The 144,179-nt window shown below is 41.4% G+C and overlaps 3 protein-coding genes, 2 non-coding genes and 1 pseudogene across 14 annotated transcripts; 2 read left to right on the forward strand and 4 right to left on the reverse strand.

Moving 5' to 3' along the window:
- The first annotated feature begins 20,095 nt into the window (after positions 1 to 20,095).
- On the forward strand, positions 20,096 to 73,181 carry CMKLR2 (chemerin chemokine-like receptor 2). Of its 9 annotated transcripts, XM_026002483.2 has the most exons (6): positions 20,124 to 20,420; positions 25,376 to 25,509; positions 47,794 to 47,870; positions 58,393 to 58,562; positions 61,622 to 61,694; positions 70,918 to 73,181. In XM_026002483.2, exon 6 carries the CDS (start codon positions 70,946 to 70,948, stop codon positions 72,011 to 72,013), a length of 1,068 nt encoding a protein of 355 aa, XP_025858268.1. In that variant the 5' UTR covers positions 20,124 to 20,420; positions 25,376 to 25,509; positions 47,794 to 47,870; positions 58,393 to 58,562; positions 61,622 to 61,694; positions 70,918 to 70,945; the 3' UTR covers positions 72,014 to 73,181. The 9 variants fall into 9 exon arrangements, with proteins under 9 accessions (XP_025858266.1, XP_025858269.1, XP_025858268.1 ...); XM_026002480.2 differs by lacking the exon at positions 58,393 to 58,562 and having other exon boundaries at positions 20,135 to 20,420; XM_072742129.1 differs by lacking the exon at positions 25,376 to 25,509 and having other exon boundaries at positions 20,144 to 20,420.
- Positions 31,204 to 31,571, reverse strand: LOC112922839 (large ribosomal subunit protein eL42-like; annotated as a pseudogene).
- Positions 73,182 to 81,943: 8,762 nt separating the features above from the next.
- Positions 81,944 to 84,786, reverse strand: EEF1B2 (eukaryotic translation elongation factor 1 beta 2). The gene is made up of 6 exons (XM_026002489.2): positions 84,652 to 84,786; positions 84,128 to 84,250; positions 83,366 to 83,492; positions 83,028 to 83,094; positions 82,254 to 82,379; positions 81,944 to 82,144 (listed from the first exon to the last, which is right to left on the reverse strand). Exons 1-6 carry the CDS (start codon positions 84,729 to 84,731, stop codon positions 81,990 to 81,992), a joined length of 678 nt encoding a protein of 225 aa, XP_025858274.1. The 5' UTR covers positions 84,732 to 84,786; the 3' UTR covers positions 81,944 to 81,989.
- Positions 82,749 to 82,881, reverse strand: LOC112922959 (small nucleolar RNA SNORA41). Its single transcript, XR_003235568.1, has one exon. It is a non-coding gene; the product is annotated as a small nucleolar RNA SNORA41 (small nucleolar RNA).
- On the reverse strand, positions 83,172 to 83,249 carry LOC112922958 (small nucleolar RNA SNORD51). The gene has a single exon (XR_003235567.1). It is a non-coding gene; the product is annotated as a small nucleolar RNA SNORD51 (small nucleolar RNA).
- A 177-nt stretch (positions 84,787 to 84,963) lies between the features above and the next one.
- On the forward strand, positions 84,964 to 117,486 carry NDUFS1 (NADH:ubiquinone oxidoreductase core subunit S1). 2 transcript variants are annotated; one of them, XM_026002487.2, is made up of 19 exons: positions 84,964 to 85,388; positions 88,288 to 88,352; positions 89,046 to 89,137; positions 91,370 to 91,477; positions 92,307 to 92,383; positions 92,972 to 93,053; positions 93,144 to 93,274; positions 93,724 to 93,909; positions 96,214 to 96,348; positions 96,969 to 97,083; positions 98,034 to 98,179; positions 99,236 to 99,364; positions 100,632 to 100,761; positions 103,570 to 103,730; positions 110,015 to 110,169; positions 112,688 to 112,863; positions 113,621 to 113,755; positions 113,849 to 113,921; positions 115,692 to 117,486. In XM_026002487.2, exons 2-19 carry the CDS (start codon positions 88,292 to 88,294, stop codon positions 115,781 to 115,783), a joined length of 2,184 nt encoding a protein of 727 aa, XP_025858272.1. In that variant the 5' UTR covers positions 84,964 to 85,388; positions 88,288 to 88,291; the 3' UTR covers positions 115,784 to 117,486. The 2 variants fall into 2 exon arrangements, with proteins under 2 accessions (XP_025858272.1, XP_072598234.1); XM_072742133.1 differs by lacking the exon at positions 84,964 to 85,388 and adding an exon at positions 85,417 to 85,549.
- Positions 117,487 to 144,179: the final 26,693 nt, after the last annotated feature.

Here is a 144,179-nt window from a genome sequence, read left to right on the forward strand (position 1 = left end):
ATTTTTTATATATGAAAAAGTGTCCTGTGGGATACCTGGCTGGCTCAATCCATGCAGCATGCAACGCTTGATCTCAAGGTCATGAGTTCGAATCCCACCTTGGAGACATAGAATTTACTTTAAAAAAGTGTATTCCTAAGTCAGATGGGCTGAGTTCTGCTACAACAACAAATAACCCCAAAATGTCAGTGGCTTGAAACAGGAAAGGTTCAGGGGTACCTGGGTGGGTCAGTGTTTGAGTGTCTGCCTTCTGCTCAGGTTGTGATCCCAGGGTCCTGGGAGCGAGTCCCACATTGGGCTCCCTGCAGGGAGCCTGCTGCTCCCTCTGCCTGTGTCTCTGCCTCTCTCTGTGTGTGTCTCTCATGAATAAATAAATAAATAAAAATTTTAAATGAATAAATAAATAATCATTAAAAAAAGAAAGATTCAGGGGCGCCTGGGTAGCTCAGTCAGCCCCGCCCCCCAATCTGCCGTTGACTCAAGTCATGATTTCCAGGGTCCTGGGATCCAATCCCACACCCACCTTGGGCTCCCCTGCTCAGTGAGGAGCCTGCTTCTCTTTTTCCTTCTGCCCCTTCCCCTCTCATTCATGTGCATGTGCGTGCATGTTTGTGTGTGTGTGTGTGTGTGTGTGCATGTCTCCTCTCTTTCTCTCTCTCTTTCTCAAATAAATTCTTTTTAAAAAAGAGTAAAGGTTCATTCCTCTCTCTCACTACATGTCCACCCTACCTTGGCTGGAAGCTGTGCTCCAAGTTTACTTCCTCTGGGACCCAGGGGGCAAGAGCACACACCTTTCTGATTATTACCTGTTTCTGGAAGAAGAAAAGAGAGAGCATGGTATTGTGGACCGAATTATGAAAGAAAGAAATAAAAGAGAGATCCTCTGTTCCTGCTTTTTTTTTTAAGATTTATTTATGATAGACATAGAGAGAGAGAGGCAGAGACACAGGAGGGAGAAGCAGGCTCCATGCAGGGAGCCCAACATCAGACTCGATCCCAGGACTCCAGGATCACGCCCTGGGCCAAAGACAGGCGCCAAACTGCTGAGCCACACAGGGATCCCCTCCTCTGCCCCTTCTTATAGCACTGCTTTAAATAAAAAAAAAAAAAGGCAGAAAAAAAAGGCCGCAAACCAATCTTTCTGAAACCCCACTAGTTACTATTACTCTTACAACCACTATTATCATTTCTATCAGCATCTTTCTAGCTCTTAAAAATAAATCTCACTGTCTCAGCTTTCAAAGCCCTGCCTCATTAATTAAATCCCAAATTATCTGGTCTGGATCTTCTTCTTTTTTTTTCTTTTAAAGATTTTATTTATTCATGAGAGACACAGAGAGAGAGAGAGAGAGGCAGAGACACAGGCAGAGGGAAAAGCAGGCTCCATGCAGGGAACCCAATGCAGGACTGGATCCCAGGACCCCAGGATCACACCCTGGGCCAAAGGTAGGCACTAAACCGCTGACCCACCCAGGGATCCCCTGGTCTGGATCTTCTTAAGGTTGCCAATGACTTCCTTGTTGCTTAAACCAAAGAACACTTTTCCTATTGTGCCCTACTAGCCACCTCTGAGGCATTCTGCTTGACCTCCCCACTCCTCTTTAAATCTCTTAGTTTAGCATTGGGATGCTGAAGTCTTTTAAATACTCAGGTATCATGAGATTGAAACTGTAAGGACTTCACCATGCACCGAAAACTAGCATAACAATATTTTTCTATTATTGTCCTTTTACTCACTACTAACCTGACGTATTTGATATAACCACCTTCGATGGGAACCCTGGGTGGCACAGCGGTTTAGCGCCTGCCTTTGGTCCAGGGCCTGATCCTGGGGACCCGGGATCAAATCCCACGTCGGGCTCCTGGTGCATGGAGCCTGCTTCTCCCTCTGCCTATGTCTCTGCCTCTCTCTCTCTCTGTGTGTGACTATCATAAATAAATAAAAAAATTAAAATAAAATACTGTCATTGAATTTTTTTTGTCATTGAATTTCTATTTAAAAAAAAACCACCTTTGATATAATCACCTTTGTCATACCTGATAAAATCAATAAGGATTCATTTTACTTATCTAATATCCAGGGCATATTAAAATGTATCTGATTGTCAAAAAAGCAGTCAGGATTCAAATAAGGTCCACACATTTTTTGAGGTTATGATGTCCCTTAAATCTCTTTTGTTTTGTAATAGCCTTCCTTACGCCTTTCTTTCTCACACTTACAGATTTGTTGGCAGATCATTTATCCTTTAGAATGTTCCACACTTTGAACGTGGCTGATTGCTCTCTCATAATATCATTTAAATTTTTCTCCATCCCCTGCATTTCCTGGAAAGTGCTGGTTAGACCTAGAGGTCTATATCTTAGACAAGATTATTCCATAGGTGATGCTGGGCCAACATCTCTACTAACTAACTCTAGACTGCAGCTTTTTTTTTTTTTAAGATTTATTTATTTATTCATGAGAGACATAGAGAGAGACACACACACAGGCAGAGGGAGAAGCAGGCTCCATGCAGGGAGCCCAATGCGGGACTCAATCCCGGGTCTCCAGGATCATGCCCTGAGCTGAAGGCAGACACTCAACCACCGAGCCACACAGGGGTCCCTCTAGACTGCAATTTAAAGCTTCCTGTAGTTCTTAAATTATATTCCATAAAGATGTGCAGGCAAAATACTGTATTTTAAAGTCTCTTAAAGTACTGTACCTTTTTTCTCTGTCTGGCTGTGCTACCAATTTGGGTTTTTTTTCTTTTTTTCTTTTTTTTAAGATTTTTATTTATTTATTTATTTATTCATTTGAGACACAGAGAGGGAGAGAGAGAGGCAGAGACACAGACAGAGGGAGAAGCAGTCTCCATGCAGGAGCCCAACGTGGGACTTGATCCTGGGTCTCCAGGATCAGGCCCCGGGCTGAAGGCAGAGCTAAACCGCTGGGCTGCCCTGTGCTACCAATTTGATATATAGTTAGGTTCATTAGTTTTAATTTGCTTTCAATTTTTTTTAGTCAACTCTATGCCCAATGTGAACTCACCACCCCAAGATCAAGAGTCGCATGCCCTGTCAACTAAGTCAGCCAGGCACCCCAATTTGTTTTAAATTTTTAAGGATTGTCCTTAAAGGAAACCAGAATATGTCACCCCAATATATGCCATGTGGACATATTGAGTAATTTGGATTAAAGGCATTTAAGAGGGGCAGCCTGGGTGGCTCAGCGGTTTAGCACTCCCTTCATCCCATGGCCTGATCCTGGAGACCTGGGGCCGAGTCCCGTGTTGGGCTTTCTGCATGGAGCCTGCTTCTCCCTCTGCCTGTGTCTCTGCCTCTCTCTGTGTGTCTCTCATGAATAAATAAATAAAATCTTAAAAAAAAAAAAAGGCATTTAAGAAAGAGCCCGTACAAGAAAACATTCTGACCCTCCTAATGTTCTCCTGAAAGCAGGAGATCTATCTCTCATGTGAAAGATGCCCTTCCTGTGCCAGGAGAAGGGAACACATTCTATTTTTTTCTTTTTTTTTATTTTAAGATTTTATTTATGTATTCATGAGAGACATAGAGAGAGGCAGAGACACAGGCAGAAAAAAAAAAAAGAGAGAGAGAGAGAGAGAGAGAGACAGGCAGAGGGAGAAATAGGCTCCATGCAGGGAGCCGGATGTGGGGCTTGATCCCAGGTCTCCAGGATCATGCCCTGGGCTGAAGGCGGCGCTAAACCGCAGAGCCACCCAGGCTGCCCAAGGGAAGACATTCTTACCAAAAACAGGGAATTTGGGGCCAAGTGATCTGTACAAATAAATCTTGTTAAACTAACTCTTATCTTCCTTGTTTATTCTTCCCCATTTCCCACCCTTAGCCCAAACCCTTTGTCTTGCCAGTTTTTCACAAACGTCTACTCTTGTGGTCTAAAAGGTATAAAAATCTCTTGCTCTGGCCACATCCAGTCTTCATTCCCTTGCGAAGGCTTCCGTGTAAGTGTAAAAACTTATTAAATTTTATACTTTTGTCTTGCTAATCTTTCAGGATTATGTCAGTTTAATTCTTGGACCCAGCTAGAGAGCCAAAGAGGATAGAGAATTTTTCCTCCTTTAATATTCTTTTCATTTGATTCAATTCCATTCATTATCAAAAACAAATATAGTCATTAACAGAGATTCTTTGCTCAAACTTTAGTCAAACTCCAAAACTTCTCTAGGCCCATCTGTGTGCTTCCTTATAAAATCTGGTATTAGCAAGAACCCTGCTAAGTCAGCCTAGTGAGAGTCCCTCATTCTTCATGGGAAGGATCCAAACCACTATTTGTCTAATATATCCCATAATTTACCCTTTCGATGGTGAGTCAGGCTGGGTAGACCATATTAAGGAATTGAGAGGTAGACTTAGGAATGACCAAGCAGCCATCTTGGTGTTTCCAAAGTTCATCTAAGTGAATTAAACATCGACTTTTTCCTATCCAATTTCTTTTTCTTTCTTTCTTTCTTTCTTTCTTTCTTTCTTTCTTTCTTTCTTTCTTTCTTTCTTTCTTCTTTCTTTCTTTCTTTCTTTCTTCTTTCTTTCTTTCCTTTTTTTAAGATTTTGTTTTTTGGGGGGATACCTGGGTGGCTCAGCAGTTGAGTGTCTGCCTTCAACTCAGGGTGTGATCCTGGAGTACTGGGATCAAGTCCTGCATCTGACTACCTGCATGGATCCTGCTTCTCCCTCTGCCCGTGTCTCTGCCTCTCTCTCTCTCTGTGTTTCTCATGAATAAATATTTTATTTTATTTATTTTATTTTATATTTTAATTTTTTAAATTTAATTTTATTTTATTTATTCATGAGAGACACAGAGAGAGAGAGGCAGAGACACGGGCAGAGGGAGAAGCAGGCTCCAAGCGGGGAGCCTGATGTGGGACTTGATCTCAGGACCCCAAGATCACAACCTAAGCCGAAGGCAGATGTTCAACCGCTGAGCCACCCAGGTGCCTTATCGAATTCTTTCTGAGACTAAAGTTGTTCTTTGGGCCTTGCAAATCTCTTTTATAACTTCCCTAGGAGTCATCCCAAAGAAGTTCTCTCCTTTAAGGAGGGTGAATAATCCCAGCAAGGGTCTAGAGCCTTGAAATGGGACCTAGGGCCATAGTCTCAAGGCTTGGAAACTGCACGGGTTTCTCAAATGGTTGGAGAAGAGTTGGTTAGTTTCACATATATATTAGCTATTTATCATGGTGGAGAATTCTCCTAAGTTGCCTGACCAGGATTCTTGCTAAAACTGGCTTCTACAAAGAAGAATTCTTATTGAGGAGAAGGTTCAGGGAAGCCTGAGTAAAGTTTGGTCAAGCATAGAACCTTTGTCAATATACACACATATACATACTTACACACATACCCTGTCTTACTCAAAAGATAACACACCCTGATGCATTTCTGGGCCCATTTTTTTAAGATTTTATTTATTTATTCATGAAAGATACACAGAGAGAGGCAGAGATAATCAGAGGGAGAATCACGCTCTCTCTGGGGAGAAGCCTGATGCAGGATTTGAACCCAGGACCCCGGGATCATGCCCTGAGCCAAAGGCAGATGCTCAAGCACGGAGCCACCCAGGCATCCCTGGACCCATCTTTTTGTAGTCGAATCTATCTTGCTGAACACTCTCTGTCAGTAAATAGAAATACCCTTTTCACCTGCAGAAGACTCCATTGTGCAGAAGTAGCATCATCTCTTTGCTTTAGGTGTGTCCCTTTATTTAGATATACCTATATGCATAGCATTGAGTTAGCTTCTAAAATGTCACCAAATGATTTATAGTTTTAGAATGTGGTTACCAATTCTACGCTATGTATGTGTGACCTTTCTATGAATGACTGCCATAGAAAATGTTTCCTTCCACTTCAATTAGGTCATAGTTTGGATAAGCAAGGCAGAGTGCTGGGAAAGCAGTCATCTTATCCTCTATGTGTTTTGCACATCATCTTGGACACTGTGGCTGCGCAATAAGATGCCTTAGGACCCTGCCAAGAATTTTCGGAGCAACCTCTCTCCAAAGTCCAGCAAGACTAAACTTAAGATGAGATAAATATACATTGTCTGGGAGTTGTCTCTGACGTTTTATTGCTCTTTGACAGCTTAACTAAAAACAAGTTAATGCTAAAATAGCTTGGGCCAATACAAAAATGCTCCCCAGCATATGAATTATGAGCTCACTCAGAGCTCTTGGAAGTGATACCCACCTGAAGGCCTCAAAGTCACCCATTTAGCCACATTGACTGCCACAGGTTCAGGTGTAGGTCCCTGTGTGTGTTTCCACCACTCAAAACTCCACATAGAGCTGCTGAGTTCATTCCGATTCTGTGTTGTGTATTATAGTTGTAAAACCAGCAAATAGGAGTAGAGAATCAGGAAATGATGAGCTGAGCCATCAAGACTGGGCACAGCTGCACTCTTCCAAATATACATCCTACCTGACATAATCAGTTTAGAACTTAGAGATAGGGTATAATTATATGATTTCCCTCATATCCCACAAGAAAACATGAGATTACGAGTTTTTGCCTGGCCCTCTCCATAAATAGAGATTATTTCTTTTGTGCTTCCAGTCTTATGAGGAAAATCCACTGACTGTCCTTAAAGTCTTGCCTTCTCAATCACTTTTGAGCTGAGATCCTCCTGAATAATGAATTCATCAATGAGTTTAGGAAAATAATAATAATATAGAATGTCAACTGATGAGCTATAAAATTGATCATCCTTGGTTTCTATTCCAAGGACAAAGCACGATTTTTGTCTAGTTTTCTTTCATGATAGCCCTGTAGTGTCAGCTCCTATAAGCCAAATAATCACTACATGCCAGGGACTATATTAGATTAAGTCAGTTTATGTGCTTTTTTAGAACAACACCGTGAGGTAAAATCTCAGTGAGTTAGGTTTTTTGTTTGTTTCACAAACAAACTTACCCCGGTTACCTTATTTAATGAGACTTTGTTATAATTACCTTGAATGACGAAGGTGTCATCATTTTTCAAGGAGTCTAATACAGTGTGGTATATGTGAGTCACAATTTGGTTTCATAACATATAACAACAAACTCAAAGTAATAATGGCCTAAAATTCATTAAAGGCTTAGATCTCTTGAGAAACAGTGAGTTTGGAGGTAGAATGTTTTCGGCTTCACTTTAGCACCTCAAGAATTTCAAGGCTGAGATCTCCAGGATTTTAGAGTTTTTCTAGCTTCTCCCCTGTACTTCTCATTCCTTTATAGTTCCAAAAAGCTGCAGAAGCTTCAGTCATCTTGTTGACCTTCCAAGGCATACCTCCAAAGCAGAGCCAGCTTTCCTTGAAACCCCAGCCAACGTTTTTCCACATAAATCGTAGTGGCCATTCTCAGTTTCAGTGGAAGCTGTGAAACGTAGTGTTTTATCTGGATACGTTGCTGTCCTAAATAAAATTGTGGTTCTGATGATGAGAAAAAAGGAAGGAATGGATTTTGAGGAGGCAGTCATGGTCACTGCTCCAAAGAGAATAGGTGGTAATAGCACCTCATCAACAGATAATAGAACTGGAAAGTACCTTGAGCAATTCAGGACAAGTAATACTGACACAAAGATTTATGGAGACCTCACTCTTTTTTTTTTTTTTTTTTGAGACCTCACTCTTTATGTGCTTTACATTTACTGTCTTATGGAAACCTCACAACAACACTATGATGTAGGTAATGCCATTATCATTCTCCAGATAAGAAAACCAGGACTTGGAGAATTTCAGAAACTTGCTTAAAGCCAATCAGCCAGTCAGTGGGAAAGCAGCCAGAGCTAGAATCCAGGTTCCCCTAAAGCCCAGCTACTACAGTCAGTATGTGGTGGTTTCCCCTCTTGACCTGAACCAAGTGACTAATCACAAAATCGAGAATCTCTCTTCTAGGAGCAGAGACCACTCCCAGAAAACATGTGGCCAACACCCCTCTCAGGACACTTTATCTCAAAGTGCAACGTTACTTAACCAATCTGACCCTACTCTTACTGCCAGCGAATTATTTCGCCAACCCTGCTTCCCTATCGTTTGGCCCATAGGTGCCCTGCTCTTTGCATTCATCACCCTTATGTGTATTGGTACCATAATGACTTGGGGAAGTTTTCCAGGTAAGTTTCCAAGTGTGACATTTACTGCAACACTTTGATAACTGAAATGACAGGAAAGAAAATAAAATATTAACTATGCTCTTTAAAATGCCATAAATTTGTATTCATTGGCGAGTGTTCCTGGACTCTAACTGAAGCTATAAACTTGCAACTCTGTTGCTAACTGACTCTGGAGGATGCAGGAGAAGCTTTCATTTTTCCACCTAATATGCTTATAATTCAACAAAATTTCTTCTCACTTTGCTTCCTGGACCTCATAAAATTTAAATGGAAATATTAAATGGTTTAATAACTGGGCAACACCAAATAGCATGCTTGGCGTGACTTAGCATTTTTAAAATACGGAGTCTCATTATATTAAATGTGTCTCATTATTGTAATTATGCTGCTACAAATGTAGTGGATAACACATCACATCATTATTTAATTTTATGGAAAAGCTTTCTAAGTTATTTGTTGACTGAAAAAAGTACCAGATTCTGTTTCTATTTGTTTAAATTGCAGCCTGTGTTAGGGTTTTTTTTTCCCCCTGTGCTAGGATTTTATATTTCACTTCAGTATTTCATAAAATGTGCTTATCTTTGGGATCCAGACTGATGGTGCTTTGAGGGAATTGCTTTGAAGACAGCATCACAACTCTTGTGTCCTAGGATGGCAATAAAATTGTCACTTTTAAAATGCTTTAAAGAACATCTGTGATATTATGCAGTCATTAAAAATATGTTCTGGGGGGCCCATGGGTGGCTCAGTGCATTAAGCACTGACTCTTGATCTCAGCTCAGGTCTTGGTCTCAGGGTGTTGAGTTCAAGCCCTGTATTGAGGGTAGGGATCACTTACAAGAATTAATTAATTAAGGGATCTCTGGGTGGCACAGCGGTTTGGCGCCTGCCTTTGGCCCAGGGCGTGATCCTGGAGACCCGGGATCGAATCCCACATCGGGCTCCCGGTGCATGGAGCTTGCTTCTCCCTCTGCCTGTGTCTCTGCCTCTCTCTCTCTCTCTCTCTCATAAATAAATAAAAATTTTTTTAAAGAATTAATTAATTAATTAAAGTATAGAAATATGCTAAAATATCATGAATTTGGTTCTCTAAATGGTGGCTATGGAGATGATTTTAATTATCATTTTGTGCTCTGTTCTATTTTCTGAAAATTCTATGATAAGCATGTTACTGTTTAAAAAGATTTATTTATTTATTTGGGAGAGAGAAAGCATGCACACAGGGAGGGGGGTTGGGGGAAGGCAGAAGGAGAAGGAAAGAGAAAAGGAAAGAAGCAGACTCCTGGCTGAGCACAGAGCCTGCCAGCCACCAGCTGTGGGGATCCAATTCATGACCCTGAGATCATGACCAAAGCCAAAATCTAGAGTCAGACACTCAATCGACTGAGCCACCCAGGCTCCCCAGCATTCTACTTTTTTAATTTAAAAAAGTTAATTAGTTTGGTAGTTACTTTGAATGGGCAGGTGGAAGATGATTTAGGAGTGACATTGACTACAGAGCAATAAAGCCTAAAAAAAGCAGTTGATACCTCATTTCATAGACAGTTTCAGTCCAAGGATACCAAGCATCCTCAAAGACTGTGGTAAAAATAATGGTCTGGACCCCTTTCTGGCCTCTCTAGGAATTCCACCTGGACCTCCACCTCTCCCAGCAAATCAGGTTGTCCCTGGCAGGACCTGCTCACATTGTTCTTTCTATGCACATTATTGCTGACTCCCCTGCTCCTCACACTGCCTTTCTTCATGCTGGTGACTTAGCCTGAGGTTCCTTCTCTGCCTAATCTGTCCATTGAAATGCTTTTTCGAAAAAATCTTTTTATTTTTTTTATTTATTTTTTTTTTTGAAAAAATCTTTTTAAAGTAATTTCTACACCCTATGTAGGGTTTGAAATCATGACCCCAAGGTCAAGAGTTGTATGCTCTACTGACTGAGCCAGCCAGGCACCTCTTTTTGAAATGTCTTTTAAAAATTCAGTATGATGGGATGCCTGGGTGGCTCAGCAGTTAAGCATCTGCCTTTGGCTCAGTGTGTGATCCTGTAGTCCTGGGATCGAGTCCCACATCGGGCTCCCTGCATGGAGCCTGTTTCTCCTTCTGCCTGTGTCTCTGCCTCTCTCCCTGTGCCTCTCATGAATAGATAAATAAAATCTTTAAAATAAATAAATAAAATCTTATAAAACAATAAAAATAAAAATTCAGTATGAAACCAGGAGTTCTTCTCTAATGGGTATAGAGTTGCACATTTGGAAGATTTAAAAGTTATTTTCCACCACTGGATATTTAACCAAAGAAAATGAAAACACAAATTTGGAAAGATACACCCACCCCTTTGCTTATTGCTGCATTACTTATAATAGCCAAGATATGGGAGCAACCCAAGTGTCCATTGATAAGGAAGATGTGGTACATATATACAATGGAAAATTACTCAGCCATAAAAATGAATGGATGTGATCTTCATCATTTGTAACTACATGGATGGACCTGAGGTTATTATGCTCAGTGAAATAACTCAGACAAAGACAAATTCCATCTGATCTCACTTACATGTGGAATCTAAAAAACAAAACAAATGAACAAACAAAAGCAGAAACAGACCCACAAATATGGGGAGACCTGATGGTTTCCAGAGGGGAGGGAGTTGAGAAGATGGTCAGGAAGGGATGAAGGGGAGTGGGAGGTAGATTCCAGTTATGGAATGAGTGAGTCACGGGGATGAAAGGCACAGCATAGGGAATATAGTCAATGGGACTGTCATAGTGTTGCATAGTGACAGTTGGGAGCTACACTGGAGCTGAGCAGAGCATATGCAGACTTGTTGAATCACTATAGAATAACCCCAGCGATTCTGAACACATCTTGCTGAGTCTGTGAGGTTATTGAAATTTATGCCACCCCCAAATATGCCACTTTGGCCTATGGATTATTTTGGCCTAAAGGCAATTAAGAAACAGCAGATCCAGAAAAAATCCTCTTCTGCCTCAAAGCAGGGCCCAAATTCCCTTTGTAAAGGTCGCCAACTTCTCATTTATAAAGGTTATCTCCCCGTCGTGGAGCAGGAGGAGGAGAATGCCTCTTATCACTAGTGATGGTACTGACTTGAGTGTGTCTCAGTCCCTTCAGGCTGCTGTAAGAAAATATCACAGCCTGCACAGTGTACAAACAATGGAAATTTATTGCTCACAGCTCTGGGGGCTGGGATGTCCAAGGTAGGTGCTGACATGGTTGTGTTCTGGTGAGTGCCCTCTTCCTGGCTCGCAGCTGGCACTTTCCCCCTGTGTCCTCATACAGTGGAAGGGGCAAGGGGGCTCTCTGGAGCTCTCTTATAAGACCACTAATCCCATTCATGAGGGCCCCACCTCATAACCCAAAAACCTCTCAAAGGCCCCCCTCTGCTAATACTAATGCTTTGGGGGGTGAGGACTTAACAGGTGAGTCTTGGCAGGGACATAAACATCCAGACCCCAGCACTTACTGAACGCCCTATCTACCATATATTTCCCAGTCGGCTGCCCCCAATTTATCACCCCTAGAAGTCCACCTCCACCTCTTCTTTTGTCCATCACTTCTCAACAATGTAACACCCTTTGTTAAAGATTTTATTTATTTATTTATTTATTTATTTATTTATTTATTTATGAGAGAGCAGCAGAGCGAGCAAGCATGAGCAGGAGGGAGGGGCAAAGGGAAGGGGAGAAGCAGACTACCTGCCGAGCAGGGAGCCCAAAGTAGGACTTGATTCCAAGACTCTGGGGTCATGACCTGAGCCAAAGGCAGATGCTTAACTGACTGAGTCACCCAGGCACCCGTAACACCCTTTGTTAAAATGGTATAGAAGTTCCCAGGCCTGATTACTTTTTCTTTTTTTAAAGATTTTCTTTTTCTTTTTCTTTTTTTTTAAGATTTTATTTATTTATTTGAGAGAGAGAGTGAGCGAGAGCAAGACAGCACAAGCAGGGAGGGGGGAGGGCAGAGGGAGAGGAAGAAGCAGACTCTTCGCTGAGTGGGGAGCCTGATGCTGAACTTGATCTCAGGACTCTAGCTAGGATTGTGACCTGAGCTGAAGGCAGACACCCAAATGACTGAGCCACCCAGGTGTTCCTAAGATTTTCTTTCTTTATTTTAGAGAGAGATAGAGAGAGTGCACAGAGGGAGAAGGAGAGAGAGAAACCCAAGCAGACTCTGAGCCAAGTGCAGAACCCAACACAGGGCTTAATCCCAGGACCCTGAGATCATGACTTGAGCCGAAATCAAGAGTTGGCTGCTTAACCAACAGAGCCATGGGGGTGCCCCTGCTTCTTTCTATAACTAACTAACAGTTTGACTCTACACCCTTGGTTGCAGTCTGGTATAATAATATTTTATGCAAATAATTGTCCAATAACAAGGCTCAGGATGTGCTACCCCTAAATACGGCACCTAGACATATTGAATATTTTAATCATAAAGAGATTTCAGAAAGAGCATGTGCAGGAAGAAGCTTCTGACCTTCTCCTGAAGCTGTCCCAAACCCCTCATGTGAGAGATGCCCTCCCTACTACACCTGAGGAAAGGAGCATCCTTATGTCCATGAGGAATTTGAACAAACAGGCCTGGCTGTTCCCCCAGTTTTATACACTTAGCTCATACCTTTCTTTGCCCTATACATTTTTTCACAAATTTTCATTCTTCACCAAACCTGGCATAAAACACTCTTCAGGGACACCTGCGTGGCTCAGCGGTTGAGCGTCTGCCTTCAGCGTAGGGCGAGATCCTGGAGTCTTGGGATTGAGTCCGGCATCAGGCTCCCTGCATGGGGCCTGCTTCTCCCTCTGCCTGTGTCTCTGTCTCTGTCTCTCTCTCTCTCTCTCTGTGTCTCTCATGAATAAATAAATAAAATCTTTAAAAACAAAACAAAAAACACCTCAGGTCTTTGTTTCCTTATGAAAGCTTCCATGTCATATAAAACTTATATTAAATAAATCTGTATGTTTTTCTCTTGTTAATCTGTCTTTTCTTACAAGGGCTCCACCTAAAGGGATAGGAGAAAAAGATACTTTTCCTCTTCTACGGCAGCAATTAATAATTGAATTTTATTTATTTATTTTTAAAGATTTTATTTATTTATTCATGGGAGAGACACAGAGAAAGGCAGAGACACAGGCAGAGGGAGAAGCAGGCTCCATGCAGGGAGCCTGATGTGGGACTCGATCCCAGGACTCTGGGATCACACCCCCAGCCAAAGGCAGATGCTCAAACATGGAGCCACCTGGGCGTCCCAATAATTGAATTTTAATGAAACTAATCTGTCTACAGAAGGTACAATTAAATCACATCATTACTGTAATGCTTTTTACTTCTTTAATCGGTCTTTTAAAATTTGTTTTAAAACGATGTTTCTAATGTTTTATTTATTTTTAAGGTTTTATTTTTAAGCAATCTCTCTGCCCAATGTGGGGCTCAAACTTGCAACTCTAACATCAAGAGTCACATGCTCTGGGCAGCCTGGTGGCTCAGCGGTATAGCTCCGCCTTCAGCCCACCCAGGGCGTGATCCTGGAGTCCCAGGATGGAGTCTCGTGTCAGGCTCCCTGCGTGGAACCTGCTTCTCCCTCTGCCTGTGTCTCTGCCTCTCTCCGTCTCTCATGAATTAATAAATAAAATCTTAAAAAAAAAAAAAAAAGGGTCACATGCTCCAGGGACTGAGCCAGCCAGATGCCCCTTAAAACAATTTTTAAAAATGATTTTCAAGGGGTGCCTAGGTGGCTCAATTGGTTAAAAAAGAAAAATGATCTTTTTTTAAGATTATATTTATTTATTTGAAAGAGTGAATGAGAGAGAGAGAGAGCATGAGGGGCAGGGAGGGAGAGAGAGAAGCAGACTCCCCCACATGAGGCTCATCCCAGGATCCTGGGATCATGACCTGAACCCAAAAGCAGATGCTTAACTGAGTCACCCAAGCACCCCTAAAAAAAAGATTTTCAGTTTTATAAATATTACCCAAATTCAGTAAAAAAAAAAAGTTTGTGAACTAAAATTTACATTTGCCAAATAAAATACAGCTCACCTTGCAGCTCTCTTTTTGTCTTAGTGTTTCACATTTTAAATATAGTGAAAAACTCCAAGTCGTACCATGGAATGAAGAAATTGAAATGATTTAAGTTCCATTTCTACATTTTTCCCTTGTACTTTTGCTGCATTTCAAATCTATAGTTTAAATATAAGCATTTGTAGTATCACAGTGGGGAAATACGAACTACCAATGATTTGGAACCATTACCAACTTAATCTCAAAAGAAAGCAGAACCGAGTGCACACATGGCACTGGGGTGTCTCTCTAATAAGGAGTTTTTTCAATTAACTTCCATGTAAACGACATTGTCTATTAAAAAATAAGTAACAAAAATTAATTTCATGTTTCATGTAAAACACCTTGTAAAGTAGTATGTATGTGTATATACTTATAATCATATAATATTTTATATATATATGTATATATATAAAATTAAAACTCATAGTTTTCAAAGCTACTGTTTAGACCTTAAGCCAACAAAAGACTTTTTGAGGGGAGGAGTATTTCATCACTGACCTTGTTTAGAATTGCTGGCACATGGTGATCGCACAGAAAAGCAGAAGGGCTTTAATTGGTTTTATTATTGTTTTTAAATTCCCTACAGACAGTGCACTCCTTTATTGCCTGCACCTGGGCAGATGGCGCCCCAATGCACCTCCTTTGGCATACCGCTGTTCCATAGTTAAGCTGGTTAAAGTTGGTTTTGTTAATTTAATCATATGTTGATAATGCATTCAGGTTTTACCAGGGAAATGCAGAGGATTCATTTTTTATTAAAAAAAAGAACAACCCCAAATTTCTCATGTAATAAAAATGACTGCCCAATGACTACTCTTTGTGTACTCAGTGTTCCTAAATTGAAGAAATTCAACAGGAAAAGAATTAGAAAGAAGCACCAGGGTTGAAAGGGCAAATTCCTGGAAGGTCAGACGGACTATTGTCCCTGAGTCAGGAGGGCAGAGGAGAAGGGGATGGACCTGGAAGCAATGCCCTGCCAAAAGTGAGCTGACGGTCCTGGGAGCAGCCACTACTCAACTGTATCCTTTTGGGACCCAGGCCCTATTGTTACCCAGATCTGTCCATTTTTTTTCATGAGGAGATGATAATAAGGATGGCTATGTAAGATCTCCTGATTTTTAAATGATGGAAATTAATTCAAACTCTAGAAAACACTGTGCAGCGCAAACAAAACACGTCTCCAGCTGCAGTACGCCCCTAGGCTACCAATTTCCTAATGAAAAATGCAAATAGTGATTGAACCAGTTACAGAAGTCGAGAAAATAGGCTTTATTCTCTGATCCTTCTCCTTTCCCAAAATGTGACATTTTCGAAAAATACAGATGTACTTACATCATACCCATAATCAGCAGTTTAACGAGAAAAGTAGCATAATTAGAGTAGATAGTTGGGAGTGGCCTGAATTCCCAGAGCAGTCCTTTCTCTTGAATGAGGACCAACGATGGTGTCACCCAGATGCCTGTTGACTAAGTGATATACAGCAGATTTATTTAACCACTGGCAAACCACATTTCTTTTTCCAGGGCAATAAGCTAAAAGGTTATTTACTTCCCTTGGTTACAGAAAGAGGAAATACTTCTTCCAAGAATAGGGTGGCTGCGACCAGTTCAGCCAGAGAAATTATTAACCATGAAGATGACAGAGAGCACAGAGCCCCTGAGCAGGGAGGGGGGGGGGGGGCGCCTGGCCTCCCAGCAGCTGAGGGCACAGGTACCTTTGGGGAGGTGTTGGCTCTGCCCTCCAAAAGCTCTCCAGGCCCCCCCAAACATCTGAGATTTGTACTTAAGAAAACCAGTCTAAATCCGTCTATGGAGATCTCATTTGATGTGGCATTTGCCATATTAAAGGGGAAGGTTTATTCAAATTAGAGATAACAATAGAAGCCCTTCGCCACATTTCCACGGGTAATTAGAGCTTTGTGTATTTTAATTAAAAAGATGTATAGCTAAATCCTCTAACAGACTTCCTGAGCATCATCAAGGCTCTGTTCCGGCAGGGGCCATACAGAATTAAAAGCAAGAATTTGGAGAAGGGCTTTGTCCTCAATGGCCTTTCACAATTGTCTGCTTCAAGTGGCCTGCAAGCTGCCCTGTCCGGCCAGGTTAGCCCAGCTCCTCCGTGTGACCTCCCAGGGCCGCGGACTGCGCCTGTGCCTCCGTTTCAGTGTCTAGGAAAAGCTTTGCATGGTTCCGGCCTCACTGTTCAACCCAATAAAGGCCCCAGAGTTTAATCTCTTCCACTGAAGAGACAGGCCTCAGAAGGGCACTTACACAAAGAGTCGTCTCCCTGTATGACAAGAGGGGAAAAAAAGAAAAGAAAAGAAGTGAAGTTCTCCCATTGTTCACAAATCAGCTTCTTTTTTTTTTTTTTTAATTTTTTTTTTTAAACAGCTTCTTTAATAAGAAAATGTCTGCTTGTTTATTACCTCTTTCCCAGGGTTCTAGCTGAATTCTTCCTTTCCTTTCTTTTCTTTTAAATAAAAAAGATTCGAGATGGTCATTAACGAAAAAAATCAATGTGACCTGGCTGTATTTTCCCAATAAACTATTTCTGAAAGTTCTATCATCAGAGAATCTGGGTGTTTGGGGCAAGTAAGCTATTTTAACAAGAAACAAGAAAGGAAAAGAATAATGATCTTGATCATATCAACAGACAGGAGGCCAAGCTGCTGACCCCAATTTTTTTTCTGGTGGGGTTGTTGGGGGAAGAGGTGATGACCATCCTAAAATTGCCCAATCCATTCTGTTAGAGCTTCACTAGATTAATGCAAAGGTTTTCTTTTAAAATGCCATGTCTTCCAAAGAATGATTCTCTGAGAATGCAAATGGTGAAATTGCAACCATTAGTGAAGAAAAGCTACTCTTGGAAAGAAACATGCCAGTTACCCAAAACAATATGATAGAAGCACTGTACAGGGTAGCCCGGGGGAGGGGGGGGGCGGGTGTGTGTATGTGCTCAGTGGTTTAGCAACATCTTCAGCCCAGGGCCTGATCCTGGAGACCCGGGATCGAGTCCCATGTCAGGCTCCCTGCATGGAGCCTGCTTCTCCCTCTGCCCGTTTCTCTCTCTGCCCGTGTCTCTGCCTCTCTCTCAGGAATAAATAAAAATAAAATCTTTAAAAAGAAAAAAAAGAAGAAGCACTGTACATCTCCTCCCCCAGGTCCAGTTGGCCCTATAGGCCTGCTTAGGCACACATGCCTCTCCCAAGGGAACCCTTGAAGTCCTAGCCCCAAAAGACCTCAGAGAATTTGCAATGATTTAGAACGTGATGGAACTGGGATGCCTAGTGGCTCATTGGTTGAGCATCTGCTTTCGGCTCAGGGCATGATCCTTGAGTCTGGGGATCAAGTCCCAAGTCCCACATCAGGCTTGCTGCAGGGATCTTGTTCTCCCTCTGCCTGTGTCTCTGCCTCTCTCTCTCTGTCTCTCATGAATAAATAAATAAAATCTTTAAAAATAAATAAATAGAAATAAAATCTTAGAAAAAAAAAAGAAGAAAGTGGTGGAACTATCCTAAAATCCTCTTATCTGGCAGATAGGAGGATTTTATCTGCCTTTTCCTCCCATTCACTCAATTCTGGAAACTTCTCATAGAGAGACAGATAGTCTAATGGTTAAGTCTTTCTCTCTCTCTCTTTTTAAAGATTTATTTATTTATTCATGAGAGACACAGACTGAGAGAGAAAGAGGCAGAGACACAGGCAGAGGGAAAAGCAGGCTCCATGCAGGGAGCCCGACGTGGGACTCGATCCTGAGTCTTCAGGATCACACCCCGGCTGAAGGCGGCGCTAAACCACTGAGCCACCCGGGCTGCCCAAACTACTCTTGCTTAGTACCTAGTAAATGCTTGCTATCATTTCTCCCTTCTTCTTTCCCTCTGCTTTGCTACTCAGTGCTTCCTGCTCAACTGCCAAAAAATAAAGTCAAAACTATATGGAGCAACCAGAACTTTCCGAAAATTCGCCCAAAAAATGTCTTTTGTGGATGAAATTGTGCTTTGGTGTGATTATAGGAGGTTACAGATGACTGTGAGCAAATATTAATATTGCTGATACAAAGGAGTGGGAACTGGTGCCTAGATACGAGTCTCCAGTAGAGAGCTCGGGCCACGACCTCCTCCTCTGACCATATATGCTCAGATCATACTGAAAAGAAATATGCGAAGATTATTAATTGTGGTTATTTTCTGTGGAATCCAGGGATGGGGGCAAGTGTGAGAGAGTGTATGTCCTTATGGGGCTGAGGGATATTTGTGTTTTTGTTTAGGTTTTTATTTATTTATTCATGAGAGAACAGAGAGAGGCAGAGACACAGGCAGAGGGAGAAGCAGGTTCCCCATGGGGAGCCCAATGCAGGACTTGATCCTGGGACCTCGGAGTCACAACCTGAGCCAAAGGCAGATGCTCAACCACTCAGCCACCCAGGCCCTCGGGATATTTGTATTTTGGAAAGACTTGGGCACACGACCCCCCGGCCCCCAGGGTTAATGTGATATGCTCCTACCCCACCTCACCCCCCACACGAGAATTATTACTACTTTAGATTTTCTAGACTTGGTCTTGTAGGGGAGGAAAAATAATTTTCCCTCTGCCTTTCACTGTTCTTGGCTAGGATCTCCTCGTGCTAAAAAGCAACAACAACAAAAGATTAGCAGGAGGAGAAAAAAAAAAACCCCTATTTTAGTTATGTACAGACAGGAGCCCCACTTGAGTATGAGACTCAAAAAACCCCAGAAGATTGAGGATTACATACCATCCAGGGCTAAGGAAAGGGATGGGGTCTGGGACCCAAAGCAGGGGAAGGCCATTCACCGGAAGGCAATTCACAGGAAGGTGAGAAGAGGAAATGTTTGGTAAACAAAGGTTGCCTTGCCCAGCAGATAAATCTCTCAGGTGAAAAGTCATCTCTGGCAGTAGCTCTTCCTGCTACAGGCCGCCTTTCTAATGTAAATTTATTTCATAAATATAGATTTCCCTTACAAAAGGGTAACCTGTATTCTGTTTTCAGAGCTTCTTCAGTGTCTGCAGTGTCTTAAAAATAATCAGCTCAAAATAATCTTTATACCAAAGAGGCGTATTTTGGGGTGGCGTTTTCTGCTACTTCAGTCAAATAGAAAAATCGGGGCAGCCCCGGTGGCTCAGCGGTTTAGCGCCACCTTCAGCCCAGGCCCTGATCCTGGAGATCCAGGATCAAGTCCCACGTCAGGCTCCTTCTCTCTCTCTGTGTCTCTCATTAATAAATTAATAAAATCTTAAAAAAAAAAAAGAAAGAAAAGTCGTGTGCCTCTCTAGGAGTTCACCTAACAATTGTCAATTAGCTGGCCTAACGATGTTTTATGACTTAATAATGTTCAATGTCCAATATCACATGATAGAGCTGATGTTTAGAGCTTACAAAAAAAAAAAAAAAAAAAAGCAAGTGAGCTCTGCAGGGGAAGCTAACCACGTCCAGGCTTGCCTACCTTCAGCCTCTCATGCTCTGAATTTCTGAATTCTGAGCCCTGCCTCAGAGAACACAGATGTGCTCACATCTGCCGAGACCACAGACGGAGAGGAGGGATAAAGAGAATGAAATAAAAAGCAACCCCTTAAGTTCCCCAGATCCTAAAGAGTTCTCTCGCAACCTACCTAGGCAAAGAAATAAAAACTCAGACACCTAATTAACGTGTGATCGCAATTCTTCACCCTCAGAAGCACACGGAAACCCATTAAGTAAAATCCCTCTCTCCTAACGAGCCCTACAGAGTTGGCCGTGCAACTGAAGAGCTCTCCTTTGACATTCCAAGGTTCTTTTCATTCCCTCGTTGGAAAGAAATTTAACTTGACTTTTCATAAGCAAAAGCCCCCCAAACAAAGGAAGGATTGGTGCCTCCCTCATCACTTTTCAGCCTGCGGCACTGCAGCCAATAGCAGGGATCCCCCATTCAAGCAACAAACCTCAGTTACCCACACATGCACGCCGAGCAAAAAGAATTAATTTGGGCAGTATGTTCACTGCTTCCTTTTCTCCTGGAATACGTGATGAATTTTTATGGAGGGTGGTGGAGGAAGGGAAGGACCACATTCAAATGAAACCCAACATCCCTCTCCTACAGTGTCATTTCGAAGGCCAGATAAAAGCCAAATGAGGAGGCTGGGAACGAGTGCACGACGTAGCAGTTCTGCAAACCACCCTCTGTTCCCTTCTGGAGCCGGGAGGTCACACCCAGGCATCAGAATAGCTTCTCTCCTCAAAGTAAATTAACTGGTAAGTGCCTTCTTGTTTCTTTTCCTCCGACTGACACATTCGCAGCTGACCTGATGAGGATTTTCTGCAGATGATTTATTTACAAAACAGTATTTTGACTAACCACCAGCTGGCAAACAAGAAAAAGGACTCCTGATCGCTTAGGAAAAGCCCTACAAGCCGATTCCTGTTTCTGTTCCCTGGCCCAGGGCTTCGGGAAGGTCCTAACCCGGTTTGCTCGGCTGCCGATGAAAACACAGAAAGAGGGGACCAGGAGGAGGTTGCTGAGCTAAGGGGGTGGGGGGAGGGCCCAAACAACTTTCAGTAATTCCCTCTGCTTTTACCTAGGAAATTACAGCTCATAAATGCGGATTTTAAGTAGTTGTGACTCAGAAATAATCAAACATCATTTGTGGAAAGGCCACTTAGGGAAAACTAGTAGGAGGAAATGGTGCTCTCAGATGAAAATTGATTTTGCCCTCCTTAGATGACAAGGTAGGGAAAAAGTTCTAAATGGAGCTGTAATGTGGTTTGGTTGGGTTTTTTTTTTTTTCCCTCTCTTTTAAAGATGAATAGCTCGTGGTTTGTCAAAGCAAACATTTCTTTGTTGTTGCTGCATTTTTGAAATCTCATAATCAATTGCCTGTGAGAATAATTGGTACCTAGGCTCTCCTAATGAAGGACAAATGGCTAAATGCGGGGAAATCGCTGGCAGAAAAGGTTCAGCGAACTTGATTGTTCTTGGGGGAGGCAGAGAGCTGTGAGCCCCAATGGCTTTCTGTCTAATAGCTGATCCTTCCCTCTAAGTGAAAGCTAATGAAAACCAAATGAAAAGTTGATAACTTTCATCAGCAATTATTCTTTCAAATTGGCCGTTTTCACTTAAAACCAACTCATTCGTCCAAGCAAACTTGTTGCTTAATGGATCCGCCGCTATTTTTTGGTTTGTTTTTGAGGGGTTGTGGGGGAGGGAGGGGGAGAAAAAAAGGGCCAAGGGGCCTTCCTCTGGGTCTCCAATTCTAGTTCAGGTCATTCCTCTGACTGAATGAATGCTCATCACGTTTGCACATCTTCCAGACACTAAATGCTAAATGCTTTGTCAGTTTTTTTCACTGCCTTTTTTATGGTTTCACCTGAGACCTCAGACATTTAATTTATAACAGAAAGTCACATATTTTCTGTGTGACTTTACCACTAATTGTCATCTGTCTGAGACAGATATTTAAGCCACATTCCCTTTGTGAAGGCCACAGCAGTCAGAGATGCCCCCATGGAAGTAATTTTAAAAGGAGAAAAGCTTTATGCTCAATTTTTTCCCCAAATTATTTATAATTTTTTAAAAATCAGAAGCAATCAAATATCCAATGGTAGGAGGCTAGTGAAGGAACTTCTTATGTAGCATCTCAATGAAATATTTTGCAGTCATTGGAATATCATATTTTGGAGGATTATGTAACATCACGGATGAGTGCTTATAATATTAACAATGATTATAATTAGCAAAAAAAAGTAAATGCAGTTGAGAAAACTGAAGAAAATACAAAAAACTGAAATAGTTGTGTTAAGCCAAAAGTGAGTTTATGATGTGCTGATGGTGAGCTGATGGTATGTTAGGGAAAGAAAAACTTCCCTCTATCCTCTTAGGTTCAGTTCTGAAGGTCTGCAAATTAAATTGACTAGAGACAGATTAGTAAGCAAAAACATCAAATTTAGTCACATATTTTTATGAACCTTTATAGGGAGTTCAGAGAAAACTGTGACTCAAAGAGATGGTTAGAATTTGAGGTTTATATATCATCTTCATAAAAGAAGGGGAAAAGAAGAAAGGACATTTATGGGAAAACAAATGACTTTTTTTTTTTAAGATTTTATTTATTTGTTCATGAGAGACACACAGAGAGAGGCAGAGACACAGGCAGAGGGAGAAGCAGGCTCCCCACAGGAAACCCATTACAGGCTTCTATCTAAGACCCCGGGATCAACTACCAGAGCCAAAGGTAGATGCTCAACCACGGAGTCACCCAGGTGCCCTGAAAACAAATGACTTTTTGAGAAGATAAATGGGCTCTTAAAAGAATAGATGTGACTGTGTCTGTTCGGTGTGGTGTGAAGACTTCTCATTTCTGGTGAAGAGTCAGTCTTCCCTGATTGCTCTCCAGGAGGGGCTTTATGACAATTGCATTATTTGGGGGCCTCAAATGCCTTCTGCTCAAAATAATTTTTATGCCACACTGGTGTATGCTAGACCTTTTATGTGATATATCTTCTTTTTACCCTAAACTTTCTCTAATAATCTATTACTTTCATCATTTAAAACTTTATCATATTGAAAATTCCTATTTTTTTTCTTCAGTCTTCAATTTTCACAAAAACCACAAAATTTAAATCCTTTCATTTCATGGGGGCTCTTTAGGTCTAATTCACCTGGTTTCTTTGGTGACATTAACTTTGGTAAAGGTTTCTGCCTCATAAAACTTCTAATGAAAGTAGTGAAAGCCAAGAGTACAATAAAAACGGATAGCATAAAACTTGATAGAAAAAAACATAACTCGGGATCCCTGGGTGGCACAGTGGTTCGGCATCTGCCTTTGGCCCAGGGCGCAATCCTGGAGACCCGGGATCGAATCCCACGTCGGGCTCCCGGTGCATGGAGCCTGCTTCTCCCTCTGCCTCTCTCTCTCTCTCTCTCTGTGACTCTCATAAATAAATTAAAAAAAAAAAAGAAAAAAACATAACTCGTTAAACGAAGATTGCTAACAGCATTCTCTTAAATCAGACAATGTCCAAATACGCTTCAAATCTATTATTGTAGGGATCCCTGGGTGGCGCAGCGGTTTGGCGCCTGCCTTTGACCCAGGGCGCGATCCTGGAGATCCGGGATCGAATCCCACGTCGGGCTCCTGGTGCATGGAGCCTGCTTCTCCCTCTGCCTGTGTCTCTGCCTCTCTCTCTCTCTCTCTCTCACTGTGTGCCTATCATAAAATAAATAAATTAAAAAAAAAAAAAAAGTTAAAAAAAAAAAAAACAAATCTATTATTGCACTAGGTCTTCACACTTGATATTTTGATTTTTCAAATTTCATTTAAATTCAATTAATTAGCATATAATGTATTATTGGCTTCAGAGGTAGAGGTCTGTGATTCATCAGTCTTATATAATACTCAGTGCTCGTTACATCATGTGCTCTCTTTATTTTTTTTTTTAAGACTCTATTTACTTATTCATAGAGGCATAGAGAGAGAGAGAGGCAGAGACACAGGCTGAGGGAGAAGCAGGCTCCCGAAGTGGGACTCGATCCCAGGTCTCCAGGATCACGACCCGGGCTGCAGGCGCTAAACCACTGCGCCACTGGGGCTGCTCCATGTGCTCTCTTTCATGTTCATCACCCACTTAACACCGTCCCCCTACTCCCTTGCCCTCTAGGGAATATTTTGATTTTGCTGTCACTCCAGAGCTCCAATACCAACTCTCCTTTTAGCTTGTTTCATTGCTTGAGGCAAAATAAACTCTCTGGACCTCAGTTTCCTTTTCTTCAAAACAAACCGGATAGGCTAGGTTTTCTTCCAATACTACAATCCACCTCCCTCCCCCCACTTTTTTTTTTAGAGTAAGCTCTGCACCCCACATGGAGCTTGAACTCACAACTGTGAGATCAAGACCTGAGCTGAGATCAAGAGTCAGATACTTAACTGGCTGAGCCACCCAAACACCCTGTCTTCCTCCCTTCTTAAACCTCTGGTTAAGGCATTGCTCAATGTGACATATTTACTGGAAACCTAGCACATATGGTAGGTAGCTAATAAATACTAGTTGATGGGATGTCTGGGTGGCTCAGCGGTTAAGCATCTGTCTTTTTGGCTCAGGGCATGATTCTGAGGTCCTGGGATCGAGTCCCACATCAGGCTCCCTGCATGGTGCCTGCTTCTCCCTCTCTCTGCCCTCTCTCTCTCTTATGAATAAATAAATAAAATTTAAAAAAATTACTAGTTGAGACAACTCTTTCATTCAGACTATTTTTTCATATTCTTCAATTATTATAGTATGTTTTCATTATTCCATTGATACTCCAATAAGATGAAAAATGTTCTTCGTTGTTAAAGACAACAGTGTTGGTTGGAACAAAGTATGCATGACTCAGGCACAAACATTTTGTTAGAAATCATGCAGTTGTCCTTTCATCCAAAGTAATATATTGGTCAGATGATTAATTAGAAGGTGGAGGCCAGATGTTAAATAGGGCCTGACTTTGCCTGTAGAAGAGTTTCTTTCAATGAAGGGAACTAACCAAGGGGAGCACCAACTATCTGATCTTGGCCTCATTGGCCCTTGCTCATTGTTAAAACAATCATCAACTAGCCCGTGGGAACTTGAGTATATGAAATACTGCATAGGGCAGCTCTCTGCAGGATGTGTGCAAGTAAAGACTTGGTTTGTGATAAAATAATTCACCAAATCAAATAAATAAGGTGTGTTATGACTTTTTGAATGGTTTAAATATTATTTTGCTGTTTCTTCCTCTCAGTTTCACCTTCGTGGGGAAGATGGAAGTTGGGGGGACACCTCTCTGGCTCAGCTTGTAGAGCATGAAACTCTTTGTTTTTTTTAATTTTTAAAAAGATTGTATTTGTTTATTTATTTGTTTGTTTGTTTGTTTATTTGTTTATTTATTTATTTAAGAGAGAGACAGCGCATGCACAAGAGTTGGGAGGGGAAGGACAGAGGGAGATGGGGGGGGGGCGGCATGCAGACTCAACGCTGAACATGTTGCCAAGATCTTGATTTCAAGGTTGTAAGTTTGAGCTCCACATTGGTTATAGAGATTACTTTAAAGAAATAAAAATCTTAAGAAAAAAAGATGAGGTTTGGAAATTTTGTTTATTTATTTGGAAGTCTATTATTTTTCATTTTGTTGGGGGGAAAGGAGTTATTTTTTTAATCATTCACTAAGAGAAGCTGCCTGTACATGTCCTATTCAGTCAAGCAGATACCAACAGGACCCTCGGCTCCCGTGGTAGAAGAGGACACAAGAATTTTAAAGGAAGATTCCTCCCCTCTGAAAGCTTAAAGATGTGCTGCCTTGGGGACAGAATGAAATTATTAAACTAAAAAGGTTTGTTTGTTATGTTTTTAGTAATCTGTATGTTCAATGGGGCTTGAACTCACAACCCTGAGATCAAGAGGCACACGCTCTGCTGACTGAGTCAGCCAGGTGCACTAAACTAAAAAGGTTTAGAAGTTTGGAGTGCCTACAGAGGTGGGGCTTACGAAAGGGAAGGGAGGATGTGAACAGGAGTATGCAAGTTAACACTCATGGAGGAAGTGAGACAGTGGGAGAGGTGGGTACCCGTGTACCATCATGAGCCAAAGTGAGATGACAAGATTTGGACCTGACTAACTGATGGGTTGACCCACCAGAAGTCCTCCTCAGCCTGAGGAGTTTGTAGAATAACTTGCTGGGAGGGAGGAGCACAGACCTTGGACCCCCAAGAGGAGAAAGGGCATGGAGCTGCATGCAAGTTTTTCTTGCATGCAAGAAAAACAAAGAGCTATTTTGGGATTTCCTCTACCAAAAAAAATATACACGAAAGAGAATTCTCCATTCCACTTCATCCTGAACCTCTACCCAGCCTTGACTGGGCAAGCAGCCTGGTGTCCTGGCAGCGCATGATGGAGTCATGATGCCCAGGGGTCCAAACTTGTACACAAACACATATAATTCACCTCCTGGAGGCCCCGGAAATACTTTTTGGTGAACCCTTCTCAAGTGTGATGTACTTATTGGACAAACACAGTACATGTTACATCTGCCAATGGAGACACCCCAATGAACCCTGAATTAAAACTAAATACTACCCCATTTGCGCCCACTGTCAACTGGGGAAATTTTCAGGTTACCATAGATATATATTTATATAATACTCAATGTTTTTCAGTGCTCTTTTCAGCAGTACTGCTGACTACTATCCTTAGGAATCCACATCTAACTCAATTCTGCATTGAAGGTGTTCTCACTTAAGTCCTGAAAACCTGTATTACCAGTGTGGCTGAGCTGTATGAAGTATTTCAGAGTTTAACCATTCCAGTAATACAGACGGTCTCAAAGTCAGACTAACCCAACTAGGACCAGGAAATTCCCAAGCAGACTTTGTTTGGTGTGTACTTTTTATTTTTTTAATAAAAAAATATTTTATTTATTTCTTTTTTTAAAAGAAAGATTTTATTTATTTATTCATGAGAGACAGAGAGAGAGAGAGAGAGAGAGAGGGAGGCAGAGACACAGGCAGAGGGAGAAGCAGGCTCCAAGCAGGGAGCCCGATGTGGGACTCGATCCCGGGTCTCCAGGATCACACCCTGGGCTGAAGGCAGCACTAAACCGCTGGGCCACCCAGGCTGCCCCTTATTTATTTCTTTATTTGAGAGAGAGAGAGAGAGAGAGCACTAGAGGGAGGGGAAGAAGCAGACTCCCTGCTCAGTGGGGAGCCCAACATAGGGCTCGATCCTGGGTTTCTGGGCTCATGACCTGAGCCAAAGGCAGATGCTTAACTGACTGTGCCACCCCGGGACCTCTATACTTTTATTTTTAATTTATTTAAGATTTTATTTTTTAAGTCTTCCCTACACCCAATATGGGGCTTGGACTCACAGCGCCTGAGATCAAGAGTCACACACTCTGCTGACTGGGGCACCCAGGTGCTCCTGGAGCATACTTTTTACTTTTTCTTTGAAGATTTTTATTTATTTATTCATGAGAGACACAGAGAGAGAGGTGGAGAAGCAGGCTCCATGCAGGGAACCCAATGCAGGACTTGATCCTGCGACTCCAGGGTCACGCCCTGAGCCAAAGGCAGGCTCTCAACCGCTAAACCACCCAGGCATCCCTGGAGCGTACTTTTTAAACTGAAGTTGGAAGTAGAGTAGGAAATGGATTCAGGCCCATCAGTGGGTTAGGCAGACATTTTAGAACATGAAAAACAGGAGGCCCTGTGAGTATTACTGTCAAAAAGGCAATCTCATGATTAGAAATTTCCGAGTAAGGTGAAGCCAAGAAAGTAACTCATTTCATAAAGTTTAACACACAAAGAATTCAATGAGGAGAGGTCAGAGCATTCCCTCAGGCGTCAGGCAAACAGATTTTACTCATGCTTAAAATGGCTTTCAGGGTTACTCTCTGAAGCTCTCATTTCTTTTTATGCCCCCCCCCAAAAAAGAGTTATTAAAGAACTGTCTATGGTCAACCAGTCATCTAGTATAATAACTGAATCAGTTGAGTTTAATTTTCCCGTTTCAAATGTTTTGCATAACTCCGTGTGACAGACCTCGTTATTCAACAAGAAGGGATTGTCACAAACACATGTGATGTAATCATTGCAAAAGTGTTTGAGGAACACTTGGGGTGTGTCAGGGCTTGGGATAAAGGCAGAGTTGCTATTTAAAAGGGAGGACTTCATGGAAAGCCAAGTGTAATAAATGTTTGGGGTTGAATTTTCACTAAGTCTGCACTGTCCCTAATGGCATGAAAAGTGATTTGGAGATAGAGTTGGATCCCTGGAGCTAGAACAAAGTGCTCATAGATATGACATTCTTTTTTTTTTAATTTTTTTTTTTTTATTTATGATAGTCACAGAGAGAGAGAGAGGCAGACACAGGCAGAGGGAGAAGCAGGCTCCATGCACCGGGAGCCCGATGTGGGATTCGATCCCAGGTCTCCAGGATCGCGCCCTGGGCCAAAGGCAGGCGCCAAACCGCTGTGCCACCTAGGGATCCCCAGATATGACATTCTTAATCTTTCATAAAACCTTCTCTATGACGGTTTAGAATGATAAACTTCGTTTGAGTAGAAAAAACATGTGGTAACGGAGTATCCTGCTTAATTTTATAGTTAAGGGTTGACATCGATTTTTTAAAAATTAGGTTATACCCTATTAAAAGCGCTGTTATTTGACTTGATCATTTTTGACCTAACAAAATGGAAGTTTCCTATGCTTTAAGAAAAAATATGGATTACTAATTTAATAAAAAAACAGTAAGATATTTATATATAAGTACTTGTTTTATTATATAAATATTTGTGTGTTTTACTTCTATATGATACAGTTTATTATATTTAACATTAAAACCATAGTAAACATACTATAGTTTTGATGACTAAGAAAGAATTTTCTCCTTCATTCACTAAACTTTTATTGAGCACCTATTATATATTTTCTGCCCTCTGCTCTGTACTTGAGACATAGAATGAGTAAAGCATAATCCTTGCCCTTGAGGCCCTCACACTCTAGTAACGGAGGTAAACACATCCATGGATAATTACTAAAGAAAGGTGTGTACAACGGTTAAGAAAGAAATCTCTGAAGCCAGACAGACCCAGAAGTGGTCTGTTTTTGACTCTTTAAGATTTTTTTTATTTGGGATGCTGGGTGGCTCAGTGGTTGGGTAGCTGCCTTCGGCTCAGATCATGATCCCAGAATCCCGGGATCCGGTTCCGCATCAGGATCCTCAGCATCCTCACAGGAACCTGCTTCTCCCTCTGTCGTGTGTGTGTGTGTGTGTGTGTGTGTGTGTGTGTGTGTGTGTGTATGTGTGTGTGTGTCTCATGAATAAGTAAATAAATCTTTAAAAAAATTGTATTTATTTATTCATGATAGACACACAGAGAGAGGCAGAGACATAGGCAGAGGGAGAAGCAGGCTCCCCCAGAATTCGATCCCAGGACCCCAGGATCATGACGTGAGCCAAAGAAGACAGACGCTCAACCGCTGAGCCACCCAGGTGCCCCAGACCCAGAAGTCTTGTTTGAGTTTCAGCACGATTGCTAAATACCCAACCTTTCTTTGCCTCCTGGAAATAATAATAGTACCTCGCAGGGTCGTTGTGAGAATTAAATGTGAAAATGTACGTAAAATTCCTTAGTATTGTGTTGTACTTAACAAGGATGTGGGAAATGTTAGGTATTGCCGTAATGTGTTAAATGCTGTTATATAATTAGGCGTGCCTGGGATTTCTTCCTTTTGCATGTGGTTAAGTGAACTGGTTTTAATTATGAGTAATACATGATTAGACAACCATGATGGTTAAGAGTGAACCAGTTTGCTCTTGGTAAGATTTTAGAGGAAAATTTCATCACCTTTTCCTGGAAGTAAGACCCATTGTCAACCAAAAGTCCTGTCTAATTAAGTGGCTGAATAGAGTTAACACATCCCTCAGGAGTGAGGCTAGCTTTCCTAAGTACTTGACATTCTTTTAACACCTATAACAAAAAAAGAGGAACTGAACACAGGAACTAATGAATTTGATGATAATCAAGAACTTAAATTCTTGCCTCAAACTCACCTTTCCTTTCTCAGATAAAAATTATTGTTAGTTTTTGTTGAGATGCCGCGGGCATAAATACCTTCTATCAAAAACCACTAAGTTGGGTAGCGGGTGGGTCAGCAGTTTAGGGCTGCCTTCAGCCCAGGGTGTGATCCTGAGACCCGGGATCAAATCCCGCATTGGGCTCCCTCCATGGAGCCTGCTTCTCCCTCTGCCTCTCTCTTTCTCTCTGTGTCTCTCATGAGTAAATAAGTAAAATCTTAAAAAAAAAAAAAAAAAACACTGTTGTCTTTCTGCCAGTTAGTAAATATTATCGAGCTCCCCTACTTGCCAGGCACTGTGCTAGGCTCTGAGGATATAAAGGCAAGCAAAAATACAGCCTGCTCAAGGAGAGACATTTATCAAGTAAGTATTCAAATATATAACTAAAAATTATAAGTAAAGCATAGAGAGCGATGACCCTGATTGAGACTGGGGAACAGGCTGGTGGTGGTCAGAGAAGAGCTTATTTAGGAGAGTAACATCAGGGGAGCCTGCTTCTCCCTCTGCCTGTGTCTCTGCCTCTCTCTGTGTGTCTCTCATGAATAAATAAATAAAATCTTTAAATAAATAAATAAATAAAAATTTTAAAAGAATATTCACATTCATTTATTTCAGCCTCAAATAAACAAAAGCCTGATTTTTAAAAACTAGATCTATTTTTTGCCATATTCAATGGAGTCGCTCACATCCCTGGGTGTTCTTTAGTAATTTCTTAAAGAAAGACCATTTCTTCCATTTTATATTTTCCTCAAGTAATCAGTAAATGACTTATTCATCAAACTTGAGAGAATGCCCCAAAAGAATTCTTTGGAAAAGCTGGTTTTCTTCTTGCTGAGCCAGACAATTACTGTGTTTTCTAGCCAGTTGGATTATAGCAAGTCAGTGAGATCACAGCAAGAAGCCCAGCTATGTTGTACCCGTCTTCATCACAAGAAATGAACTCATCTACACGAATCATTTGGTGCAAAATAAATAAATTCCTTTAGTAGAACATTATCACAGGATCAGAATGTCCTACTTTGGAAAAGAAGGAATGAGCACAATGTAGCTTTACAGTTAACAGCAGGAAACCATTATTTTGTTGCTCACAGTGGTATGTTTCAGCCCATGTTTTCTTAGAATGAAACATAAATCCAAAATGTTAGCTAAACTAATCGTGAATAGTATCAAGTGAGCTCTGATTATAGCCAGTGATCATTACATTAGCTGGAAACCCAGGAATTTGCTACCTTTCAACAAAGTCATGTTAGTAATGCGAATTATTTCATAATACACCCTAATAAAAAGATTAAAGTAAGATGGTAATAATAATATCTCACAATTCTTGAGCTCTTTCCCTAAGCCAGGCACTGTGAGAGACACATATATATGTTGGACAATTTTTTTTTTAAGTGAACATAACTTCAAGATTATATTGTCTTCATAATAAAACAAAATAGGACATGTAGAACTAGATCACTTGGCCCCTTCTCTTCTTTTCAAAATGCTTGCTTCTTTTAATAGCCAGTATTCTCTTAAATCCGTAGTTGGGATCAACACCTTCAAGCCTCAGCACAATCTTCTTTGTAGTTTTAGCTTTTTCCCGGAAAATCGGTCCACCTCCCATAGCCACTCTACTTCCTGTCATAATGCTGCTTTCCCTGAGCATGCAGAGAATCCTTGCCCTTCTTGTCATGTGTCACTTTGTGGGGTTGGTGCTTGCCACATTTCTTTCAGGAAATCTGGTGGGTTTTAGGAATGGTCACCATGTTTGTGAGAGCTCTGAGTGGAAAATATCTTCTTAAAACAACCCAGTAGATGGTTTATTGATGGGCTTTCTCCCCAGATGGCAGATGAAGAAACTGAAGTTGACTATAATAAAAAAAGTGATGTGATACATATGACCACTGTCTTTGATCTGCCTTTATAGGGGAAGAAAAAAAGTATATTTTCCTTTTCCTCTTCTCTGAGCTGAGGCCTCTGTAACAAAAGACAGATTAGGGATCCCTGGGTGGTGCAGCGGTTTGGCGCCTGCCTTTGGCCTGGGGCGTGATCCTGGAGACCCGGGATCGAATCCCACGTCGGGCTCCCTGCATGGAGCCTGCTTCTCCCTCTGCCTGTCCCTGCCTCTCTGTCTCTCTCTGTGTGACTATCATGAATAAAAAAAAACAAAACAAAAGACAGATTATTAAGGGAAAAGCATACAGATTTTTTAAATGGAAGTTTCACATGACATGGAGACTTCATAAGGAAATGACCCGAGGAAACAGTTACACCTGAGTGTTTTTATACTTTGGCCAAAAATAGAGCCTCGTGGAAAATGTGCTGGGACAAAGGTTTATGAGCTGAGAGTAGTACCGTGGGGGAAACATAGCAAGGCTTGTTTGTTCAGATTCTTCTGAGTCCCTCCTTCCTCAGAGGTAAAGATGCCCTTCCCTCAGGGTATGTGGAAGGCATGCACGTCTCACGTGATTCTCACAGGACCTGCTTCCAGGAGACGTTCCTGAACCCTGGAAACACACTCCTTCAGCATCAACTATTCAATATACCCAGGTGCCCTATTTTGGGGTAGCATGTCCTGCACTTCAATCCACCATACATACAGCCACAGTCCCAGCTTCGGACCACAGTAGGAGCAACAGCTGCCTTCTTGGACGCCTTTCAGAAAGTGGCTGACATGGTGACCAACACAGGTGGGGGCGTCTGGGTGGCTCAGTGGTTGAACGTCTGTCTTTGGCTCAGGTCATGATCCTGGGTCCTGGGATCAAGTCCCATATCGGGCTCCTGACAGGGAGCCTGCTTCTTCCTTTGCCTCTGTCTATGCCTCTCTCTGTGTGTCTCTCATGAATAAATAAATAAAATCTTTTAAAAAAATCAGTATCTATGGCAGATTGAGAAAAAATGTGAAATAGTACATACAAATAAGGCAATGGGAAGAGGGATCTGGAGGCAGGAAAGAAAATGGTAATAGTAGCAGATGACTGTATCAGACACGGAACTTCTCTTGACCACCTCATTTCATGCCCACAGTGACCTGGTCAAGTAGGTACTCTTCTTATCCCTCTTTTACAGATGGAGAAATTGAGGCTTAGAGCCTTTGACTAACCTCGGCAAGGCCTCACAGGGAGGTAGTAAGTGGAACTGTGATTCCAAACCAGGGTCTGCTTGACCCCAGGGGCCTTGCTCATCACTACCATAAAACACAGCCCTGGGACACCTGTGTGGCTCAGTGGCTGAGCGTCTGCCTTCAGCCCAGGGCCTGATCCTGGGGTCCTGGGAACTAGTCCCACGTCGGGCTCCCTGCATGGGGCCTGCTTCTCCGTCTGCCTGTGTCTCTCTGCCTCTCTCTCTGTGTGTCTCTCATGAATAAATAAATAAAATCTTAAAAAAAAAAAAAAAACCCACAGCCCAGGACTGCTTGTGGTTGCTGGTGGATTTCGTGGAAGCACCTGATGAAGACAGGCTGGCGGCAGAGAGGGCAGTTTAAGAACAGAAGAGACAGGGTGACAGAGAGAGAAGACAGACATGGAAGACTGGAAAGGGGACGTAGAACTACAACTACGTAAGCACCTGGACGTATTTAGGCCTCCCAAGGAGAGTGGGCAGCAGGGCAGAGACAGAGACCAAGCTGGAGCGTCGCTGGGCCCGGGGCCTTCTCTCCACCCGGGTGACCCGACATGTGTTCTTGGCCGAGGAGGGGGTTCTGGGTCCTGGAACTGCAGCACTGATGAGGCAAGAGGGCCCAGCACACCAGTTACCTGGAGCGGAGGGGCTGGAGCTCAGGCTTGGCTCCCCTCCTCGGCTGGAGCAGCTGCAGCAGTGCTGAAAGTGGCCTGGGTCTGACTGCAAAAAGAAAAAAAGGAAAACCAGAGGGAGAGGAGAGGAGAGCTGCACATCTCTGAGTACCGTATCTGTTCCTCTTGCTTATTGGTCTCCCGATTCCAACAGTCCTATTAGGGATCCCACTGCTAACACATAGTCTTCAAGAGGACAGGTGGGGGTGCAGGGAAGAGAGTCTGGAAACCCTAAAGATAGAATTTGCCTCCACCATGCCAAACTTTGGGTGCTATCAGAATTCTCTCCCCTGAAGCCCTTCCCTACTGGTCTGGAATTCCACTTAGCTCTCCTTCCCTCTGAGGGAGTGCTTCTCCAACTTGATGTTCAGTTTCATCATGATCCTAGGAGTGGTTGGTAAATTTAGGTTTGGAAATTGAATGGACCAGAAAGAAACTTAATATACATCTTTTTTTTTTTTTTTTTTTAAAGATTCTACTTATTTCTTCATGAGTGACACACACACAGAGAGGTAGAGACACAGACAGAGGGAGAAGCAGGCTCCATGCAGGGAGCCCGATGTGGGACTTGATCCTGGGACCCCAGGATCACGACCTGAGCCTAAGGCAGATGCTCAACCACCAAGCCACCCAGGCGTCCCACTTCATACACATTTTTTAAAAATCTTACCTCACTCCCATCCTCCTGTCCCTCTTCATTATCCTCCCACAGTCAGATCAACACTCTTGGATTTAAGATCTATTAAAGATCATTTTTTAAAAAAGATTTTATTTATTTATTTGAGAGAGAGAGTGGAAGACCGAGCACAAGTGATGAGGAGGGGCAGAGGGAGAGGGGGAAGCAGACTCCTTGCTGAGCGGGGAGCCCCACATGGGTCTTGTAAAGTTGCTCCCGCCCACGGTGGTAAGAGAGAGAGTGAGCCGTGGAGGTCGCGCTGGGAGGGACTTGGCAGGGTCCTTCTATGGGGTTGAGGCAGGACATAGGCTTGTGTCCATATTAGGTAAGGTATGGAGGTCAGGGGGTGGGAGAAGCCCCCGATAGACAGTTCCCAATTGGGAAGTTCCTCGGTGGAAAACTTCAGTTTCTTGGTGGTGACCTGGAGGCCGCAGTGAAGCTGGCGGGGAGGTCCGCCATCTTGGAGAGGGTTGGCGGGGAGTCCGCCATCTTGGAGCCCCCGTTTCCCCGCGGCCCGTCATTCCGACCTCTTTATATTTATATTGGTGTCAGGGGGCGTCGACTCTATTCTGGCAGTGGGACGTCGTAGAGGCCATCGGATGTGGGCAGGCGGGAATAGGGCTGTAGGAGGAGCTGGTTGCCTGATACCCTGGTTATTTCTTGCAGGCGCTCCTGTGAGCAACGTGTAAGGCAGGGAGCGATTGAGATTAACAGGAGGAGTATACAGAGGGGCCCTGCGAGGGGGAGGAGCCAAGGGACCCAGGCTTGGGGACTTAAGCCCCAAATGGAGTCATCTTGGTGTCTGGCTCGGATCCGGTCTTTGAGTTCTTTGACCTTAGAGGTGACCATGCCGACTGGTTGACGAAGTAGCCGCACTCTTCGTTTAAGTAAAGGCATGTTCCCCCTTCTTCGGGGTGGGGAGATCTAGGGCGCGGCGGTTTTGTAGGGTGACGGCGGCTAAGCTGGTGGTCTGAGTCTGTAAGGCGGTGAGTGAGTCTGCTGTTCCTTCCATGTCCTCACTGAGTGCCTGGGAAAGCTTATAATAGAAGTTAATGGAGGCTCCCAGGCCTGCCGCCCCAGTTGCCACACCGATAGTTAGTCCTGCCCCTATTAAGAAGGGAAGGCAGCGAGAGGTAGGGGACAGTTGAGATAAGAGTTGTTCAGATGAGTAGATGCTGGTGGTGGGAGACAGAAGGATGAGAGTACAATCCAAGGAATCACTGGCGGTTAGGCAGCAATAGATCCCTTTTGGGCAGGAGAGGAAGATTCCTGAGGGGGAGCAGTAAGGGAGAGTGGAGGGGTCTTTCCCTGATAGCAGGACCTGTGCATAGAGGTATAGGCCGAGAAATAGCGTGAGGGAGCTGAGCCTCTCACGCAGTCACATGACTCCGCCTAGATCTGGGGACTCAGGAGGAGTAGGAGAAGGAGCCCTCACCGAGCAGAGTTTGGTGGGGCCCACCATCTGGGAGGCTCACTTACTGTCACAGGGGGCCCGTTTAAGGTTGTTGATGTGCACCCACGGCTGGTGGCCCAGTAGCTTTGCCGCAGTTGGGGTGGTGAGGATGACAGTATGGGGCCCAGTCTACTACGTCTGTAAGGGACCGGGTCTGTAAGGGACCGGGGTTGCGACTCCTTAGGAGAACCTGACCCCCCCCCCCCCCCCCGCCCCGCCCCCCCAGCAGTTTCTGGGAAGGAGTCTCATCATCTTTAGGGTTGTGCGGGGCTGGGGTGACTGAGTCAGCATGAGCTCTCAGGAGAGCCCGGAGCAGAGTGAGGTAAGGCAGATAGGAGAGAAGGGGTGGAGGAACAGCAGGGAGATTGTGATCTATGAGGAAGGGAGGACCATAGAGGAGTTCAAACGGGCTTAGTCCCGAGGGTCCCTGGGGGGGCCGCCCTCAGCCTAGTGAGGGCAAGAGGTAAGAGGGTAGGCCAAGAAAGACGGGTTTCCAAGGTAAGTTTGGTGAGTTGGGCTTTAAGTAGGCCTTTGGCCTTTTCTACTTTACCCGAGGACTGAGGATGGTAAGGAATGTGCAATCTCCAGGAGATGTTGAGACTTTTAGCCACTTGCTGGGTTATGCTGGATATGAAGGCAGGTCCGTTGTCTGAGTTGAGGGTTCAGGGCAGTCTGAAACGGGGAATGACGTGTTCAATAAGGATTGCAGCCACGACGTCTGCCATATCGCGGGCCGTGGGATAGGCTTCTATCCAACCTGTGAACGTGTCAACCAGGGTTAGTAGGTAGCGGAGGTTTTTATGACGGGGCATGTTGGTGAAGTCCAGCTGCCAGTCTTCTCCCAGCTGGTGGCCTCACAATTGGTGGTTAGGTCCTGGCCTGTGGATCCCACCTTGTGCATTGACAGCCGAACAGATAGTGCATGCCCTGTGAATGGTTTCAATGACTTTGGACAGAGAAGGGTGGTAGAAGAGAGGTTGTAAGAATTGAAACAACACCTGGGGGCCGATATGGAGCGACTGGTGAATTTCTGTGACCAGGGTGTGCGCCAGGTTTTCAGGTATGGCAGTGAGGTTCTGCATGTGGATCCACCCTTTGTTCCCTAGTTTGCCCCCCAACTTTTGGAGTGCTAGTGTCTCTTCCTCGGTGTAACAAGGTTGATGTGCAGTGTTGAGGAAGAGTACAGGGGCAGGAGTGGTGCTAAGGGCTGTCTGCCTGGCCACCGTATCAGCTTTATTGTTGCCTAGGGAGACCGAGTCAGGGGTAGTTTGGTGTCCCCGGCAGTGGACGATGGCGACCTCGGTGAGTCGAGAAGCCTGACAATGAGTGGCCCATTTACTATAGGGGTACCTTTGGTAGTCAGGAATCCCCTTTCTTGCCATATAATCAAATGAGTGTGGGATATGAGGTAAGCATATTCGGAGTCAGTGTAAATGGTGACTCATTGTCCCTTGGACAGGTGGAGCACCCGGGTTAGGGCTATCAGCTCTGCCTTCTGGGAAGTAGTCCCAAGAGGAAGGGGGGCTGCTTCAACAACCGCCTCAGAGGTAACTACGGCATAGGCGGCGTGGCATAGGCCATCTGAGGTCAGAAGGGAGCTGCCTTCCACAAACAGGATGTGATCAGGGTTAGTCAGAGGTTGATCAGAGAGTCCAGGGTAAGGGCAAGAGTGAGAAGGGTCAGGGGTAGGCGAGGGTGCAGGCAATAAAGTCGCAGGGTTTAAGTGGGGGGAGACAGAGATATCTGAGGGTTTTCGACGAATAACAAATGGAATAACTGCACCCGGGAGGGAGTCAGCTGGGCCAGAGACTGATGGCCAAGGGGGCCCCTGAGTCAGTGGGGGGAGTAGACTGTAAGAGGCTGTCCTAAGGTCAGTTTTAGGGCCTCCTTAGTGAGGGAGGCCGCAGCAGCCAGCGCCCTGAGACAGGGTTGCCAACCCCGGGTGGTGGGGTCTAACTGTTTGGATAGGTAGGCTACTGCCCTATATGTAGGCCCGGTAGGCTGGGCTAGAAGGCCGGTGGCTGACCCAGATCGTTCATCTGTGAAGAGATGGAACGGTTTAGTATGGTCCGGGAGGGCCAGAACTGGTTCCATAATGAGGCAGTCTCAGAGCCTCAAAAATCCATGCTGGATTGAGACAGGATCAGTTAAGGGACCCTGGGAGTTTCCTTGGCTGCTTGATATAAAGGCCGGGCCAGGATAGAGAAGTTTGGAATCCAGTGTCTAAAAAACCCCACCAGTCTTAGGAAGGAGAGTATCCCATCTGCACTCTGAGGGGATTGCAGTTCTTGGAGGAGGTGAATACGGTTCCCAGTAAGGATTTAGAGGTAGGGGTCAGAGTGATCCCTAGATATGTGACCGATGGGGTACATAGCTGGGCCTTAGACGGGTTGACTCTATACCCTCTAGCTCCCAGGAAGTTTAGTAGGGTAGAGGTATCTTCCTGGGAGGTGAGGAGGGAAGGGCTACAGAGAAGCAGGTCATCTACATACTGTAGCAGGGTACTGGCCTCCAGGAGACATTCCTGGAGGTCAGCTGCCAGGGCCTGGCCAAAAATGTGGGGACTGTCACAAAACCCTTGCGGTAGTACTGTCCAGGTAAGTTGTCCAGAAACATGGGTGTCTGGGTCTTCCCAGGTAAAAGCAAACAGGAAATAGGAGTCAGGATGCAGGGGAATAGTAAAGAATGCATCCTTTAGGTCGAGAACCGTGAGGTGTCTGGAGGGATGTGAGACAGTAGGGTATAGGGGTTGGGGACGATGGGGTGGAGTGGGACAACAGTTTCATTAATGAGCCGTAGGTCCTGTACCAGCCGATAAACCCCTGATGGCTTTCGTACAGGCAGGATTGGGGTATTGCAGGGGGAGTTGATAGGAATGAGAAGGCCCCGCTGCTTTAGGTGGTCTATTATAAGTTTGAGACCCCTACGATGGGTAAGGGAGATGGGGAACTGAGCCCTAGAAGTGTATGTGGAGTTATTCTTTAACCGGATATGAACAGGACTGTGGTGGGAGGCGACGGTGGGTTTGGATGTATCCCAAACTTGGGGATTAACGGTGGGCAGATTTGTAGGGATGAGAGTTGGAGGAGAGGGGAGGAGTGGCAGTAGACGACACTTCGAGGCTGAAGCAGGAGAGAGATGGAGGGTGGCCCGCAGTTTTTGGAGGATGTCCCTTCCCAAGAGAGGCACTGGGCAGGTGGGGATGATGAGGAATGAATGAGAGAAAGGGAAACCATCCAGGTGCAAGTAAGAGGTCAGGTTATTCTAGGGGAAGAGGAGGTACCCTCGATCCCCATCACCGCGACCGGTGAGGCCTATGTGGGTCCCGAGTAGGATGGCAGGACTGAGTAGGTAGCCCCATGTCCAGCAGAAAGGAGATGGACTTACCGGCTACCTGGAGCGTTACCCTGGGCTCGGCTTGGGGGAGGGGGTGTCCGAGTCCTGCTCGTCAGTCGTCCTCCGCCCGAGTAGCTGAAGAACAGGACTTGCCGGTCCAGGGGTCCCCCGCGTAGAGGCGTCGAGGATCCCCCGAGGCTAGGACAGTCCGACTTCCAGTGTCCCATCAGGTGACACTGAGGGCACGGCCCTGTGGGTGCCTTCGGGTTAGGACACTGCCGGGCCCTTACAGCCTGCCCCCGGGCACGTCCGGTTGCCCGTCGTCGCCGTCGCCCGCAGGGCCCCCGCCAGGGCCTGGGTTTGTGGTTGGGCCTTCTGCTGGGGCCTGGCTTGCCGTTTGAGGTCAGCTGCCTCCTCTGGGGAGTTGAACACCTTCAAGGCCATTTTCGCCAGGTCAGAGATGGGCGTCTGAGGGCCCTCCTCTGCCGTTTTTAGTTTCTTTCTGCTGTCCGGCGCCGATTGGGAAGTGAAGTGGGTCGCCAGGTCCGTGGCCCGCGCCAGGAGGCCGGGTCTAATCTATGCTGTGCTAGAGCCTCGGTCAGCCGGTTTAGGAACAGGGCAGGGTTTTCGCCGGGGGCCTGGATAACCTCCCTGATCTCATCGTAGTTAGCCGCCTCATTGGAAGCTGCCGTCAGGCGGGCGGTGAGGCCGCGAACCCTGCGGTCTCGCCGGCGGCGGCCATCTTGGCCATTGATAGCCCCTCCCGGGCTCTGCGCGGGACCGCCTGAGCGCCGCCGGCTTGGGGGCGTCGGTGAGATGGACTTGGCCGGCGTGTTCTCGGGCGGCGGCCTGGATGCGTTCCCTCTCCTCGGTGGTGAGGGTAGTGGTCTGAACCACGTGCAAGTCATGCCAGGTAAGATCATGGGCTTGGGCCAGGTATTGGAACTCTTTTATGAAATTGCCTGGGTTGGCCGAGAAGGAACCCAGGCGTGTCTCAATTTGGGAGAGGTCCTGCAGGGAGAAGGGCGCGTGCACTCCAACGACCCCTTCGGCTCCAGCCACCTCCCTTAAGGGCAGACTAAGCTGGACACAGGGTTTTGGGAGCGCGTCCGGCCGAAATGGGAGGGGAAGACGGGAAGTCCGACAGGGACTCGGCCCGCGTCGGGGTGGAGGCTCGACCCCGGAAAGGGCTCTTGGGGCCTGCAGGGGTGCCGGGGTCGCCGATTCCCCGGAGGGCTCAGGGGGCGCCGGGGGTCGAGGAGGGAGCTGATAAGAGGAGGGTGTAAGGCGGGAGCTCGAGAAGGGGGTACAGAAAGGTTTTCGGCGGTTCAGAAAGAGAGGCCTGAAGAGGAGAGTGTGGTTCCGCAGGTGCGGTAGGGGAAGAGCGCCGAGTGGGGCAGGGGCGCGAGCAAGGAGGACCTGAGAGTTGAACACTGGGAGCACGAGGACGGTCGAGACCATAGGGTCCAGAAAGCTTGGACATAGGGAATTTCGGACCACTTGCCCTGACGCCTGCACAAACTGCCGACATCTGTGAGCCCCTGATAGTCAAATGTGCCCTCGGGAGGCCATTGCGATTGGTTGTCTAATTTGTATTGAGGCCGAGCAACCGTACAGTTATGTATGAGGCGTCGCCTACGTCCGTCCTGGTCCAATTGTACGGATGTTGGCCAGAAGGCAGCCCAGGGCGTTTCGGAGTCGAATTTGGACTGGGAGGCTCCCGTGGTCCCCTTCACTGACCGACTCAGATTACGGAGGAGAGCGAGCGTTCTCTCGTCCGTGCACTGAGTCACCGGAGGGACAGTAGTTCCCGTGGAATGAGGACGTCTCCCGATTCCGTGGGGCTGACGGGGCCGCCAGGTGGCCGGGGGCTAGCCCAGGCGCGGCCGCGGCTAGGACCGGGCAACCCGGAAGTGGGTCAGGGGCCAGGGAGCACTGGCCACACGCGGTGGTGAAGGAAGCCTTCCCGGGGTGGCGGCGGAGGCTGCGTCCCCGGTGAGGAGGAGGGAGCCTCTGTGCCTGGCAAGGGCCGACCTGCCTCGCGGGTTTCGGCACCAAATGTAAAGTTGCTCGCGCCGACGGTGGTAAGAAGAGAGGCTACGAGGCAAGTGGATCCGATAAACTTTATTGCAAGCACCATCGGGCGAGGTTCCACGACTGGTGGGGGCGGGGGGGGGGGGGAGAGTGAGCTGTGGAGGTCGCGCTGGGAGGGACTTGGCAGGGTCCTTCCATGGGGTTGAGGTAGGACATAGGCTTGTGTCCGTATTAGGTAAGGTATGGAGGTCAGGGGGTGGGAGAAGCCCCCGATGGACAGTTCCCAATTGGGAAGTTCCTGGGTGGAAGACTTCAGTCTCCTGGTGCTGACCTGGAGGCCGCAGTGAAGCTGGCGGGGAGGTCCGCCATCTTGGAGCCCCCGTTACCCAGCCAGCCTGTCAGGTCTCAATGCCAGGACCCTGAAATCATAACCTGAGCAGAAGTCACATGCTTAAACAACTGAGCCACCCAGGTGCCCCAAGATAATTTTTTAAACAAACGAATCGTGACTCATGGATGAATATAAAATTAACATGTCTCAAAGGTTTTATTTAACTCATTAGTGAATGATAGAATCAGTAAGCTGTTACCACTGGTTAAAAGGAGAATTCAAGGGGTGCCAGGTGGCTCTAGTTGAGTGTCTGCCTTTGGCTCAGGTGGTGATCCCGGGGTCCCAGGGTCAAGTCCCACATCAGGCTCCCCAAAGGGAGCCTGCTTCTCCCTCTGCCTGTGTCTCTGCCTCTCTCTCTCTCCCTCTCACTGTCTCCCATGAATAAATAAATAAAATATTTTTTAAAAGAGAGAATTAAAAATCATACATATAGGGGATCCCTGGGTGGCTCGGTGGTTTAGTGCCTGCCATTGGCTCAGGGCCTGATCCTGGAGTCCCGGGATCAAGTCCCACATCGGGCTCCCTGCATGGAGCCTGCTTCTCCCTCTGCCTCTCTCTCTCTCTCTCTCTCATGAATAAATAAATAAAATCTTTAAAAAAAAAAATCATACACATATAGGCCATCAGGAATGTTGAAATGAGTTTATAAACAGTTGCAAAATTGGCAAAACTGGTTAGTACTTCACAGGCAATAATCTATTGCATTCCACTAGACACAGTTCATATTACTATGGACAAAGATCATTTGTGTTAGTATAAGTTGTCAACAATGTGTGCAACTGTAAATATTCATGCAGTAACAGAGAACCTGAAAAGACACACCAGGATACTCAGAATCTGTCTTCCCATTTCAGTATCCTTCACAATTTTTCCTGACAGGCCCTAAATACTGAAAAAATTATGATCTCCTTTATCATACATAATTCAACATAAAAATGTATGTATATATACTAAACCAAACTCATAAATTAATGAAAGTAAAATAGGTTCCCCCCCCCCCCCCCCCAGAATTTTCTTATTGCAAAATTATACACTAATCCATGGAAGTTAAACCTTTTAATGTTTTACTGCCTTTACTTTGCTGGCATACTAATTTAGTCTGCTTTTGGCCACACTGGTGATATCTTTAGTCAAGTTCTTTTATAGGCCAATAGGCTGAGTATTTTCTAATGAAATAGATCAAAGAAAAAAGAAAAGAAGAAATATTATGTAGTACTGTCACTGTAAATGGGTAAAATATCTGAAATAAAACCCAACCATAGGGGAGCTTGGCTGGCTGAGTCAGAAGAATAGGTGACTCTTGATCTTGGGGTTGTGAGTTCAAGCCCCATGCTGGGGGTAGCAAAGACTTAAAAATTTTTCAAAAATCTTAAAAGAACCACAACAACCCTAAGTAATATTTTTCAGGACACCTACATATCACAAATCCTATCTTACACTATACTTCTGTATTAAGACTACTGTAGTGATTTTAATTCTCATGTTCCACTTAAGTGTGTCAAGAGGTTGAGGGGTATGTGTGTGTATTTTTTTGAGCAGTATGATAGGATGTCACCTTGAAAACACTTGAGATATTTGCTGCGTCCGTTAGTTAAAAGAATCATTTTTTTATTATTATTCAAGGTAAAAAACTAATTACAAATTTAAACAAACTGTTTTAAATACTATTTGCCTAGGGAGCAAGCAGCTTTTCCAGATTTGAAAATGAGAAGGTGGGGATTGGATAGGGGGATAAAGATGAAAAATTGGAGGCTCGTGGTTATACTTTGCTCCATTTGCTCTAACCCTGAGCTGGGAGTAGAAATAGTAAGGACAGTATAGTCCAGTAGACTATGAAGGGTGCCCAGAGACAACAGCAGCCGTGCGTCCCTGGATGACACTTGCCAGCTGGGACTGTTAGCCACTAGCACCATCAGCAAGCCCCAGTGGTTTGCCAGGAGGACTTGAGCATGGGAAGGCTGTTGTTTTGTGGTTAACACTTCCACCCAGCTCCATGTGGCAAACATCCAAATTAGACAAAACTAATGGCCAGGCTACTGCTATTCCACATCTGTTTGGGTTCCTCTTGATTCTCGCTCCAAGCCATGATTTCTACATTCTGACTCCTGGCTGATCCGGTTCCTGCAGCTTTATTTGTTTTTGGTCTTACTGAGTGAGTGTCGGTGCTTGGCCAATAAATAAGCTATAGTCCCTGACGCCTGGCTTCCTATCGCTGGCTGGCTTCATTCCTCTGCATGTGGTAGGACAGCGGTTCTCCTGGAGTCAAGTCTGCTCTACCCTGTGCGGTGAGTCCTCCCTTCCAAGGTCCCCAGCAGCAGCAGCAGCAGCAGCAGCAGCAGCAGCAGCAGCAGCAGTAGCAGCGGCTACACGTCCTTCAAGGTCACTCTCTACTTTGTGCCTTGACAGGCTTGCTTTCTCAAGGCTCTGCTGCTCCCTCCAGGAGCCCAGCAGCACTACCTCAAAGTATTGCTTGACTCAGGTTTATCTAGATAAACTATTTGGTTGCTGAAGTAATTCCAGAATTCTGATGCTCCCAACGTGCAATAAGAAAGAAAGCAAAAAAGAGTAAAGCCAAATTTCATTTTTGACCATAATGACAGGAGTTGATGTTTAGTAGGTAAAATTATTGGCGTATAGCAATGTCTATATTTATTGAAGATCTTCCTCACTTGTTCTTTCAACAGGTGTTTCTTGGGCATATGCAATGTTCTGGGAATTGTTCTAGCAACTAAGGATATAGCAGAGAATTTTAAAAAGACAAAGTTTTCGTACTCAGCTTACATCTAATGGAGTTTCTTAGAGAGAGGAGGTAAATAATTAATGATTTAAAGAGTTCTGCTTTAGAGAGCAGAGAACTTTCAGGGTCTAATTGGTATGCTAATAATACGTGTTCTCTCACTTAATCGCAGATAAAGTACCCATTTAATTTGTGGCCCCTACCTGAAATCAGGGCACAGTGCTCCAAAAGATAAAGTCCCGCAAGCCTTGAAGAGTTGAGATATAGAAAATACCCTGACTTGTATTTTTTTCAACTTTTTATTTTTATTTTTTAAAGATTTTATTTATTTATTCATGATAGAGAGAGAGAGGCAGAGACACAGGCAGAGGGAGAAGCAGGCTCCATGCAGGGAGCCCGACGTGGGACCCGATCCCGGGGCCCCAGGATCAGGCCCTGGGCCAGAGACAGGCGCTAAACTGCTGAGCCACCCAGAGATCCCCTTTTTCAACTTTTTATTATGAAGAATTTCAAACATTCAGAAAAATTGAAAGAATATTGCAGAGAATAATTACATACTTATAATCTAGATTGATTATTAACATTTTGCCATATCTGGTTGACCTGTAATTATTTATATATTTTCAACTTATTATTTGAAGATGATATCATTGCAAAAGAGTTACAAGAAAAATTCAAAGAATCCTCTCAATCACTTTTACCTCTATTCACCAACTGTTAAAATTTTGTTCCATTTGCATTTATATTCTGTCTCGGTATGTGTGTATGTAGTTTTTCTGAATCATTTGAGAGGAAGTTACATACCTCATGCTCCCTTGTCCTTGTATATTTTAGTGTCTATTTCCTAAGAGCAAGGACATACTTCTGCATAATTGCTGCATACTTAATAATCTAAGAAAATTTTAAGTCGATGCAATACTTTTAGCCAATCTCTAATCCACATTCCAGTTCTGTCAATTGATTCAGTAATGTTCTTTTTGGCCTTTTATTTTTCTCTAGTATAGGATGCAGCCCAACATCATATATTACATTTAGTTGTCATGTGTCTTTAGTCTGTTTTAATCTGGAACATTCCTGTGGCCTTTCTTTGTCTTTGATGACATTGGCAGTTTTAAAGAAAACAAAACTTAAAGAAAAGTTCCTCATTTAGAGGTTATCTGATACCCATCTCATGTCACAGGTTGAGTTCTTCTAGAAGAAAACTCAGTTTATTTATTAAATATTTTATTTATTCATGAAAGACACAGAAAGAGAGGGGCAGAGACACAATCAGAGGGAGAAGCAGGTTCCCTGTGGGGAGCCCCAGGCAGGAGTCCATCCCAGACCCCCGGGATCATACCCTGAGCCAAAGGCAGGTGCTCAACCGCTAAGCCACCCAGGCATCCCTAAAAAAACAAAAACAAAAACAAAAACAAAAACAAACAAACAAAAAAACTTAAAAAGATAAATGCAAAAAAAACCCAACATTAATTAATCGTCACAGATTACATTTTTTTGGCCTTTTTAATTTTTATTTTTTAAGAAAGCTCTAGGGGCACCTGGGTGGTTCAGTCTGTTAAGCATTTGCCTTCCCCTCAGGTCATGACCTCAGGGTCCTGGGATCGAGCCCTGAGTCAGGCTTCTTGCTCAGTGGGGAGACTGCTTCTCCATCTCTCTCTCTGCTCCTCCCCTCTACTCCTGTTCTTGCTTGTGCTCTCTCTCTCCCAAATAAATAGATAAAATCTTTAAAAAAAGAAAAAAAAGAAAAGAAAGCTCTACACATAATGTGGGTCTTGAACTCATGACCCCAGATCAAGGGTTGTATGTTCTACCCACAGCCAGTCAGGTGTCCCTCTTCTCTCTTTTAATCTGGAACTACCCTTTTTAAAAAAAAAAAAAATTATTTAAAAAAAAGATTTTTATTTATTCATTCTTGAGAGACACACAGAGAGAGGCAGAGACATAGACGGAGAAGCAGGCTCCCTGTGGAGAGGCTGATGCCCGACTCAATCCCAGGACCCTGAGATCACAACCTAAGCCAAAGACAGATGTTCAACCCCTGAGCCACCCAGGTGCCCTTGGAACGACCCTTCTATGCGTTTTTCCTTGACAAAGACTAAACAGAACAGGTCTGATGTTGTGAAGAACCTTCCTATTTTTCAGTGTTTTTCAAATTTGAGTCTTGTGACTTTGATATCACAAGAACTGAAGAAAATATGATTTGCTTTTAATTCGATGATTTTAAGTATTAATATAGATAAAACAATTTTCAAAGATGTGGTCTATCTTTGCTAGAATAGTCATTGAAGGCCTGCTTTTATATTCATTATTAATAAAGGAGAGTCATAGAAAAGTAAAGAGATAAAATGGTTTTTGACACCAAATTTATTACACATTTATAAAATCAAGTCAACTCAGTATTTGTGCATGTGTGAGTGTATATACATAGCCAGATAATACTTAACCTTCATATTTTCTTCCCTAGCAAAGAATGAAACAAAAAGGTGCTTTGTGGTTTGTTTGTTTGTTTTTTTCTGTAATTTGCTAGTGAAAACAGGAAATGAAAGAATCATATTATCTTGTCCCATCATATTATGTTGTACCCTAATCATATTATATGATATTGTTACTAAAGCTTCTTTAGTCCTTTAAATGTAGCACTCATTATAAGCAGCTCTAATCCTCTTAAAATATTATGACTCATTCATTATAACAAATTAAGGAAGACATGAGACACAAAGATCTTTTCAGATTATTTCCAGACAAGCTTCTTTAACTAATGTCCTTCAATTGAGCTAGTTATAAATTTTCTGATGGAAAATAATTATTTCTGCTATATATTAGTCAAATACTTTCAAAATTTGTCAGTGGCCACTGCTTTGACAAGGGACAAGAGTACCTTCTTCTTTCTCCTTCTTTTCCCCATCCCTCCTCTATCCTTTTTTCCTTTCCTTTATTGAAAGAATTTACTGCTAAAACTATTTTATAGTATGCATTTTCCACCCAAACCAAGATATGGCCTGTAAACATTAAAGGAAGTGGGAAAATCAGGACGCTTGGGTGGCTCAGAGGTTGAGCATCCACCTTGGGCTCAGGGTGTAATCCCCGAGTTCCAGGATTGAGTCCCACGCCGGGCTCCCTATGTGGCCTGCTTTTCCATCTGCCTGTGTCTCTCTCAATAAAACTTTAAAAAAAAAAAAAAAAGGAAGGAAAATTGTTAACATAAAAGTTACAATTTTATTTTTTTTTAAAGATTTTATTTATTCATGAGAGACACAGAAAGAGAGGTAGAGACAGAGGCAGAGGGAGAAGCAGGCTCCATGCAGGGAGCCCGACATGGGACTTGATCCCAGAACTCCAGGATTATGACCTGAGCTGAAGGCAGATGCTTAACTGTTGAGCCACCCAGGCATCCCAAAGTTACAAATTTATGTGAGATAAATATTACGCTAAAGATTTAGTCTTATGTGGAGGATAAAATACAGTAGAGAATTGGTCAGTTTTGCCTATTCGAAGCCAATATGCTTTTTGATTCAGCCCCATTCCCTGGATATTTATTGTGTTCAATCCCTGTACTGGATCCTTGAATCACAAATTTGATTGATTGATTCATTGATTGATTGATCGGTTCACTCACTTATTGATTCATTCACTTTTATAGTCTCTACAACTAAAGCAAGTTTATGAAGGAGAAGAAGGCGGTGGAAAGAATATACATGTTTCCATAGCTTTTAACTGGTAAGTGGGCTATATTAGTATACTTAAACTTAATAAGCCTAATTTTTAACCTTTTTTTAAGATTTATTTATTTATTTTAGAGAGAGAGAGTACAAGCAGGAGAGGTAGAGGAAGATACGGAATCTCAAGCAGATTCTGAGCTGAGCACAGAGCCCGATTCAGGGTTTGATCTCATGGCCATGAGATCATGACATGAGCTGAAACCAAGAGTCGATCCTTAACCTAGGCCCCTTTAAGCCTAAGTTTTTAAAGAACACCATGCTATTTGGCAACACTATGTGGTTGCCAAATGCACAAAATATGCCTATTCAAACTCCCCATCAAAGTGACATGAGCAAAACTAACAGAGTAGGGACCTCAGAAAACTCTGTCCTCCACAAAGCAACAAGAAACTGGCAAAATGGTCTGAGTCAACTTTTTCAGAACTCTGATATTTATCCAAAGGCTTGCAACAATCTGGGAGTGTTCATTAAAAACAAACAAAAATGGCTCAACTCAGGGGCGCCTGAGTGGCTCAGTCAATTAAGCATCTGCTTTTGACTCAGGTCATGGTCTCAGGGTCCTGGGATTGAGCCCCAAGTCAGGTTCCCTGCTCAGTCTGCTTCCCCCTCTCCTCCTCCCCTTTGTTCCCCACCCCCACGCTAGTTCTCTCTCTCTCAAAATAAATAAATCTTTTTTAAAAAAGGCTCAATCTCAGTAAAAGAAATGAGCTGTGTGGCATCTGTAACTTAACCCTGTCTTATCCTGCTTTGCAGTATTCTTGAAAACTAACAACCCGCATTCTCAGTGAAGACCAGCAGCCTGGTAGCAACTGACAGGAACAGAAAGTAGTTGTGGGACTCCTTAAAAGCTTCCTTCCCAGAGAATTATGTGACCTGTCTGGTGGCTCCCTGGAAAGCCTCACTTGGAAGACTATCTATAGTTGACCTAAGTCAGCTCACCTACAGTGAAAAGCTTTTTCCCCATAGCATTTGTCAAAAATAATAACAGGCAGTTACTTAGCTTTGCAGCTGCCTGAGGAGATGGATTCCAGTTGAGAGAAAGCATTAGACTAACTAAAAGCTTTATTTTTTTTAAAAAAGATTTATTTATTCATTTATTTAAGAGAGCAAGAGAGGGCGTAAAGGGAGAGGTGAAGGGGGAGGGAGATGGAGAAAGCAGACTCCCCGCTGAGCAGAGAGCCTGACATGGGGCTCAATCCCAGGACCCTGACACCATGACCTGAGCCAAAACCAAGAGTCAGACTCTTGGCCAAACGAACCACCCAGGCGCCTGTAACCAAAAGCTTTAAAAGAAAGACTGAGGAAGGACACACATAGAGAGGCTTTGAAAAGCTCTGACTTCTACCTGACAATCAAGAAGATGACATTTAAGTCTAGAGCTGTGCTCATGCCCAGGGTCCTGGGCATTGCCAGGAAAGCCATGCAAAGGCCCTAAGCTTTCCCTTTGGATGACCTTGAGGGTTCTGCAAGCAGAAAATGAAGGCTAAGGCAGAGTTGAAAATGTGCCCCCAACGTGCATATAGTGCCCCTCATCGAAAACAAGGAGATTTATTGGTTCTAGGCATTTAAGGAAATTTCCAGATCTTACATTATACCTTCAGAGCTTTGCATGATGGGAACAACAAAGGAAAGGTTGCATGAGCCATGACACAGCCTACAGCTTTGATGTTTCTCTGCATTCCTGATCCCTCCATTTCAGTGCAGGCCACCAAGAATTTTCCTTACTTTCCTTCCAGCTCAGCCATACATTTAAGAAGATGATTTTTTATGTTTAGTCCAGTGTTTTTAGAGGTTTTGTAGTGAAAAGTGTTTCAAGAATACGTAGAGTACCATATTGCCAGAAACATAACTCCACTCCACTTTTGAGCTCTCAGGGAGGATCTACATACACTGTCATTTCACATTTGAATATGTATCCTAAGTCGCAGGGAGTCCTATAGACTGTGTTGGTGGAGAATCCCACTTGTCTTTTTCTGCTACTCTGCCTCAGAGCCAGGCTGGAAGCAGCTTCTGTTTTCTTTCCTACATGAGGGGCTCCAGGAACTCAGACACCTCTCTTTCCCTCAGGAGCTGACTCTGCCCGCTTCTCTTGTTGTTCATCTCTCCAACTGCCATATTCTTTACTCCACAAACATTTATTTTTACCTTTTACCTTTTTACCTAAGTCTCTTACTGTTAGTCACTAGAGGAGTGTAGTAAGATAACAGCAACGTGATCAGTATGAAAAATTTCATAGTTTTACAAAAGGTCTTAGAATCATGGTCCTGGTTTCCTTCTAGAGTGAGTTTTTGGCTTCCAATTTTATCCTCTTAAAGAGTTGTTCCATATTTGGGGAAGACCAAAGGGATCCTGTTTCCAAACATGACCCTTCTTCCTAGATTGAAGACAGAGGGGCCTGTGAATGCTATCAGGGCAAAACAATAGGTGTCCCTGTCTTCTCAGGAAGACATTGGGTACCTCTGAGAATCGCCAGATTGAATGGTCCTCAAGTCACTCATCCTCTGTCCTGATCAGGAATATTATGGATGTTATTTTATTATCCTATTTTTTCTTTTTTTTTTTTTTTTTTAAATTTTTTTTTTTTTTAAATTTATTTATGATAGTCACAGAGAGATAGAGAGAGGCAGAGACACAGGCAGAGGGAGAAGCAGGCTCCATGCGCCGGGAGCCCGATGTGGGATTCGATCCCGGGTCTCCAGGATCGCGCCCTGGGCCAAAGGCAGGCGCCAAACCGCTGCGCCACCCAGGGATCCCTATTATCCTATTTTTTGATGATCAAAACACCCACATACAAACTAGAGTTTGATTGTGGTCCTATTTTTAACCACCTGATTAGCACAAGGCTTTATTCCCTCCTGCCATGCTGATTTGATAATACGTTAGACTGTTTGTCTCTGTCCTTTATTTTTTAGCCTTTCTTTACTATTTTCCATCTCACTGTCTATGCTACATTTTAGGTACCCCCTTCAGATATAGCTTCTAGTTTACATTCTCCCTTTGACTGAGTCTAAGCTACAATTTTATGCATCCAATAAAATAAATTTCAGTATTAACTTTGTAATTTCTAGAAGTTCTGCATGATTCTTCATAAAACTTTCTTGGCCCAAAGTAGATACTCTGCCTAAAAGCCTAGTAATTATTAGTGCTTCTGTCTTAGGTATAAAGGGATTTTTTTTTCTACCTCCACCACTCCATATTCAGGTATTTATAAGTATTCTACTAACTCCTTTTTTTTTCATATGTAAAATGACGGGACTAGATTAAATTCTCTCTGACATTTAATTTCACTTTAAGAGACTATGGATTCTATGATTCTTAAAGATTTATTTATTTATTTTAGAGAGAGAGCACACACATGTTCCTGTGGGGGGGGGGGCAGAGGGAGAGGGAGAAAGAGAATCTCAAGCAGACTCCTCCTGAGCACAGAGCCCAATGCAGGGCTCGTTCCCATAACCGTGAGACTGTGTATGACCTGAGCCAAAATCAAAATAAAAAGTCTGGCACTTAACCGGCTGAGCCACTCAGGTGCCCCAATAATTCTATGATCTTTGGCCACACTAACTTCACCTTCTTTCAGAGAGATTAAAAAATAGAAATTGGTTTGTAAGGAAAGAAGTCCCCTTCCCCAGCTGGCAATGGCAAGTTGAAAAAGATGAAAACAAATAGAAATGGCTGTGCTATATCTTTGGGGGTGAAAATGAGGCATAGGAAAATTGTTTCCCTTCATGGTACATTACTTGCCATACATTTATCCTTCATGGCACCCCATCCCTCCACAGACACCTAGTGAAGGCAGCCCTACATATATACATTGATGGGTAGGAGATTATGGCCAAGCCACAGACAGGACTGTACATCCTGACCAATGGATAGGAAAGCCATCAAACTATCAGGTGTAACATTTATAATTTCAGGGTTGGCAATACTTTAGAAATTATCAAGCCTGGTCACACTTAATTCCTGGTTTCTGGGATGCCTGGATGGCTCAGTGGCTGAGCGTCTACCTTTGGCTCAGGATATGATCCTGTGGTCCTGGGATCGAGTCCCACGTAGGACTCCCTGCATGGAGCCTGCTTCTCCCTCTGTCTGTGTCTCTGCCTCTCTCTGTGTCTCTGATGAATAAATAAATAAAATCTTAAAAAAAAAAAAATCCTGGTTTCCTCCTACAAGACCCTCAATTTGTGACTGCCTCATTAAACACCTCCAAGTATGGGAACCATGCCATCATCTGACACAGCTTTGCATTAGAATGAAAGCTCCATGGGTTCTATTCACCACTATTCACTACTGTTTCTTCAGGGCCTAGAACACATAGTAGATGCTCAATAAATATTTTCTAAAATGTTTTTTGATAAATATTTTTTAAATGCATAAACGCCAATTTTTAACAACTATAATCTTTGGAAAGTTTTGCCTTATGCTGAGCTAAGATGTCTTTTTCTCATATCCTTAGTTTTTTCCTCTGGTCAGATAAAAGTTCCCTCATCTGTATACCAGACCTTGAACCATTTGAAAAAAGTTATCCTGCCCTCAGGCACCTGGCTGACTCAATCGGAAGAGCCTGTGATTCTTGATCTCAGAGTTTGAGCCCCATTACAAAAAAAAAAAAAAAAGAAAGAATGAAACAGGAAAAAAAAGTTATCCTGTTCTTTCTTTTTTAAAATAAATAGCTTCCACCAATTCATTTAGCATTCATCACATGATGTAGTTTTAAGCTTTCTCTCTGTCCTGTTCTTTCTTATCTGGACATGCTCAAGTTTATCATTGTTTCTCTGAGACTGTAATTCTCAGAAAACAATATAATACCCCCATGTGCAACCTGACCAGTTCAAGCGGAATTGGACAAACACTCCCTTAATTCTATTAAAACACCTCTAGGGCAAATTCACCTTTTTTCCCTCTTTTTCAAGTAGTCACATCCCTTTGTTGACTCACCTAGAGCTTATGGTCAAGGAAAAGTCTTACACTGGTGCAGAAAGTTAGCATGCCCACATGTCAGAACAGGTTGCCACAGGACACTAATCACAGTGCCTTTGGTGAATGGTACACATGGTGGAAATGTGAGTGGAGGTGGTTGATTGGGACGCTGCCCAAGTGGACCACATCCATTCCCTTCTCTTGGATGATAAAAAGACACTGAATAAGCCATTAGCCCATCTCTTTTTTTTTTTTATATAGATTAAAAAAAATTTTTTTTAAGATTGTATTTATTCATAGAGATGCAGAGAGAGAGGCAGAGACACAGGCAGAGGGAGAAGCAGGCTCCATGCAGAGAGCCTGACGTGGGACTCGATCCCGGGACTCCAGGATCATGCCCTGAGCTGCAGGCGGTGCTAAACCGCTGCACCACTGGGGCTGACCTAGCCCATCTCCTGTATCTTTGATGTAGGCATACCAAATCCGTCTTGGGAAAAAAAAAATTAAGGCCTGTAATTGCTGCCTAAGCACATTACCAGCTAGAAAAGCCTGTCAGAAGATGATTTGTTTTGTATAGTAACTGGCATAAAGTTCAAAGCAGGTGTTGCTTAACAAGTAAATTCTGAAATGAGAGAAGACAGGTAATTTCTAATGAACGTTCTGGATACTACCTTGAAGTCTTATTTTCCAGGTCAGTATGGTGGAATTAGATTTTGTTAGAAGTAGTAGGAAGGCTGTTCTGAATATCTCTTTTTGGAACCTGCAAAACTTGATTATCTTGAATGCGAGCAACACTAAGGTGTCTCAGGCATTCTAGGGTTACTATTAATATGATTCTGCATGGTAGTTTTAAAGATGAACTTAGAATTGCCATGGTTTTTCTGCTTTTAGTAACTTTCTGTAATTGGACTTTAGGCTTAAAATGGTTTATCTAACTTTGCCCTGTTAGAGGAAATCTATGATGAGCAGAAAAGATACAGGAACCTGGTCTAAAATAGAATTTAAGTATTTTTAATGTATCAAGTGGCTCGTTACCGGGTTCCTTCCAAATTCCTTGCCAGGAAATAAACTGCTTATATAATGTTTCTCTGAAGATATATTATGGGGAGTCATCCAAAGTACTGAGACAATAGGAGTAGTGCAGATATATGCATATGTCTATTCTTTCTCCTGAACCATTGTACTTAATGACCTTCACAAGATCCCTTTTCTTTTCCTCAAGTACCTGACCTCTGTTTCTGGGACAAGGTGAGTCCTATCAAAGATGAAAGAAATATATTAAATACATGCAAATTATTTTATTATTTTATTTTACTGTGTCCAGAACCAACTTACAAAATAATATAGTGATGAGACCTCAGAAGTGGTTCTTCCCTTTCATTTCTACCACTGTGAACAATACGTAAATGGAAAAGATGCCTATTTTAAAATGAACTAAGGATAAAAGAAAGCTCTTAAAATATAGTCCTATGTTTTACTACTGAACCAGGATCTGATATTCCTCCCTTCCCTCCTTTCTCTTTTCTTTCTTTCATTTTTTTCTTTCTTTCTTAGTCAAGGAAAGAAGAGGGGAAAATATAAATGCTCTCTCTCCTTACCTTCTAGTTATACAAACTTAAAAGTGAAGAACTAGTTAGGAAGTAGAGATTCTATTTCTCCGGCAGTTCTACAGCCGCTTGGGGCACCACTGCATGTTTATAACCTTTTCTCACAGATGTTACATTTTATGAAATCTGACTCATTCGGGTGGTACTAGTATCTTTAGATGGAAAGAATTCCCTGAGGGCTGGACTATTACACAAGTTTGCTTCACTCAAAACCTGAAATATTTGAATATAATATTTCCCGGAAAAAAAAGAGGCAACAAGAATTTGCCATAATTAAATAAATCAGAGAGCAGTGATTTCAAATTCTTTTTTTTTTTTTTTTTTTCTGGGAAGAATGAAGGAGGGACAATATTCTTGTTTGGGGAGGTTTCACTTTTATTTGCAGAATGTTTCTAATTTATGTGAGCTTTTCGTTTTGGACCTTGGTATATAATTTTGTTTCAATGTGCAAAAAAACATTTACTAGAAGACATTTTTTGAATGCCCACTCTGTGCAAAACACCAGATTTGGTGCTTCTTGGAGGCATAGAGAATAGTAAAAGAGCTAGAAGACAATGTCCTGCCATCTTTGCATTTCTCATAAAAATTTAAAGTTAAATATCACCTGTATTTTCCAAATGAGACCTCTGGGGTCCCAAGTGAGGTGACTCATTCAGAGCTCTGCAGCTAGTAACATATAGAACTAAGACTTAAGACCATCTCTCCTTAGTTCCAATGCTTTTTTAAAAAAAAGATTTTGTTTATTCATGAGAGACACAGAGAGAGAGACAGAGGCAGAGGCAGAGGGAGAAGCAGGCTCCATGCAGAGAACCCGACACAGGACTCGATCCCGGGACTCCAGGATCATGCCCTGAGCTGAAAGCAATGCCCAACCGCTGAGCCACCCAGCCATCCCAGTCCTAATGCTTTTTCAACACATTCAACACCAAGACTACTTGGTACCTGTGGACTTAAATGGGGTCAAGTGTTATGGCAAGGCCAACGCTAGGATGAAGCAATTGACACAACATTCTAACAAGTACCAAAAATGCCATTAATCACAATGAATGCAAACATCTGCTGAACAAAAAAAATCGAAATTTGAAGTGAAGTTGGAATCCAGCCCAGCTCTTATATGATCCTGCCTCACTTACCTTACCCTAATCTTGGCCCTACATCATGCAACTGAACTCTTGGGTAGACTAAAGAGATAAAGAATAAGGAAATACTCCCATGGCTGGGATAGTAGTAAATTATTACTATAATTGTAAGTCATAACAGAATCCTTAAATGTTTAGAGTCAGATGTCCAGATGTTTGGAGATAGATCATAAACTATCCACAGTGGTATATTAAGGCAAAATGGCTCACATTTATTTTAATAAGAAACAGACTGAGGGGCACCTGGCTGGCTCAACTGGTAGAGCGTGTGGCTCTTGATCTTGGGGTCATGAGTTTGAGCTTCACGTTGGGTGTAGAGGTTACTTAAAAATAAAATCTTTAAAAAATAAAAAATAAAGGGGCTCTTTGGTGGCTCTGTCAGTTAAGTGCCTGACTCTTTTTTTTTTTTAAGATTTTATTTTATTATTTATTCATGAGAGATACAGAGAGAGAAGGAGGCTCCATGCAAGGATGCGGGACTCAATCCTGGGACTCCAGGATCACGCCCTGGGCTGAAGGCAGGTGCTAAACCACTGAGCCACCCAGGGATCCCCAAGTGTCTGACTCTTGAGGTTGGCTCAGGTTGCGATCTCAGGTTATGAGATCTAGCCCCAGCTCAAGTCCAGCTTTGCAGTCAGCATAGAATCTGCTTGAGATTCTCACCTCTCCTTATCCCTCCACGCACTCATGCTCACTCTCAAATAAATAAAATCTCTTTAAAAAGAAAACATAAAAACAAAGAAACAGAAGTGCATGGGGGAAAACTTGAGATGTGACAGTGGGTCATGGTAACCTCTGTGGAACACTGTTTCCATATGAACCTGCTTCCTTTCAAAGGCTTGGACAAAATGGAGCCTCACAGTGAGGTTTGTAGGGCTTTGATCAGAAGTAGAAACTGGGTTAAAAATTTTCTTCCCCTTTTTTTGATTTTCTTCTCTCTCATCCATGTCTTATGCCTGAAGTGGTAAGCTAGGACATGGGTAGGTACCATTTTTTTGCCCTTGCCCTTAGGAAGCCAAGAAGTAATTCCAGTGAATCCAGGAGGAAAGGAGAAGCCAGGTAAATTCAGTCCTCCAGGTTCATATGTGGTCCAGTTCACCAAGAGAGACTTTGCCTGCCATGCAGCAGTGAAGAATTATGCACTTGCCTGAATGTTCTCAGAAATCCAGCTGCCATGGAACTACATGGGAGTTGGTTTAGGTTCCTGGTCAGACAGTTTAGTTCTTCACTTTTCCACATCTTGCAGGGACTTTAATAGCAGGGTCAGAATCAGCCCCAAGAACAGAATAGGTTCTGGGTAAATGGGGGCCTATGACACAGGATTAATATGCATCTGTGACGGGAGCTCAGAGTACAACTTGTGCTCATAGGCTGGTCCACTGGGCATAGAGGTGGGGGTGGCAGGTGGTGAGTGGTGAGAGGAGTCTAAGAAAGAACCCAAACTACTTCTTACGTCATTCTCGGCTCCCTTCTATCTAGTAATCCTTGTTTGTAGGGAAGAGTGTGTCATTTTTTGTTTCCTTTTGTTTTTTCATGTAGCCACAGGTACAGCTCTAGGAAAGGAAAGCAGACTTATTCTCCAAAGTCAGTGTCATTCTCAGAATCTCTACTGCTTGAGAAAGGATCCTTGTGCCTTGGGTGCCTAAAGGTTAAGAATATGTGCATTCAGACATTTGGATAAGAATTCTAACCATGCCAGCTTGCCAGCTGAATGGTTTTTCCAAGTTCTGCAATTGTCTTCGTCTTTGGTTTCCTAATCAACAGATAGAAAAATAAGGGCTCAAAAAAAATCTCAAAAACAGTTGTCATAGATTCTTGCTCTTAAAAGATGAAGACCCCCTTCTTTGCCCAAGCATCAGTGCCTTCTGGACTTCTCCCCACCCCGCAGCCATGCCGGCTGTGCCTGAACCCCCTCGGTGCTCACTCAGTGAGGAATGCATCTGTTTGCTCCATTTGTTGGCTGGTAGGTTTTTAACATTCTCCGTTAGATTCTTGTTTCTTCTAAGCCAAAATTCTTGTTTCTACTAAGCCAAAATTTTCCTGGCTGTTATGCCAACATTTTTTGCCCTAGTTCCAACATGGGAAACATAGAGAATAAATGTCTCACTTTTTCCTCATCTCCAAGTATCCGAAGACAGCTATCAGACTCCATCAGTTTTCCTTTCTCAATGCTTTCCTTCAAACACTCCAAAAAAGACATAACTTCAAGTACCCTCGGTCTCCTGAGTTGTTCCTTTTACACGGCTTTCACTTTCCAGTGGTCTTCTCAAAATCTGCTTTGCTGACCTCAACAAACTACCTCTAATACAGATTGACCATGACAAAGCAGAGCTGAGGCTGCCAGCTTTGTTTTCATTACCATCGAATAATTTTAAATGTTCCTGACATGGCTCTAAACCATCAAAATAATGGTTTTGGCACCCAACTGCTTGATAATGATCGACTGGCAAGACTTTCAACTTATGCTTTATTTTATCTTCTGTGACTACATTTTATCCCACACCCCCTCCTATGTCCTCCCGGGGGGGAAGAAAGGTAAAAAAAATATTGTCAGGCATAATCTTACATGAATGGGAGGAAGTTCTAGAATTGTTGCCCTTCCCTCCACCCCCTACATATTTGCTGCTGTGTTGAAAAAACAGGACTGTTGCAACCAAAACAAGTTTCCCTTCCACCTCTTTGACCAAGTTCACTTGCTACTTCTCTGAATGATAAATGGTACTGTTTTGTGAAGTGGCTACAACTTCAGTGTATTCTGGAAGTCCTCTGACTTTTGTTCTTTGTCCTTTAGGGGAATAGCCTTCTCTCTCCTTTTTTTTTTTTTTTTTTTTTTTAAAGATTTATTTATTTATTTTAGAAAGAGAGAGAATGAGAGTATGTGACTGGGGAGAGGGGCAGAGGGAGAGAATCTCAAGCAGACTCCTGGCTCCCAGCCTGAAGAAGGCTCCATCTTCCCACCCTTGAGATCATGGCCTGGGCGGAAACTGAGTCTGCTGCTTAACCAACTGAGCCAACCAGGCACCTCAGGTATCACTCTCCTTAACAAAGGAAGTATCTTAATATAAATTAAGAATCCAATGGCTGCCCTTTCAGTTTCCACCCTAAACCAGGTATTCCCCTTAGAAATGTCATTGACATTATGTGATTGAGAAGCAAAACGGTCAGGGTGCCTGAGTGGCTTGGTGGTTGAGCATTTGCCTTCTGCTCAGGTTGTGATCCCAGGGTGCTGGGATCGAGTCCCGCATCAGGGTCCCTGCATGGAGCCTGCTTCTCCTTTTGCTGTGTCTCTGCCTTTCTGTGTCTCTCTTGAATAAATAAATAAGATCTTAAAAAAAGGGGGGGGGGGAGAGAAGCAAAACATTTTCACTGCCAAATAATGATGAATTAGAAAACAGGTATGTTATGGAGGCTGCATAGACTTAACACTGTGTGCCCTTGACTTTCCTGAATTTAAACCATGGGTGCTATGGTATGTATTTATGAGAAGTCATGTAATCTGTGGGGTGCCCTATTGTGACTCCTGCTTCCAAAATCAGTTCTTCAGGAGACATAACCCTGCCAGAAGACATTAAAAAGGGTTAAAGTTTTAGTGTCAACCATTTATACGAATGAAACTATCCAAAACATAAATTGGGAAAATTTGGGTCTCCAGCAGTGTCTAGTCATGCCCTACAGAAATAAAGTTACACAAGTCCTGTGTCATCGATGTTTTCAAGTTCAGTACCCACATCCTTTCTCCTAAAAAATTGCTTGAAAAATCCCTTTTCAAGGAAATACTCATTTGGGGATTTCTCTTTGCTATGACCAAGGCTTTGAAACATTATATCATTGATGGTGGTGATTCTCCCAGCTTCTGAATAAAACTTGGAAAGAAGTGAGATAAAGACCTAGACTATGTTGGGGTGCCTGGCTGGCTCAGTTGGTAGAGCATGTGAGTCTTGATCTCGACTCTTGATCACGAAGTCATGAATCCAAGCCCCATGTTGAGCATAGAGCTTACAATTAAAAAGAAAAAGAGGGATCCCTGGGTGGCGCAGTGGTTTCGCGCCTGCCTTTGGCCCAGGGCACGATCCTGGAGACCCAGGATCCAATCCCACGTCGGGCTCCCGGTGCATGGAGCCTGCTTCTCCCTCTGCCTGTGTCTCTGCCTCTCTCTCTCTCTCTCTGACTATCATAAACAAATAAAAAAAAATTTTTTTTAAATAAATAAATAAAAAATAAAAAAAGAAAAAGAAAAAGAAAAAAGAAGAAAAAAAGATGTAGGCTGTATCCTTATTCAAAAGTAAATAAGTAACATATTTAAGTTTTAAGTAGCATATGTAGAAGAGAGAAGTAGGGGCACCTGGGTGGCTCAGTGGGTTAATTATCTGCCCTCAGCTCAGGTCAAAATCTCAGAGCCCTGGAATTGAGTCCTGAGTCTGGCTCCCTGCTCAGCAGGGAGTCTACTTCTCCCTCTGCCCCTCCCCCTGCTCTCTCTCTCTTTCTCTCTCTCTCTCAGATAAATAAACTCTAACCAAAAAAAAAAGAGAGAGAGAAGAGGAATATAATGCTCTACGGTGTTCCATCTTTTCACTATTCTTGGCCAGATATAGAAATAATAATGGCATCTGAGGGCTAGACACAGGGAGCACCCAATGCAAACACCTTCAAAAGGCAGGCATCTAACAATGTGTGAACTCCATACAATACAGACTGAATATATTTTTTAAAGATTTTATTTATTTGAGAGAGAGAGAGCACACACAAGCAGTGGGTAGAGGCAGAGGCAGAGAAGCAGACTCCCTGCTGAGCAGGGAGCCAGATGTGGGGAATGTGGGGCTCAGGCTCATGCCATAGCCAAAGGCAGACACTTAACTGACTCAGCCCCTCAGGCGCCCAAAACAAAACAAGTTTTTATTTATTTACTTATACTTCTAAAAGTTTTATTTATTTAAGTAATCTCTATACCCATCATGGGGCTTGAACTCATGATCCTGAGACCAAGGACCACTTACTCCTCTGACCGAGCCAGCCAGGTGCCCCCAAAACAAGTTTTTGTTTTATTTAATTTATTGATTTTTTTTTTTTTTTTGAGAAAGAGAGGAAGAGGGAGAGGGAGATCTTAAGCAGGCCCCCTGAGATCATGACCTGAGCTGAAATCAAGAGTCGGATGCTTAACCAACTGAGCCATGCAGGCACCACCCCCCAAACAGGTTTTTAAATTTCTGCTTAAAATTTTCTCACACTTAGGATGCCTGGGTGGCCAGTGGTTTAGTGCCTGCGTTTGGCTCAGGTTGTGATCCCGTGGTCCCAGGATCGAGTCCCATATTGGGCTCCCTGTGGGGAGCCTGCTTCTCCCTCTGCCTATGTCTCTGCTTCTGTGTCTCTGCCTATCTCTCTCTCTCTCTCTATCTCTCTGTGTCTCTCATGAATAAATAAATAAAATCTTAAAAAAAAATCTCACACTTCTCATGAAGTAACACACAAACAAGTCCTCCTCTATTACTACACACCCCCATTGTTTACTGCTTTTATTCCTGAACTGGTAATAATCAAAATAATCAATAGCTACAATTATTGAGCATGCTTTATGTAACCAGGTGCTAAGCCAGCTGCTTTTAGGGATTCCCTTACGTGATCATTGCAGCAACCCCATGAATTAGTGCTGTTAATATACTCATTTTTTTCAAAAAAAGATTATTTATTTATGAGAGACACAGAGAGAGAGGCAGAAACATAGGGAGAGGGAGAAGCAGGCTCCCTGAGGGGAGCCCAACATGGGACTTGATCACGGGACCCCATGATCATGCCCTGAGCCAAAGGCAGACACTCAACTGCTGAACTACCCAGGTGTCCCTTAATATACCCATTTAACAAGTGAGGAAGCTGAGGTTTGAGGTGGTAGGTGATTTATCTAAGATTCCACAGCCAGGAAGGGGTGGGCCTGGGATCTGAAGATAGGCGTTGTGGTTCCAGAGCCCATAGACCACTTTATTGCTGGATATTTCAGTTATGCCTGTGTGTCCATTAGCTTAAAGTCTTGCAAAGAAATTAAGCCTGAAGGTTTTTCCCTGACCCAAGGTTAATCATTCACTGTTTTCTCCCAGCAATCCACAGAGCCATACAGATTGTACAAATCCAGACATTAACTTCTGAGCGGAACATTGAAGCAACTGAAACGTAAGTAGGTGTTGACTTTGCAAATAGGTGCTGTGTCCTCTACAACTGTCTGAGTGAAGCCTGGGGGTTAGATTTCCAGTCAGCCCGCAGGTACTTTTTATAAAAAAACCTTGATCCCAACAAAGTGAAATAGGTATCATTTCATTTCTACTTGATTCAGTTGCTTTTTTTTTCCCACATAAAGGAAGAACTTTCTTTCAACCCCACTGCCTTTAAAAGTGAATAAAACATTTGTATGTCTAAAATTAGTTAGCTTTTCCATCTGAGGTTGATTTTAAAGACAACTCAATAAAAAAGTTATTGTGAAGGTTGTACACAGTTTAGCTAAACTTCCTGAAAGCTTCTATTAATCTCCTAAATGAATGTCTATCAAAGATGTCTCCCTCATCTTTGTTCTCACTCTCATGCCGAAGGCCCTGCCATCTTTGACTTCAATTATGGCAATATTCACCCACACTGCTGCCAGATGATCTTTACAAAAACAAAGGTTCAGTGGTGTCACTCCCTGCTACAAACATTTGTATTTGCTCCCAAATGGCAATGGAATAAAAATCCAAATACTTAAACATGACATTCAGGCACTTCGTTACCAGAACACTTCCCGTTTTTTGTCGTCTCTTTGAGCCAAACCAAATACTTTCATCTTCCTTGTATGCCAAGGACTGTTGTTATTTATCTTAATGTCTGACATTAAGTAATAAATGATATAGGAACTACAGATAGGCAAGGTGCTTTTCTATTAATGGATATGCGAGGCCAGAGCTTGGGATGGGAGAAGAATGTGATGATCACTGTTCTATCACCTTCCAAACAGCAGGAGCCGGTTGCTAGAGCACTGAAACAACCCAACCTTTACTTCCAGTGTAAGCCTCCTTGCTTCCCTTGACCGAATCAACAGAGTATCTTTATAAAACATTGCTGGACTTCAACCTCTTCCAAGTAGACATTATTCATCCAAAGGGCAGCAAAATATTCCGCTGGTGTCAAACATCTTGAGTACAATCTGGGGTGTGGTATAGAGTTTATATTTGATAGCTAGTGGAAAATACTGAGCAATGCCTCCAAATAACAACCCCCCAACCCCACCCCCACATTCTTTTCAAAATATCTCTCTTTCCTAAGAAGACAGCCCTTGAAAAATAAGAGTTTGCTGGGTCGCAGATCTGTGGTTTTCACCAGAGTTTCTCTGTCCTGTCTATCGATTTCTTTCTACCCCTTCCTGTCATTCATTCAGGAGCAAAATACATGTTCCCTTGAGATTTCCACAGGAAGCACCTTCAGCTCTTGAGTTCTTTTTCTACCAGGGTTTATGGGGAGGTCTACATAGGTGGTCCTCATAGATAATGGATCAGCAACATCAAATCCTTCTCTCTGTTCCAAGTTGATTAGAGATTAGATTTTCTCAAGACTCTGTTAGGTGTACATTTTTGCAATGGTCCATGAAAATCCGTCTAACTATCACTATGGAGCTAAATTAAACCCTTTTGTATTTGCCAAATGTTCTGCCAGAAGGAATCTTTGTGTTTTGTCAAGGTAGATAAACAAAATGTTTCCCTCTATAGCCAAACCACATTTAAAAGTTTAAAAGTTTAAAGCCACATTTAAAAGTTTAATGATACACATTTCTACCAGATGTCCTTCCCCCAAAATCATCTGGGTTTTACAGACTATTTATCACTACACTTTCTGCCAGGACTCTTGCAGTGAAATCTGTTTATTCAGAAAAGAGTTTAGGCTTTGCTATCTATTAAATCTGAAGAGATCAGAAACCAATTTATTTAATTTTTGAAAATAGTTCTGTGCTCCAGGACTATACATTTGCTACTTGAGTATCTGGGTAAATGTAACCTAGGAATGTGATAACTTGGGTCCTCTCAGAATCCGAATCCCTGCGGTAAACAAGCCTCTTCACATTCTTTGGAAACCAAGCCATGGGCTTCGGGATGGTCCTCTGACCTTTGCTCCACAGCGAGCATTTTTCACGCATTTCTGACAGACTTGGGTGAACCTGCATATGTTCACACACACAGTGCAACCTGGCGCTTACTTAAGTGGCTACTCAAAAGCTGTTATGGTCACGTATATCTTTGCTAGTCTTTATCTTAGTCAGAATAATTTATTTGCCTTTCGGCAGCACATATGGTCTAAGGCAAATACAGTAGCTCTTTCCTCTCTTCAGTCAAGTCTAAAAGTCTCATCCTGGCATTGTTATTGTGCTCTTCGAAGCATTTCCAAATTGAGAAAGCTGTATGAGGTCTCAGTGGAAAGTCACTGCCAGCCAACGTGGTTTGACTCTGTCTGTTTAATAAATGACAGTGTTTCTTTTAAGCCTGGGTTTAAAGACTTAATTTGCTTGCTATTCATCTCCACTTCTGGTGACTGCCCCGCAAGGCTCATTTTCCATTGCCCAGATGTTTCTCCAGTTTCACCACTGCGTCTGATTCCCATCCTTCCCTCACTTCTCAACAGCCATATGTGTATGTGTATATATGCATGCACGTGTATGTGTGTGTGTATCCACATGATTAAACTGAGGACACATTTTCTCATGTTTTTGTTCTTTATCTCCTTTTACCCTTTCTTTCTCATCCCACCACAGATAAATAAGTTTAACATGACACAATTGATGATACAGCAGAATATCAATTGTTAAAAGTTTAAAAAGTCATCTCTAGGGGTGCCTGCATGGCTCAGTTGGTTGAGCATCCAACTCGTGATTTTGGCTTGGGTCACAGTCTTACTGGTCGTGAGATCGAGCCCCATGTCAGGCTCCACACTCAGCATGGGAGTCTGCTTGTCCCTCTCCCTTTCCCTTGTCCCAACTCATCACTATTAATACAGTCTGCTGTATTAATTGGCAGAAAGTTAAAGTAAGGGTCTCAGGGGAGGCCTTGAGTAGCATTAAGTCACGGTTGCTTCCCTGGGACCAAGGGGCAAATCATTTGCAGAGGCCAATTCAGAGTTCCTATTTCTATTTTAACGTACAGTTTCCTCCTTCACTGTTAAAAGCTCAAAGTTTTCAAGAGTTGGCCTGCTCCAGAGGTCACAGATTTGTAGATGGGCTGAATGTGGTCCGCAGCTGTTTTGTTCTGAAATAGTAATTTAGAAGCTGGAAGCTTTTCACATTAGTAATATAGATATCCAGCCATTCTTCAAAAACTCTGGCAACACTAAGTCCTTATTTCCCACATGAAAACAATTGGCTAGGACCGAGTAGCTGCTGTCCATTGAAAGCGAGTTTGCTGCTCTTTGGTTCCCTCAAATCCCATTGTCTCCCCAACCTGAACAACTGCACCTGTTATGGTCACCTGCCCCCGGGACATTTAAATTTGAAATAGAGGGCAGAGGATGTTTAATCTCTAATATAGGTTTACTATTGTCATAATTCAAGATCTGCCCCTCATTTCTTTATAAAAGTACGAGTCTTATCAGCTTATCATAGTCAATTGCAAAACTCCCTCATATTCGATCTCCATGGTTGAAAAGGGTGTTCCTTAAATGACTTTTGCTGAGGTAGAGAGATCCCCATTACAAGGTCAGCTTCTTTCTTTTTTCTGTTGTCCTTAAGGGAAGGTCCTCACTTTCTCTCTCTCCAGAAGTCATCTCCTTTGGTAGGACTAACTCCTTCCTCAAGGTTTCTTACAGCATCTCTTCACAGCACATGAACACTGCCAAATCTCTACCACAGTGCTTAGGGAGAAGGCCCAGAGAAACTAAGGTAGTTAGGATACAGGTCCTGCTGCTTTAACAAGAGCTTAAAAAGAATAGCAGGGCAAATATGTTCTCACTTAGTAATCCAGAAGGAGGAAGTCCAGAGAGGTAGGGCAGCTGTGCTCCACGAGGTCATCTGAAGATCCAAGCTTCTTCTATCTTATGAAAACATGTGTTTTTCTCATCTACATGGTACAAGACAGCACATCACTGCATCTATATTCTAGCCAATGACACGAGGGATAGGAGAGGGCCTTAGACTCTGATACAGGAGGCCCCAAAGCCTGAGGGTCATTTTCTACTCTTCTCTTTCACATCTGATTCGCTATCGATTCTATCTTCAACATATAAATTAGAATTCAGTCCATTCCGGGACACCTGGGTGGCTCAGTGGTTGAGCCTTTGGCTCAGGGCATGATCCTCGGATCTGAGATTGAGCCCCACATCGGGCTCCTTGCAAGGGAGTCAGCTTCTCCCTCTGCGTATGTCTTTGTCTCTCTGTGTCTCTCATGAATGGATAAATAAAATCTTTTTTTATTTTTTTAAAGATTTTATTTATTTATTCATGAGAGAGAGGCAGAGACAGGGGCAGAGGGAGAAGCAGGCTCCATGCTGGGAGCCTGATGTGGGACTCGATCTGGGGTCTCCAGGATCATGCCCTGGGCTAAAGGCGGAGCTAAACTGCTGAGCCACTGGGCTGCCCTAAAATATTTTTTTAAAAAAATAATTCAGTCCATTCCTTTTTTATTTAAAGATTTATTGATTTATTTGAGAGAGAACGTACATGCATGCATGTGAGTGGGGGGGGGGGGGAGAGGGAGAGAATCTCCAGCAGACTCCACGCTTAGCACAGAGCCCAACCAAGGGCTCAATCCCATGACTCTGAGATCACAACCTGAGTTGGAATCAAGAGGCAGATGCTCAACTGCATGAGCCACCCAGGTGCCCCAAATTCATTCCTTTCTCATTAATTTTGCTACCACTCTGATCCAAGCCACCCTCACTTCTGGCTGGGATTATTCCAATAATCTAATTGGTCTTGCTGCTTCTATACTTGCTTGCCCCACTGTCACTGCCATTACCACCACCACCACTACCCAAAACAGTCCATTCTCAACATAGAAAGAGGGATTCATTCCATAATAGAAACAGACTACTTTTCTCCTCTGCTCAGAATCCTTCAGTGGCAGCCCATTTCCCTTAGAGTAAAAGCCAGAGTCCTTCAATGGTCTATAAATGTCTACAAAGCCAGAGTCCTACAATGGCCTCCCACACATATCCTTGTTGCTTCTTTTCTTCTACTCTTCCCCTTGTTCACTTTGCTCTCCCTATTCTACTGCCTATTCATACTGGCATCTTTTTACTATTTCTGGAATATGTTAGAAGCAGTCTGCCATAAGGCATTGGCTGTTCCTCTGCCCAGAAGATTCTTGCCTATAATATTGCCTATAATTATCCATCTAACTAATTCCCTTACCTCCCTGAGGCTTTGTGGTTGCCATTTTCCCAATGAGTCTTCTCTGTCCACCTTACTGAGAATTAGAATCACCTTTCCTTTTCCCTTTATTCTGTTCTCTCCTGCCCCCAGTTTCTCCTTAGCACTTCCCATCTTTCAACACACTATGTAATTTGCTTTTTTATGTTTTTTTTTAATTTTTACTGTCTCCTCTTGCTAGAATCTAAAATCTAAGAGGGAAGAAATAATTCTCTCATTTAGTGAAGAAGCACAATTAAGAATAGTACCTGAGAAATGTAGGCACTTGCTAACTAAGTGTTGAATGAATGATTATACTTTGGAAATGGTGGTTACCAGTTCTGGGTCAAATTGTGCCCCCCTCAGAAGGATATGTTGAAATCTTAACTCCCAGTATCTCACAATGTGATCTTTTTTGGAATTAGGGTTTTTACAGAGGTCATCAAGTTTAAAAAAGATCATGAGGGTGGGTTGTAATCCAGTATAACTCGTGTCCTTATAGAAGGGGGAAATTTGGACACAAAGACACCAGGCGGTGATGAAGGCGAAGATTAGGGTGACACAGGTACAAGCCAAGAAAGGCCAAAGTTTGCTAGCAAATCACCAGAAGCGAGGGAAGAGGCATGGGACAGGTTCTCCCTCACAGACCTCCCTCAGAAGGAAACCACTCTCCCTACTGACTTCAGACTTCTAGCCTCCAGACTATGAGACAATAAATTTCTGTTGTTTAAAAATTTTAAGCTTAGAGCACTTTGTCATGTCAGCTCTATAAAACTAATATAGTTGGTCTCTAGATATGTAGGTAGATGTGAGATCTGGAAACTTGCTTAGATCCGCAGGTGCCAATAAACTGTAAAGCAACATATAAACAAGGTATAATAATTAAACAAGAATATGTCCTTTAGGGTTAACTGTGTCTGTCCAAGGACTTAGGGGTTGCTGAATTCTACCTCACTTCTCTTTTCTCCATCCTACCCATATCCCTTACCATCGCCACCACACAGAAACATCTGCTTTAAGTCACAGGGGAATTCCTAGGTTATATTTCCTGTGAAGATTTCAGCTGGGCAGCATTCAGCAACTCTTGAAGATAGTTCTCCAAGCTTGAACTAACTGGACCTTCTGTCTAATCAACTCATCTGCTTTCTGGAAGATTGGGGACCTCTCTGATACAGAGTTTTCTGTTTGAAGGGATTCTGAAACGGACGAGCTAGATCACTCATCTCTTGAGGACTCGTCTTCCCCACCCTAACCAAGAGAACTGGGAAGAGAGGTGGTTGGTTTCCTTCAGGATGCCCTGTGATCATTTTGGCCCAGCAGGGGCAGTAATGGCATTAGAAGGGGGAGACTTCTGACTTTTGGTGAGGAAATGCTTGTAGTGGGATTAGGGGTCTTCCACTGGCTCTCTGTATTTAAGAATGAGGTTCCTTCTACTTTATTGCTTAAGGTTTCAGCATTCCTAATAGCCTGAAAGGTCATAGGCACCAAGAAGGAAGGGTGTCCCAGTAGATAGGCAGAAAATGGAGACAGGGAATTAAACACTGGGCTAGAAAAGATACGACATTGGGGAGCGTCAGCCACCAAGAGCAGTGGGCAGAGTAAGGTCAGACCTGCAAGAAAAGGTCAGAAAGAAGGGAGTCAGGGCGCCTGGGTGCTTCAGTGGGTTAAGCATCTGCCTTTGGCTCAGGTCATGATTCCCGGGTCCTGGGATCGAGCCCCACAATGGGCTCCTTGCTCAGTGGGGAGCCCGCTTTTCCCTCTGTCTGCCACCCCCCCCTTGCTTGTGCTCACTTTCTCTCTGTCAAATAAATAAATAAATAAATAAATAAATAAATAAATAAATAAAATAAGAAGGAAGGGAGGGAGGGAGGGAGGGAGGAAGGAAGGAAGGAAGAAAGAAAGGAAGGAAGGAAGAAGCCAATTCTTGCTCACTGAATAGGATACATGAAGGAAAACACTTGGTGTCAAGAAAAAAGCCAAGATCGGGGATGGAACTGTGGGTCAAGGTCAGAGAGATTCTGGCAGTGACAGTGACTTAGGGGTGAACTCACAAACTCTATTACATTTGGTTCTGAACAGGATTTGTAGCAGGGCCAATCATTTATTCAGCCCATGTGATATGTTGCGACTTGTTCTAGGCACCTGTGATTCAGAGATGACAGCCATTGTTCTCAAGGAGTTAAGAGTTTGATAGGACAGAAATGAAAGATAAATGAATGACAATTTTGTGTATTAAGTACAGTAAGGGTCTAATATCATAACAATGTCACAGTAGCTAAGAACTCAGGCTCTCGGTCCAACAGGTTTGAGTTGAAATCCTAACTCTTCAGTTAGAGGTTGTGTTATCCTGAACAAGTCACTAAGCTTCTGCAAACTTCAGTGTCCTTTCTTATAAATGGGAATAATAATAGTACTACTTACCTACTTCATTTTTTTAAAAACATTTTTATTTATTCATTCTTGAGAGACACAGAAAAAGAGGCAGAGACACAGGCAGAGGGAGAAGCAGGCTCCCCATGGTGAGCCTGATGCGGGACTCAATCCCAGGACCCTGAGATCACGACCTGAGCCAAAGGCTGTTGCTCAACCACTGAGCCACCCAGGCATCCCTACTTTATAAGATTTTCATAAGGATCAAATTAGACCATTTATGCCTGGCACCAAGATAATTCTCAATAACATTGGCTATTATTTATAATAATAGTATAATTATCTGGAAGAAGGTATTGTCAGGAAATATTTCCAGGAAAAGGTGGCATTTAAGCTGAATATTGAAAAATAAAGAGAAGGTGACTGGGCCTGGGATTGGGAGGATGCTAATGAATTGCTTTTATTTTTTAATTATGTCCTGCCAGATTCCTCAAACAATTTGAGATAGGATGATGAATTCAATGTTAATAGAACAGAATATGAGCTGTCTCTGAGCAACATTAGATATTTTGACCTCTTCATTCTAACCCTACTATAATCCCATATCTTATGTTTGCCCCAGTAATTATTGTAGCTCCATGAAATGAATACAATTATTCATCTCCTTTCTTCTTCATTTTGAATACTAACAAACAGAAATAACACAAAATAAAATTGATGTAGTTAAAATTGTACCTAGTAAATTTGTTTTGATTGTAAAAATGACTTTTACCTCTTCTTAACCCAGAAAAACTGGTCTTGATAGGAGGGAATAAAAGGCCACGAAAGAAAACTTAACTTTGGGTGAAATTATAATAGATAATTGGGCATGGGCAAGAATAAAATAAAACTGATTAATAGATCACATTTTGTTGTGAATGTAGAAGATAATCTGAATTAATTTGAAACAAAGGAATTTCAATAAAATAAAAATTTAAATAAAGCTTAGTGGCATTCTATAGAAAATTGATACCAAAATTAAAAGGTCATAATCAATTTTACTCCAAAAGATACTTTTTTGGTTAAAAAGCCTTCCATACTTATGTAATTCTTATGAACATATTTGCATTCATAAATATAGAATCAAACCACACCATTCATGGGTACAAAATAGTATGTCAAAATCTCTAGTACTTGCCTGTGACATCTGGATGGGTGGATTGATGAAGCAGTGGGAACTCTCATCTAGAGCTCAGGAAGTCACAGTATAACTGACTTTGAAAGGCTTTGAATCATCACCACCTAAGTATTCACCTGTTTTCTTTTGTATCTTCCATAAAATAATAATGCAGAGTCAGAGCCTACTAAATGCCTATTGAATCGTAGATTTTCTCTAGTCAGGCCTTTAGCATTACAGATAGTGGAATTGTACCTGTAGAGTTAATTGGTTTAATTCAGCACTTACTGAATACTTTGCAAAAATGAGGTCTCCTGGATTTGAGAGTAATGAGAGCAAAACTGAGGTACACCAAGATGTGGATGCCTAGAATATAATAAAAAACCTTACCAAAAATTATACTATTTACATCCAGTACATCAGATGAAGTATTTTTATCCACATGTTCTTTATTCACCAAATGTTTCCTCTTCTTTTAAAAGTTTTCTTTCTTTTTAAATTTGCTTCTATAGATATCCTCATTCTCCACTTGACAAGGTCATGGAAGATCTAGAGGAAAGATTATTTGAAGAGTTCGAGAACTATTCCTATACTCTGGAATATTACTCCTCAGAGTCTGATTTGGAGGAGAAAGGCCACGTGGGAGCAGTTCATTGGGTCTCCCTGGTGTTATACTGTTTAGCATTTATTCTGGGCATTCCAGGAAATGCCATTGTCATTTGGTTCACGGGGTTCAAGTGGAAGAAGACTGTCACCACTCTCTGGTTCCTCAATCTGGCTATTGCAGATTTCATTTTTCTTCTCTTCCTACCTCTGTACATATCCTATGTGGCCATGAATTTCCACTGGCCCTTTGGCATCTGGCTGTGCAAGGCCAATTCCTTTATTGCCCAGTTGAACATGTTTGCTAGTGTGTTTTTCCTTACAGTGATCAGCCTGGACCGCTATATCCACTTGATCCATCCTGTTGTATCTCATCGACACCGAACCCTGAAGAACTCCCTGATTGTTATTATATTCATTTGGTTTTTGGCCTCTCTAATGGGTGGTCCTGCTCTATACTTCCGGGACACTCTGGAGTTCAATAACCACACTCTTTGTTATAACAATTTCCATGAGCATGATCCTGACCTTACCTTGATGAGGCACCATGTTCTGACCTGGGTGAAATTTATTGTTGGGTACCTCTTCCCCTTGCTAGCAATGAGCATTTGCTACTTGTGTCTCATCTTCAAGGTGAGGAAGCGAAGCATCCTGGTCTCCAGTAAGCATTTCTGGACCATCCTAGCTGTGGTCATGGCCTTTTTGATTTGCTGGACTCCTTATCACCTGTTTAGCATTTGGGAGCTCACAATCCACCACAATAGCCATTTCCACCAGGTGCTTCAGGCCGGCATCCCCCTCTCCACTGGCTTGGCATTCCTCAATAGTTGTTTGAACCCCATCCTTTATGTCCTAATTAGTAAGAAGTTCCAAACTCGCTTCCGGGCCTCAGTTGCTGAAATACTAAAGCACACACTGTGGGAGGTCAGCTGTTCTGGCACAGTGAGTGAACAGCTCAGGAACTCTGAGACCAAGAACCTGTGTCTCCTGGAAACAGCTCAGTGAATTATTATTCTTCCACAAATCAGTATAAGGTTTTTGTGTGGGTTCCCTGACAAATGCTTTCAGGTTATTTGGTTCCAAGGGACAGTACCAACAATCTCTGTTTGTTAATCAGTTTAGTGACATTACATTTTTGTGTGGGTATAGAACTTAGGAAAGATCTTCATTTGTTCGCCTGCAAATTATCTATCACTCTTGCTAATTATACCATTGTGGATTAGTCACTACTGTTGATGCAATATCAGTTATTATTTTTTTAATCTTAATGACTTTGAAGTCCTAAATCTTAATGCTAAATATGATTAATTCATTTCAAAAATGTTAACATACATGCCAAAGCTCACTTTAATTTTGCACTAGTAACCTATTAGATATATTTTTAAAATGCAACATGTACTTAATTTCTTTATTTCATGAAATCTATGTATATACATTTATAAATTAAAGTAATAGTCGATTATGGTAGTTTAAAACATTGTGAACTATTAATGAACTATTAATGCTTTATGAAGTGTCCCAGAATCTAGTTGCTTAGAATGACAATGCATTATTATAATATTTCACAATTCTGAGTCAGAAATTCAAACAAGGCACAGAAGGGAGGTTCATCTCTCTGCTTCATAAAGTCTGAAGCATCAGCTGGACTGGGATGACCCAAATGGCTTGGGTTTTGGAACAGCTTGTCTCCTCTGCCTTACTATCCCTTCTCTTTTTTTTTCTTCACACAGCTCTTCCAGTATGGCAGCTCAGGGTAGCCAGACTTCTTATATGGCAGTTTAAGTCTCTAGGAGACCAAAGTGGACATTTTTAGTACTCTTAAGGCCTATGCCTGCCCCTGACGCAGTATAACATCCACTGTACTCTCTTGGTCAAAGCGGTCACAGGCCAGCTCAGGTTCAAGGGGAGGTGACGTAGACCCCACCAATGGAGCCAATGGAGATATGCTCCTATCTTTAATCCTTCATGATATCATTATAAATACTGTTTTTGGAAAATTCTGGGTAAACATAAAACACTGACATCTAGATAGTAGATAGGCCAGCCCAATCTCAGAATGATTTCAGAAAAAGAAAGCATGTATGGCATTGATATATTTCTATCTTCTATTCCTATAACTATATTGATGTAGACACCAGTACAAGACCAATAAAGTATACTTTTAAGTCAGTAACCTCTTCATAGTGCAAGTCTGTTGCATTTTAGACTGTAATGGTATTTTGACCTCTATTCATTTATTCCTTTTTTTTTTTTTTTAAGATTTTATTTATTTATTCATGAGAGACACACACACACACAGAGGCAGAGACACAGGCAGAGGGAGAAGTAGGCTCCATGCAGGGAGCCCGACGTGGGACTCGATCCTGGGCTGAAGGTGGCCCTAAACCGCTGAGCCACCCGGGCTGCCCATATTCACTTATTCCTTTAGCAAATAGACGAGTGTCTAAGGGGTATACAGATGCATATGGCACTTAATGGTTTAGAAAGTCTAGAGATTAAACCTGCATAAAAACAATGCTAAAATGAGATGGACAGTAGTCAGTGCCATAAGAAAGCCAAGGAAAGTGTAGATTGTTCGGAGAGAAGAGATAACCCCCGGTACAGAAGGGAAGAAACATTGGGGTTTCTTGCTTTTGGGATTTCCTAAAATCCTGTTCCTGTCCCTTGTCTCTGCTGGTACCTTTATCTTTTATGACTACAGACTCTGCTACTCACTGTAATTTTAAAAAACATTTAATTTTCCATAATTTGTTGATTTTAATTTTGAAAGTTGGGAGGGGAGCTGTGTTATTTCTTGAGTCAGTATCCTTTTTTATTTCATCTTTCAGCTTTTGGAAATGCTAATCTTGGATCACTTATTGTCTATGTTCTTTACTGGTAGCCCATGCAAAAATCAGATCTAGTTTTGGAAGTTATTCCCCCCAAATATGTGGCATAACACAGCATATCCCAAACTTCTTTCATTCCCAAATTTCTTGATTTGTGCCATACCAGTATGGAGGGAATTCATGAAGAGAAAGGCTCATTGTGAGTGTCTGTCCCCTCTAACATTGGGGTTTCAGATATTCCACTCTGAAGGTTCCTTGTCACCTTCAAGGGACAAGCCCTGATTTCCCAGGATCAGGAGAAAAGCTGGAGGATTGAAGACAAAGAGAATTCCTCAGGCTCATCCTTAGTTTCAGCAAATGGAGAGATTGTCAAGGCTGTGGGAGAAAGTGGAAGGCTGAGGAGCAGGAAGGGGATTAAGCAACCAAGGGCAGAAGAAAACGATGGAGGAGGTGGTGTTACCACCTAGTAAGCAGGAGTTTACCAAGGGCCTATGAAAATATTTGAGATCTTTAAAAAAAATATGATTGGCTCTAGAATACAAAAAAGGGAAACTTTAAAAGTCAAAATTAATAAGTACTTCATTACACATCTATAAAATATACCTTTATGTCAATTAGTCAAATGAAATGTTACATAATTATATAAAAACTTATATTTAAGATGGGCTTTCAGTATGTATTAATGTTTGATATGAGGAGTGGAATCTCCAAAAAAAAAAAAAAAAATGCTTTACAGAAGGTTTACAAAGGTCTTAGAGAACTTGAATTCATTTGAGAATCTAAGGAAAGTTACAAGTCCTTTCCCTACAAATATGTTTTTTTTTAAAGCAGTTTCTATGCCCAAAAGTGGAGCTCAAACTCACAACCCCAAGATCAAGACGTGAGTTGCATGTGATGCGACTCCTCTCTAGAAACATGCTTTTTTTTTTTTTTTAAACATGCTTTAAATAAAATATCAGAGAGTCCTTAGACCTTGGGCTAAAAACCTTAGTTTCAGTGGTTTTTAAAATAGTTGATAGTGGGGATGTAACAAATCTGCTACTGAAAAGTAGCAACCAGTACAAGTACTTATGGGCAGAGACAGGAGTTAATGTTTAATTCTCAGTTTGAGGGAAGATCCAAAGAGTAGCATTGGACCTAGGACTGGGGACTCTAAGTCTTCTCCCTTGGCAGTTGGAATCTGGTGAGTGGGGCTTTCCAGGGGGTCTTATGATTAAGAGCAGGATGAATGAGTATAAGGACAGAGGCTAGAAGACAGGACAGGCATTGGAACAATTAGGAAAGGAAGTGAGGGGATCCCTGGGTGGTGCAGCGGTTTGGCGCCTGCCTTTGGCCCAGGGCACGATCCCGGGCTCCCGGTGCATGGAGCCTGCTTCTCCCTCTACCTATGTCTCTGCCTCTCTCTCTCTCTCTCTGTGTGTGACTATCATAAATAAAAATAAAAAATAAAAATAAAAATAAAAATAAAAAGGGAAAGGAAGTGAGGGAGCTCAGTGCCCAGCTGGCAGGAGAGCAAAGAATCCCAGGCTCTCAGGGACTGGGGCACAGACATGATGAGATAGACCTGCATTTTCAATGGAAAGCAGCTCTTTAAAGAGGGCAAGTTCCAGATGTTAGATGTCTCAGTATCTGAGTTTGAATTAAGGCTCCAACACATCATAGGGCTCTGCCGTCTGCTAAATTGGACAGCCTGGGTCGCTCAGCGGCTTAGCGCCACCTTCAGCCCAGGGCCTGATCCTGGAAACCCGGATAGAGTCCGGGTCGGGCTCCTTGCATGGAGCCTGCATCTCCCTTTGTCTCTGTCTCTCTCTCTGTGTCTCTAATATATAAATAAAATCTTAAAAAAAAAAAAAAACACAGGGCTCTGCCATTGGCTACATAAATTAAATTTTCTAGACCTGTCTCTCCCATTTGCAAGGATAAGAATAGTAGGACCTGCTACATGGGGCTGTTGTAGAAATTAAATGAGGCGATGTGGTAAAGCACTTAGAGGAGTACTTAGCTCTTGAAATAACTTGATCAATATTAGCTGGTATTCATCCGTGAAATTCTTGGCATCTTCTGACCTAGTAAATGTTAAATCCTCTCCTCTTGGATGAACGCAAAATTTCATAGGAACAATAAGGTAGCTACACAGAGAACTTTAAAACGAGATAGTCGGGCAGCCTGGGTGGCTCAGTGGTTTGGTGCCACCTTCAGCCCAGGACGTGATCCTGGAGACCCGGGATCGAGTCCCACATCGGGGTCCCTGCATGGAGCCTGCTTCTCCCTCTGCCTGTGTCTGTTTCTCTCTCTATATATATTTCTCATGAATAAATAAATAAAATCTTAAAAAAAAAAAAAAAAAAAAAGACGCCTGGGTGGCTCAGCGGTTAAGTGCCTGCCTTTGTTCTAGGGTGTGATCCTGGAGACCCGGGATCATGTCCCACATCAGGCTCCCTGCATGGAGCCTGCTTCTCTCTCTGCTTGTGTCTCTGCCTCTCTGTCTCTATAAGTGCTATCCAAGAATATGTGCCTGGAGGTTGCAAAGGGCAAGAAGCAGAATAAAAGATTTCTTGGAAGATGTATTTGAAGTGCATCTCGAAGAATGACTACAATTTAACAAGTGCAGATGAGGAAATAAGGGCAAATGTACAAACACAGATTATGAACAGAAATGTAGTTAAAAAAAAAAAAAAAAGAAAGGTCCCATTTTCTAGGATGGAGTGAGGATAGAAGATTCCCAAGTTGGTGTCTGGCTTGAATAGTAATCCCTAGTTCTTCAGTATTCTTACATAGAACAGTTCTTTTGGGAATGAATTTAAGAAGTCCATGAACATTTTCCTTTGGTTTTTACTTTATTAAAAGCTATGCAGGCCAATGGCATTCTGAACAACAGATGCTCAATTGGGGCACTTCTTAAATGCAACTATTATCATCCATACAGGGCATGTAATGAATGTGTTTATCTGTCTCAATTTCCATTTTCAATTTACCCTTAGGTGACTCTATCTTCTCACTCTCACTAATTGAGGGTATGAAGCAAGGGTTACACCGATGAAATAGGATTAAATCGTCTAAAAGCACGGATGAAGAAGTTTCTTCATTCAATTGCCAACACATTACCTGGCCAAGGACGTGGGTTTCAGTTCCTCTCTCACTAGGTGAATCATCGGGCAAGTCATCTTTCAGAGTTTAGATTCCTCATCTATAAATGGTGATAACAGTGTCTGCTTTATTTATCTCATAGCTTATAATGGGGTTCGAAATGGACAGTGTGGGGGTACCTGGGTGGCTCAGTGTTTGAGCATCTGCCTTTGGCTCAGGTCATGCATGATCCCAGGGTCCTGGGACTGAGTTCCGCATCGGGCTCCCCATAGGGAGCCTGCTTCTCCCTCTGCCTATGTCTCTGCCCCTCTCTCTCTGTGTCTCTCACGAATAAATAAATGAAATCTTAACAACAACAACAAAAGGACTGTGTATGAGGCGTATATATATATTTTTTCTTCTAAGGACAATAATTGCCATTGCCAAATTGTACTTGTTTGGGTGAAAAAAAAATACACATAGATCCCAAAACATGAATGCAACTCCTTTTGTATTGGTCTTTGTCCATAAGCTTATCTTTTCATAATAGGGAAAAAACTCCAACATTTTTCAATATTGCTATAGTCTGTCACTTTTTAATTATATTGTTTATAAAATATTTCATGGAGTACATATGCCATAATTTAGCAGTTTCCATTCATGTTAGGATTCTAACAGTCCGTTTATTTGCATGCTTCCATCCACACGACCTCCAGGTCAGAGCTGTCTGCCTTTGTCATTCTCTGGCTCTGAAACCTTCAAGGCTGTCCCCCACCTCCCACACTGCCCTCACAGAAGGAGCCGGCCTGGGTGTGCAACCTGGCCCCACCCTATCTAATCCCAAACAGACACTGCAAAATCCAGCCCAATACATCTAATTGCCTCATAAATGTCTCTTTGTCTATTCTTATTCCTTTTTAATCCCCTCCTGAAATACTGTTTTTTTTTTTTTTTATTTAAACAAATCACTGATCGAGGTCCATCCAGCTCAATTCCCAGCTTCTCCAAAAAATTTTTTCTTCAATTCTAGCCTTCCCTAATGCTCTGTACTTTTGGATTACTTGCTTAATCACAAAATGACTAATTTTTAACAATTTTATGTGTGTTTGAGCCACCACCCTATTGTAATTTTCTTGACTCTTCTTTTGTATTTTTATAGCATCTAACATAGTGACACTGAATGAATCATTTTTAATTCCCACACTGTTCCCAGCCTTGTGTTATGGATGCCAAATATGAAAAATAACTGCAGTCTGAGGCACTGTAATCACTTATGAGGCATACAAAAAAAAGGTGGCCTTTTATCTTTTCTTAATACTCCAAAGCCTGACACAAACCAAAAAATCTTTCTCTATGTCTACCTAGGCTTTCTGAGCCCATTGGTTCGAAAACAAGTTATTCAGTATACATGCAAATGTGAGCATTGCTTAGAACAGCAGAAAACGAAAAGGCAATCTGAAGCTCCAATAAATAGAATGGTTAAATAAGATATGAGATAATGGATTATGTAATTGTTAGAAAACGAGAACGCTTTATAAGTACTGACATGGAATATTCAAGATATAATTTCTAAGACATCCAAGTCTGTTTTCATGGACAAAATAAAAGGTACAAAACAGTTTTCATTGTATGCTACAATTACTCCATCCATGATCTCACACTAGTTGGGAAAGACCTAAGAATCTGTTGACGTTGGTTGCTTTCATGTAGGGAAACAGGAGGCCTGGGGTAGGGAGGGCAGACTTCACTGTTTAACTTCTTGCTTTGAACTGTGTTACTGTATTATCTTATTTTTTTAATATAAAATTAAAAGGTATCACTAAATATATTTATGTGAGGCTGTGGGGTCAAGATTTTTAAAGTCACATGCTTCATTTATCATTTTAAGATTTACAAGACAGCTGTGGTTTGAAACGTCCACTCTAAATTTTTTAACTCCTTTTACTTTTAACCGTATTTTTAATCATTAGTTTTTATCATTTTGTTAATACTTCTTCCAGCTATTTAGTGCCCAATGCCTTTAACATGATGATTGTGTATGATTTGGGGCTACTATTCGCTGGTTGCTACCTCTCGATCTTTCCATGGCAACATTTCCAGAATCCTTAGGCTCTGGTTCTACAGAAAGTGAAGTGCTGCCCTCTGCTGGCTCACATGACACTGACAACTGGAAATTTTCTCATGACGTTGGAAACACTGCTTAGTGAAGATGAACGTTGTCATCAGTACCTACTATAGGTACCTACCTACTTCTTCCTTCAAAATCGGTGTACTGATTAAATATATTTCTTTAGAATCTAAACAATTTCCCATATTTAGGGTTGTCTCCCAAATAAAGAAAATCAGATCGAGAGGAAAAGAATAGCACTGCCGGGTTTGGCTAGGAAAATTCTGATCTCAAACAAATCATTTAATCTCTGGTCTACAGATTAATCTGAGAACACAAAATAAGACTTTTAGAAGTCATTAATTCCCGAGGTGCCTGAGTGGCTCAACGAGTTAAGCCTCCAACCTTCATTTTGGTTTAGATCTTGATCTAGGGTCTTGAGTTCAAGACTTTCATTGCATTCCACACTTTGGTGTGGAGACTACTTAAAAACAAAAGCTGCCCTCACCTACTTACCTGCAACACTCCTTTTTTATGGAAGACCCTTTACTCCAGTAGGGAGTAATATCCAAATACAATGATATCCAATATACAAGTAATAATACAAGTAATGATATCCAATATACAAGTAATCCAAATACAATGATATCCAATATACTGATATCCAAATACAAGTAAAATGTCCCAATCAGTCCTCACCTCCACACAAGCCAGGCTTATGAACCACAGCTTTGGAATCAATTACCTGTACAACCTCCTTCCCATGACACAGTGCTACTGAAAAATCATTATCAAAAACACAAAACAAGCTATCAGGGCACCTGAGTGGCTCAATTGGTTAAGCAAATGCCTTTGGCTCAGTCATTACAGGGTCCTGGGATCAAGGCCCATGTGGGGCTCCTTGCTCAATGGGGAGTCTGTTTCTCCCTCTGCCCCTCCCCACTGCTTGTGCTCTCTCAAAAAAATTTAGGGGTGCCTCGGGGCACCTGGGTGGCTAGTTGAGCATCTTCCTTTGGCTAAGGTTGTGATCCCAGGGTTCTGGAATCGAATCCTACATCAGGCTCCCCACAGGGAGCCTGCTTCTCCCTCCGCCTGTCTCTGCCTATCATGAATAAATAAAATCTTAAAAAAATTAGGGGCACCTGGATGGCTCAGTTAAGCATCTGCTTTTGGCTCAGTGACGATCCTGGAGTCCTGGGATGGAGCCCCACAACAGGCTCCCTACTCAGCAGGGTCTGCTTCTCCCTCAGCCGCTCCCCCTGCTTACGTGTGTGTTTTTTTTAAAGATTTTTATTTATTCTTGAGAGACACAGAGAGAGGCAGAGACATAGGCAGAGGGAGAAGCAGGCTCCACACAGGGAGCCTGATGTGGGACTTGATCCTGGGACTCCAGGATTACGCCCTGTGGGCTGAAGGCAGGCACTTAACCGCTGAGCCACCCAAGCATCCCTGCTTGTGCTTCTTCATCAAATAAAACCTTTAGAAAAAAAAAATTGGGAGATACCTGGGTGGCTCAGTCAGTTGGGCATCTGCCTTTGGCTCAGGTCATGATCCTAGAGTCCTGGGATCAGGCCCATCATTGGGCTTTCTGCTCAGTGGTAAGCCTCTTCCTCCTACTTGTGCTCTGAGATAAAAAAAATCTTAAAACAGATTTCTCCCTTTACAGTAAACAAGGCATGATGTTTAATTTTCAAGATTTGCCTTAACAAATGGTTAATTTTTAACAAACTTTGGGAATCCTTCCTTTACTTCCCTCCTTTGGGCTTTGGTGTCCCTTAGTGAGGTCACACACCCCATTCCATACTGTATTGCTCTCAGATAGGATTTTTATTTTTTTAAAAGACTTTTATTCATGAGAGATAGAGGCAGAGGGAACAGCAGGCTCCATGCAGGGATCCCCACGCGGGACTCCATCCTGGGTCTCCAGGATTACAACCTGGGCTGAAGACGGCGCTAAACCGCTGAGCCACCTGAGCTGCCCTCAAGTAGGATTTTTAATTGTGTGGTTTTTCAGTATGGAGAAACACTCAACTTGAAGATCCTATATAACTACAAATTACTTCAGTTATTGGGCCATCTATTTCCAGCCAACGAAGGACATTCACTGTGGCCAGTAGGGTCTTACACATTTTACATGTATAGACCCATTTTTCATCATTAAGGTACTCCCTAATATTCCCATCAAGGAAAACCAGCCCAGGTTATTACTCCTTGCAAAAAGCCCAAGGTCTGAACCATTGCAAATCTACAGGACTAAAAATCTAGTTGAAATTCTGAATCCACAGTTTCTACAAGTGAAGTTCATCTAATTTCTATTTAAAACAAATATGAGGGCAGCCCGGGTGGCTCAGCAGTTTAGCGCCGCTTTCAGCTCAGGGTGTGATCCTGGAGACCCGGGATGGAGTCCCGCGTGGGGATCCCTGCATGGAGCCTGCTTTTCCCTCTGCCTCTATCTCTCATGAATAAATAAAATCTTAAAAAAATAAAACAAATGGGAAATTTGCAATACTATGGTAAAAGCAATATTCCTGTACACTGGGCAGTCCCGGTGGCACAGTGGTTTAGCGCTGCCTGCAGCCCAGGGTGTGATCCTGGAGACCCTGGATTGAGTCCCACGTCAGGCTCTCTGCCATGGTGCCTGCTTCTCCCTCTCCCTGTGTCTCTGCGTCTCTATGAATAAAAAAATCTTAAAAAAAATCCCTGTACACTGACAGCAGAAAACATGAAGATTGAGTCCATTTCTATTTATCCATTCATAAAATCTCAACAACTATCTGAATTCATAGTATTTAGAAAGATATCTGTCCTCCCTTTTGGGCTAAATACAAAAATGCTAACCCAAATTTATATTTTTTGTGAATTATATATCCATTGAATTTCTTCCTTCATAATGGAATATAAAAACTACCCTATGTAAGAGTCAAGAGCCAAGGGTTGTCTTTTAAGCTTTTATTTAAGGACAATGATCTACGATGTAATTTTAGATCTTATTAAAAGCAGCCACGTCCATGGACTGCACATAGTCCTCAAAAGCAGTGATCCGCTCCTCCAGCATATCTGTTCCAACTTTATCATCTTCCACTACACACTGTATTTGAAGTTTTTTAATTCCATATCCCACTGGAACTAGTTTAGCTGAAAAGAACGTTAAGAAAAATTTTAGTTAGCAAAGCCCTATTGATTGGCAACATTTTAACTGTGCAACTTCCAGATGTCACTTTCAAAAAGCAAAGATTGAACTCACAAGAGCCCCAGACCAAGCCATCTGCCTGAATGCTTCGGACGCACTCCTCTAATTTTGCCATATCTGTCTCATCGTCCCAAGGTTTCACATCTAGTAATATAGAAGACTTGGCAACAAGTGCAGGTTCTAAAAAAAAGGTAAAAAGGTACAAGCAACATTATTCAGACACCCAGTGAGGTTTTTTCACTTTAGTTGAAGACACCCTTAAAATCTTAATGTTTTTGGGATCCCTGGGTGGCGCAGCGGTTTGGCGCCTGCCTTTGGCCCAGGGCGCGATCCTGGAGACCCGGGATCGAATCCCACATCGGGCTCCCGGTGCATGGAGCCTGCTTCTCCCTCTGCCTGTGTCTCTGCCTCTCTCTCTCTCTCTCTCTGTGACTATCATAAATAAAGATTTAAAAAAAAAATTTAAAAAAAAAAATAAAATCTTAATGTTTTTTAATGGATCATCTCAAAACTTAATGGATCATCCCAAACAAAACTACAGAATACAACTTATGTTTGTTACTCATATGCCCACTTTCCGTTGTGCTAAGAAAGAGGTGTTTAATTGCATAACAGTTTCTTTCCCACAGAGGAATGCCACAACTGCTACTGTAAGAACAGCTGCAGACCAGTAGCTGTGGAAGTTTTATGAAAAACTACGTACACAGATTTTTAAATACTGAACTAGTCAACGATGCGGAGGCAATTACTTTGGGAATCAAGCTTCAAAAGATTACTCAATTATGAAATGAAATTAAAGCAGCACAAATTTTTAAAAAAATGACCTACTTTTGGCTTTCTTTGACTCATACTGTGCAAGGCGTTCCTCTCTTAGCCTCTTTGCTTCTTCACTTTCCTATAAAGAAAAATAGAGTGTTTCACAAAGACAGTTGTTCCTCAGCTTTAAGCTAATGAATCCATCACAACAAAGACCAGTTTTATCAGAAAAAGCAAATCCATCAGGAGCTCAGCCGAAAGATGGTGATTTGATTTTATTCATCATATAACCAGTGAGAATTTTTATAAGTCAAGTAATGAAGTGGGTGAAACCAGAATTCAAATCCAGGCAATTTCACCACAAAGCCTATGATTAAGCTCATCGATCTACACACCAACTTATGCCATACCTCCTCGTCATCAGATCCGAAGAGATCAATATCATCATCGTCTTTACTATCTGTAGCTCCACTTCCTGTGGTGTCTTCCACATTAGCAGGGCCATACTTGCCCAAAGCTTTCTTCACTCCTGGAAGGCTTGGGGAAAAAAACAAAACAAAACTTAAGTTCAACCACCACTACCCTGGTAAACTCTCAGACAGTACACGAGAACTTGTTTCCATCACTATCCAAAGAGCCCTTAGGTACTAAGAATTTGCCCGTAAACACTCCCAGGTAAATACTGTTGTGCGTTTAACTCCTCACCCAACAAACATTAGCAGCATGTGAGACATTACGTTCGATACTCACTATGATTTACTCTTTCAGTATGAGTATTTCTGTTTGAGATTAAGTATGCTCAGTTCCATTCTTAGTGAACTGGAGTCCACTTCCCCAAACTTCCACCCTTGTTGGCAGTTTCAGAAGAATGGCCAAGGACTGAATCAATGAGCCACCCCTCTCACCCCGGACGCGGGCCCCCCAGGTCAGGGTCCGGGCACAGTGTCAGGGCAGTGTGGGGAAAAGTTGAATTGCTGTGGTCCAGGTTCTACGTGTTCTGTGAAAAAATGCAGGACTTCAGTCTCTCGGCCTTCTCAAGTCCCAGAGCCAGTTCAGCTTACATCACCCCAACAAAACTCACGTAGCCTGGGTCCAATTTTGTCACGTGAAAGATCCTGACCTGAAGCTTAGGAAGCCTCCTGTCCTTCAGGTAAACACACAGGTCACTTTACCTGGCCTTTTCCTTCTCGTAAGACTTGATGTGATTGTACCAACGCAGGGCATGATACAAGTCGGCAGGCGGGGGGCCGGAGACTGCTTCAAACACTGCCACGTCCGCTTGTGACGGCACGTACCTGCGGGGAGGCAAGTCACACACGCCCTGAGGGGAGGGGCTACAGCCACCCGCACGTAAATGACACACGCCACGGCCACCAAGCTGGGCGCTGGGAGCTGGCCCATTTGCCACTGGGCAACCTAAGGTGATTTATTCTCGACGCTAAACTCAGGATCGGGGGCCATGTGTTTGGTTTTCCGCCCTCTCCCGAGGAATCCCTGCCACGTCGTGGACCTCAGAGCTCGCATCTCTGACGGAGACCTACGGGCTTACGTCCACGGGCCGAGGGAACACGCGGAAAAGGGGGCGGAATCCAGTCAACGCAAAGAAGGCGCCCTTGGAAGCCCTCGGCCCCCAGCGGCGCCCGAGGCCGCGCCACGTGGCCGGCCCAGCCCGGCTCCAGCCCGGGCCCGTCCTCACCCCTCGATGTAGCTCTTGTCCGCTAGGTAGTCGTTGAGCACCTGGAGGCCGGCGGGGCTTTTCAGGTCTCCGAAACCCATAGCGTCTGCGGCTCCAAGAACCGGGCGACAGCGAAGGAAGAGAAGAGGGGAGGCACCCGGCGCGCAGCGCTAAGAGGGAGGAGAGGAAAAAAGGGCCGCAAAAGGCCGGAAAACGCCTTATATAGAGACGGAGGCGTTTCCCTCTGCCGCACGGGGTCAAAGGTTAAGGGTCAACGTCCTCTAATAGCCTCATTCCTCCACGTAAAACTCGGAAGCTCCGCATTGAACGGCGCACAAATTATCCAGCGGCCTTTCTTTGTGTTTAGAAATAAGCTAATAAAAAGAGTATTCCTTAAACTAGTACCTCCGCGGCTCCGGAACACTACAGGAACCGCCCCTCGAAGCGCCGGAGGTGACCGAAGACGCTCGGCCTCAGGCGCCCGACCACTTCCGGCGGAACTGCGGTTCCCAACCGTCTCTCCCGCCTCCCGCCTCCGGCCTCCGCCCCGCCCCCCCGTCCGGCTGCCGGAAATTGCCCAACTCGCGCTAAGCGGGAAATTCTCGAATCTGAGGTTTCTGGTCCCTCCTGGCTTCCCGTTCTCCAGGGCCGGCGGGCTGTTTGCCGAGGACGCCATGTTGAATAAGCAATCGGGCCTCTGAGGGGGCTGGGAAGGTGCGGCGGTTCTGCAGAGCGGCTTTGGCGGCTCCGCCGAGAAGGTGAGGTCGTGGTTGCGGGAGAAGGCTGAGGTGCCTCTTGCCACAGGAGTTGACTTCTTGACGAGACGGTTTCTTGTAGGCCAGGCGGCGACTCCTACTCTTGTCCTTGACTGGGCGCCGCGTCCCAGCCCGCCTCCTCCGGGACCCCCCGGGGCCGGCAGGTGAGCGCCGTTGGCCGCGGTCTCTGGTCTCTTGGGGCGGAAGGCAGGTGGAGAGCCTGGGGGCCCTGGGGCCGCGGGCGCGGAGGCAGGCGTGGGAGTGACCTTCGTTCTGCAAGGGAGACGCAGGACGTTCCCGGGAGAGGACTTCTGTCAAGTGACTTAGGCCTCAGGGCAGCGGTTTCCCAAGTTAACACACACAATCCAGCACCTTGGCCGCCGTTGCCTTAGCAGCCGTCCATGGGTCTGGGGATTTTTTTGTTTGTTTGTTTTTTCATTTTTGTCCATTGAGTTATTTGGGTAGTTATTTTTTTATTCCTTTCCCTGGTGGGGAAACTGAGGAAAATGATATTTAAAAACTTTGCCCAAGGTCGCACTGCAGATGACCTAGCTACGTTGTTCAGCCGTGTGGGGCTCTAACATGTACCGTAAGACCGTGGATTAGACCCGGCTCTGCTCCAGAATGATGGGAGAGCATTGAAAATGTGAAGTTTCTTTTTTTTTTTTTTTTAAAGATTTTATTTATTCATGAGAGACACACAGAGAGAGAGATTGAGGCAGAGACACAGGCAGAGGGAGAAACAGGCTCCATGCAAGGAGCCCGACGTGGGACTCGATCTGTGAACTGTTTCTGATGAATAAACATGAATAAACATCCAAGTTGTTTCGTTAGGGAACGTTCTCCTCCCCCCCCCCCCCCCCCCCCACCAAACAGCATGGTGCAGGGTGTTATGAGGCTGTCAGAGGCCTGCGCTTTTTGAGGAAAGTGGAAATTTCTGGCAGAGATTTGAGATATAACTCATATAGCAGACAGTTATTTTACGTCTGTTATAAATTAGAAATGAGTCCACGAAGAAGAATAAAATGGATGATATGCCTGGGGAGTAGGTTAGGAAATTTAAGATGGGCTGATGAAGGAAAGTTTTGGAAAACTGTCATCTATTGGGGTAATGCACTCTTCCGTTTGATGCTGGATTTTCAAGAGACAACCTAATTCTGGTTGATTTCCTAACTAAAGTGGGCAATACCTTTTTCCTGTATTGGAGACAAAATAATAAAGTGTTTACATTGTTGTATGAAATATTGATCGATTTTCAGTTTCTCATTACTCTAATTCAGCAAACTCAGATTTACCTTTATATCATGGACAGAATTTAGTAAGGCGGATGGTACTCATTTTGGAACTTGGTGGTAAGATTATTTGATGGTTATTTTTACAAGGGCTAGGTCTTCAGAAAAGGGAAATGACCAAATTGCACCATTTCTTTTCAAGGAGCTTACACTTTAGTAGGTACTAAAATTGGTTACTAATCTATAATTTAGTAGGTGGAATAATAAAGCTATATGCACAATGTGGGCTGTACACAAAGGGGGAGTACCAAGGAAGAGGACTTTGATTTCAGTGGCTAGTACTGTCTGAATTGAATTCAGATTTAGTTGACATTTATTGCACTCCTACTAATAACACAGCCTAGGAATTATTATTTTTTTCTTATCTATAGGTGAGGAAGCAGAAACTCTGATTTACCAAAAAAATTACTCAGTAGTGGGTGTTAGAATTCATGTGTGCAAATTCAGTATTACAAGTTCTGAATTAATGAATTTTATGAATTAACTAAAGTGAATTAATGAAGTTTTTAATTATACCTTTTCTATAATAGGTATGTGAAATTTCATGCTTAAAAGTTAGATATAGGTACTATCTTCTACTCTTTTGACCTTTGAAAGTCATTATGTTGATAAATTATGATCACATGTCCATTTTTAGAAGTTTCAAGTGAAAAATTATAATTTAGTTGCTTAGCCCATTTGATCAAGTGAGTGGACAAAAAAAGTTCAGTACTTAGCCCTTATGATCAAGTGAATGTATAAAAACTGTTCAGATAACTTTGCTTTCTGCTTGTGTATATCTTTAATTGGTGTTACATAATTCACTCCAATTTCTTCTAGTAATTCAACAAACTTTTATTATGGGAGACCATCCTATGCTTTGTAGGATGTTTTGCAGCACCCTGGCCTCTACCCTCTAGATGCTATAGTACCTTTCCCCTAGTTGTGACCATAGTGGGTCCCAATGTTGCCAGATGTTCCCTGGGAAACAAAACTGTCCCTGGTTTGAGAATCACTGTTTTAGAGCTTACTGTGTACCAGCCTTGGAAATAGGCACTGAAGACAGAAATATTCAAGAAGTCCATAATAGAGAGGGTAGAACAGACATATAATTGCAAATCTATAAGATAAATGTATTAAGCACAGAAAATGGCACTCCAGACATTTAAAAGGCTGGTATTTGTGAGCCAGCTCAGAATCTCAAGAGCAGTTAGTGTGGATAGCTGCTTAGAGCACAGAATGTTAGGATGAGTATTGGTAGGAAATGAAGGCAGAAAGGTAGGTATTATTTTACATAGTATTAGTCGTAAGCTCACTGTAATTCTTAGAATTTATCTTAGTATAGAGTAGTGTTTTACATTTGATCATTTGTTGATAAAGAAAACAACACAAAACTGTCATTTACATAGATTTATATACTAGTTGCTCCTTCATAGCTCCTTAACATTGTACAAGTCAGTTAATCTCTCTGGAACTGAATATTCTCATCTCTAGAATTTGAGGGAAAACATAAGGACCAATTAAATGACGTGTGGGAAGTGTTTAAAACTTAGGAGTTATTACCAAAAAGTTTGTAATTAGGGTTTTATTTTTTCCTATGATAATAAAACTCTTTTTCATTTTATTCTTAGCAATATGTTAAGGATACCTCTAAGAAGGGCCTTAGTAGGCCTTTCTAAGTCTCCTAAAGGATGTGGTGAGTATTTTATTTTTATTTGCATGTATAGTTACTGTCTTTGTAAATTGACTGGTTTATCGGAATGTTTCTTGAAAGGACCTAAACTCTAACTTGTTTTAAGTAAAATAGAAACAAATGGTCTTAGTTGAATAGAATTTTTTTTTTTTTTTTTTAAGATTTATGTATTTTAGAGAGAGCACACAAGCAGGGGGAGGAGGGGCAGAAGGAGAGACTCTCTCAAGCAGACTCCCTCACAGAGCAGGGAGCCTGATGGAGGGCTTGATCTCACAACCCTGAGATCATGACCAGAGCCAAAATCAAGAGTAGGCTACTTAACTGACTGAGCTACCCAGGCACTGCTAGAGTAATTTTTAAAATAGAACTAAACAGTTTATAGAAGGTGTCATGGAATAGAAAGTAGTAGAAACTGCCTATCAGTGCCAGAGTGGAAAAAGCAGTCCTGCTGCTTTTGAAAAGTGGTATTCCCTTGAACATATTTTTAGTAGTATTAAAAGTTTCAACTTAAACTACCACTAAAAGTGGATAGCCATATTCTATCTGGTATTCAGTACTGGAAAAGTTTTGTCTAATTCAGTATTTTACAGGTTTACATTTTTAGGCTTGTAGATTATAGAATTAATCCATTATCTTCTGCTATAATAAATTTAACTCTGTTAATTTATTTCTCATATCAATACTTTTGATGGTCAGTTCGAACAACTGCTACAACAGCAAGCAACTTAATTGAAGTATTTGTTGATGGTCAGTCTGTCATGGTGGAACCAGGAACTACCGTCCTCCAAGTAGGCATATGTTCTTACTCTTTATTTTTGCGTATGTTCTGGTTTTTAAAAGAATACCAGTTTATTTCTTTTATGCTGCTTACATCTAAAGTTTTTAAGATCCTTGATAAATGCTCATAATACAATTATAGATAGTAAAATTATATGAAATTTTTATAATTATATAAAATTACCTTAAAATAAGTTGGATTTAAAATCTTGGCATTTCAAAGTGAGCTATCATTTATCTGTTTCTGACTTTCATAGTGAATTATACGTTATTTTATTTCAGTTCTACCTTCCAAGTAAATACCTATTAGAAATTTGAAGTTACCAAAAATAAATTATAAGTTAATATAGGTAAGTTTTGGGAAAAGATAATCTTTGTTGTGAAGCTGCTTGATGCTTTTCACTTTATGTAACTTTGCAGTTTTTAGTAATATTTCTTGGAATGTGTCCTACAAAGCAGGTAAATGGAGGGTAGTCCGTTCTTTTTTTTTCCCTCCAGGTTTTATTTATTTATTTGAGAGAGAGAGCATGCACAAGCCAGGAGAAGAGGGAGAGGGAGAAGTGGATTCCCTGCTGAGCAGGGAGCCCACTGTGGGGCTCTATCCCAGGACTCTGGGATCATGACCTGAGCTGAAGGCAGATGCTTAACCAGCTGAGCCACCCAGGCACCCCGAGGATAGTTTGTCCTTAAATTCATGCCCTGAATATGTAATTTATCCAGATTCCTTCAGAACTAACAATTGGTCATGGAGAAGTGATGTTTCATTCTATCTGTAAACTGTCAAAAGCTAAAATGCTCTTATTCGTGTTAGCAGTCACTTCTAGACTGTCTGCCAGGCACAGAGACATGTAAGCAATAAGCACATATGTTCAGGGTCTGGTGGAGAGTATTTTTGCCAGGTAGAGGAGGTGATAGAGATGTTAGGGGTATCTCAGGTGATCACTGAAGATATTTTAAAGGATAAGTGTTTGTCTTTGGACAAAGAAGCTTCAAATAGTTTGGCATCTTTGGAACATAAGGTGTATGTAGAAGATGAGATAACAGGAAATCAAATTACTCTGATAGAGAGATCCAGTCATGAAAGAAGATATATGTCATGCTAAAGAGCTTATAGTTTGACCCATCAATAGGTATCATGGCAGTTAAGTAGTAGTATAATGACTGTAGAGGATGTTGGTTTGGAGAATAACAAGATTGGTGTGAGGGACAAAGGAGTATCTTGTGCTAGTAGAGCAGAAAATGAAAGGCCTAAAATAGTAACAGTGGGAATGAAAATGAGAGGATAGATAGAGGGAGAGTGAGATGTAGACAGACAGACCTTTAGAAACAATGAGGACCAGGGGGATTTTTGTGGTTTCTGGCTTTGTTAGCTTTTTTGGGGATATATCATAGGAGACAGAAATAGGTTGAATTTTAACTGTCTAGAGCATACACATATGCATGCCTATTTAAGTCTAAAGCTTGGAGAAGTGGCAAGTGGTTAGAGCTCAAATAAGGGGTTAGATATAATCATCATCTGCAATGTGAGCTAGTATGAAAGTTAGGAAAGATCTTGCTTCTTACTTATTATACACTCTGTATCTAGCACACAGCAAGACTCCATACATTTTTGCTAAGTAGTTAAAACATTGGAAATTGAGGAAGTTGCTTTAGAGCCAGGGCTAAAGATGGGAGAACTAACCCCAGGGGAAATTTGAATAGGCTTCAAGAAGGAGGAGTGATAATTAGGAGAGCTGGACTAATCCCCCATACTAGGCATATGTGAACTGAGAAGAGCTTCAACCACAGTGGAAATAGGAGTCCTCAGATAGGGTATATGGAGCCAAATATAGAAGCAGATCATAGCCAGCTAGACAGTGTGAGATGGAATCTAATCCAAAGGAGAAAAGCGAAGGAAGTCCAAGTATGAAACCAACCACTGGGAAAGAGTTTGAAGGGATGTCTTTGTGGACAGTGGTTCAGAGTGGAAATAGTCAGACCTTCAGCACAGTCTGAGAGGTTGGTTCATTCAGTTTCTTCCGCATAAGGTTTGTGGAAGAGGCAGCTTCAGAGCAGACGGGTAGGAGAAATCAAGACCAAAGAAGGAGGGAAATCTCTTCAGGGACGAAGAATGGATGAAGCTATAGATATTTATTAACAGTAATAAAGTAGGTGGGGATGACCTTTTCTTTTTTTCTTTTGTGTTTTAGACAAGGATGAGGTCAGGTTATTCTAATGCAAAAAATTTTTTCTTTGTCTTCTAGGCTTGTGAGAAGGTTGGCATGCAGATTCCTCGATTCTGTTATCATGAAAGACTGTCTATTGCTGGAAACTGCAGGATGTGCCTGGTTGAAATTGAGAAAGCTCCTAAGGTACTTGATACCTAAAATTCCATACCATGCAGTAGAAGGTAGAAAACCTTAAATCTTGCAGCAAACTTTATTACCAATGTTGTAGTGGAGAAACCTAGCCCTGTTTAATTGTATCTATACATTTATTTTTTGTTTGTATGCAATTGCGTCTGTTCATCTCAAAGCTGGAAATGCATTGATGAAAGTGCTTTATAAATGCAAGCACTGTATAACTAACAGATTTAGAAATTAAAGGTGATTTCTTATAGCTCCAGTATTTCCAAATGGCTATGTGACACACAGCTAAGATGCAGAGTTGCCAAGCAGCACATTGAAAGTGCCATTCCATTTTCACTAGAGAAAGGGATTGCAGTGAAGAGGTTCACTTTCAGTTTAATTTCATTTTGTCTCATACAGTTTTAATTTAGTACCTGCTAATCAAAACAGTTATTTATTTTTTAAGATTGTATTTATTTATTCATGGAGACACAGAAAGAGAGAGGCAGAGACACAGGCAGAGAGATAAGCAGGCTCCATGCAGGGAGCCTGATGTGGGACTCCATCCTGGTACTCCAGGATCACACCCTGAGCCGAAGGCAGACACACTTAACTGCTGAGCCATCCAGGAGTCCTGAGAATAGAATTTAGAAGTATGATGTCTTATTTTTTTCTAAGTGAAATATAAAGTGTCAGATTATCATATTGTGAATATGAAAACTGAAAAATAGAGTCTTCAAAAGTACTGTTCTTTGTTTCTTTTCAAATGTATGATTTAATGTTTTTATATATTGGATTGCTTATAATTATAAGTAAATATAAGTACTTAAAGGTTTTTTTATTGAAATTCCAGGTTGTAGCTGCTTGTGCCATGCCAGTAATGAAAGGTTGGAATATCCTAACAAACTCAGAGAAATCTAAGAAAGCCAGGTACTTTAATGTTACTTAGCATAATAACTTTTCTTACAGCGGGAAATTGCTCATTTCAGAATTTAGACCTCCCATAGATGAAAAATTCAGTAAAAAGCTCTGAAAAAGTTGGCAGGTTGGGCTCATAGGAGCATTGGAAATAGGTACACAGTAAGGAGGTTAAGCCAGGTGTTCATGGTTTTGAGCCTAGAATGGAATTAGCCTAACAGCTCTTAATTTAGTAACTTTTTCAACTTGTGATGAATAATGAATATGGGGTTTATTGAACTGAGATTATTTCAGTAACATTACTATATTGTATAGGCACTGATTATATTTGTTTTTGCTGTGCATTTGTTTTTATTTTGAATTAACGTGAATGATTTCTGAAGACCATTCAGCAACTTTGGGTAATTTTGTATTGTTAACAGTCATAATTTTCTATGTTCTGTAATGATATTTTATTCCTAGACTTATATAAACATTTTTTTAGATTGTGTCTAATACTAGAATGATGGTTGCATTGGCATTTCTGATAATAAATGCAAGCTTAATACTATATGAAAGGATGATACAATATCATTTTACATATTAAAATTTTCCATACAGAGAAGGTGTGATGGAGTTCTTGTTAGCAAATCACCCACTGGACTGTCCTATTTGTGACCAGGGAGGTGAATGTGATCTGCAGGTATGTCGTCTAACTTCATGAATCTTTTTTGGTTGTCTCCAGTTTTGATTTCACTAGCAGCATTAGATTAACTCTCTCAATCTACTTAAGGACCAATCCATGATGTTTGGAAGTGATAGGAGCCGATTTTTAGAGGGAAAACGTGCTGTGGAGGACAAGAACATTGGACCATTGGTAAAGACCATTATGACTAGATGTATACAGTGTACTCGCTGCATCAGGTAATGATTTTCCTTCTCTCTTCTGGAATATCATTCACATACTTAATATTCACAAATTTGATAACAACAATAGAAAAAATGGCAACATTTTTTGGTGGGAGAAGAGGCATGTTTTTAATGTTTCCTGCATAAGTAAATAAAATGAATTGATCACTTTCAATAAATATCAATTTGCATTGAATTTACAAATCAAAAGCTGTAAGCATTAACTCTGATAACTTGTTGAGCTATATACGTTATTTGTGCAATTTTCTGTATGTGTGTTACACTGCAATTAATTAACATACAAACATTTATTGAACTCTCTTTTATTCAAGGACTGTTTACCTTTGAAAATATACTTGTGTGTTTTTAGTGTTTTGAAAATCATTATCTCTTTGTGATCATAGATAGGAAAGGAGGTAATTTTGCTGGATTTGACCATTTGACAGTACATTTTTACCTTGCAGGTTTGCAAGTGAGATTGCAGGAGTAGATGATTTGGGAACAACAGGCAGAGGAAATGATATGCAGGTTGGCACGTACATTGAAAAGATGTTCATGTCTGAACTGTCTGGCAATATCATTGACATCTGCCCTGTAGGTGCCCTGACCTCTAAGCCCTATGCTTTTACTGCCCGCCCCTGGGAAACAAGGTATTCATTGTTGCATTTTTTTGATAATTTGTTTTTTGTCCTTTAATTGACCATTGTTCAAAAAAATTTAAGATTCATGTCCTTCCTGTATTCTGATTGTTTTGGTCTGCTAAGTTTTTATGTATTTAAGTACAGTCCTCTTACTGGAAGGTAAGTAGATAGATTGAAGGACAGGGTGAACCTGTGTAAATTAATTAGAGTTTTCTTGGAAATTAATTCCCAAGTACTTAACCACACAATTATTTTATTCACTTGATCTTTCAAAGAGTAAAATGAGCTTGATTTTTAAAAGATAGTCTCTTCATTGTATGTTTTCAACCATGTGCAGATATATTTTAGTCAGTTCCTATTATTAGACATTTAGTTTGTTTCTGTATAGTTGTAAATCTATGATAAAAATTGTTATTGTGGTGCCAGGTAGCTCAGTCAGTTAAGCATCCAACTCTTAGCTTTGGCTCAAGGTTTGTGAGACCAAGCCCCACATCCAGCTCTGCGCTCAGCACAGAGTGCTTCAAATTTTCTCTCCCTCTCCCTAGCTTTCTCTCTCCGTCTCACTCTCCCCTCCCCCCACCCCATCTCAAATAAATGAATAAAATCTTTTAAAAAAAAATTGTTAAAAACGTTCTTACATATCTCTGATTTATTTTATTTATTTGACAGAGAGTGAGTGCACAAGCAGGGAGAGTGGCAGGCAGAGGGAGAGGGAGAAGCAGGCTCCCTGCAAAACAAGGAGCTCAATGGGGGGCTCCATCCCTGGACCCTGATCCAGGGACCCTGGACCCTGGCCTGGGATGATGACCTGAGCCAAAGGCAGACGCTTAACTGACTGAGCCACCCAGGAGTCCCTATATCTCTGATTCTTCTTACTAAACTGAGAAGTGGAGTAGGTAGTTGCAATGAGTTTGAATATTTTTAAGGTCCGAGAAATACATCACTAAATTACCCTCCTGTTTTTAAACTTCCACTGGAGTATATGAGAATATCTTAGAATTTTAGGTTTTAAACCACGTATTTATGTATATTAAAGGATTATGGGGATGGGGCACAGTATGTACCTGAGATTTTTTTTTTTTTTAAGATTTTATTTATTCATGAGAATACACAGAGAAGAGAGAGAGAGGCAGAGACAAAGGCAGAGGGAGAAGCAGGCTCCATGCAGGGAGCCCAACGGACTCATCCAGGGTCTCCAGGATCAGGCCCTGGGCTGAAGGTGGCGCTAAACAGCTGAGCCACCTGGGCTACCCGTAGCTGAGATGTTTAAGTAGAGATTTTTCTCTTTTTCTTTTTAAGACCCCCATAATGCAAGCAGAAAAGAACTTCCATCTCTATAGCTTACCCTAGCCTGATAGAACCTGTTCAAGGTGGGAGGGAAGGGGATGAGAACAGGCCCCAAGCCACACTACCCTACCACTGATTTCCACCCTTCTTACTTGAAGTTCAGTAGTTTTGCCCTGCATAAAAGCTTCTCATTGTGGCGTATGCCTTTGGTAACTTCCAAAGTGCTGAATTGGTTGTTTTTGTTAATTTAGTCCAGCTTTAGTTTTGCTTTTTTGTAGGAAGGATTTGCCAGGCTTTTTAATCAGTTATACCAGAAATCTTACTCTCTTGTTACTTATTTTGATAGTCATATTTCCCAGATTTGGCCATTTGGAACCCTTAACATTGGCTTTTGTTTTGTTTGTTTTTTGTTTTTGTTTTTGTTTTTAAGATTTTATTTATTTATTCATGAGAGACACAGAGAAAGAGAGAGAGGCAGAGATACAAGCAGAGGGAGAAGCAGGCTCCATGTAGGGAGACCGACATGGGACTCGATCCCAGGTCTCCAGGATCACACCCTGGGCTGAAGGCAGGCACTAAACCATTGAGCCACCCAGGGACCCCCACCATTGGCTTTTGTATCAGAGAACAGTCTCTAAAGCTTTATTTATTTTTTTAAAATTTTATTTATTTATAAGAGAGAGAACATTAGTGTGCACAAGTGATTGCAGGGAGAAGCAGAGGGAGAGCAGATCTGCACACACTACCCTGAGATCATGACCTGAGTCAAAATCAGCAGTCAGATACCCAAACAACTGAGCCACCCAGAAGACCCTAAAGCTTTTATTTTTACAGTAGAAATTTGTGTGAGGTAGTCAAAGATGAGGATATTTTTTTAATTGCAATTTCTCCAGGTCCCATTATTTTTAGAAATTCAAAAAACCAAGTCATTGTAAAATTTTTTTTTTTTTTTGATAAATCAGGTGACAGAAACTTTGTTCTTATTGCCAAAATCAGCATACTAAATCTATGTGTTTATTTTCTCAGAAAGACGGAATCCATTGATGTCATGGATGCGGTTGGAAGTAATATTGTGGTAAGCACAAGAACAGGAGAGGTGATGAGGATTTTGCCAAGAATGCATGAGGACATCAATGAAGAGTGGATCTCTGATAAAACCAGGTATATGCTGCATTGTTTTCCTTAACTTTTGTGATTGATTTAAAGTGTATTTTATGGTAATTTTCACTTTAAAATACTGTTTTAATAATTGCAAATTAGTTAATAAATGTAGACTACTGAAATCTGGACTGTTTATATGGAGAATTGGACAAAACTGACATTCATATTGCAGGCTTTCATATTAACTTTGACAAATACCATTTTTCCTCCCAGATGGAAAAATTGAAGTGGGTTAAGATATTTAATCTGTTCCAGTTTGTTCATTGGAAAAAGGCACTCGAGTTTGCACATCATAATTTTGATAAAATATTGCGATATTCAAATTTTTTAAATAAAAATGATTTGGCTTCTTCAGCTATCAGATTTTTTTGTGTTGTGATCTTAAGGTTATTCAGGTAGCTGAAGACAAATCACTTTTTAGATGATGTTTTAGTTTTAGATGATCAAAAAATATTCTTTAAAAAACTTGGGAGTAATTATTTGTGTCCAAATATTTGTCAGTTTATTTGACATTTTAACAGGTATTATATTTAAATAATATTCTTTTAGACTTTAAACTTGAAAACTATAAGTTGCCTCTTCAGCAGGATTCCACAAATGGTGTAATTTCTGTTATCTAGATTTGCCTATGATGGGCTAAAACGTCAAAGACTTACTGAGCCGATGGTCAGAAACGAAAAGGGGCTTTTAACCTATACCACCTGGGAGGATGCACTCTCTCGTGTAGCTGGAATGGTAAAAAATTGAAATACAGAGTATACATTATTTGTGATTTTCAAGGAATATCTTTGTAGCAAAGAGGGGGATATGTGTCTCTTCACTTCTTTCCTCTTATCAAGATTGCCTTCCATTTAATAAACATTTATTTTTATGTCTGAACCATATGCCAGACAGACATCATGCTAGAAATAGGGATGTAGAGACCACTAACACATGGTCCCCTTCTTCCCACAATCTTGTAGTAGGGAAAGATGCATAGTCAAGTATCATGTGCTACTATGGGGAATCGTGCAGGAAGTGATGTCTGAGAGAGCATTGGGAGGGGTGCCTAACCAGGCTAGCATGTCAGAGATGTCTTTCTACATAAGGTGACTCAGACAAAGTCTAAGAATGAATGTAAACTTGTCAGCAAAAATGTAGGGAATGGCTTTCTTTCTTTTTTTTTTTTTTTAAGATTTTATTTATTTATTTATTCATGAGAGACACACAGAGAAAGAGAGACAGAAGGAGAAGCAGGTCCCATGCAGGGAGCCCGACATGGGACTCCATCCCGGGTCTCCAGGATCACACCCCGGGCTGAAGGCGGCGCTAAACCGCTGAGCCACCCGGGTTGCCCAGGAATGGCTTTCTAGTCACAGAAAGGCAATGTACACAAAGGGCTTGAGGGAATGGTAGATACTTTGGAACAAGCTTTAACTGTAATTCACAGTCTTCATCCTCCAAACCTCATCATGAGGCCCATTTGTTCCTAATTTAAAACAAATACCTTTCCTCCAAGCTGGTGGTATTACTAGTCTTGGCCTCACATAGACCTTTGCTTCTCACTTTTGGGTTAATAATTAGTCAATTAGTCAAAAGTTCATTGCTTTTTTTAATACCTTAAAATGACTATTGTTTTGTTTTCTGAAGAGTGGTCTTTGCTGAATGGAAGTTTTTTGGTGATAACTCTTTTCATCTGTTTCTAGTTGCAGAGTTTTCAAGGCAAGGATGTAGCAGCAATTGCAGGTGGCTTGGTGGATGCTGAAGCCCTAGTAGCTCTTAAAGATTTGCTTAATAGAGTGGACTCTGACACTTTGTGCACAGAAGAGGTCTTCCCCACTGCAGGAGCTGGGTGAGAACTATGAAGCTAGCATGTAGGCTTGCTTTGTTGTTGTTGTTGTTGTTGTTGTTGTTGTTGTACAAATTGTGTATAAATCAATACATCTGGGATGCCTGGGTGGCTCAGGGTGTGATCCCTGTCTGGGGATGGAGTCCTACATTGGGCTCCCTGCGAGGAGCCTGTTTTTCCCTTCTCCCTCTATCTCTCTGCCACTTCGGTGTGTCTGGAATGAATAAATGAATGAATGAATGAATGAAAAAATCAATATATCTGGTGCTCCTGGCTGGCTCAGTTGGTAGAGTGGGTGACTCTTAATCTTGGGGTTCTAAGTTCAAGCCCATGTTGGTAGTAGAGTTTACTTAAAAAAATAAATAAGTACATCTGTGGCATTAATAAATGATATGTGACAGCTTGGATTTTCCGTCATACCCACCAGAGTCTTTTCATGTAGAGACCAAAGTCAAGCCAGGAACGATTAGTAATTAATAACTGGAGTAATTAATAACTGAAGTAATCCAGTTATTAATAAGTATCTGAATGGTGCCTGGGTGGCTCAGTCTGTTAAGCATCCAACTCTTGATTTTGGCTCAGGTCATGATCTCAGGGTCCTGGGATTGAGCCCCAAGTATGCCCACCACTCAGCAGAGAGTCTGCTTGTCTCCCTCTGCCCCTTCCCCTGCTTGCATGCGCATGCTGTCTCAAATAAATCTTTTTTTTTTTTTTTTTTTTTAGATTTTATTTATTTATTCATGATAGACATGGCGGGGGGTGGGGGCTGCGCAGAGACACAGGCAGAGGGAGAAGCAGGCTCTATGCGGGTAGCCCAACGCGGGACTCAGTCCCAGGACTCCAGGATCACGCCCTGGGCCAAAGACAGGCACTAAACCACACTGCCCTCAAGTAAATCTTTTTTTAAAAAGTATCTGAAACTTTGATGTAATTTAGAAATACTTCATAGTAATGTATTGTCTGGGAATACCATGGGTTTGTTGACATGAGAATATTGCATGGATTGGTATTGTGTATTAGTTTTGAAGTAAACCTGTATTTTTTATTTCTTATTTCTAGCACAGATTTGCGTTCCAATTATCTTCTTAATACTACAATTGCTGGTGTGGAAGAGGCAGATGTTGTCCTTCTGGTTGGTACAAATCCACGTTTTGAGGCACCACTATTTAATGCTAGAATTCGAAAGAGGTTAGTAATAATATTCAGGGATTTAAAAATGTTTATATAATAACTTGGCTTACATCCGAAAAATTACTCTTTTAGTTAATTCCTAATAGTGTTCATGGGAATAAGACTCCAAAAGATAATTGGAGTGCAGCTTCTAACAGATCTGTTCCCTCCCTCTCCTCCTGCCAAACTTTATACTTTGTCTTCTTATTTTGAAGTAATTCAAGATGCACCAATTTTTCTATAATTTCTTTTATAATGATTTTCTTCCTGTCTAGGATCCAGTCTCCGGTAACACATTGCAGTTAGTGTCATGACTCTTCAGTTTTCTTTTTTGACAATTTTTGTAGAGCACCGGCAATTGTTTTGTAGAATATCTCCATCTTTTCATATCTTAGAGACTCATGAATAGGTTGGCATAATTTATTATTTATACTGTGACACTATTGAGAGTGAAAGGGGCAATTTTTTTTTTTTTTAAGATTTTTATTTATTTAATCATGAGAGACACAGAGAGAGAGACAGAGGGAGAAGCAGGCTCCATGCAGGACTCGATCCCAGAACCCCGGGGTCATGCCCTGAGCCAAAGGCAGATGCTGAGCCACCCAGGTGTCCCAAGGGGGAATTGTTAATACTGCAGGATACAGATAAAAACCAACACTATCTCAGAGAAACAGAATATATGGTCACCACATTTGTAACTAGTTTTAAAAGAGCTAGATCCATACTTCCCAAAGAGAATAAATATGAGTGATGTAGTTTATATTCATTAACTATATTTAAATTACCTTAATGGATAATTAGATAATTGACTCTGCTGTGTAAATGAAGCAAAATAAAAATTACACAACATTTATTCTAAAATGAAAGTTTTCGTAGCTTGATTAGGGTTAGCATTTTATTTTTTAAGATTTTATTTACTTACTCATGAGAGACAGCGAGAGAGATGCAGAGACAGGCCGAGGGAGAAGCAGGCTCCCCACAAGGAGCCCGATGTGGGACTGAACCCTGGGATCACGCCCTGTGCCAAAGGCAGACGCTCACCTGCCGAGCCACCCAGGCGTCCCAAGGGTTCGCATTCTTACACAGCAAATTCACTGACTTGGTGTGGATTTTTACAACACTATTATTTTGAAAAGTACACAGTAATTCTGTTTATTAAGGCTAAATGTTTTGTGACTGTTTTGTGCTTTTAACATTTGTAACATAAATAGATGTAGCCCCTAGCATTGATGAGACTGGTGACTATGCTAATTTAGCTCTAAAAATTTTGTTGTTTTTATTTCAGCTGGCTTCACAATGACTTAAAAGTGGCCCTTATTGGCAGCCCAGTGGACCTCACTTACAGATATGACCATCTGGGAGATTCTCCCAAAATTCTTCAAGACATTGCTTTTGGTAGCCATCCATTCAACGAGGTACTCTTGAGTTACACATATCTACTTTTGTTGAGTTTTAAGTATTATTATTTTTAAAAGTTACTGTTTTTGTCATGATATGTGATTACAGCTCAAAATTAGAGCAATATAGAAAAGAAAATGGAAAAAAACATTACCCCACATTCCACCAATCCAAACAAGTATTGATGAAACATCATAATCATCTATTCGTGTATAGAGCAAGATGGATGAATAGATAGACAAAAATAAGATCATAATATACTAGCTATTTTTATATACCAGAGTTTAGGTTTACTTGAAATTATCAGAAAAGAAATTGAAGTAAGGGGCGCCCAGGTGGCTCAGTTGGTTGTCTTTGACTCTTGATCCCAGCACAGGTCATGATCTCAGGGTCATGAGTTCATGTTCCTCCAAGCTGAAGTGAAACTGAAACTTTGAAGTTAAAGGAAATCTTTCTTTACTGTGAGAGTTATTCTTTTTTTTTTTTTTATAAGATTTTATTTATTTATTCACGAGAGACACAGAGAGAGAGAGAATGAGAGAGGCAGAGACACAGGCAGAGGGAGAAGCAGGCTCCATGCAGGGAGCCCGACATGGGACTTGATCCCAGGTCGCCAGGATCGGGCCCAGGCTGAAGGCGGCGCTAAACCGCTGAGCCACCCGGGCTGCCCTGTGAGAGTTATTCTTAAATTTCACCAGTCCTTTTAATGACTTTTTCATTACCGAGTATTTTATTTACGTTCATTTCATTGTTTGGTATTTATAGGTTTTTATTTACTTTTCCAAGAGGGGCTCGTAACTACACTATTCTTTGAGTTCTTGCTTGAGAATGTCTTTTTTATTCCTGAAGAAAGCTTTGGTAGAATACAAAGTCCTAGGGTCACACTTTTTTCTTCTGTGAACTTTATCTTATTTATTTATTTATTAGAAGATTTTATTTATTTATTCATGAGAGACACAGAAAGAGAGAGAGAGTAGAGACCTAGGCAGAGGGAGAAGCAGGCTCCCTGCCGGGAGCCCGATGTGGGGCTTGACCCCAGGACCCCGGGATTACGGCCAGGGCCAAAGGCAGATGCTCACCCACTGAGCCACCCGGGGGTGCCCCTTCTCTCTGAACTTTATAGATCTTGCCTTTTGTTACTGTGGAGAAACCTGATGTCAGTCATGTTTTCTTCCAACCCTGTCCTAATTTTGTTTTTACTATCTAATTTGTTTTGAACCCTTATACTGGGTTCTTTAGCTTTGAAATTTAATAATTTCAGAATATGTTTAATGGTGGTTCTCTGTCACTTTTTAATGGAACATGGCAGACCTTTCATTGTGAAAATTTGAGGGTTTTTTTATTTTAGTATTTGTGCATGGGTGATGGAATGCTGATTATTAAAATATGTAAGAGGTTTCTGTTTTTCACATAACAGTTCTAGAGGGTAGGCAGTTGGACAAATGTCCAAGGATGTCCTCAAGGAAGGACAGTCCTTCCTGATTTACTGCCTCAGTGCCTTTGCTTATTAATGTGTGTTTGAGTGAGCTTCTCCTCATGCTTCTGAGATGGTGTAGCCTTAGATGCAATCAAGTGGTACAAAGCAGCTAAGCCCTATTTCTTTGTTTTTGAATAGGAAAAACATTATGATTGCAGTGATCAAAATATTTAAAGATACTTATTGAAAAGTATCCTTCTTGGGGCACCTGAGTAGCATAGTTGGTTAAGCAGCTGCCTGTGGTTCTGGTCATGATCCCAAGGTCAGGGATTGAGCCCCATGTCAGGCCCTCTGAGCCTGCTTCTCCCTCCCCTCTGCCTGGTGCTCTTTCTGCTTGTACAGTCTCAATCTCTCTCTCTGTGTCAAATAAATAAAATCTTAAAAAACAAATAACAATAAAAAACTAACAGCAATATTGGATCCTCTCTTGTATCTTTTCTGTCATTTTTCCTTTGTTCTTTTTCAGTTTGTTTCATATGATTTCCTGCAACCTGCCTTTCTTGTCCCTGTATTTAAGGTCATATTTTATTTTGTTTTTTATTGTTTCTGGAATGGTGTACATTTCTCATTTCTTTTCCAGTTCTTTTTTTTTTTTAAGTGAGGAGTATGTTTTTCATTTTCTCCAAGGCTATTGAAAACTATTTCTCTGAACTATTCACATTTTCTTGGGAAATTCCCAAGGAGGACGTTTATTCTCCTCTGTAGTATGTAGGCATAATTCTCATGCTGATTCTTTGATTTGGGCCAGTTAATTCAGCGAGGGTGGATAGGAGAGTGAGCTCTGTAGTGTTTAGCTTTACTGTTAAGGTTCCCGTTTTCCATCCTCCACTAAATCCACAAAGTTTTTCTTTGCTTTTGGGATGTATTCCCCTCAGGTTTTGGCAGTCAGGAAGTTACTGTAGTTTAAAGCAGAACCTTTAGGTATTCTGTGTTGTAGTTCAGTGTTCATTGCTTTCCCTACGTCTTCTCCTTTGTCTAGAGCATGGTGAGCCAATAGAAGACTGTATACATCATATACTGGAGTGTGACTTTTTCTGTTAGTACCAACTGAATCTCTGTTGGAACATTGCCCAGTTTTTCTGGAACATACTCATAAATCTGACCAAAGGATATCTGGGAAAAGTTTTAAACCCAGTACTTACTTTTAGAAAATTTATTTTATCTAGTAACTCATTTCACAGTAGCATTAGCGAGATATTTTTGGTTAAATCTTGTTGTATCTATATGTCTGTATGTTGACTAGTAAAAATCAAAGACATTCCACATTAAAACTGAAACTTGGGACAACATAGTGTAGATACAAATTTAAAAAAAAATTTTTAATCGAATTTTTTTTTTTTTTAAATAGGTATTAAAGGAAGCTAAAAAACCAATGGTGGTTTTAGGCAGTTCTGCACTCCAAAGAAATGATGGGGCAGCAATTCTTGCAGCTGTTTCCAGCATTGCTCAAAAGATTCGGATGAGTAGTGGTGTTACTGGTGATTGGAAAGTTATGAATATCCTTCATAGGTATGTTGAGTAATTGTTCTACATATTGTAAGATTCAAGTAATTTTGTGTACGTGTTTTACTGTTATACTGTCATATTTAGATTTACAAACAAATTTTTAGCAATGTCTCAGTAGCAGATGCGAAAGAGATAATTTTATTTTCCTTGTGAGAAGAACCCAAGATAATAAATAGTATTTAAAATATTTGAGGGGTATCTGGGTGGTTCAGTTGGTTAAGCATCTGCCTTTGGTTTAGGTTGTAATCCCGGGGCCTGAGATCAAGCCCCATGTTTGGCTCTCTGGTCAGCAGGGAATCTGCTTCTCCTTCTGCCCCCCCCGCCCCCCCCTCAGCTCATGTGCAGGTGCGTGTACACGTGCATCCTCTCTCTCTCAAATAAATATAATCTTAAAAAAGTATTTGAAATGGCAATGCTGAGAAAATCTTGAAAATATGTATATTAGTATACCTTAATTCAAAAATTGCAACAAGCCCTCTGGCTTTGATTAAATAATAAAAATGTAGGCTAACTTGAGAATTCATTGTAAGGGAAGTCTTTTTCTGACTTTATTAATAATAAACATTTGGAACACCTGGGTGGCTTGGTTGGTTAACATCTGACTCTTTATTTTGGGTCAGATTATAATCTCGGGGATCATGAGATGAAGCTCTGAGTTGCACTCTGCTTGAGATCTTCCCCCCACCACCCTGCTGCCCCTCACCACTTGTAAAAACTACATAGTAATACACATGTATTTTAGGAAGTTGGAAAGAGAAGAAAGGATGTGAAAGTGGAAATTATTCTCCTACAGATTATAGATAATTACTATTGCTACTTCCTTCTGGTTCTCTTTTTCCTGTGTAAATATTCTTTAGTTATATAGTTGAAATCATGCTTTGTAAACAGTTTTGTGTTCTGATTTTCATTAGTTTTCATTACCAGATAAAATTTCTTCCTGTAATTGAAAACTTCTTGCAAATGTAAACTTTAATGGCTGTTCATTTATTTTTAAGATTTTATTTATTCACTCATGAGAGAGAGAGAGGCAGAGACACAGGCAGAGGGAGAAGCAGGCTCCCCATAAGGAGCCCAATGCAGCACTCCATCCTAGACCTCGGGATCATGCCCTGAGTCAAAGGCAAATGTTCAATCGCTGAGCCACCCAGGTATCCCTAATGGTTATTTAATATCATGAATATGTATAATATCTTAGCCATGTAGATTGTTAACATGTAGATTGATGCTAGATTTTAAACTATAAATAATGCAGTGATACACATATACCTATGAACTTTAGATTATTTTCTTACAGTGGATTTCTAAAAGAAGAGCTCTTAGGGCAAAAGGATAAACATTTTTTTTTAATATTTTATTTAAATTCGGGATTCCTGGGTGGCGCAGCGGTTTAGCGCCTGCCTTTGGCCCAGGGCACGATCCTGGAGACCTGGGATCGAGTCCCATGTCGGGCTCCCAGTGCATGGAGCCTGCTTCTCCCTCTGCCTATGTCTCTGCCTCTCTCTCTCTCTCTCTCTCTCTGTGTGACAATCATAAATAAATAAAAATTTAAAAATATATATATATTTTATTTAAATTCATTTTGCCAACATGTAACACCCAGTGCTCATCCCATCAAGTGCCCTCCTTAATGCCTATCATCCAGTTATCCCACCCCCCCACCCACCTCCCCTTCTGCAACCCTTTGTTTCCAGAGTTAGGAGTCTCTAGAAGTTTATCTTCCTCTCTACTTTTTACCCATTTAGGGAAAAGGAGGAGTTTCCCTCCTTTTCCTTTTAGTTCCTTTCACTATTTATTATATTCCACATAAGAATGAAACCAAATGATAATTGTCTTTCTCTGATTGATTTATTTTACTCAGCATTATACCTTCCAGTTCCATTTACATCGAAGCAAGTGGTAGGTATTCATTCTTTCTGATGGCTGAGTAATATTCTATTGTATCTTCTTTAGGATAAACATTTTTTTTTTTTTAAGATTTTATTTATTTATTCATGAGAGACACAGAAAGAGAAGCAGAGACACAGGCAGAGGGAAGAGAAGCAGGCTTCATGCAAGGAGCCCAGTGTGGGACTTCATCTCGTGATCTGGGATCAGGCCTGAGCCAAAGGCAGATGCTCAACCACTGAGCCACCCAGGAGTCCCTACGATAAGCATTTCTGAGGCTCTTAATACATATTTCCAATTTGTTTTAGAAATGTAACAGTTTTACCTTAATAGATGAAGTTTCCCATTTTGCATAATCCTTTCTACTTTAAGTATTATTTTTCAAATTTGTTTGAGGATTGAGGCTAAAAGCTTTTAAATATAATAGGCAAATTTTGCAAATTTAAAGTGAATATACGGGATCCCTGGGTGGCGCAGCGGTTTGGCGCCTGCCTTTGGCCCAGGGCGCGATCCTGGAAACCCGGGATCGAATCCCACGTCGGGCTCCTGGTGCATGGAGCCTGCTTCTCCCTCTGCCTGTGTCTCTGCCTCTCTCTCTCTCTGTGTGTGTGACTATCATAAATAAATTAATTAATTAAAAAAAAATAAAGTGAATATACATTCTTAAGCATTAGTTTCAATGTTTTATTTATTTCTTTTTTTTTTTTTTTTTAGGTTTTACTTATTCACGAGAGACAGAGGCAGAGAAATAGAAGGAGAAGCAGGCTCCCCCCACAGGGAGCCTGATGTGGGACTAAATCCCAGGACCCCGGGATCATGACCCGAGCCAAAGGTAGACGCTCAACCACTGAGCCACCCAGGCGCCCCATTCTCTTTGGTTTAGTTTGGCATGGTAGATGATCATGTAAACATTTTTTAAAACTTTGTATTTTCAGCGTGCTTGGGTGACTCAGTTAAGTGTCTGCCTTTGGCTCAGTTCATAATCCCAGGGCCCTCAGATTGAGCCCAGTGTCTGGCTCTCTGCTCAGCAGCGGTCTGCTTCTCTCTCTCTCTCTCTCTCTCTCTCTCTCTCTCTCTGAAATCTTAAAAAAAAAACCTTAATATTTTTTAGATAGAGTTTATTTGTATTAATTACTTCTGGATCCTTTCTAGCCACAATTTTTACTTATTTTTAGTTCACTTTTGCATCTGTGACTTTTATTTATGCAGTTCTGTTTTTCTGAATGAGTACCAAAATTAGTAACTTTTTTTTTTTTTTTAAGATTTTATTTATTTATTCATGAGAGAGAGGGGCAGAGATACAGGCAGAGGGAGAAGCAGGCTCCATGCAGGGAGCCTGACATGGGACTCGATCCGGGACTCCAGGATCATGTCCTGAGCCAAAGGCAGGCACCAAACCGCAGAGCCACCCCGGGATCCCCAAAATTAGTAACTTAAAAAAATTCCCAGATGTCTAACATTGTATTTCTGGTTCCTTCTCACAAATGACTACTTGGGTATAAAGACGACAGTCTTTTTTCCTTTAATACTAAGTATTTTTTTCACCTTTTCTTTCATCTAATGTTTTAGAAGGGATCTAAGGTAACCTCAGTGTTGTCACTGAGAATGACTGGACTTTGTAGATGCATGTGTGTTAGTCTGCTCACCCTTTCAGTTCCTTATTTTTGATGTTAAAAAAAAATTCTAGGGCAGCCCGAGTGGCTCAGTGATTTAGCGCTGCCTTCGGCCCAGGGCGTGATCCTGGAGTCCTGGGATTGGGTCCCATGTCAGGCTCCCTGCATGGAGCCTGCTTCTCCCTCTGCCTGTGTCTCTGCCTCTTTCTCTCTCTGCCTGCCTCTTATGAATAAATAAATAGAATCTTTAAAAAAAATAAAAATAAAAAAATTCTACCAGTATATAAGTAGGTGACACTCAGATGTGTCATTACCTGTGCCTGGGAATATCATAGCTACTCCCCATCATCAAATTGAAATATTGTAATTTTGCTTTTGAGCTCAGAAAAAGGTTATTGGTTTACTTTTACTTAGTTAATGGATCTCATGCAGAAGTTTTTGTTATGCATTGATGGCCTTCAGACTTTTGGTTTTCTCTCATAATTTTTCTCATTCTTCTCTGCGTTTAGAGAAAATTTCTTAACTTTTTTTCCATCATTTTGTGAGTTTTCATTCTGGAGAGCACTATAATTTTTATTAATCTTGTTTTTCATTTTTTTTAAAGATTTTATTTATTTATTCATGAGAGACACAGAGAGAGAAACACAGACACAGGCAGAGGGAGAAGCAGGCTCCATGCAGGGAGCCTGACATGGGACTCAATCCCGGGTCTCCAGGATCACACCCTGGGCTGAAAGCAGCACTAAACCGCTGAGCCACCCGGGCTGCCCTTTTCATTTTATTCTTAAAAGATTTCCTTTCTATGAAAGTTTATTAGGGCACATCTTTTTTTTTTTTTTTTTTTTAAGATTTTATTTATTCATTTACTTGAGAGAGAGCACACATGAGAAGAAAGAGAAGCAAAGAGAGAGAGAGAAGTAGACTCCGCACTGAGCGTGTAGTTCCACTCAGGGCTCCATCCTACAACCCCGAGACCATTACCTGAGCCGAAACTGAGAGTCGGATGCTCAACCAGCTGAGCCCCAGGTGCCCCAGGATGTATCTTCTATTGTAAAGACAAACTTAAGCTTACTCAGTTTGCTTTCCAGGATGAGGTGGACTCTCATAAGTTAATGTGAGTCTCTGTCCACACTCTTTGAAAGAGATATATCAAGACTTACACTGAGGGAAATTAAGGAAAAACTATTAGGGGCAGAGGGATTAGTTTTGAAATAGGGAAGTATGAGTCCTCCAACTTGTTTACTTTTATGATAGGTTTGGCTATTCTGGATCCTTTGCATTCCATATGCTTGTCAGTTTCTATAAAGTATTCGGCTATGATTTTTTGATAGGGATTGCACTGAATTTGTAAGGTCAGCTGGGGAGTATTGCCATCTTAACAGTATTGAGTCCTCTAATCCATGAACATGTCTTTAATTTCTTTCAACGTTGTTTTGTTTTGTTTTGTTTTTAAGATTTTATTTATTTATGAGAGACACAGAGAGAGAGAGGCAGAGACACAGAGGGAGAAGCAGGCTCTATGCAGGGAGCCTGACGCGGTACTCGATCCCAGGTCCCCAGGATCACACCCTGGGCCAAAGGCGGCGCTAAACCGCTGAGCCACCCAGGCTGCCCTCAACGTTGTTTTGTAGTTTTCATTACATAAATCTTACATTTATTGTTAAGTTTTTTAAGAGCATTTTATGCTTTTGATGTTATCCAATCAGAGTTTGACAGAGTAGTAGCAGCTAATAGGAGTTGGTTTGACCTGCCCTCCTCCCCTAACAAATAGGTAAAACAACAACTTGCTTTATATACAGTAAGGTCCTCAGAATGGCCATTTCTAGAAAGAAAGTTAGCAAGTGATAACAAACTAGATCACATTCCCAGTTGTTCAGAATATAGCTATTCCAGAACTCTTTTTTAAAGGATTATTTTCTGCTTATAAGATTTTATCATTTTCTCCAAGTTACAGTTTTATGACTGATGTTTGAATTTGTCCCTTTTCGGTTTTCAAAATCATCTTGACTTTTTTCTGGTGACTGTTTTTGGCTTATTGTGTGCTTTATATCTTGTCATATTGAGTAAGAATCAATTTAGGACAATTTCAATTGGCATAAAGTTTCCAGAATTATTTTATTAACTAGTATCTCCTAAAGTTGGGTGCCTGAGTGGCTCAGTTGTTTCGTATCTGACTCAATTTTAGCTCAGGTCATGATCTCAGGGTCATGAGATGAGCCCTGTATCAGGCTCTGTGCTGGGCATGGAGCCTGCTTAGGATTCTTCCTCTCCCTGTCCATCTGCTGTTTCTGCTGCATTTCCCTCCCCTTAAAAAAAAAAATAAAATAGGGATCTCTGGGTGGCTCAGCGGTTTGGCGCCTGCCTTCGGCCCAGGGCGCGATCCTGGAGTCCCAGGATCCAGTCCCAGGATCGAGTCCTGTGTTGGGCTCCCAGCATGGAGCCTGCTTCTCCCTCTGCTTGTGTCTCTGCCCCCCCCCACCTCTCTATCATGAATAAATATAAATAAATCTTTAAAAACAAATAAATAAAACAAAATAGAATAGAATAGAATAAAATATATCTCATGGAGACAGTGTTCTAAGCATCTTGTTTCTTTGTTTGCTGTTCTTAAAACAGTAAAATATTGCTATTTCTGGTTTTGACATCTATTTTATAATGGGTTAAGAAGATGAGGGAAAGCCTTTGTCAGCATTGAATAGAAAAAGGATTAAGTATCATTTCAAAAATCACATTTAATTTTTTGTAATGATAACACTGCAGGTATGCTAAAAATCTGTAATTGTTTTACAGGATTGCAAGCCAAGTAGCTGCTTTGGACCTTGGCTATAAACCCGGGGTGGAAGCAATTCGTAAGAACCCTCCCAAAGTGCTATTTCTCCTGGGAGCAGATGGAGGTTGTATCACTCGACAGGATTTGCCAAAGGATTGTTTCATTATTTATCAAGGTAAGTAACATCTGTGACACCAGAAACAGAAGAGAATCCAATGTTGCGTAGATTAGAAACTGTATGACAATATAATTAGTGGATTGAATATTTTCCATTCAATAATTTTAGACACATACCCCCCAATATTTTTTTAAATGCAGATTATAGGTTTTATAAGTTATGTAATTGATACTGTTATTAAGAATTTATTACCTGGTCGGGCATCTGGGTGGTTTAGTCAGTTAAGCCATCTGCCTTCCACTCAGGTCATAATGCCAGAGTCCTGACATCAAGCCCTGCACTGGGCTTCCTGCTCAGGGAAGAGCTTGCTTCTCTCTGTCCCCATTCATTCGTTTTCTCTCTCTCTCTCTCTTTCTTTCTCTCTCTCTCTCAAATAAATAAAATCTTAATAAAAAAAAATTACTACCTAATGATACTTAATAATAAAGAATTAGAAGAAATCTAAATGCCTCAGCAACAAGAATGGTTAAATTATGGTTTGTTTATATAATTATTATATAACATTAAATTTCATCTTTTCAAAGAATATTTAGCATTATTATGTAAGCAGGAAAGCATTTTTACATAAATATTTAAAAATGTAAAAAATCGTGAGTGCTGAGTTATAGGGCATTTAATGAAGTATATTTGACAATACTTTGTTTTATTTTTTTATTTTTTTAATTTTATTTATTCATGAGAGACACAGAAGCAGAGACATAGGCAGAGGGATAAGCAGGCTCCCCATGGGGAGGATGTGGGACTTGATCCTGGACACCAGAATCATGACCTGAGCTAAAGGCAGATACTCAACCATAGAGCCACAGAGGTGCCCCAGTACTTTGTTTTGTGTTTGACTCATTTTCTTGAACAATCGAGTTTCCCTGGAACAAATGGAGTTCAGAGTATTGGATATTTTACAGAAAAAAAGTATTATATAATTCTCCATTTCATTTCACACAAACACCATAAATTTATAATAGGCTTTTTATTGCCATGGCACATAAAGAGCGTTATATAATATTCTGTATCTTTAGTTTGACAAAGCAAAATGTATAAATTATATCCAGTTCCTAGTCCTATCCAGAAATAATCATTGATGATGGCTTTAGAAATGTATGCTTCATGGGCAGTCTGGGGGGCTCAGCGGTTTAGGGCTGCCTTCAGCCCAGGGCCTGATCCTGGAGACCCGGAATCAAGTCCCACGTCAGACTCCCTGCATGGAGCCTGCTTCTCCCTCTGCCTGTGTCTCTGCCTCTCTCTCTCTCTCTCTCTCTCTCTGTCTCTCGCATAAAGAAATAAAATCTTTAAAAAAAAGAAAAATGTATGCTTCATATATTTTTCTATGTATATGTGAAAATGTATACAAATGAGACTTCATATATTGCTTTATAACTTTCTTTCATTTAACTCCAGATTTTTTTCCTTCTAACAGTTTTTGTTAAACTATTAAAATTCTCATTATACTATTTCAGTCATATTGTTTTCTATAATATCCTGTTTATATTCTTTTCAGTATTATCACTGTCATTCCTGTTCTACATTTTTTGTTCCTTTACCATTTCAGTCTATTTAATCAAATTTCGCTAACAGCTAAGTATTTCTACTTTGTAGTCATCAAAAGAAATAACAAAAGAAATAATATACCTAGTCGCCCATGATTATATATGATATTCTACATATTGCTGTATTTACAAAAAATCGTCTGAAAAGATACATAGCAAATTTTTATCAGTAATTTTCTTTGGGAAGGAAGTTGAATTGTGGGTAAAGTGGGCTTTCCCCCCACCCCCCAAAAAAAAAACATTTTTTTTTTAAGATTTTATTTATTTATTCATGAGAGACACTGAGAGAGGCAGAGACACAGAAGGAGAAGCAGGCTCCTTGCAGGGAGCTCGATGCAGGACTCGATCCCTGGACCGGGATCATACCCTGAGCTGAAGGCAGACATTCAACCACTGAGCCACCTAGGCATCCCCCAAAACTTTTATTGTTTTATATATTGTAATTTTGTAAACACTTCTTTTTTTTTTTAAGATTTATTTATTTATTCATGATAGAGAGAGAGAGAGAGAGAGAGAGAGACAGGCAGAGGGAGAAGCAGGCTCCATGCAGGGAGCCCAATGTGGGACTCGATCCCAGGACTCCAGGATCGCGCCCTGGGCCAAAGGCAGGCGCCAAACCCCTGAGCCACCCAGGGATCCCCTTGTAAACACTTCTGTAATACTTAATGGATTTATCTGTATTCTTTTTAAGGATTTTATTTATTTGAGAGAGAAAGCTAAAGAGTGCACGAGCAGGGGGAGGGGCAGAAGCAGAGGAAGAAGGAGACTCCCTGCTCAGCAGGGAGCCTAATGTGGGAATCAGATCTTAGGACCCTGGGATCATGACCTAAGCTGAAGGCAGAGGCTTAACCCGACTGAGCTACCCAGGAGCCCTCTTAATGGGATTTTAAAAGGATCTTTCCTGTGTTCATGTATAATACCTAATCAATTTTTTGCCAAAATATGGCTTGCCACTTCCCATCTTTTCACAGGACATCATGGTGACGTTGGTGCTCCTATAGCTGATGTTATTCTCCCAGGCGCTGCTTATACGGAGAAATCTGCTACCTATGTCAATACTGAGGGTAGAGCTCAGCAGACTAAAGTAGCAGTGACACCTCCTGGCTTAGCAAGAGAAGACTGGAAAATTCTAAGAGCCCTCTCTGAGGTATTTGTTCTTAGTGATGCTGCTAATAGGATGTTTCACTTGTTAGCTTGTCAAAATGATTTTCAGAGTCAAGAGGATGCAAGTCTGATGTGCAGAGATGATTGAATAATCCCCGTAGGACAAATGTATTCAGAAAATGGGTGTTTGATATTGATGTTTTTATTTTTTGGCTTGTTTTGCCTAAAAATACTTAACTCTTTATATTTAACTCTTTTTATTATAATGAGAAAGTGTAGATTTAAAATAATGCACAATTGTCTGTAAACTTTGTATATGATCAATATCAGGTTAGCAAAAGCATTCAAATTTAGCATAGCATTATCTCTCTCTTTTTTTTTTAAGATTTTATTTATTTATTCATGAGAGAGACAGAGAGAGGTGGAGACATAGGCAGAGGGAGAAGCATGCTCCCTGTGGGAAGCCTGATGTGGGACTTGATCCCAGAACCCTGGGATCACTCCCTGAGCAGAAGGCAGATGCTCAACCACTGAGCCACTCAGGTGTCCTGCATTATCTCTTTAATCATTTATTTCATACTCAGTCTAATTTCTAAAGAGAAATTACTATGTACTGATAGCTGTTTATGAATTAGAATTTTTGACATTTGTGTTCTCCACTTAACCACTTAATGTACATGCTAATGGACACTGATAGAATTTTCACTACTACAACATTTCACTATAGTTTCAATTACGTATTATTTGAATTTTTTAAGTACTAAAGCTCTGTGTCAATTCTGGGAACCTGATAATTATAGATTGCAGGTATGACCCTTCCATATGATACTCTGGATCAAGTAAGGCACAGATTGGAAGAAGTCTCTCCTAATCTTGTCCGATATGATGATGTGGAAGGAGCCAATTATTTCCAGCAAGCAAATGAGCTCTCCAAGGTAAAAACTCGCCTGTATGTAGTTTTCATATAGTAAATCCTAGGATGTTAGTTTTCAGTTCTGTCATTGATCTCATAATCCTTTTTTTTGCAGCTAGTGAACCAGCAACTTCTTGCTGATCCACTTGTTCCACCTCAGCTAACAATAAAAGACTTCTACATGACAGGTATGCATTTGTTAGCATGATTGCCGAATATGAAAGGCGGGAAGGAATGAGATCACCTAATTTAGCATTACAATTCCAGCCTGTTAATGAGAATATTTGATATTTTTATTTAACCTTTGAAAATTTTGAAACATCAGAAGTAATGTTCATTTTCTTTTTTTTTAATGTTCATTTTCTGATTTTGTTCTAATTTCCTTTATTTCTGAAATGTAAGCAGATTTTTTTTTAAAGATTTGTATTTATTTTTGAGAGACACAGAAAGAGAGACAGAGACATAGGCAGAGGGAGGAGAAGCAGACTCCATGCAGGGAGTCCTGTGTGGGACTTGATCCTGATCCCAGGAATCCAGGATCACGCCCTGAGCTGAAGGGAGATGCCCAAACCGCTGAGCCACCCAGGCATCCCTAAGCAGATTTTAAATATAAAATTTACTGTTGTGTGTAAAATCACCATATAGCAATTTAGGGAGATTTTTTGTAAGTGACAACTCTGAAAGTTTTTCTGAGAATTACATTAGAAACACAAAACACTTAAATGTGAAGTATGGTGCTTCTGATGGACATTGTTAGGGATGTTTTTAAGGAATGTGAACTTACTGAAACTTGTTTACTGAATATCTTACCTTTGATATAATATGATATAACACTTGATATTGTATCTGTGTTATGAAGTAGTTGACGATTTTAAATTTTCTATCTAAAAGCAGATATATATATTTTTTAAAATTTAAGATTATTTTTAATTGGGTTTTTAGTTATAAAAGTTATGTTTGTTGTAGAATGTGTATCTAAGCCCAAAGAGCAAAGAACAGTTACTATGATCTCACTATCTAGAAATTACTTTTATTTTTTTGACATCTTGTCAATCATATAGGGATATACAAATATTTATTTAAACAAAAAATAACGATTATTCATTTACTAGGGGCGAGGAGTTGACAGTTTTATTGAAATACTATTCACAGGCGGGGGCGGGGGTGGCTCAGGGGTTTAGCGGTGCCTTCAGCCCAGCGCCTAATCCTGGAGTCCCAGGATCGAGTCCCATGTCGGGCTCCCTACATGGAGCCTGCTTCTCGCTCTGCCTATATGTCTCTGCCTCTCTCTCTCTCTCTCTCTTTGTGTGTCTCTCATGGATAAATAAATAAAATCCTTTTTTAAAAAATTTAAAAAAAAAGAAAAGAAATACGATTCACATACCATAAAATTCACTGGATTCAGTGGATTTTAGTACACATACTATTTTATAAACTTTTTTCAGTGACAGTATTGTGTACATATTTGTCCTGTCTTTAGTACTTCTCTATAGTATTTATAATGGTTGCATACTGGCATATTATATGGCTGTATGTGATTATTTAATCATTCCTAGGAGTACTTATTAAAAACATTTAGCTTATTTTCTGAATTTGTTTCTCTCACATATTTTTACATAGAATCTTTTAAGACGACATTTTAGGCCTCCAGCCATTTTATGGTTTGTTTGGTTTTTTTTGTTTGTTTTTTAATTTTATTTATTCATGAGAGACACAGAGAGAGGCAGAGAGAGAAGCAGGCTCCTCTCAAAGAGCCCGATGTGGGATTCGGATTCCGGGACGCTGGGACCATGCCCTGAGCCAAAGGCAGTCAAACACTGAGCCACCCATGTGTCCCTATTTACATAGAATTTTATAGTCTTTTTTTGTTGTTGTTCCTAAATGTGTGCAACAAAGTTTTACTATGTGCTTTTAAAAAAATCGTGTTATCAAAATGCAAATTTTTTAATATCTTTCAGACTCCATTAGCAGAGCCTCACAGACAATGGCTAAATGTGTCAAAGCTGTCACAGAGGGTGCCCAGGCAATAGAGGAACCATCCATATGCTGAAACTTCTACTAGGAACCCCATTTTGTTACAAATAATTAATGGACAGTTATGTTGGAGTGATCTCCTACAGGCTTATCTCTTTAAAAAATAATCTGAATAATGTAATATTTAAGGTTGTACCTTGCTTATTTGAATATGATACTGCAATTATCAGTGAACTTTGAAGTTTCAAAGACATTTATGTATTTTGTGTAAACGTTGTTAAATAGTTCAATAAACATGTATACAGATGCTCTTTCACATAAAAATATTGGCAATTTTTGTGACACAGAATTCTTAAAATGTGAGTTTTTGTTCATTTTCATTGATCATTTATGTTTGTAAAATGGATGAAATAAAAAGAACTTCCATTAGGACCCACTGTTTTCTAGTGCTAAAGTAAAGATTTGAGCATTCTGTCAAGCTGGGTAAATAGAATATGTATAATATTATCATATATCAGATATGTATCTTGGACAACTATAATAATCATAATAATGATAGGTAATGATTATTCAGCTTTTTCTCTGTGCTAAGCACTCTGGTTTTACATGTATTATCTTGTTTTGTCCTTGCTGCAGCTCTGTGAGGTAGTGTTATCTCATTTTACAGATGAAGAAACTGAAGTTTAGGGATATTTGGTAGCTTGCCTAAGGTCACAGCAAAATTCAAGGACTGGAGCCTAGTTCTTTCTGACTCCAAAGCCTATTGTTCTTACCTGCTACACATAATTCCCTCCCATTAATACAGATATTCTAGGTTGTTACTTCTAAGAATTAGCATTGAGAAGCTTATTGGATAGCACATTTTTCTGTTTTCTCTGACTCTCTTCATATGTCATGGTGATTTATGTGACATTTTTCTTTGTGTAAGAGATTATACACACATGCACCACTGGAGTGAGGGAGTTAAAGGGATATAATTTAGGTCTTTGTTGATGTTCCATATTCATTATATAACACCATCTGCGGTTTTAAGTCAACTAAATTATTCCAATAATAGAAGACAAAACTAACAGCTTTTGTAATTTTCAGTTGTCAAAACAAAAAGGAGGTAAAACTTTTATAATTAATTAATCTAGAAGATAATTTAAAGCCACATAAATTTTTTTTCAAAATCTATGGTCAGAATCCGTTTGCTCTGTAATCCTTATTCCTATTTTCACTAAAGACAGCCCAATTATAGGATGCAGTATTCCTGATACAACAGTAAAGGTTTTTCAAATAACACTACGACATTAATACTTTATCTTCAAAAACTACAAAATTTGTCACTTGTAACTTTTTCCCCAAACTTTATTTTTTCTTTAGCGATACATTATGAAGTGTATTTTGCTTAAAGTATTTAAAATTATAAGTTGCCTGAAATTGTACAAATTCTTCCTGAAAGTCTTTGAATTCAGTACAAACCTTTTGCACCCTATATTTTCTTTACCTCTTTAATACTGTAGCTGATCTCGAGGGGGCAGATGCTGCCAATTTCATATTTTACATAGTACTTTTCAGTGCATGTGTGTAGGCTTCTTCATAGGCTTGTTGCTGAAGGAATATTGTGTTCAAATGGAGAAGAGGTAATGTATGACCAAGAGGGTCCACAATCTGGGTTGCCATCTAGGCGACATGTGAACTTGTAATCCTATAAAGAGCCTAAGCTCTATACAAAATGCTTCCCAAATTTATTGTGAATTGTATAACAAACTAATAAAAAGTATGATGCCTTCTTAATACCCAGCATACAGTCGTTTATTATTGTTTGTTGTGGAGTTGTTTAAACACCACCTCTTGTCTGGTCAGACAGATCTAGTTCATCTTTGGAAAAGTTACTAAGAAAAAATTTTAAATTATTTCCTCATTTGTAAAATGGGGATAAAAATCGAATAATTTTATTTACCTCTACCTAGTAATGTTATTATGAGGATCAGGTCAGAAAACCTATGGAAATCCTAGCTTCCTGACATACAGTAAATGTTCAATGTGCTTAATAACTGAAGACCATCATAGGAAAACGTGTATTGAAAATTTTGCTCACAGCTTCAGGAGGTTGCCACTAGCCCTCCATGGGAGTTTTGTTGTTTTTTAAGCTCTGGGGCAGCCCAGGTGGCTCAGCAGGTTAGCACTGCCTCCAGCCCAGGGCCTGATCCTGGAGACCAGGGATTGAGTACCACGTCGGGCTCCCTGAATAGAGCCTGCTTCTCCCTCTGTGTGTGTCTCTGCACCTCTCTCTCTCTCTCTCTCTCTCTCATAAATAAATAAAAATCTTAAAAAAAAAAAAAAAAAAAAAAGAACTAAAACTAAGCTCTGTACCCAACATGGGGCTCAAACTCACAAGACAGTGAAAGTCACTCTACTGACTGAACCAGTCAGATACCCCATGGGAGTTTTTGATCCTAAAATTAATTAAAAGTCCCCATTCTAAATGAATGAAGTGAAAAACTCAAACTATTGGTTGTAGGGAAAGGCATCCCAAGTATAATCTCCATCTTTTGTTTTTCTAAAGAAATGCATTCCTTTCCTAAGGCTCCAGGGAATTAAATGACTTAGCCAAGGTCAACCTGACCAAAACACCAAAGCTGTGAAAATTTATTATGCAGAAGTCTGCTTTAAAAAAAAAAAAAAAAATTATTCATGAGAGAGAGAGATACAGACAGAGGGAGAAGCAGGCTTCATACAGGGAGCCCGACGTGGGACTCAATCCCCCGTCTTCAGGATCAGGCCCTGGGCTGAAGGCGGTGCTAAACCACTGTGCCACCCGGGCTGCCCAAGTCTGCTTTTTTTGATGGAACTTTTAGTAGTTGTAGATTTACCAAGTCTGTTGGGTTCTAATCCTTTAAAGAGATTAATTTTTTTCTTTTAAGATTTGATTTATTTATTTGACAGCAAGAGAGAGAGCACAGCAGAGGGCAGAGGGAGAAGCAGATGCTGCAAGTCTGATGTGGGTCTTGATCCAAGGACCCCGGGATCATGACCTGAGCTGAAGGCAGATGCTTAGCCAATTGAGCCACCCAAGTGCCCCAAAAGAGATTATTTCTTTTTTTAAAAAATAAATTTATTTAAAAGAGATTATTTCTAAGAGCAAAACCGTAAAAACAGGGCTATCAGAAGAGGGAAGATTATTTGCTAGTGGTAGGAAGGGTACTGAAAGAGGGTTAAAGCTACTGATATGCACAAAGGGTGGCCGGCCAGTAGATTCTTTTGCCGACATAAACTTTTGATCAGTATAAAATGTCAGACTTCTGTTATTCAAATCACCCTACCACTATTCAATACCTAAGAAGAACTAAAGCAGCTTAAAGAAGTGGTAAGAGGTGTGTTTTAAAATGTTAACGTGTCATGACTTCTGTTCAGATGTCACTAGTAATACTGCAAATCCCTAGTTAGCAAAGGTCTGGTATGGTTGTGAAAATGAGGGCTCAAGCAGAGATTATGGTATGCAGGAGTAGGACAAGCTATTTTTTAGGACATTTTGTGAGGCTAGTCCTATATTATTAGCATGGCTAGACCTCATGTTTGTGATTGACTCAGTGTTCAGAAATAGTGGGCATAAAAATAATCTGATAAAGATCTATTGGAACAAAAAATTGTTTATAGATGTATATATGGCCACAGTTTAATAATGATGAAGATAGCTGGTAACTCCCTAACAATTTTAATGACCAATATTTTAAAGAAGCAATTGCATAGTACTTTAATTGATTTGCTTATTTAGGGATGCCTGGGTGGCTCAGTGGTTAAGCGCCTGCCATTGGCTCCGGGCATGATCCTGGGGTCCCGGGATCGAGTCCCACGTCAGGCTCCCTGCATGGAGCCTGCTTCTGTCTCTGCCTCTCTCTGTGTGTCTCTCATAAATAAATAAAATCTTTAAAAAAAAAAATTTGCTTATTGAATTCAGCCCAAGAGGGGTACCTGGGTTACTCATTCAGGTAAGCTTTTGCCATTGGCCCAGGTCATGATCCCAGGGTCCTAGGATCAAGCGCCACATCAGGCATCATTGGGGAGTCTGGTTCTCCTCTCTCTGCCCCTCACCCTTGTGCTCCCTCTCTCTCAAATAAATAAAATCTTTAAAATAATTTGGCCCAAGAGACAGTAAGAAAACTATGATTAGACTTAAGGTCTAGATTTTTTTTTTTTTTTTTCTTGTAAGGTCTAGATTTTAATAGAACAAGGATCTTGGAACCAAATACCTTTTCCTTGAAGTGTTTGTAGATTTTACAATGGAAAATTCTAAAAATCTTTGATATCTTAATATTTTTAAAATAACTTACACTGAAAAACAGGTGGTACTGAAAAATATGGTGAAGATTGCTTTAGGACTAGTGATTAGTTTCTTAAATTTTGAATTGGCATGTAAAGAAATCACAAGATGAATAACATTAATTTCCTTCTTAGAAGCATATAATTTGGGGTCTGAAAAGGACTGTAGAAAGAAACCTAGTTTATTTTTTTAAGTAGGCTCCACGCTCAGTAGTATGGAGTCCAACTTGGAGCTTGAACTTGCCACCCTGAGATCAAGATCTGAACTGAGATCAAGAGCCAGATGCTCAACTGACTGAGCCACCCCAGTGCCCCAAGAAAAATCTAGTATTACACATGCATTTTGTAATTGTGGAAATGGAAGCCAGAGAGAATTAGGGGCTGGTTTTTTGGTTTGAACCATCTCTTCTGACTCCTAGTTCAGGGGCATCTCAAAGCCTTAAAGTCAACTCCAACTTATTAAACATTTGCAGAGTATTGTGTGTCAAATACAATGCTAAGACAAATGCACTTTAGTTGGTGTCCTCAGGAAGCTAACAGTGTAGTAAAAGATCTGTAAACATCAATTAAAGTCATGTCAGGACATTTGACTACAGGTATGTACATAAAACAGTGGTGGCCACAGCTAAACCTGACAAAATTTTAAAGTTTACTAATACCCAGTGTTAGCCATTAGGGAAACAGATACTCAGTCACTGTACAATAATCATCAAAACTTTTTTATTTTTTAAAAGATTTTTTAATTTTTTTCATTCTTTAAAAAAGATTTTATTTATTTATTCATGAGAGACACACAGAGAGAGGCAGAGACACAGGTAGAGGGAGAAGCAGGCTCCATGCAGGGAGCCTGATATGGGTGGGACTCAATCCCGGGACTCCAGGATCACACCCTGGGCTGAAGGGGGTGCTAAACCATTGAGCCACCCAGGGATACCTGATTTTTAAATTTTTAAAAAAGATTTTATTTATTTGAAAGAGAACATGTGCACGCATGAACTGGGGGAGAGGCAGAGAGAGACAAGCAGACTCCCTGCTGAGCCAGGAGCCTGATGCGGGCAATCCCAGGACCCTGAGATCATGACCTGAGCTAAAGGCAGATGCTTAACTGACTGAGCCACCCAAGCTCCCCTAAAACAAAAAAATGTCTATTAATGGAGGACATAAAATATTATTGGTACAATCATAAAATATACCAATGTTAGAATGAGTTAGATCTCCACTTGCTGATATGGAAAGAGCTCCAAGATACATAAAGAACATTAAGATGCAAAAAAAAAAAAAAAAAAAAACACAAAAAAACAAAAAAAAAACAAACCCAAAAACCATTAAGATGCAATAATATGTATCTTAATATATAGATGTAAATATATAGATGTTAATATATATATGTAAATATATATATTTACTTATGTGTGAAATGTATTTCAGCAGACACCTCTGGGTAGTTCCTCTATAACGAGGATAAAGAAAAGGATTTTACATCTCTACCATTTGAACATTTGAGTTTTTACAGCAAAAATATTTTGCTTTTATTATTGTTTTGAAGATTTTATTTATTTGAGAAAAGGAGAGAGTATGAGTAGGATTTGGGGCAAAGGGAGAACACACTCTCTGCCGAGCTGGGCGCCCCACACGGGGCTCCATCCTAGGACCCTGGGATTGTGACCCAAGCCAAAGGCAGACGCTTAACCAACTGAGCCACCCAGATGCCCCTGCTTTTATAATTTGTAAACACATAGTTTAGATGAAGAATACGGGGCAAAACAAAACATGTAAACTGATGAAAACTAAAAATAGGAGACCAAATTGTGTGCGTGTTAGGTGTGGTAGGCAGCTTCTAAGATGGCCCCAGTGATCTCTGCCTCCTGGGATCCATGCCCTTCTGTAATCCCCTCCTTGAGTGTGGGCTGGACTTAAACAGACTCACTTGTACTCATCTGGGATGTCCCGGCTGAGTTTTTATTTTTATTTTTAAAAAATTTTTTAAAGATTTTATTTATTTATTCTTGAGAGACAGAGAGAGAGGCAGAGACACAAGCAGAGGGAGGAGCAGGCCCCATGCAGGGAGCCCATCGTGGGACTCCATCCCGGGACTCCAGGATCAGGCCCTGGGCTGAAGGCAGGCACTATAGCTATACCGCTGAGCCACCTGGGCTGCCCCCCCCCCCCCCCCCCCGCTGAGTTTTGAAAGACTGGCTTCCATGTTGGGCGTTGTCTGGTTCTCTCCCCTCGGGTCTCCACCTGCCATGTTGTGAGGATGCATAAGCAGCCTGTGGAAAGGACCTTGTGGTGAGGGCGAGCACTACCTTCCAGCAACCACATGAGTGAGCTGATGCTTTGGCCCCAAACTGGGTTGAGATGACCCCTACCTCTACACTTCTGGATCCCTGACCCCCGGAAACTGAGATATTAAATGTCTGTTGTCTTTAGCCATTAGGTTTTTGGCTATTTTGTCATGTAGTAATAGATAAGCAGTCTGCTGTAGTCATAACCTAGTGAAAGCATACGGCAGGGTGGCCTACGTCCGACGGCTGATCCATGGGGCAGTACAGAGGCCTGACCTTCTAGACCCACTGACGGGGTCAACTCTGAAGGGCTGGCTTAGCTCCGAAGCTCTGTGGGGAGGGCTGGGACCGTCACTGGGCCCGGCCTGCACTACGGCTCTGCTTCCCTCTACCCATTCCCGCTTTCTTTCACTCCCTTACAGTGTTGACCTCCAGGGAACTTATTAATACAGGTTGTGTACACTAAACTCTTTCAGAGTCCGCTACCTGAGGAATCCGTGATCGCCGCCCGGAGTATCTTGGATCCCAGATAGCTGCTCCAATTGTCACTGTCTCAGCCGGCAAGACGCAGGTGAGAGGCAGGAAGTGGGGGACAAGCCGCTAGCATTGTATTGACGTGACTTGGACACTGCATCGTTTCTACTCCAATATCATAGGTAAGACAGCCACATTCACCCACCAGAGAGGAGGCTGGGAAATGGGACTTCTAGTTGTGTAGCCACCTACCCAACTAAAACATTCTAAGAGAAGTGTTCTAGTTATTTTCTGCTGTGTAACAAACTACCCCAAAATTTAATGGTGTGAAACAACAACCGTCTTATTACGCTCATGAGACAATTCCATGAGTGCAGAATACAGAAAGGGCACAGCGGAGATGGGGGCGACTCACTGTTCCGTAAGGCTGGAGCCTCAGCTGGATGCTGGAATGCCAGGGGTTGACTCAGCGGCGGGCCGGAGCAGCTCGAGTGGGGAGACCCAGCTCCCAGACAGCATCTCCGCTCACAAGTTTGGCTCCTGGGCTGGAATGGCTGAAAGACGGGTCCAGAGGGGACGGTCTTCCAGAGCATCTACCTGTGGTCTATTCAGCAGGCCAGTCCCAGGATAATTGTACTGGTAGGGCTTGCTCGGGGCTCAGAGAGCAAGACCAAGGAGGAAGCCGCAAGGTATTTTATGACAACCTTGGAAGTTACACAGCATCACTTCCACTGTCCTTTATTGGCCAAGCCAGTCTCAGAGCCCAGATTCAAGGGGAGGAAGCATACACTGCATGGGGGGAGTGTCAAACAATTTAAAACCACCGCAAGGGTAGATATTGGGGGACAATTAGTTCCTGCGATAGGCCCTATATCTGTACCACAGCAATGAAGAGGGAGACACAGAGGAAAAAAGAGAGACCACTAACAACTACAAAAGTTTCTTTTCTTTTTAAATTATTTTTTAATTATTATTATTTAGAGAGGGGGAGTGAGGGAGACAGAGAGGAAGAGAATGTGGGGTAGCGGGAGAGGGAGAGAGAGAAAAAAAATATATATATATTTTTTTCATTTTTCCCCTTTTAGAAAGAGAGATGGGTGGGAGGGAGAGGGAGAGAGAGAATCCCAAGCAGCCTCCACAGCCAGCATGGAGTCTGACACGAGGCTCCATCTCACAACCCTGAGATCACAACCTGAGCTGAAATCAAGAGGCAGAAGCTTAACCGGCTGAGTCACCCAGGTGCCCCAAACGAAGTTTCTATAACATACCAATTAATCTGTAGCTATTTTCTTTCTTTTTTATTTATTTATTTATTTATTTATTTATTTATTTATGATGGTCACAGAGAGAGAGAGAGAGGCAGAGACACAGGCAGAGGGAGAAGCAGGCTCCATGCACCGGAAGCCCGATGTGGGATTTGATCCCGGGTCTCCAGGATCACGCCCTGGGCCAAAGGCAGGCGCCGAACCGCTGTGCCACCCAGGGATCCCTGTAGCTATTTTCTAATTACCACATCCACAACTCCCCTCCTTTGTGTCCAGTATAGAGTGGCTAAGTCCCCTATCATATAGAGGATAGAGTTGAGGCCCTTTCCTTGGGCTCAAATTTTTTAAGCTTTCAAATATAACTCAAGGACCTTCGCATAGGGAACTGAAATGCTTTTTGTTTGTTTGCTTGTTTTTGTGGGATGAAAGCTATTTATAGGAGGAAATGAGTCTTTGTTAGGGTGTTTACAGATTCTCCAGCCTGGGACTGCTATACATTGGGTAACTGTTGGGTCCAAACAAAGTAGTGTTCCTCAAGTAACATATTTACTATCATAGTTTGAGTACCATAGTGGGACCCAAACTAGTTCTCTAGAGTCTTCCATTCCATTTCCATTTTACAGGATTTACTATACTATTCAGCAGGATAAGTAACCTCCCTGCCAAACAATGTACAATATTAATATATAATTCTTTTTCTGAATTTAAAAAAAAGCTCTTTAATCACAAGGGAAAAACTAGGACAGGAACTAGGCCTATTGAGATCTTTACTCTTCCAAGACTTTAGGATTTTCCTCATGTTCTTACAAGTAGGGTGACCTTGCCCCATTGCTCTAGAACAGAAGCATCTACTTTGCTGTTGGGCAGTCCTGGGATAATGGTGGAAATCTAAACAGAGCAGTAAAGCATGACTCAATTTCATTAATCTCAATTTCTCCTGTCAAGAAGAATAAAGGCCACAATTTTTTTTTTTTTTTGCTTGTTTCTTTCTTTTCTTTTCTTTCCTTTTTTTTTTCTTTCTTTTTTTTTTTTTTAGGATTTTATTTATTCATGAGAGACACAGAAACAAGGACCTGTTTCTATTTCTTTTTTAAGACTAGGAGCAACCTGGTCTTGATCCGAGGTGCAATATTACGTGGATAAAGTTAAATAATAGGATAATACATGCCTTCCTGTAGCTCCCCAAACCCCAAACAATTCCCATAAAGCATGAAGTGGACATGGATTGTTTGCTTAGTAGCAGGAACTAAACAGCCACATCGCTGCGTGGGATTGGGCTTGTTTTGTACCTGCAAACCAGGAGGGAATGAGGAGGGAAGAGTAGTGTACCCCTGGGCTGCAGTTTGTTACAAGGAGATGCCATGTGGTCCTTACTCCTTTCACTCTATCTCTAGTGCTCTACCCAATATTTCCCTCTCACATCATCCCACTCAGACATGAGGCACATTTTCTACCGGTTCAGATTTATCATTGTCCTCCCATGTACTCTGCACCTCTTCTTCACCGTGACTCAATATACAAAATGTGTTGCACTTTGGTAAAACCAGAATGATTTCTCATCCAAAACTGGACTATGAGGACAAATACCTTGTAAGGGAATGGCTTTAGGAACCTGTGGTGCACTATATAAATTAATCAATGGCCAGAAAAGAGATACCTAATCAATTTTAATAATATATTTGAGTCTTGAAAATCTACATTTTTTTTAAAGATTTATTTATTTGACAGAGAGAGAGAGTGAGAGAACACAAGCAGGGGGAGTGGCAGAGGTGGGGTGAGAGGGAGAAGCAAGCAGGCTCCCCACTAAGCAGGGAGCCCAACATGGGACTCGATCCCAGGACTCTGGGATCATGACCTGGGCTGAAGGTAGACGTTTAACTGACTGAGGTACTCAGGTACCCTGAGAATCCACATCTCATTCCACTGTGAACTTTTCGATTGGGATTGATTCTTCCATTCATGTTTTATGGTTTAATTCATTAAGTCCTTGTACAAGAAAAGCACTTTAAAGAAGGAAAATGAAAAAAAAATTTAAAAATCAAAAAAAAATTTTAAATTAAAAAAAAGAAGGAAAATGAAAAACACCCTAAGAGGGTAGGAAACCGTTCTGTTAGGTGAACCACCAAAGAGATTATTAGGGGCTTCTATGCTTTTAACAGCTTCCTGCTAATATTCGTAATAGCTTGACAAATAAGGCTACTAGGCAAGGGCTGTGCCGATTCAGTTTTATTCCCTGGGTGGCACCCAACATGCTCTGTTTTTAAAAATTATTATTATTTTTTTACAATTTTATTTATTTGAGAGAGAGAGAGAGAGTGCGAGTGAGAGAGTGAGAGAGCACAGTGAGGGGAGGAGAAGAAGCAGACTCCCCGCTGAACAGGTAGCCTGACTCGGGGCTCCATCCCAGGACCCCAAGATCATGACCTGAGCTGAAGGCAGATGCCTGACCGACTGACCACCCAGGTGCCCTCCAACACGCTCTATACATTTGAACATCTTGATGTTAACTCAAGTTATCATGCGCAATCCTCAAGGTTGAGTAGAACAAGTCAACTGCTCACCCCTGGGAATAATAGGTACTTTTCCCCAGGCACAAAGATATATGATTAGGGCACTGGGCAAGATTTTCCTGAATTGGCCCATCTGCCCAGAAGAGGTCATTCCTTTCCCCGTGAGCACCTTGCTCCCAGAGAGCTCTGTAGACTCACCCACTGACTCAGCATGATTGCAAACAATAAATGGTTGAGAAATTATTGTCCCTGCTAAGAGTTTCTGATGCAGTAAAGCACATGGATGCAGTCAGTGACCAAAGATACCAGATCTCAATTTCTGATAGGGCCCATGGTTCTTTCCCTGAACGCATTCACAAAGCATAGACATCACAAGTGTTGGCTACCCTTTTCTCTCCTCACACTCCTGCTGCTCCAAAACCTTTCGTCTTCCTTCCCCAAAACTCCCAAATAGTTTTTCTACCAGAGTTCAAAGAATTTGCTCCTTGTTCTTCAATATATATGCACCAAGTTTAGCCAAGTTAAGTTTAGCCAGATTTTTTTCTTGGGCATCGGAAGGAGGGAGACTGAATTGGCAGAGGTTATACTTTCTGGTTAAGTAGAGTACACAGTGCACACTTTTTCAAACAGTTGCCTAACGTTCCACTGTGTACCTCTACCAAAATTTATCCCAATTCTCTATCAGTAACAACTAAAATGTATTGAGCATATGCTGCGGCTTAGGCATGGTTCTAACTATCACAGCCCAATGACAGATTCTGTTCTTAGCTCCACTTTACAGATGGGTAGACCAAAAGCACGGTGGGGTAATTTGTCCATGATCACACAGCTAGTAAGTTGTGGGGCTTGGAATTGGAATCCAAGCAATTCTTAGCCACTATGCTCTATGCTTCCCTATCAATGGGGTAGATGCTCCAGATTTTTTAAGTTACAGATCATGAGGTAATGAATATCTTTGTACATAAATATTTGCATACTTTTCTAAGTATATCAGTAAGGACAAATTCCTTGAAATGACATTATGGGGTCAAAGAGCAGCACATTTTTCTTTGAACAGAAAATATTTTTCCTCCAAACTTATCATTTGTTTTGGGGAGGCAGCATTTTATCAGAGGCAACAAGCCACTCTTTCACTATATTTAGAATTTTAGTAGCAAAAATACTAGAAAGTTATCCTAGTACTTAAGATGAGGGAGTATTAATTTGGTGATCCTTTCCTCATATCCTTTATTATTTTTTTAATATATATATTTTAAAGATTCTATTTATTTATTCATGAGAGACAGAGAGAGAGAGAGGCAGAGACACAGGCAGAGGGAGAAGCAGGCTCCATGCAGGGAGTCTGACATGGGACTCGATCCCGGGTCTCCAGGATCACGCCCTGGGCCAAAGGCAGGCGCTGAACCGCTGAGCCACCTGGGCTGCCCCCTTTCTGTTATTTGATTAGGGAGTGCAGACAGATAAACTGAAAGCCAAGGAGCCTGGACTAGGGCCTGGGTCATGGTAGTTCAGTGATTGAATTAAATGACTAGGTCTTTGACTTTTTTTTTTAATCTGTAAAATGGGGATTTTAAGTATTACCTACTTTATATCCCACCTTTGATGTAAAGACACAGCTATGAATGTATATGTTTAAACTTGATCACTAAGAACACTTGTAATGGAGGAATACCCATCTGGAACCAGGGAAAGAAGTGTGGAGCCAAATAGGGAACTGAGATCTGGTATCTTTTTGATCACTAAATGTGTACATGTGCTTTACTCATACATGTGCATCAGAAACCCTGGGAGAGACAATAATTTCTCAGCCACTTACTGTGTGTCACCATCTGTGCCTTAGTTAATATACTTCCAGCAGGTAGGCTCAACATAAACATTTTATAAATACATTAATGAACAAAGTTCAAGGCTGCTCCTCAGTTTTCCAAAGCTAAGACTAATATCCTCTCTCAAAAAAATAATTTTTAGCACTTTGTTTTTCCCCTAAATAATGAGTATCTTATGTCTTCTTTAGAGAACTATGTTCATAACATGGCTTAAGGTCTTAAAATTTGATCTTGGGTAAACTAATAAACAAATCACCCAGAAGAGAATCTGAAGTTATCTAGTTTGTCAAACGTTGAGTAACTGCCTTTCTATAAATTTGGAAAATACAGAAATGTAGAAAAATAATCCATTAATTGATTAGTAACCATTACACCGTATAATTTACTGGGCCTAGGGGATCCCTGGGAGGCTCAGCGGTTTAGTGCCGCCTCCCGCCCAGGGTGTGATCCTAGAGTCCTGGGATGGGGCCTGCTTCTGTCTCTGTCTGTGTCTCTGCCTCTCTCTCTGTGTGTGTCTCTCATGAATAAATAAATAAGATCTTTAAAAAAATCTAAATTCAGTCTATTTCCCACTTTCCAACATATATACTTTTTTTTTCTCTGTTTTTTTTTTTTTTTTTTTTTTTTAAGATTTTATTTATTTATTCATGAGAGAGACACAGGCAGAGGGAGAAGCAAGCTCCCTGTGGGGAGCCGGATGCAGGACTCGTCCCAGGACTCCGGGATCATGCCTTGAGGCAGACATTCAACCACTGAGCAACCAAGGCATCCCTCTTTTTCTTTCTTTCTTTTTTCTTTTTCTTTTTCTTTATAATCTCCACACCCAAATGGGGCTCGAATTCAGGACCCTGAGATGAAGAGTCACATGCTCTTCTGACTGAGCCAGTCAGGTGCCCCTAGAATTATATATAGTTTTTAACTTGGTTGGGAAATATCTATGAATTTCAACATGAAAATATTTTAGTCTTGAGTGTTCTGGGATAGAAAAACTACATGTTTTTATGAATGACATTTACACACACTCAAATATAGAAATTAAGTAAACATGTAAAACATTCTGATCAGGTGTGAATAGAATATATTTTTAAGAATCTATCACTAGGCAGCCAAATTTTATTTACTGAAGAATTTCCTTTCAGGATTTTGCCAGGAACTGGAAAAATAATATTGTTTTAGTCTGTTTGGGTTGCTATAACAAAATACCGCAGACTGGGTAGCTTATAAACAGATTTATTTTTCACAGTTCCAGAGCCTGGAAGTTCCACCATTAGGGTGCCAGCATGGTCAGGTTCTGGTGAAGGCCCTTTCCAGGTTGCAGACGGCCACCTCTTGCTCTGCCTCACAGGATAGAAGGGAGTAGGGAGCTTCTGAAGTCTCTTTCGTAAAAGCACTAGTCCCATTCATGAAAGCCCCATCCTCATGACATAAGCACCTCCCAAAGGCCCTGCCTCCTAAATCATCACACTGGGCATTGGGGTGTCAACATATGAATTTTGAAGGGACGCAAACATTCAAATCATAACAAATACCTAAATTGACAGCAGTTCTCCTCAGTTATGGGAAAGTAATTGCCAATGGCAAAACAGATGCTAGTATATAGTTCTACTCTACTCTGAATAACTGTGCTGGGAGCTATATTCTCTCTGAGTCATGGTATCAAAGAGACAATAAACTCAATGATGAACTTAAGTTGGCCAGGTCCCAGCTTCTAGCGATTGTATGTGTACCCAACAGGTCTATGATTTATTTACTAAGTGTTTGTAGCATTGGGACTGTTCCTAAAATTTCTGTTCACTCTATGTATCACAATCCATTGAGATTATAATTTTTCAACTATATTCCAAAGTTGAGAAAATTAATCAACTTATGACAAGGATTCGGGGCAATCATTATATTCAACACTATTTACTGAGTGGAGACACCATGTACTACTATACATACTGACTTGTATGTTTAGGGAGAAAGTTCTGGAATCGGTTTCCCAGATTTAAATCTTACCAGCTATGTCATCTCTATCACTATTACCAGCTGAAATAGGGATGATAATGATAACACCCACCTCATAGAATTAACTAATATGTGTAAAGCACAAAGCATGAGTAAGTTCTTGGTGTTAGTTGTTACTTCCTCCTTTATTTTTTTTTTAAGCTTTTATTTATTTATTCATAGAGACACACACACACACACAGGGCAGAGACACACAGGCAGAGGGAGAAGCGGGCTCCATGCAGGGAGCCTGACATGGGGGTCGATCCCTTACTTTCTCCTTTAAAAAAAAAAGGGGGGGTCCCTGGGTGGCGCAGCGGTTTAGCACCTGCCTTTGGCCCAGGGCTCGATCCTGGAGACCCGGGATCGAATCCCACGTCGGGCTCCCGGTGCATGGAGCCTGCTTCTCCACCTGCCTATGTCTCTGCCTCTCTCTCTCTCTGTGACTATCATAAATAAATAAAAATTAAAAAAAAAAAAAAGATGGAAAATGTATAACTAGGGGTGCCTGGCTGGCTCATTTGGTAGAGCAACCAACTCTTGATCTTGGAGTTGTGAGTTTGAGCCCCACATTGGGTGTAGAGATGACTTAAAAATAAAATGTGTATCCAGAAACCTGTGATTTAGTGTGCAACCAATCTATAGTTTGGTACTAGAATAGAAAGCATTATGACTTTTTCCACATCATACTTTACATCAAAAATTTTATTTCTAGTCAGTTTGAAAGTAATAAGAATGGGAAAACCTAGGCAGCCCGGGTGGCTTAGCAGTTTAGCACTGCCTTCAGCCCGGGATGTGATCCTGGAGACCCAGGATCGAGTCCAACGTTGGGCTCCCTGCATGGAGCCTGCTTCTCCCTCTACCTGTGTCTCTGCCTCTCTCTCGCTCTCTCTGTGTCTCTCATGAATAAATAAATAAAATCTTAAAAAAAAAAAAAAAAAAAAGAATGGGCAAACCTTGGCTTTAGAAATAACCTTTTAGACAGAAAATAAGTGTATAAACATTATATATTTGAATTACTCCTTGAGGTTTAGCTACTAAAAGCAATATGAAAAAAAAAGCAATAATCCCCTATTTTGAATCCTGATTTATTTCATGCCCAGTAATAGTCATCACTAATATCTAATGCAGTATATTGCACAGTCAGGTACTCAAACATTTGCTCAATAAATTAATGAATAAAAAGTAAATTCACAGTTATAGCTGAGAGTATGAAGAGAACATTTAATTTTTTTTCATTTAGCTCTAGCAATGTAATTCCTAACCAGCAAAGTGCACACAGTTTATATAAATCAAGCTGTTTGGTCCACAGAGTAATGCATCATGGGAAATTATAATCACTGCTTTTACAACTGGGTATGATCCTGTGAAATTCTGTCTGTGCTCTTGGTGAGAAAGGAAGGAGGAGGACAGACAGATCAGAAGGACAGATGGATCAATCCTGCTGGAGAACAAATCAAAACCAATGTTCTACTAATGGAAGATTACTGACATTTACTTTTATGAAGGACTTAGAGAAGTTTGCAAACATACTGCGATTTTTAAAAAGATGACTTACTGACTTATGAAGAAAAAAGTAAAAAAGGACCTGTTATTAAAAGATATTTTCCTTGGGGCACCTGGGTGGCTCAGCCAGTTAAGCGTCCAACTCTTGATTTTGGCTCAGGTCATGGTCTTGGGGTTGTGAGATCAAGCCCTGTGCTGGGTGTCTGGGTGTCTGGGTGTCTGGGTGTCAGGCTCCACCCTGAGCATAGAGCTTCCTTGAGATTCTCTCTCTCTTTCCCTCTGCCCCCCCCCCCCTCAAAAAAGACATTTGCCTTTTGCCTGATGAATGTGGACTGGTTGTCCCATTAGTTCATATATACTATTAGTCTAAATATATTCTGTGGTAGACTGAATAATGGCCCCCAAATATGTACATGTCTTCATTCCTTGAATACACAAATGTTACCCTACATGGCAAAACAGATTTTGTAGATATGATTAAGTTAAGGATCTTGAGTTGGGGAGATTATTCTAGATTATCTGGATGGGGACAATGCAATCAAAAGGATCCTAGTAAGAGCGAAGCAGGAGGACAAAAGTCAGAGGAGACTGGAAGACACTGTGCTACTGGTTTTAAAGATGTAGGAGGGGATCATGAGTCAGGGAATGCAAGTAGTACCTTCTAGAAACTGCAAAAGGCAAAGAAACAGCTTGTTCCCTGGAGTGTCCAGAGGAATGCAACCCTGCTGATAGCTTAATTTCAGCCCAATAAAACCCATTTAGGACTTCTGACCCGCGAAACTGTAAGATAATAAACTGTGTTGTGTTAAGTCACTAAATTTGTAGCACTTTGTTAGGACAGCACGTTTCCATTAATACATTCATTAATCTGCACCTAACCTATGGAGACACTAATTTGAAATCAACAGGAACAGAGCTTTACTTCTAGTTCTCTTGGATTACAGCCGGAACTATCCTAGGAAAAGTGATTTATTTTAGGTTAGGGGTAGGAAAAAAGATAAGATGAATCGAGAGAGCATCTTTTGGTATCAGAAAGTGGAGAATTAAAAAAAAAAAAAGAAAGAAAGAAAGAAAGAAAGAAAGAAAGGAAAGAAAGAAAGTGGAGAATTCCTCAAAAAGGATTGGGGGTAGATCAAAAGGGTACAGATACTAACCTGAAAAAGCTACCTATGGCTAAAGCTCCAGCAAGTTGAACAACAAAATAATGATGGATTATAACTCCCCAAATGAAATATGTGTACTTACGTGTCTACAATGAAATAAATAAATAGATACATGAAGAATGGATAATTCCATTGAATTATGTTGAAATTAATATGGGAAAAGGGTGCCTGGGTGGCTCATCGGTAAAGTGTCTGCCTTCAGCTCAGGTCATGATCCTGGGGTCCTGGGATGGGGCCCTGACCCTGTCGTGGTCAGGCTCCCTGCTCAGTAGAGTCTGCTTTTGCCTCTCCCTCTGCCCCTCCCCCCACCTCATGCACATTCTCTTGCAAATAAATAAAATCTTTGAAAAGAATGAATATGGGAAAGTTTGAGGAGGAGCAGACTATTTGCAGTGCTCAAAGTATGCCTCCCAAGATACTTTTTAATTACATGCGAAATACAGTACGTCTACAGTGGAGAAGCCCAGAAGACACCAGCTTAACCAAGTAATCAAGATTAATAATCACTAGTGTGGCAAGCAGTATTCTAAGATGCCAGCTCATTCCCTCTGTCCTCCTTACCTTTGTTTTTGTCTTTAAAATTTTTATTTATTTATTTATTTGAAAGAGAGAGAGAGCACACAGGCAGGGGGTAGGGGCAATGGGAGGGGAAGAGACTGGATCCTGGATCAACAATCCCATGACCTGGGCTGAAGGGAGATGTTCAACTGACAGAGCCCCCCGGGCGCCCCTGTCCTCTCTACCTTTGATATATATGCTTTGTACCCAGGCTGTGAATATAATGGATCTTAATCCTGTAATTAGGTTATATGATGTGACAGTCGATTTACGAATGGGAGATTATCAGTTCAGGCCTGACCTAATAATAAGGGCCTTTTAAACCTGGGCCTAGGAGTTAGAGTTTGGAGGTGTGACAGGGATTGTCTGGGAGTTTCCCCTCTACCCCTGTAGATGGAGGTGCCATACAACTAGAATGTGAGAGGGGCCTCCAGGGAAGGGAATGACCCCTGCCTGCCAGACAGCCAGAAAAGAGTTGGGTCCTATAACCAAGGAACCAAAGTCAGATAACAGCCTGAACGGGCTGGCAAGAGGACTACCAGTTCCAAATGTGAACGCGACCCAGCCAACACCTTCATTTCAGCCTTATAAGACCCTGACCAGAGAGCCCAGCCACACTCTGCCTGGAACTCTCACCTCTAGAAACCTCGAGATAATACATGGGTGGTGTTTCACGGTGCTGGGTCTGTGGTGATTTACTCCAACAGCAGAAGAAAACGATACAACCAGCTGTAACACATCTTAACATCACACCCCTGATAGGATGCTCTGAAAAGGACACATCACATCTGCCAAAACTACATTACCTCTTCTGATCATGAGAAAACCTAAGAGAAATCCAAATTGAGAGACATTCTACAAAATGACTGACCACTACTCTTCAAAACGGTCAAGGTCATGAGAGAAGAAAAGACTGAGTGGAGTGGAAAAGGGACATTAGTGGTAAACTCATGAAATCTGAATAAAGTCTGTAGTTTAGTGATAACAACAACAAAATAAAACACCTGGACCTAGCCATTTCCTTCCAGAACTGGGCTAGTCTATGTAACCATAAGCAATTTACTTGCTAGAACTTGGTTTTTCCAATTGTTAGGAAACACGAAAAGCATATTTATAATGGGACTTTAAGATGCTGAGCTGAGGAGGGCCTGGGTGGCTCAGTAGGTTGAACATCTGCCTTGGGTTCAGGTCGTGATCTCAGGGTCCTGGGATCAAGTCCTGCCTCGGGCTCCCTGCTCAGTGGGGAGCTGCTCTCCCTCTTCTGCTTGCTCTCTCTGTCAAATAAATAAAATCTCTCAAAAAAAAGATTCTTAGCTGAAATAGTAACAGTCATGTTGCTTTTTATTTGTTTTTAAGTAATTCTATTTTCTTTTAACATAGCTTAATTTTGGAAGAGTTAGTGTGTTTTGGAAGACAGTATGCTTCAATATTGTAATGATTTTGATGCAATATTACAAATTAATGAAAGCAAATACAATTTGTTTTGTTTTAGAGAGAGGGTGTGTGCATGGGAGTTGGGGGGGGAGGGGGAGAGGGAGAGAGAGAATCTGAAATCAAGAGGCAGATGCTTAACCAACTGAGCCAGCCAGGTGCCCCTAAACCAAAAACTATTAATGAATATAATCCAAAAATGAAAATCTGGACAGCTTAGTACACTGTGGAGGCTTTTTGTGGCTGTTGCTTTGAGGTTTGCTTTTTTCTTTTACTTCAAATTAAGGAGTTGGCATAAACAAATACACAAAATGTTTTTGCAGTTCAAATGAATATTAGGTGATGGGAAGTGAGGTAACTGGATGATGGGCATTAAGGAGGTCATGTGATGTAATGAGCACTGCATGTTATATAAGACTGATGAGGGGGATCCCTGGGTGGCTCAGCAGTTTAGCGCCTGCCTTTGGCCCAGGGGGTGATCCTGGAGTGTTGGGATCGAATCCCACATCGGGCTCCCTGCATGGAGCCTGCTCCTGCTCTGTGTCTCTGCCTCTCTGTGTGTCTCTCATGAATAAATAAACAAAATCTCTAGAAAAAAATAAAATAAAAAATAATAATAAATAAATAAAACAAAATCTCTAGAAAAAAAAGACTGATGAATCACTGAACTCTACCTCTGAAACTAATACATTTTATGTTTATCAATCGGTTTTAAATTTAAAAAACACTAGGTGTTATTGCAAAAACCAAGTAAAGGAATTAACATTTCAGAAATTTTCTGAACTCAAGTTAGGATAAAGAGAGGGGAGCAAAAAAAGATTCAGTAACACACCATCCAAACAGTTTGATTCAGAAAAGATAGAAGCCTGGGGCAGCTGGGTGGTTCAGTAAGTTAAGCAGCTGCCTTTGGCTCAGGTCATGATGCCAGGGTACCAGGATCCAGTCCCACACTGGGCTCCCTGCTCAGCGGGGAGCCTACTTCTCCCTTTGCCCCTACCTCTGCTTGTGCTTTCTCTCTCAAATAAATAAAATCTTAAAAAAAAAAAAAAAAAAAAAAAAGAGGAAATCTTCCAATTGAAAGAAATAAAGGATAAATGGCCTGCAAAGACTATTTACGTGAGCTACATGATACTAAGTATCATGAGTCTCTTTCCCTACAATTTTTTCTGTTAGCTTTATTTCAGAGAGATGGACACCTAATGTAAGGACTGAATGATAATTTATCACCTCATCAGCGATCACTGTGTAGAGTATTCTAAACTTTGCTGCTTATACATTTTAGGTACATAATTCTTCCCTCCTTCCTCCACAGACAGAAGCATAATGCTTACCATTTCTAGCTCAAGACTGGCTTAACGGCCTCCTCTGAGGTTAATGTTAACATCGTTCTGGACAGAGTAACAGGAAGCATCTGGGTATCTTACCACAAATTGAGATGATCCCTTCTTGCGCCATTTGAAGTACAAATTCTGTTGGTATTAAATTACTTAATTCCTTCTGCTTTATTCATTAATACATTAAAACATTCAGATATATAAAACATCATAAAAGCTCTGGGAAAACCAAAATGATTTATGACTATGTAAATATTTATTTTGTCCTTCCCAGTTGGTCAATATTGATTTTTTTCTATTTATTTATTTTTAAAGTTTTAATTTTAATTCCAGTTACTTAACATATAGTTATATTAGTTTCAGGCGCACAATACAGTGATTCAACCCTTCCAGACATCAGCCAGTGCTTATGACAAGTCCACTCCTTAACCCCCGTCACCTATCTCACCCATTCGCCTCACCCTCTCCCCATGAAAGCTATTCTTACAAATCTTTTGTTTTTATTTCTAGAACCATCTATGGCTACAGGAAAACTCAGGGAATAATGTTAGTCAATTAACAGCTGCCACGTTACCTAGGGGAGCAGATGGTATAATTGATCATGTCCTACAAAATGGGGGAAGGGAATACTTAAAAACAGTTCCTCAAATATGCCACGGAGTTTCCACACAAAAGGCAATAATGAAAACCATATTTTTCTCTTGTATGTTTGGTTTTACTCCAGGTGATATTCTTAAACTGTATTTTTTATTTTTAACCTGTAGGTTTTTCAATATTAAGTGACATTAGTCATTTAAAAAGAGAGTTTGCATACAGATTAGTCATTTAAAAAGAGTTTTTAGCAATAAAAAATGTACAAGGGGCAGCTGGGTGGTTCAGTGGCTGAGCATCTATCTGCCTTCGGCTCAGGTCATGATCCCAGGATCCTGGGTTCGAGTCCTGCATCAGGCTCTCCACAGGGAGCCTGCTTCTCCCTCTGCTTATGTCTTTTGCCTCTCTCTGCCTCTCATGAATAAATAAAATCTTAAAGAAAAAAAAAGAATGTACAACAGAAATAACCCAACAGAAAAATGTAGCATACTTAGCACCACTCCCAGATTTTTTAGCTAGACTATAATAATGGACAATTGGAATATAATCCTTAAGGGTGACTGGCATAGTTAGAATTGTACAGATACTATTTTACTCATCACCTTGGACTCTGAGATTGACAGATAGTCCACATATGCTTCCTTAGTACCCTTCTCATTTAACCTATTGACTAACTCTATCTTCATTATACAATTGTCTCAAAGCCATTGAACTGGTGAAGAATTCAAAATCTCAAATATTAATTTAATAAATATTTATGGTGCATATTTTGTGGCAAACACTGTTCTAGATGCTTAGTGAACAAAATTTTTAAAAAAAGAAAAGGAGGGGTGCCAGGTTGGCTCAGTTGGTAAAGCATTTGACTTTTGATCTCCAGGTCATGAGTTCAGGCCCCATGTTGGATGTGAAGCCTAGTTTAAAAAAAATAATAAAATTAAAAAAAATGTTTTAAAGATTTTATTTATTTATTCATGAGAGACACACAGAGAGAGGCAGACACACAGGCAGAGGGAGAAGCAGACTCCCCACAGAAAGTCCAATGTGGGACTCAATCCTGGGACCTCGGGATCATGACCTGAGCCAAAGGCAGGCACTCAACCACTGAGCTACCAGGCACCCTAAAAATTTAAAAAAAAGGGGGGGGGATACCCTAGCTTTCATGGAACATAAGTGTATGTTCTCCCAGTGTGGAGCTCAACACAAAGCTTGAACTCATGACCCTGAGATCAAGACCTGAGCTGAGGTCAGGAGCCACCCAGGCTCTGCAGAACTTACATTTTTTAAGTGGGATCTGTATAAAATAAAACATCTCCAGAACAGTAATTCTTTTCTCTCTTGCCAGACAGAAGCCACTTGAGGGGAGAGGCTACTGTTTCCCCAATATCCTAATCATAGTGCCTTGCACACCATGATTCATAGGTACTCCTTGAATAATTAAATAGCAGAAGATCCTTTTTACTTAAATACAAATAATAGTTCTTCATAGCCTGTCATATCTGTTCGAATTTTTCAGCTTGCCTTTCAAAGTCCCCTTAATTGGGCCCTGCCCACTATGTCTTTTTCAGCACACAATTTGTTGTACTACAGAGAAGACATACTCACTCCTGCTTTATTTACCATATGCCACTTCCTCTGCCCCAGGTAACTAAAAACCTTCTCCATTTATTTTATTTTTAAATATTCTATTTACCTATTTTACAGAGAGAGAAAACAAGCAGGTGGAGCAACAGAGGAAGAGGGAAAAGCAGGCTTCTCACCAAGCAGGGAGCCTGACTCAGGGCTTGATCTCAGGACTCCTGGGTCACGACCTGAGCAGAAAGCACTCTTAACCCACTGAGCCACCCACGTGCCCCTAAAACCTTCTCCACTGAGATTCAACAAACACTGATCTAGGATCTTCTGTGTGCCAGGGCTGTGCTAGAGATTTCCATATATCTTCTTGGATCTACATAAGCATACTCTCACATTCTAGGGAGAGAAAGACTTGGCTCTGAGATCTGAGAGTGGCCCAGCTACTATGAGGCAGGCCTGAACTTCGACAACAATCCGGAGCACCTTTCGCTCCTTGCTCTGCCCCTTTGGTTCCCTATAATGAGCCCTTGCATGTTCTCCTGGGCTTCCCTGATCTTACCTACCTTTGCAGCTAGATTATAAGTTCCCTGTGCCCAACTGGGTACCATATTTTACTACCCTACAGAGCCTGAGTGCCATGCCCAGCAAGCACTCAGTAAATACTTCACTAATTGAAGGAAGGCTAACCAATTTGGGCTGAGCATCCTATTTTCATAACCTTTGCAATAAAATCCATCTTTTTTTTTCTTTAAAAATTTCATTTCTAAGTAATCTGTACATTCAACGTGGGGCTTGAACTCACAACCCCAAGATCAAGAGTTGCATGCTCTATGAAGGAACTAGCCTGATACCCAACAAATTCCATCTTTCAAATTAAGTTTCACAGGGTCAGAACTTGCTGTGTGAAAAAACAGCAACTTTTTTCCTTTTAGTTTTAAATACCTCACCTGAGATTTTAGTTATCTCTGGCTTACAGGTAAACAACTTAAAGTTCAGCTCATCTTCCTTCACTGCCTTTCATCACAACCCTGTTCAGTTTATTTTCCAAGCTTGGAGGTCCTAGTGTTTCCGGGTTTTCTATCATTCTTGGACCACACAATGGCCTCTTCACGTCTTTGAGTTCCAACACAGTAAAACTGCACGGCAACTTGCATTTTCATGAGATAACCTAGCCAGTGTCATGTGTTCTCATCAGCCAGTAGATGTGTCCTCAACATTTTTAGCTTGGCCAGCAGTTGAGAAAAAAATAAGAAACTTAGTATATTTAAGCCTAGTGGTCTCAAGTTCCTCCTGGGTTCCACCTCTCCCTACAGTCTTCACCCCGGCCAGTTCGGACCTTTATCCTATATGTCAACTGTAAAGCCAACGAGAGGACAGGGCCTGTCTGCTTCACTTTTTAACCACTGCAGGACCCTACAAATTTCAGCCTGATTAATACATAGCAGTAGTAGCTCTTCAACTTCTTGTCCCAATCCACTGTAAAGATACATATATGTGCTCATAACTGAAGAGAACTGTTTCATGAAATAAACTTTGACCACAATGACTCTGGATATTTTCTATTCTCTAGTATTCTATTCTTTAGTAGGTCATTAGCTGCAAAGTTGATTTCCTAAGTTCCCTGTTTCAAACACAACACGCCACAGAGGTTGAGGTCAGTTCTCTTGGCACTGCATCACCTAGTACAAGAAGACCCCTGTAATCATTTTCCGTTAGGGTCAAGTGCTAGGGAAATGCTTAGCAGTCTGGCACATAGCTGAGTGAATACATGTTTGTGGCTTTGTGTTGACTGAGTCTGTTCCTACTGTGAAAATATATACTTCAATCACATTTTTAAAAATTAAACTTTCATTTCATCAAAAGTACTAATAACTTTTTTTTTTAGTACTAATAACTTCAAAGAGAAATCTCACACAAATCCTCCAAGAAAATAGTCAATATGTAAATAGGGTTTTAATTAACATATTTGTTCCTCAATACTTTGGAAATCGATTCTAGAGCAAAGCCCCTTTTCAGTTTTTTTTTTTTTTTTTTAAGGTTTTATTTATTTATTCATGAGAGACACATAGAGAGAGAGGCAGAGATTCGAGCAGAGGGAGAAGCGGGCTCCATGCAGGGAGCCTGATGTGGGACTTGATCCAGGAGCTCCAGGATCATGCCCTGGGCTGAAGGTGGCGCTAAACTGCTGAACCACCCCGGCTGCCCTCTTTTCAGTTTTCTAATTAAAGTCCTACTTTGATTCCAGTCACTTTCTATAAATTCAGGGAAAAGAAATAGAAATCTTCAGTGAATGGAGTGGCTGTTAGGTGTCAGGCTGTATACTACATATGGTCCTCTAAGTCATCTTATTCAAGCAGTAGTCTTAAGAATGAGGGCATTGAGGCCTGAGAGTTTAGGGAACTTGCCTGTTTGTATAGCTAGTGAATAAATATTAGCTACGGGATTCACACATGGTTTTCTAAACCCCACACTTTAACCTAACACTGTGTTTGCATTTTAAAACAATGAACTAATACCTGTCTGATAAAACTACTAGTTGGAAATGTTATATGTGTCAAACATCCACTATTTCCTTTGTGGGGTTGCTCTTTTTGGAGATATTTCATAGTCTGGGGTGTCTCAGTGATGTCTGGTTGGTCAGGCATCCGACTCTTGGTTTGGGCTCAGGTTGTGATCTCAGCGTCATCAGATTGAGCCCCTCATTAGGCTCTGGGCTCAGCATGGAGTTGGCTGAAGATTCTCTCTCCCCTTCCCTCTGCCCCTAAACGCTAAGCTCTCTCTCTCAAATAAAATAAGTAAATCTTGGGATGCCTGGGTAGCTCAGTGGTTGAGCGTCTGCCTTCAACTCTGATCGTAACCCTGGTGTCCCGGGATCCAGTTCTGCATCAGGCTCCCTGCGAGGAGTCTGCTTCTCCCTCTGCTTATGTCTCTGCCTCTCTCTGTGTGTCTGTCATGAAAAAATCAATAAAATCTTTAAGAAAAAAAGGTAAATCATTAAACAAAAAAGATATAATCTTTTTATGCTTATCAGAAAAATCTTTGTTAAATACCTCCTATGGAAACTTTTTTTTTTTTTAACGATTTTACTTATTTATTCATGAAAGACACGAGAGAGAGGCAGAGACACAGGCAGAGGGAGAGAAGCAGGCTCCCACACAGTGTGCCCGAAGTAGGACTTGATCCAGGTACCCCGGGATCACGCCCTGAACCAAACAAACACTCAACCACTGATCCACCCAGGTGCCCCCCTCATATTGAAACTTAAATGCATCTCATTCTTTAGAATGGTTAATGAATGAGGGTTTAGCTAGTCACAATATTCTGTTGTGCATACTGTGAGTACTCTTCCTGTACCCCATTTTATATTTAATACCTTGATTGAATCTGAAGGACACACCAAAATCTCAGCTAAATCTCGAATTCTATATTGTAGACTGTCAACTATGTGGGTATTCAAAACTATCTGGAGGGGAACCCACCTGGCTCAGTAGGTAAAGCATGAAACTCTTGATCGTGGAGTTGTAAGTTCCATCTCCATGATGGGTGTAGAGATTACTTAAAAATAAAATCTTAAAAACAAAACTATCTGGAAAAAAAAAATCAATGGTCTGTTTCTGTTGTAATGTAGATATTTGGTATGCCATAATCTTAGTCTCCTTTCATCTTTTTCTGTGTTGAGGTCAACTTGTGACTAGTGCTGCTAAGCCCACTGTCTTGGTAGTGTTTCAAAACAAAACAAAAAACAAAACCCGCACTCCCTGACCTTGAGCCATACTGCCTGTAACGTGTTTAATGGCAAGCAACCAAAAAGGGCAGTTAACCTTTACATAACACTTATTACCTGCCGTGGGCCTCACAGGCACTATACCACTGAATCTTAGGACAATACAGTAAGGTAGGTACTATTGTTATTTTCATTTTGACAAATGAGGAAACTGAGAGGTTAAATAGCTTGCCCAGGATCACACTACCAAAGAAAGTGGTAAAGCCAATTTCCTAAACCAGATGGCCCTGACTGGAGCTTAAGCTCCTAACCACTTCACGCTCTTTTGCACAGAAGGAACAGGCATGGAAACAAATAAACAAACTCCCCCTAAAGAACCTAGAAAACAATGCATTAAATTAAGAATAAGGTCACTGTAGACTCAGGTTGGCACCAGAAGGCTTTTGGGATAAGATTTTGAGGAAGGCATCAAAGCAGAGTGGGAACAGGGGCATCAAGACAAGAATGGCCATGGCTTGCTGTGTGGGGCAAAAAACCAGCCTCAGCCTAATAGAAGGATGAGGTTGGATAATTTTTAGTAGAATCTTTTTTTTTTTCTTTTAAGATTTTATTTATATATTCATGAGAGACACACAGAGAGAGGCAGAGAGATGGGCAGAGGGAGAAGCAGGCTTCCCATGGGGAGCCCGATGCAGGACTTGATCCCAGAATCCTGGGATCCTGACCTAAGCCAAAGACAGACGCTCAACCACTGAACCACCCAAGCGTCCCAATTTTTAGTGGAATCTTATTTGAAGTAAATAATAAAAAATAAAATAATAAAATAAAATGCAAATACCTACTTGTAAGCTCACATAGCACCCAAACATGTATAAAATAAACACTATATAGTTAAGGTAAAAAGTACAATTTTTGGTTACGGAGGTCTTCCCTCCTGGTGTACAACTGGCCTTACCCTTTAATAATTAATCAGCTTATTTTCCTCACCTGAATTTGAATCAAGCTACTTGAGTTGTATTAATAGTAATTTCTTATTGGGGCGCTTGGGTAGCACAGCTGGAGAAGAGCCTGACTCTTGGTTTCGGCTCAGGTCAGAATCTCATGGGTCCTGTGATGCAGCCCCAAGTGGGGAATCCGCACTCAGCTGAGAGTCTGCTCCAGATTCTCTTCCCTGCGTCCCATCCCACCCGCGCCTCTCACGCTCTCTAAAATAAATAAATATTTTTTTAAAAAAATAGTAACTGTTTACTTAATTGAATGAAAGAATCTCCCCCTTTTCCCCCACCCTTACTACTGAATTCTAGTGGTCTCTAACAAATATATGGCAAAATGTTACAGTACAGGAAGTCCAGTGTTACTAATGAACATGTTCCAGAACATCACTGTCCCATTAGCTGTTTCGAACCTGGAATTTATTTTCCCATGGACATAGTGGTTAAGTTCCCAGTGGGTCTACATAAGCTCCCTTAACCAGGAATGCAGCAGAAATGAACACTGTAATCTTTGTGTTGACCTCTGCTTGTTATTCTGAGGGCTCTATGGATTTCTCTTCTTACTACAAGGTCTTAGCTAACAACCACTTTGGGGACAGTTTTTCATTGTGAATTATAGAAAAGGCTGACAATCATTTATAATTCTAACGTAAATCCAATCATTCATACTGCTTTTGGGTGCTTCCTTTTACTAATCATTACTTAAAATGCAACTTCAGTTAGAGAGTTGTTTTCCTTAACGTAAGTTAATAGTCTATAGTCCGCCCCCCAGAATGCCGACAGCCGAGGCTAGGAGGTTACATTCTTCTGCCTATGGCATGATAAGGTGGCTAAATGGCACCAGGGACACGTCTTGCCCCTGCTGCTGCTGCCGGTGACCAACATGGTCCTGGAAGGTATCTTTTGGACTTGTGGGAATTAAAAAAGAAACAAACAAAAAACCCCAAGAT

This window comes from Vulpes vulpes, chromosome 16, assembly GCF_048418805.1.
Source record: "Vulpes vulpes isolate BD-2025 chromosome 16, VulVul3, whole genome shotgun sequence".
Classification (NCBI taxonomy): Eukaryota; Metazoa; Chordata; class Mammalia; order Carnivora; family Canidae; genus Vulpes; species Vulpes vulpes.

Coding starts and splice junctions, on each gene's coding strand:
- CMKLR2 (XM_026002481.2), top strand. CDS start 70,946: ATGGAAGATCTAGAGGAAAGATTATTTGAAGAGTTCGAGAACTATTCC.
- EEF1B2 (XM_026002489.2), bottom strand. CDS start 84,731: ATGGGTTTCGGAGACCTGAAAAGCCCCGCCGGCCTCCAGGTGCTCAAC. Junction 84,251..84,651: donor GACAAGAGCTACATCGAGGG/GTGAGGACGGGC, acceptor GCCTCCCCGCAG/GTACGTGCCGTCACAAGCGG. Junction 82,145..82,253: donor TGGCTTGGTCTGGGGCTCTT/GTGAGTTCAATC, acceptor CGTTCTTTTCAG/CTAAACTAGTTCCAGTGGGA.
- NDUFS1 (XM_026002487.2), top strand. CDS start 88,292: ATGTTAAGGATACCTCTAAGAAGGGCCTTAGTAGGCCTTTCTAAGTCT. Junction 92,384..92,971: donor GAGAAATCTAAGAAAGCCAG/GTACTTTAATGT, acceptor TTTTCCATACAG/AGAAGGTGTGATGGAGTTCT. Junction 100,762..103,569: donor GTAGCCATCCATTCAACGAG/GTACTCTTGAGT, acceptor TTTTTTAAATAG/GTATTAAAGGAAGCTAAAAA.